Genomic DNA, 138025 nt, shown 5'->3' on the forward strand with positions numbered 1-138025 from the left:
GGTGGACGCTTGATGACATGTTCGCACCACTGTTATGACTACACTGAGTAGAGGTAAGAGGATCGCCTCTGGATCAGTGTGGTGACACCACGGTCTACACACAGGTCTGGCAACGAAGCCAATTTTCTACAGAATGGCGTGGTTCTCTTGTCGTCCGTGATTTTTAGTGTTTGAAATAGCCATGTCGCAGCGCTGCTATCTAGGGATGTACGTGGGGAAGGGATGAAAATGTGCCACCGAAATTATATTTGAAATGAAGCATATAACCTAAAATCAGCGCGTGCGTCATACTCACGGTCTTACATACGCGTGAAACGCTGTTGCGTTTTGAAAAAAAAGATGGCTAAACCATGTGCGCTACCGCGGTGTAAAAAATTATCGAAATTAGTTAACCAACAAAAACAACACCGTTTTTTTGAACAATATACGTTTATTTCATTTATTACCTTCGTAGATTTATTATTCGTACATACACATGAAATTTATATTTTTTTTCCTTGAAATGAACGAGATTGATGTAGATAATTTGTTTACATTTTTTTATAATATTTAAGTTATAGCCCCGCTTGGGTTTAATCAAGCTTGGTGGTTTATTCGGTTAGGTCACCGCTTGAATTAATTCAAACGCAAGCGAGTTAAGTATTCCATAACTTGATAAGTAAACCATAAATTTCAATAATGACGGCTGAAAATAGGAAACAGAGATGAAACTCTTTGCCTCTAGTCTCCATACATATATCATTCATAATAATTATATCATACTAATATTTGTATCAACTACTTTCATTCATAACAATTCATTACTTGTAGTAATAATAATTTATTATTAGGTTGGCGCTGCATTACGCATGCGTTGATTATCCATTCCTCAATCACAATGCCGGCCTGGCGGCCACAAAGTGAGATAAATTATCGGCAGTGAAATGAACCACCTCACTACCTTCGTTGCCAGACTTGTGTGTAAGACCGTGGGTGACACGGATACTTTAGGGTGCGTTTCGAAATTAGCTGGCAGCGCTGAAAACTCCCTAGGACAGAGGCCGAGCTAGTCTCTAACCCGGCAGCGGAAGAGAGTAGAATATTGTTTCCAGCACTGAGAGCTAATGTCGGAACTCATAGACTCATAAATATAGACTGAGCGCTCTTATGAGCCGCTTGAAGCAAACATTTAAAGGACAGAAATATGCCGGCAGTACTCCATTCTCTCTCTGACAATGTTTGCGGCGGGGATCGAGGCGGTAGAGGAGAATGAGGCGAAATTATGCGCCTGTATCTAAAGCTGTTCCACTCCCACTGCTCCGTTGTCTCCCACCATGACGCCAATGGAAAGAGAGAGCAGTACTCCCGGTATATCTCTGTCCTTTATATGTAATTGTCAGTGCCTCTTATAGGAGCGCTCAGTCTATCTTTATAAATCTATGGTCGGAACCACGGTCGTACACTTGGGGATAATGAATCTGAGAAGGCTAATTTTGGACACTAGTCAGTTATGTTTGCAACACAGAGAAACCTATAACGCCATAGTCGGCCAAGCGCGAAACAAACTCAATCTCAATAAACACAACATAATCCATGACAGTCGAATCTAACCTTAGAATACCGTGTTGGATTGACACGTCAACAAATCGTTATCCCTGTCGAATCTAACCTTAGAATTGACGTGTCAATCCAACAAGTCATTATCTTCGCAGTGTAGTGTACATACATACGCACCCTTAGTATAGGACCCTTACACGGGATTTTCATGTGCAGCAAATAGTTAGATGCAGCGTGCTCCAATTGGTCAATTCACCAAGATCGTGTGACGTCGGAACGGTACCTAGTGGAAATCTCCAGATGTTAGACACCGGAAACATTCACACGCAGCTACAGCTAGACTCACATCAGTAGTTTGGGTCACCAATTACCGATTAAGTATTGAAATACACCGGACAACGGGCATTCTGTCGCTCTAGTCGAACGAACCGAAGAGGGAGAAATTGTTGGATAAAAGATTTAATTTGGCTTACCTTTTTGAGAATATTCTGGATGCGATGACTTGTAGATTGGTGAGAGGTTTTAGCAGAATAACTGACTTTAATATTTTTGGATATTTTGACTGAGTTTGGTTTATTTTATAAGTTTTGATATTTAAAAGTCACAAACGCAGAGTTACACTTTGTAAGATCTTAAACTTAGTATGACACAATGGAGTTGAAGCTCGCTGAACTTTTGGGCAGAGTAACGTTGTATGAAAGTTTTAATGCAAAAGGCTAAAGGATTTTACCGCGAGACTGTACCGGAACTAGATGACGAATCTGGAGGTAGAAACACAAGAGGACGATCGAGTGATCGGTTGCCCTTTTTATAGGGGTCGATCGTTGCGCAGAATGATCCCCCTCTCTAGTTTTTTGGTCACCTTTGCGCACCTCCCCTCTTTTTCTAGGAACTAATTAGGTCACGACATCCTCGCGCATACACGCCTGTTATCTTAGTTCTTTAGCTATTACTATATCGTAGGTTTTTACGTATGGTATATCGCTGCTTGGTGCTGTGGTGTAGGTGCGTGGACTTGTTCCGTAGTTCTCCGAACTGCGTGAGCTTTTCGTTGTGGCGCCAGCCCCCTTTGTGGCACCAGCCCCTTTTGTGGCGCCAGCCCCCTTTCTGGTGCCCCTCAGCCACTTAACTTCTTCCTGTCTACTTCTTAATGTTTTTGCTATCTTGTTCGTTACAAAGCCCATATTTCATTCTGGTTACCTGTCGTTTGTTAGTTTTATAGCTATATCTATATAGAATTACATATGTATTATAGTCGACTACTGTCGTTGTTAACCTGGAGTACAATAGCAATTGTTTATGAACATAGTTTGTTATTTGTTTAACATTATTAGAATCGCGCTGCTGCGAATATCCTTAGTTGTTTGCGTTATAATTATCTTAACAGATTTAGAGTATTTAGTAATTTGATGATTCATAGCTTTAGAGCAGGTTTACATGTGTGCTTTTGTATATGATTCCGTTCTGTAGTTGTTAATTCTTATATTGATATAAATCGGCTTGGAAGCTTCTAGAACGTTTTCGTTTCGTCGGTAAGTTTCCTAATGTATTCTCTAGGTAAGGCTCTGTATGGCTCCACATTGGAGATCTGCATTGCCTTCAAAACGTTGCGCGTGTTGCCTACAATACGGCGTTGCGGAAGAAGGTATAGTTCATGCTGGGTAATTAGCATTCACGGTTTGATGGTTTTGCAGTCTCTGGTTTTATGGGTTATTGCAGCAGTGCTATCTTTACATTATATTAGTTATGCATTTATCTATGGTTTTACAGTCTTCTATACTCCAGGCTATATAGTAAAGCGTATGTTGCTTATAATATAGCTCTCAGCTCCGAATGCACAAATGGCATTGTTGAGTGCTATATAATAATTGGGTATAATTGTGTTAGTTAATTATAGTGTTAATATGATATATAATAACGCATAATAGTATTATAGTTCTCTGTAGTACGAAGATCTCGTAACATGGTTTTTAAGCCTCGGCTAGTGAATTTCATAGTTATTTCCATCTAGGGATATTCCAAATAGTGAGACAGTTGTTTTAATTTCTTATGGTTACAAGATTCTCGTACTTCGAGTTTGGTTAGTTGATAAAAGTAACATGCAGTAATAATAGTCGATAAAACATACGGACGTTCCGGTCGGATGCTACAATCGCCAAGTATCAGACGTCGCAAAATGGTGATTTTGGTGAATTGACCAACCAGAGCACGCTACATTCAGCTGTTTGCTGCGCGTTAAAATCCAACTTAACGGGCCCTTCCTACTTACAAAAATTGAGTAGAGTTACGAGAGCTATATGCATTGCGATCGTGACTTCAACTAAAAATCACAACGCGTTGTATGGGCAAAGCATTACTGAAATATGTTAATACTGAAACGCTCGCCGTCAGGCAGCGTTGCCCGAGAGAGCGTCGTCAAGAAAGTTAGAAAATTGGTAGGATTCTGCCTTTCTCGAATACTCGTTTTTGATTGGCACCGAAAGAGATGGAGTAGGGGAACTCTAACTCTCTTTCACTAATGGGGAGCATATTTTTATCTCTGTTCAACCTTTGCGTGGAGATGTACGTGACAGTGGGGATAGACTGGTGACGTGCTTTTGTACACGGTGTGCGTTCCAGTATTACTATATTTCAGTGGCAAGTACAGGCTGCTTTTTCACTGTTCTTCTCACATCGTGTTCATAATCATGAGTGTAGAGACATTGTAGGGAGATCTCAATGCATAACTAGGGACATTTTAAAGTAACACATGGCGGCACTGCGGCTGAGTGAAGGGGTCGAGAATCGCGTGCCCGGCCGCCCATTGTTATCCTTGTCGAACGTAATGGCCGCCAGAGAGTTTGTTGACGCTCTTCCGTGGTTCCGTTTAGTACGCGTAAACGAATCCGCGCGATAAATCAATAAAACCTGCAATTTTTGAAGAGATAATAAGGGTTAGGGTTTGTAGTTGAAAGTCTGCGTGCGAGATAGTTTAATTCCAAATAATATGCAGTCATAATGCTGTGAAACGCAAGGCCAATGCTCGCTTGGTATCAGAGACGTCTACCGGACTCAAACATTCTCTGACAAGTGCCTGGCTCCAGCGCCCTAGCCGAGGGGTTACAAACGATCACCGGTACGGTAATTTTCGCATGTAACGTTCCGAACTGTCGGCCGGAAAATAATCCACTGGCAAAGATAAGTGTTTGAGGAGATTTTTTAGTCGACTTCATGGTCAACCCATGCCTGGGAATTTGGGATGCTGCCCACCTTGATGCTCGTTGGCCGTTGGCCTGTGTAGCCTTTTGTTAACGGCCCAGCAGGTGTATATTTGCTAATTTTTTATTTTTAATGTGATAACGAGTCTACCGGAATGCAGATTATGGATATAGACTCAAAAAATCATCGAGAATAACGGAGTAGATGCATAAACTATACAAGTGAGTATTTATTAGAAATTTTGCATTTTACATTATTTCTGTTCGGGTTGAAAAATTCTTTTACTTTTCAATTCCTTCGGTATTTGAGTGAGTTTTCTCATCAAATATCCCATCCGATTTTTTTTATTCAACTATGATGACTACACTACCATATATGTATATATATGTAATATATATATATACACACACACACTCAGTGATATATATTTATTTGTAGATTAGAGTGTCCATTATTTTGGTCATTTTAGAATTTTTTCGATTACCCCAAAAAATTGTTCATATTACCGACAAAAATCTTGTATAAACATAAAAATTTTTAATAGAGGTAATATTAACACATGAGCGATTGAAATTTGAAATGTAAAATACATTGAAATTTTCGATGTTTTGAAATTATTATTATTTTATTCATTGACTAAGATGGACTAATAAGATCAATTTGATGCTTGAGAACAATGCTCATACTTCCAACATATCACGGAATTAGAAAAAAAAATTGTTTAAACTCATCTACTTCACAAGACCATAACTTTTACAGTTCAATTCAGCATCGTTATCTATGGAATACATACGCGCATCGCAAATTTTTTTTTTGTTCCTACGTCTAGTTGAAAGTATAAACATTGTTATTAACACATATACCGTGGCGACCTGTCATCTGAACTTATGAAGGTTGGTCAACTTGACAAAACTGCTTTTGCTCTAAAATTTTAGCACATGCGTGTTGGATTATTCCACTGTCAATTACTCACATTGTATATACCTGGCATTTTCGTGGACGTGCACCATGAGGTCTACTCTGAGCAACTCGGCAGTCCATTCGTTAGCGCGTGGCTGATGTGAAACTCGGAGCTACACAGAGTGGACTCGTATCTTGAATGGCTTGTAATTAGGGGTCCCCTGGTACGCATCCACGAAAACTCATGGTATACAACTTCGGCATTCAGAAATCGGATCATGTTCCATAACAAATCCTTTTTGGACCTTCTTATTTTCAGACTGCAAAGAAGCCAGAAATGATCTATTCGTAAAACTTGTTTTAATAATGTATCCATTATCATTCTACGTTAAGTATTGATATTTATCATTCAATAACAGGTATTAAACTTTGAATATCATAACGTGAAATTTTTGTACAAATTCATTTACAAATAATTCAATTATTCTATACATAAAATGAAATTTTGTCTCGTTTCGAGAGACCTGTCTCAAATTGAATTCATTCTACTGCCATCCTTTAATCTGATTATGGAGATCACTGGAATTTATTGAACCAAAACATAGTGATTCTTCATAGTTGCAAGCACATTTTGCAGCAGAGTCTGAATCCCATTTAATTGTAAGCCATGGCCTTTCATTAGTAAAACAAACGCTGCTCAACGAGTCCTACATTTGAGGAGTTATGTTGTTAAAGGCTTACTGTTAGTATTATACTTATGTTTGATTTTACCCAAAGTTCTCATAATTTACTCATGCAGAATGACTAAATGTGAAAGAAGAATTACTTTGATATTTGAATTCTTATTGCATAGCTTTATGGCAGACTAAGTTCCGTAGTGATTGAAATAGACATTTTCAGAAATTTGTCATATATATATATATATATCATAATCATAAATTGTATTATAAATGTATAAAAATTATTTTCACAACCGGAAATAATGCAGCTACTCAGATATTCCTTAAAATTTTCATGAAAGTACTTGGCATGACTTGAATATTTGTTTGGCTGCAAAACTTAATATCTTTCTAAAACTATTCAACTTTTAACATCTCTGAAAAATTTTTGAAAATATCTATTTCAGTCATCTCAGAACTTAGTGTGCCTGAAAGCTATGCAATAAGTATTATAAAATATATATATATATATATAAAAATCCATTATACACTATTCTATGGCATTGATATATATCAATAGTAATACCCTACTCATGTTTCCTTGTAATACATAATTTAGTAGAGATTACCACACCACACGAAGCTGTTCACTTTAGATCCTGTGTCGGAGACTTGTGAGCCATATGAGGAACGTCTCGAATCAAGAAAATTCCGTTGCCTGCATTAGAGTCCCCACACCAGGGTAACTCAACAACAAAAAGAAGACAATTGATGGACTTCCATTTGTGATCCACGATCATTTTCTAGAGAAGTGAGTACACTTGTTGATGGAAAATTTTTATATTTGATAGTCTGAATGATGAATTTATGATTAGATTGACGAATTTTGTCGATGATTAAACAAAACTTGAGCAGGTTTGTTAACACTTGAAGAATACTCAAGCAGGTTTACTGTAAGATTTGGAAAATAGTGAAAAGTTGAAGAACTTTGTTGTTCAAGGTGAATTTAAGCGCTTACATACCCCTGAAATTTTCAAACAATCGAATATTTTTATAGATTTTTTTCTTAAGGTAGTTCTGGAGTTTTTTTTTAATCTTAGGAATCGCCTGAAATTTTAGTATGGTATCGACACTACCTCCATGAACTCATTCCTATATTTTTAATTCCATCCACTAATTAGTTTGTGAGATAATTGCAATTAAAAATTGGTCTATTTGTACGCAATGCCTATACCTAGCACATGGACGGACAGGACTTTGTTCACGGTTTCCATTATAGACGCTAAACGGATCTTAGGATTTTTAAATAAAACCACTATTGTATGCAGTAGTATTGTGGGATTATTATTTTAAAAAGTGGTAATGTTCGACTACTTATTTTTGTAGATATCAACTTGCGAAAGATATCAATTTTACTCGACAAGGAACGAAAAGTGCGGAGACACAGTCAGCTGCAGTTAGCTCTGACGAAATGACAACAGTGTACGCTGCGGCAAAGTGATGGGCGCGCGGTAAATTCGGGGAATTTGAATCGTGTTTTTTTCTTCAGTTTTAATAATTGCGGAAAGGAGTTTTAATAAATTTATTCTCTTAACAAATTGAAATTAGTTAATTCATTCACAATAATATTCATAATATAAATATGTATATATATATTATTTATATATATCGTGAATATTATCGTGGATAATTTTCCATCTCTCTTATACTTATAAAATAAATACCACCAATAAATGAAATGTATGCTCTTTATCGCGCACTTTTTTTTTCGTAAACTGACTCTTAAACCTCACTCGAGTTGACATTCACGCAAAACACTGACGTTTACGTTTGAAGCTGCGAATAGTACAAAAACAGGAGAATTAGGCTGTTGCCACGATTACAGCGCAGCGCTCTGTACATGTAAGGGACTTATCCGTGGATGAGTTGAGATTGTGTAAGATATGCAGAGCGTACAAGCTCTGTCAAAATTTTCTAACGGACAGCATCATACAAGAATTGGGTTTTAATGTACGCTGCGGCAGAAAATTTTATCTAATACGTGTACCTCCAGAATTACCTTAATACTTTTAAGAAATTTTCAAAAATAAATTTGCAAGATAATTCCACTCCGTTACAAAGTTATAGCAATAAATGTGACCAGACATCGGGTTGGGACGGCTACCTGGTTAACTACCGTGCCCCTCTCGATAGCTGTGGTTCGTATTTTTTTTGTTCGCGAAATTTGGATTTCTTAGCAAACAAGGTCGTTTGTAAGACCATCTGCGAAGTTTAAGATTCTAATATTACTTGAAAGTCGTCTTTCGAAGAGTACAGTTCGTGTGTTTCTTTGAAAATTTAAAAAATGTTCAAACGTCGCTCCACCGATTGCAAAGGACCAAGAGATCACCGTGGTGTTCGTCGAAAGAAGAAGAGAGCTGGTCTGATTGGCAGAAAATAAAGGCAGAGGGGTCAGCTTTTGCCCATAAGCCCGCATTACTTGAGATCGTACAAACGGCATTTAAACCCATGTATGAGGCATTGCGTAGCGATGATTTATTAGAAAAGTGCTTGGGTGGATTTACTCAAAGCAATAACGAGAGTCTCAATGCTCAAATTTGGAAACTTGCTCGTAAGTGTACGACAGGAAGTCGTAAAATTGTAGACATTGCAAACGGTGTTGCAGTATCTACATTTAATGATGGAGCTCTCAGTTATTTACAAATCCTACAATTACTTGGAATCAGCATTGTGATTGAAGCGCATAAGTTTTGTGAAAACAAAGGTGCTAACCATCGACATACACCAGCATACAATCAATTCAATCCACTAAAGAAGCTAAAGTTGACAAGAGATTGTAGAAAACCATAATAAACACGAAGATACAACCGAAAGAAGGTGTACAGTACGAAGCTGGAATGGGAGACTAGCCGTAAGTTCACGTTTTACCTACAAGAAATTTTAAACGTGATTTTCTTGAAACTATGTTTTTAGACATTGTCAGCACGATAACTCAGTCAATTTTAAATATTTTTTAACTTTTTTTTTTATTCTTGATAATTAGTTTTTAGTCTGACGAGACATTTTTTTAATTTTTAGGTAGGACAATTATTTTTAAATTATTAAACACTAATTATTATTTTTTTTTTTTATTAATTACATACTAAAGTTTCTAATACTATAATTTATTTATTTATTTATTTATATTTATTTTCGTCACTAGTCTATTTATACCTGTAAAAAATAATGTTAATATTAAACAAAATATTTAATTTTTATCATGTATAGTTGAAAAGTTAATAAAAAATGTAAAATCAACAATTTAATTTTTTTTCCCACCATATAACTTTTATAATAAGTTTTCAAATTTACTCGGTTTTCAGCATGTGCAGAGGTATGTGAGCCCTTAAGAATTCTCGTGTGGGGCTAAAATTTTTTTTTGTTAAAGAATAGACTTGGTGCACATTGTTTGAAATTATATTGCATCACTCAAGTAATAACATGTATTTTTCATTGTCTAATACTTAATATTATCAGCACGTGTTTATTTGCAAACTTGTGATCTGTGATTGACAAAACGAAAAAAACTATTACACCTTTGAAGTAAATTTTTTTCTAGCAGGGGTAACTACAGAATAAATGTGAAAATTGAAGAAGAAATTGTTAGATGAGAAAAATTAATGGAAATCAAAATCGAGACCTGCGGAAGGTGTGTACAAAATACCACCTGCATACTAACAGAGTTGAACGGAGTTGATGAGAAAAATTAACGTGATGATGGCAGGGATGTTTGGTAATCCAATGGATATATGTCCACGGATAGACTTTCACTGGTCCCAGGTTCGATTCCCGTGGTTGTTCACTAATTTTTTTTAACGAAACATTTCACCTCCAATTTATACATATATATTATGACCAGTATAAAAATTAACATCTTGAAAACGACATTCGTGTTGCATGCATATGTGCATGCGACTTTGCCGAACGATTATGAATGCAAGTATATCAATAAATCATGTATACGTACCTATAGAATGTTGTGAAACGCTCTTTTATGAACTGCAATGTCGTAAAGTCCCCAAACAACACCTATCATTGGTTTTTCCATCGTACGGATCTTTGGGCTCCAATTCTTTGTGTCCGAACACAAAATCTTATTATAAATTACATTTTTAATATTTCAAATAAAAACCGGAAATTGCTAATTCTCCCTATACTTCTTTGTCTTAGTCTCCTTCACTTTCTCATTCTCATTCACTCACCGATCGTAGTGGGTTTGAGGTTGCGGAGCAGAAGAACTTCGATTCAAATCGCCGGTCTGTCGATTAGGTTCTCAATGGCAACTTGCCAAAATGTGAGACGAGTCACGCCGCTCAGACACCGGGTTGCTGGTCTGTGCTTTGGACACTGGTCTGGCTTCACCTAGACAAGGTTTTCGGCAGTTTCCCTTGTCCATCGTGCGAATGCAGGTGTTTCTACTGCTACTGCCAACCCCCTGCTGTACTCTACTCTTTCTGCCTTGCATTGCAAATATAATTGTGATCAATAAATTATTATTGTTATTATTATTATTCTCAGTCTCATAGTTTGAATGCAAGCTATTCCAAGAGCCATTTTTCGAGTAGTTGAAATCACAGTTAATTACTCATATAAACTTCAGAAGTTTCACATCTATATGTACGTGATTGCCACAGACATATTTTTTATTCACTTATTAGCTTTGTGTTTTATACTTGTAATAATTACTACTGAATTGAATTCAATGAAATTACCTGTATCAACTCATTATATTTAACCTTGCAATTAACATTTCCAAACAGTACAACTTTAAGCCTACGATTTGTTATCCAACAGTACAGACTTTGCAAAGATGTCGGGCCTCTGTCAAATAGAGCAAATCGTATTTTACAATCCTTACTTTTTCTGAGTAATGAAATCTCTGTGAAACTTGGCAAATGATGTGACTTAAGATTGTGCTTATGCAATAAAATATAAAAATTATCTATTCAGTTGCAGTACCGTACCATAACCTCAAATCAAGTTAAAACTCGCTGCAAAGAGGTGAATATTTTTGTAATATTTCTGAACTTTTTTTAACCAATGTACAGGCACAATCATAAGCTCTATCATTTACTAAGATGTTAAGATATTTCATTACTTAGGAAAAAAAAAAATTGTAAAATACAATTCACTGCACTTGACAGAACTAAATTGAGCATCATTTGCCCCTATTATATATACCGTGAGTTTTTCTAACAGTGAAACGACCGTGCATCTGAGGCAGGGTAACCGGAGTTACAGCTCATGTTCAGGTTGTGCACTGCATCTCACCACAGTCATCCCAAACATTGAACCTGAACGTTGTCAAAATAACCTGAATATTAAGAAATGTGGGAATTGATGAAAAATTGCATTCGGACGATCGACTAAGGCAATAATGAGGCAATTAAGAGTAGGACCGTCATTACATTCAGGGATTCATCGTGATAATGAAGCAGTGGGATATGATGCTTAGTCTGAACATGACGTTACCTGCTTCAGATGCACGGATTGTTTCGCCGTTAGAAATCCTCACGGTACAATGCATCACTTACAGTAACAGAATGGTAATAATGTGTATCAGGATCATTTAAGTCTTGCTGGAAGGCAAAGAATTTTATAACCAAAAAATAACATTAAAACTGGTACGGACTGTAGCATATTTACAAGGGTTCCGATAAAGCAGCTTTGTATTTTTTTTTTTTGTATATTCCACCAAAGTAGTTGTCAACGAGAAATGAGTCTTATGATCATTTTAATAATTGTCTTATTCAATTCTGCCCGTGGTTCTGGTCTAGAGACCTGTTCTGCGCATCATGAATTGTTATTTCAATCCAAGCAGTCACTACAATTTCTAAATTTTGCAAATCGAGTCACATTTTCTTTGTTTGTGAAACACTTTGTATCTATCAATTTCGTATGTGACGTTGTTTATTTATCACTCGTGAATGTTATTAAGCGTATTGTACCCCTCAACTCACTTAGTCAAACCTGCTGTTATTTATTAAAACTTCCCCTGAACTTACCATAAATCACGAGTTTGCTTAATTGAATTTTTATTTCAACTGAAATAGTTTATCAGTATTTCTTTATGATTATCATTACCTTGCAACATTTTTCACAGATCACTGTGATTCTATACTGTAATTTTCTACCCTTGAACTATTCTGCAATTCAGTCCACTCATAACTAAGCAAATTCTTCAGGATAGTTATATTCAGGCAACCCAAGTGGGCTTGTTGATATTCATGGAAACTCAGGCATGGAATGTTTGTTTCCAAAAGCCATTTAACGTAAATAATTTTTACAGACTAGGATTTATGTGTATGTTTAAAGGTTAATTTACTCATTTTCAAAATCTAATTTCCTCATTGAATGGAAAAAAAACCAATCAACAACCGATCGCAATTAAAGATGAGTGACTATAGTCACTCCTGTGCAAATATTTGTGACGCTCTAGTTACCCTGCTGAGAGGATCTCGTGGAGTGAACCCATTAAACTTAAGTCGAGGAGTCAACTGAGAATGGTTATTTCACGAGATGCTTTCGGTATCATAATATACAACTGTGAGTTGTAATTATAAAACATTTCATACTTAATTAGAACTGTATTTTATAATTGAAAAAAATATTCATACCAAACTCAATTGCCATTTGTAATTGGAAACGATTTCAATCCTGATTAAAATTGTATGTCGTTAATAGAGAGAAAATCGGTACTAAACACATGTGCATTTACACATGTATATGCATATAATTACATGTAACTAGTGATAAAAAATGTAAATACCAATTATAATTTTAATTGGTAATTTAGAAAGACAAATATGAATTCAAATGATATTTTGTCACTGTGTTTTGTGTAATCATAAATCACAATTAAAATTTGGAATTTGAAATCAGTTTATTAGCTATTTAGAAATGCATTCAATGTTGTTGGTAGTCGGGAAAGGAATACAGTCTCTCTCTTGCTTGAGGCACTAGAACCCATAATAGGGCTAATTAGAACTCCTAATCTACTATAATCTCAAACATTTGCGAATTTAATGATTTACGTCATGGTCTTGTTCATAAGTCCGGACACACCTATACTTTCTCCATGCCGAACAATTCTTTGGTTGGGTTAGTCGCCCTAACTCGATGATCATAAACTGGTATTATAGAAACGACTCAATTGAAAAAATGAGAAAATGTCTAGTGTTGTTTTGTATTTGAAATTTAAGAAAAAGATTTATTAAATTGTCACTAATTATCAAAACGGTGTTCTGTAAATGTGCCTGAAGTTCAAAATGTTCATAAAAAAAGAAGCGGGCCTATACTATGTTACTTGATTTTCACAACGCCTTTATGTAACAGTATTCTATAAAATTAATGCAAATTCATAAATTAGCAAATCAATTTGTCTGTAGATTAAACTTTCATAGTTGAATTTATTTATATTTTTGTTTAAATGAAAGTTTGAAACTTGGGGTAGGTTTCTATGAATAGAACGCAGAGCGTCAATTAGCTCATGAAATTTTATATTATGGCTAACGTGTACATCCTGTGAAAAGACTTTTTCTAATATTGTATTAAAAGTGGTTCTTATTATGTTAACGTTCCAGATGCAACTATATTAATATAGGTATTTATTCAAAAAATCTGAAATGTGCGCATCTCACATAATAATTAAGTTGAGAAGAAACATCTGTGTTTACTTATTCTACAATAGTAATTTCAGATCCAGGTTTCGAATGTTCGACATATGAATATGGCCCCAATTCATTATTATATGAGAGAACTGAAAACGTAGGCAAAGATTACCGTACAAGTCAAAAAACTGTTGACAGTACTCTCAGTCAATGAAATAATGTAGCCAAGATAGTTGTGTCAAAGACACTTTAAGAAAACACATGTCAATTCGTCATTGGTTTGTCGATAACTGCACCACACATTGTCTCATTCTAACACTGCACATGTATCTGTCAAACAAAATTAAATCTTACTGATGGTTTTAATTCCAGTGCAAGAAAGTTTAAGGACACCAGCAGCTCAACTGTGGAACCAATAACAGCCGACTTTTAGTAGTGGAGTGGCTAAATCTATTCACACGACACCGGTATGTACGTATAGATGTTCTATTCACTGTTACTGAGATCGAAATTATCGCTGACTGAACATTGTTTGAGTATGTTACCGTATTCCCACACCAAAGACAAGTCTTGGTGTTTGCTATAAATGTGAGCCATATTTATGTATCTTTTACTGAGAGTTCTTTAAAGGACCAGCTCTTAGCACGCGCGATTCTACTTGCTTGAAGGAGTACCTTGATCGAATTCGACATTGATGTATATTTCTCCAAATATTGAAGTCTACGCACTTCTGACGCAAAAAAGGGCTTACAGACCTCATTCTATACGCAATTCTGAAGGAAAACACTCCAATGCATTTTTATTTCACGCAGAAATAAAGAAATGACTTGGATTCTACGAAATCGCAATAGTACATTCGTTCTTTATTTCTGCATCTAAAGAAAATGCATTGGAGCTTTTTTTTGGTCAGATTTGCATATAGAATGAGGCTGTTAAGCCCTTTTTTGCATTTGAAATACGTGGATTTCGATATTTGGAGATATATATGTCACCGTCGAAATTTACCAGGACACCCCCTTAATTTTGAAGTAAACCTTCACTGACAAGAACAAATTTTCTAAAATCAACTGGTTGACAAGTGATCGTAATACTATACCTCACACCTATTATAAATAGCCGGGCCCATTCATAGATTTTTATAGAGATACTTCTACTTTGGTTATCTCCTATAGAGATAGTCTGCACGGTCTTACATACAGGTCTGGAAACTTCATTGGAGGGGGTAGGTCGCTTATTGAAGCCATTTTTGTGTTCACTAGTCGCCACTAGGTTCGTTGCGATCTTATCAACAGCGGCGGCGGGGCCGTGGGGGGGGGGGGGGGGTCCAGACAAGACCGTGGTATTCGCATATACATATATGGGTATTCGCTCACTCACGCTCACTCATCGTATTTATTGAGGTTATTGTTGTCCTGGTAACCAGCCCCCTGACACACGCTGCTAAAAGTGGTTCGCAAAATGTCCCTCGATTCTGCCACCAATCTTCACCACTAGTGGCGCTAGTAGTTGTCTGACAAGCTTGCGCGCGGTCAGCGAGGGCAGCGAGCGTGTCAGAAGTCTACTAGCGCCACGTAGAGGAACTAAAAAACGGGGACAAACGCGTACAATTTTTTAGTATACGAGCAGTGGTGAGTGTCAGGGGGCTGCTGGTAACTAAACCACAGCGACAACTGGTGCTGCCGCTAGAATAGAAATTTGCCCTCGCTAAGCGACGCGAATAATCGTGGCTCCCAGCATAGGAGTTTCCCGACATGTATGTAAGACCGTGGTCTTACACGGTCTTACGAAGCTGCTAAAGCCGAGAATGAAGGACAGCTGATCCCATAGTGGTCCTTTCTCTGTCGCATGATCAAAAGAGTGGGAAACAGCTGTCAGGTGGCGACTGCGATAAGGCCAGCGGGGAGGTGTATACTTGTATGAGGGTATAAGCATAGACTTATAAAGATAGACTGAGCGCTCTTATGAGCGGCTTGAAGCAAACATTTAAAGGACAGAAATATGCCGGGAGTACTCCTTTCTCTCTTTGACGATATTTGCGGCGGGGATCGAGGCGGTAGAGGAGAATGAGGCGAAATTATGCGCCTATATCTATAGCTGTTCCACTTCCACTGCTCCGTTGTCTTCCACCATGACACCGATTGAAAAGAGAGAGCAGTACTCCCGGTATATCTCTGTCCTTCATATCTAATTGTCAGTGCCTCTTATAGGAGCGCTCAGTCTATCTTTATAAGTCTATGGGTATAAGGCCATGGTGGAATTAATAAGGTGTAGTACAGCGCAGACCTTGTGAATAGCCAATAGGAAAGTTATACCATTACGCCCACCATTACAAGCGGGAATTCAAGATCGTTAACTGTCGTCAATGACGTAAACTGTATTTGATTAACAGGAAAATAAATTATCTACCTTGATTCTGTTACAGAAATATAAATATCATGTGAGGATCGTGTCAGAGTCAGAGACAAAGCGTATAAATTCCTTTTATGAATATCAAGTTTTATAAGGTATATGTACTCACTTTGGAGATTAGAATCACTCGACACACGAAGTTTTTTATTTAATTCCACCGTGGTATAAGGCTTATATGTTTCTCCCACCAAGTCGTCGAATAGAGTGAGAGAGACCGTCTGTAGCCATTATTCTCTCTTTCTTGTCACGGCTTCAGTTTAGTGCATAGAGCGCGCAGTCTATCTCAATAAGTCTATGGGTACAGTATGCATCGTTCACTCTGCCTACCATGCTGGCATTTTCTTGAAAAGTGGTGAATTTTTTCAAAAAAATCAAAGTGGTCGAAGATTTGAAAATAAAATATTTTGAGTTTAAAACTGAAAAAACATATGAAAATGAATTTCGATTTTTTTTCCCATTTTCTTTAACGAACTACAATTCAACACGAAAAAAATACCTGGTATTTTATTTTAATATCTGTTTTCGAAAAAGCTGTTACGTCCGTGGACGTTATTTATTCCCGAGCGGTGAGGAATAAACTGGTTCGACTTAGCTTTTACGTGCGGGCACAACCAGAAGTTGGGATGTTGGAGATGTCAACCATATATTTGTTTGAAGAGTTTGTGGAATAGTTTAAACGGAGTGTGTAGTTCACAATATCGGCAAGAAAAGTTGTACGTGAGGCTTTTGAGTGTGGAAATAGAATCGATCTTGTCGAACTTTGGAATAGGAATAAAACTGAGATAGATAGGAGTAGACGTAAGGTGCGCAAAATGGTGGGAAATAGAATTAGCTGAGTCGGCAAAAAGCGAGTGGCGTGAGCCAGAATGGAACTAGGAGAACAGGAATGAGATGATACGGCACTGTAAGGATCGTGGGAGAGCGACGAGATGAGGCAGACGTGTGGCGATTCGCCGGACGTAACAATGCTGTGAGCCAATTTTGAAAAATTTATTGTGTTTGGACAAAAGTTAAGACAAAAATCTAAACACAATCTGAAAGACTGCTTTGAGTAAGTACAAACAAATAGAAACTTTACAACAAAATCAAAAATGGTTGGGTCAAGGATTGGTCGGTTTCGTATGGAATGCCCCATATATATATTATGAAATTCGTCTCAAGAAGCACAATTATAGATCTTTGTATACATGTGACATGTTTACAAGAGTATTACAATACTTGTTAAAAGCCACGTAAGACCGTCACGGCTGTCTATGAAATGATATGAAAATACGTCATATCTATTTTAGCGAGAAGAAAAATGCTAGAAAATGTAAATTCGAAAATTTTTGGTAATTTGAAAAATTAACGACAGGGTCAGGAATCGAACCTGGTGTCTAGAGATGCTTTGCCGGAGCCTTACTCCACTACATATATGACGCCACGTGGATTTACAATCAGTAAATGCTTTGACTATGATATTTTTCGATTTCATCAAAGAGTTTCCCTCCTAGTACGACCCCTGAAAACCTTTCGCAAAAATTTTCACATTTTTTGAACAACTTGTCACCGTATGGATTTTGGAACCCATCTCAAAAACAACTTTTTTTTTTGACAGGTAAAAACATTCTTCTTTCGAAATCAAATATTTTCAGGAAGATAGTATGTTACCACATAGCAAAAAAATGGCTTTTTCGGCGCTGAAGAACATAAAATTTTAGCAGTGATCGGAGATGGTGTTTTTGAGAAAATTCATTCCATCTGAAATTGACTTTTTTTAATTTTCCTCTTCTATTTCAGAATTTCCACTGAATCATAGTTTACTAGAAATGAACTTAGGGCTTCTGAAATCCCGCACGTTTTGAAAGAAAAATCGTTGCAATTGGATGATTAGGGTCGAAATGGAGGTAATTGGAAGAAGAGAGATTTCATTTTCTTTTTCAGAAAAATACAATTTTCATGAAAATTTCAAACCGACGAAACAGTGATAAAAATTTGTTTATCGCCAAAACGCAAAAATACGTGTCTCATGAAATGGCATAAAGATTGATATGCCAAAGTTACAAAGTGATCGAAGGTAGTCGCCATAGAATCATCGTTGAATCTATATGGACTGGGCCATGTATCGTTTTGTTACCATACAATAGCCTAATAATCATGACTGCATGTTCCGGCTTCGATTTGCCGCCATGTATGTAACCTTAAAAATTTTAACAATTGTCGGTAGCAATTGTCATCAACTTGCAACTGTATAAAATTTTTGAGGTCACATACATCGCTGCAACCTGTCGTCTATGACGGTTGGTAACCCTGGCAAACAGCCTCTCTCGGATTGTAGCGCATGCGCATTGAATTTGAGCAGACAACGGAACGTGCTGAAGTTAGGAATTCACTCTGTATATCTATTCAGGAATTTAATGGACAGTTACCAGTTACAACAGAAAGCATAGGAATTGACTGCAAGCTTGCGTTACTACAAGGGCGTAGCTTTGGTAAGGGTGATAATCATGAATCAGTACTGATGTCTCAGTATAGAAATATGAAATTGCGGGGATAACATCAACAATTCCAATTAAAAAAAAAAAAATACATTTACAACCTTAGAGTGACTGATGGAGTTGATTTTCTAAATGTGAATATATTTAGACATACTAAATTTCAGACAATTCTAAAATTGTGAACTAAAGATTTTTCTCTAAATTGCATTGTTACATTAACACTATAAACTTCTACTTCATGAAGAGAAAGAATATTGTATTCGTGGCAAAAAAATTAAGCGATTAGTGAGGCGTCCAAAGTTGCGTGGCCCACAGCTCATACTTTCACAATTTTGTTGACGAAAATAAAAGAATATGCTGCTGCGGTTTTTTCTTGAGCTTCTCCAGCTATCACGGAAATGTAACATGTTGCAATGATATATTGTATGATATTTTTTATATCGAGTGGATGAAAAATAGTGGGGCGTTACGTGGTAGTTTGCGGGACGCAAGTGGTCAATGTATTCTCCCTAGGGACGAAAGTGAAGGAATTCTGGTCTGCGCATGCGCAAACCTATTTTTACAACACTGAGATGTAATTGGCTACTTTCGTACCGCTAAGCTGAAACGCAAAACCCCACTTTTCATGCACATGTGATGAAAAATATTTCTTAGTGCATTACAATAAATCATTTTTTTTCTAACTAAGCTAGTGTGCTACCGAAGAATATTAACAAAAATTTTTTTTTCCAAAACAGATTTGATCTGCCAAAAATCAAAGTCGTCTGAATATTATTAACAGCAACAAAGATATGAATTTAATGTCGAAAGGTGCGCAAACATTTTATTGCAAATGGTTTCAATAAAATCGGAAATTTCTTTGTACTATTTGAATGATAAAGAAACCTCCTAAAAATAATACGGGATGATGAAAAAATCATTTACTAGACTGATTCGCTTTGCCTCACACAAAATGACTCACACTTCTATTTTCCAATGCTGTGGCTATTTTGTCAATACTCATTTACTTGATTATATCAAGAATGCAATAATAGAATGGAATAAGGACCTGCATACGAGATGTGAATTTTTTTTCCTTTGCAGTCACTGATTAATTTGATCATGATTATTTGTTCCTCCCTCTAGGGCTATGCATTTTAAATAAAAATAATGTGATCCTGATCACGTCGGTCAGTCATTACAAAGTGAAAAAAAAATACAAGTAGCATACGAAATGATTGTTAATCTGTATATATTCAAGCTTTTTTTTTATTTTTATGAGGTTACATGAACTGCAATCCTTACCTACATGATATTATACAATTCGCTACAAGATTTTATATACTTTTTGTTCAAAATGATCTCTTTAAAAGTCACTACTCTGCATACACAAGGTGCAAATTTGCCTTAGTATCTGAAAAACTTGTAAATGTTGGCGAATTTTTCTAGGTATAGAAAAAGTCAGACCTTTTAGTTGTGTTCAGAGATTTTTTCCTGCATTGTTAAATGCGTTTACCAATAATTGTCAAACATTATTTCGCGGTGTGATCGGTAGAATGCCTATTCCGCCGGTAACTTACCTGCCTGACGAGCGACTCGATTATGTCATCGGGGAAACTCAAGTTACATTTCAACTCGTGCTTTTGCTAAGTTTCATTGGAATTGACGTGCTGTCTTTCAACTATGCAGTTTGTGTGCAAATTTAACAAACTCCTAGTACGAATTCAGGTTTGTAAATTGACAAATACAAGTTTTTTTTTTTTTTTTTTTACACAGTTTCAAAGACTCTTTAATACTTTTTCTTGAGAACAGTTGATTTCGTTGGTAATGCAATGTTGTTGTTGACACTTAATCTTTTCAACCCTCTGAGGGCAACTCTGAGCAGTTTATTACCTAGAAATAGTTTTTTTCACAAACATCATTTAAATTCATGTTTTTCAACATGTAAATAGTTGAATGAAACCGTCAGAGTGTAAAAGAAATTACAGGTGCAAATTCGATATGCTAATTTTAGATGACAGGAAAATTAAATGCAAAACGAGATGTGAATATTGGCAAAAATTCCGTCACCTGGCTAATATACTATCGCGTTTGCTTTCAGAGGGTTAATATTGAAATTATTCTAATTCACACGCACAATTCACCAATGGCACCATTTAAAATCGAATTGAATCGAAATGAGAATATTTCAAACTTGAGGTATTGTCTTTATGATTTGAACGAATAATACACGATTCACATTACATATGCTGTGGTTTATACACCAAATATTTCAGTTTGAGTACCAATAGGAAGCAAGTTTTATTGATTTATATGCGAGGAATAAAGCATGGTACAGCGAAGATATTAATAATTCACTTGGTGCGAAAATTACGGAAGCAGGGGTACAATCGCTTAATACAACATTTAATAACATTGATCTGTAGATTGCGCAGTAAGAATAATAGTCATCTCTTGAAACTTCGGGTACGACTTACAGAATGTTGTTTTATACATGTAAATTGTGTTGTAATAATGACGAGCAATTCACCAATAAGAAATGATAGTTCGGATCATTTGTGGTTACATTCATATTCCACTTCACCAGAAATGATATTCTTTTCTTAAAACGAGTTGTATATTATTATATGATATGACAGTAAAACCTTGGAGGAAGATTTCAGAAGGAAATCTCTTTTCTTACTGTAGATCAGTAATGATATTGTAATTTATAGAGGTCACTTAGAGAATGTAATAATGCGAAAGAAAATGATTAAATTCACGTGAAACAGACATATCCGTTTCATCTAACCATTGCGCAAACCAATACCCAGTACTGCTAAAGAGATTTACGAATATGAAAAAATACAAATAAAGTGAACGACAATGAAACTTGAAGAATTAAAGCACAGAATAAACTCTATTTACAAGAAAAAAAACCGTTTGAGACAAAACATTAAGATTTGAAGAGGAAATAGCTGCAGTTCTTTCCAAGCCGCACAATAGAACCGTTTAAAAAAACATCGTAATATGTATAATTATTTCGTAAATGGAACGGAGCATGCAATTACCATAGTAAAAGCATAACTTTATATATTTAATAGTTTTGTGAGGATTACGTTAATTCATGAGAAATCAAAAATTTGCGAAATTTGGTCTTTAAGGTTCAAACTTTTATTTATTTCATGACATTGATTCAACCAAATAAAAAGTTAGTCTTCTAATACAAATTTGTTTGAGTTTACTTTTTCCATCATAATGCCCTGAAAGTCTATTCTGCAAAAATGATGCTTTAATTCTGTGAAATCTGGAAAAGTCAACTAATTTCCGATTGAAATTTTATTGGGCACTTTGATGAAACTTGATGCATGTTGTGGACAAAAAATGACATGTCCAAATACATGTAAAATATGTTTGTTCAATTTTCCCAGTTTTGTTCTTTTAGCAGATATTTAATTCTCAATCCTGGAAAATTAATCTGTTTCACTATGAAATAAAATATGGTAGATGTTCAACAAGTTATTCCGATCAAATTTGTTGTGCAGTCGACACAAACATCTTATCCTCACAAGAATATTATTTTAATAGTAACAAACTGATGCTGCTTGAATACCGTCATGCATACTACTTAAGTTTTCCAAAAGTCAACAAGAATGGAACTTTGGAAGTGACCAAATCTGAAAATTTGCTATTTTCGGACGTCCAAGCGACTCCGTTTTGCAAAAGCAATTATTATCTTTGCATTTTCAAGAACTTTCTACCTAGAGGTTGAGTGATCGTATAAAAAGACTGCTGACTCTAGGCGAATTTACTCGGCGGTTTTGGTGGATCTAAGTGGATTCAGGTAATTTTATCTTTCTACGCTTATTGACAGTTGAACAGAATTTCATTGTAAAATCAGTTGGTAACTGTAGAACACTAACTTCTCCTATGTCCTTTACCATTTCTCGCCAGATGAAAACTCGCCTTACTGGTCCGATACAAGTTAGCAGTCTTCATTCATCTCCAATCTCATAATTTCATAAGGCCCTCATTAGGGTGTGCGGGAAAAAATCGATGTTTTTTTCGGTTGCATCCGGCATTAGAAGTTAATTTGGGGTAATAAAAAAAGATTTCTAGAAGGAGCGCTCAAAAAAAAAATTATTTCGGACGGCGCATTGCATTTTAAGATTTCCCATAAGAATAACGCAGGAAAATATTGAGACTTCTAAATGTGGTAGTGCAACTTTCCGGAAAAAAATCGCGCAGAAACGCCTATAAGATATTCGTATAAAGAAACGATTGGGAAATGTTGTTGAAAAAAGATATAAGCGGTTTCGTTACACAAAAATCCTTATTTCTTTTTGAGCAATTCAATTTACCTCGTGATTTTTTTAGAGTAAATATTGAATTATGGCCTGAAAACGCTAGTTATTTGAGTTGCTTAGATTTTTTTAAAAATCTGAAAGTCGTTAATGACGTAGCCGAACGTGGTGTCGCTTTGATAGAAGCTTGTAACGGTTCGTTAACAAAAAACGAAGAGCAGCTACAATATTTATTGGGCATAGTGCAAAATCATCCACAGAAATACCCTAACTGCAACAAACAGACTCTCAAAAAAAAGAACGATGATTTATAAGAGCATTATAATGTAAAAACAAAACTATTTGATCAATATTAAACCAAATTCATTAAATAAAGCTTTTCGAAACCCGATCAATGATGAACGTCGTTTCTTTTATATTTCTCGTTGTGCTTGATTTTTTTTGTATTAGCGAAACATTTCGAGAACGATTTCATGCAAATTGTATGTTGGAGAAGAAAATTCACTACAAAAAACCCCCAAAAAGTTTTTTTGTAAAGCGAAAAATTCGATTTTTACAGCTTTTTGAATTTTTTTTTTTCTATCAATCCAACTTCAGATAGCGATACCATTTGAACGGTTGTTCTGAGCTAATTTTTCGTACAACGTTTTTTGTACGGAATTCGATTCTCTATACGAATATCTTATAGGCGTTTCTGTGCGATTTTTGTCTGGAAAGTTGCACTACCACATTTAGAAGTCTCAATATTTTCCTGTGTTATTCTTATGGGAAATCTTAAAATGCTATGCGCCGTTCGAAATAATTTTTTTTTGAGCTCTCCTTCTAGAAATCTTTTTTTTTTTACCCCAAATTAACTTCTAATGCCGGATGCAACCGAAAAAGAACATCGATTTTTTCCCGCACACCCTAGCCCTCATAATCATCAAAACGTCAGCATGTCCTCTCCGTATCTTCAAGCTGTATGGGTAGGGTCTTTTGTTTGCGCATAACGTAACGCACAAAGTTTTATCCCAAAAGTGATTCAAAGGCCGTAGCCGGATAAGTATGAGTTAGCTGCCCTCGCGCATATTTGCTTCATATGTTGAGACTATAAACCAACTGATAAAGCATGATTGCTTTGCAAATTTTAACCATTATCAACGCCTAGGTTTTGAGTAAAAAAATATTTTCCTAAATCCAAAAATATTTGTCATCCCTTGATAGCCTGAACCGATCAACTTGATTTGTATATACGTTTTGAAGATATTAAGTACTTACTTTATAAAAAATATTTGGCTTTTGTTCACGGGATCAATAAAAAAAAAAACTCGTTTCACTTTTTACATGGTTTTATATTTCATAGGAATTTATGTATTTTTTATTTCCGATCATTATGCACTAAGTATTCCTAACATGCTTCGAGATATAAAGGGTTTCTAGAGCTGAGCAGAAGTCTAGGAAAGAAAATTTAAAGGAATTTTAAATTATCCGGGAAATGTAGGAAGTTTTCATCGAATCTTTTGCATTTTCTGGAGAACTACATTTAGCTGCGTTTATTATTTGCTATTGTTTTGTGCCAGAATTGAATCTAACGAAAATATTTCAACGGCATGTGATGTTTTATTTATTTACTAAAGCAGGTCTATCTTTCTATTACCATCGTGTTACAAAATTTAATGGCTTGTCTGTGCCCTGTGTAAACTCGTCTCACGTAATATTCATTACATGTTCCACTCATTCGAACAATTTATTCACATTCTAGGTTGAGTTTCTAATAGTAACTAGAGTAAAGAAACTGCACGAAAAATCTTGATAATGAATTGACATAGCTTGCCATACTATAATGGCATTCAATCATTCATTTAATATTCGGATTCATTAATTGATTCCACCACCCTAATTGCACGATCTTATTCCGCGTGCATGATTTTTTTTAAATACTCATGCAACGCACTCTCGTTATGTATTGTCTGTGGTACATAACTTGACTTAACCTAATATTGAAACCACCGCCACTATAACTGACTACAATTTCTAGCTTATAACAATAGCGTGAAATACAAGTCAGTGAGTTCACTGAGTTATTCTTGAAAAATCTATAGGATCAAAAACGGCACCTCAATGGCCCTGGAAACGAATGGTAGCAACGTCGTGTGGTTAAGCTCATCAGCGCCTGATCAGATACAGCAGGTATGTGACTGGTCAATACAGGTTATCTTCGTAGGTGGAAGATTCGGACATTTTTATATGACGTCAAAACATGATATAAACATATCGCATTATTTAAAACTTTTAAATTCTTCATTTAACATTATGCTTTCGCGACAAGGTAAATGTGAAGCATTCTAAAACAAGAAAGCCGTGTCTGTCTAGCTGAGTAAAGTTGATACTCCGTGCTGTATAACAAATACACGTGAAGAATGGTGAAGCAACATGCTAATACCGACTTTAGTGATATGGTCACCCTCAATACTCTTATGAGTACCAAAGTTTAGTTTCAGTAATAGTACTAGCTTACATAGTTTTTTTTGTTAACTTAGCTGAATTAAATAGTTTCATTTAATAAATCATTTGCTACTAGAAACCTGATCATGATGGCTCATTGTACTTATGGGAGATTATGGGAAATACTTATGGGGATGCTGTGAGCAAGCAAACCAAACGATATTTCACGATCAGTAAGTTGAATGCTACGTGTGGTTAGGAGAAATGACAGACAATATTGCTATTAAGTGAAGGATTAAAATTCTCGACCTCGTAGATAATGTAGTGGTAAATCTTTGTGAGCGGTCGTTGAATGTATTACGTATATTTTCGTTAACGTTTCGGCCCGGGTAGGGGCCCTCCTCAGAACGATCAATTTTTTATTTAACTGTCAAGAACATAAATTCCATCGGTAAGACATTAACATGCATGGATATAATACTATTAAGACTTATTATCTATTGTACATTGGAGAGAACATTCAGTATATCTATTACGATTAAAAAAGTATATAGACCTTAAGAGGTAATTTACCTTGTATAAGAAAGAGGATTAAAACACTGGTCAAAATCATAAAATTCAAAATGGAGAGCGATGGTTCTTCAAATAAGATGATAATAGACATTGGCATCTTCTCCAATTGTTAAACAGTGTAGGTGTATAAGGTTTGAATATTAATAAATAAATTAACAATAAGAAAATCACAATGCACAAGTCCAAAGATTAAAAAGGTTAAGGAAAGGGTTTAAGAAAGTTAAAATGGTTAAAACGATGCCGACACAATAATAATGGTGTCATTATTTCCCAGTTCTCCATATCTGAACAAATTTACTCAACCGTTTGAACCAACTGGTAAACAACAACTACTGGACGGATCACATGTGACCCAGAGTGAAGGCGAACAGGTATAAAAAAAAATTTTGCTATATATTTTGCTATACCTGTTCGCCTTCATTCTGGCTAATTTTTTAGAATTTATGTTCTTGACAGTTAAATAAAAAATTGATCGTTCTGAGGAGGGCCCCTACCCGGGCCGAAACGTTAACGAAAATATACGTAATACATTCAATGACCGCTCACAAAGATTTACCATACTACATTGCTATTAAGGTTGAGAGACAAAATTTCACATAGATTTGAAAAGTTTAATCATGCCGAATAAAGAAAGTGGGTCGTGGATAATTCAAACACTTCAAATAAAACTACCGTTAAGTTATGGACAACGATCATTACATTAATTCAAAGTCCCATCGATTTTGCGTTTTGCTAACCTTATGCTAACTGCGAAAGATTTACCACGTTCCGTGGTTTAACTGAATAGTGTCAAATTTATAAGACGTCTTCATAACGCTCGAATGCGACAAGTATCAGAGACAAATTTAAAGAGTATAAATTTCACGAATAGTTTTGATCGACGCTAGTCGAACGAGGACTGTTACGCTCTTTCTAGTGCATTACAATCTAGCAACTAGCCTTTTGATCCATATGCAACAGAAATGTATTTTTATAAACCATAATTTTCTCTCCAACAAAATTCGTGTGACACACGAATCATTTGCTCAGCTTATGGGCCATAGCTTACCTTTAACAAGCAAATAATCTTGGTTGTATTTCTGTGCGTCTACACGTAACAAACTATCCAGTTACGTTGAAAACCCTAACACATGGTGTTGGCATTTCCGTGTAAAGTCGATTCTGCTACTCCCCTCTCGATTAAATTTAGCGAATCAAAAATAAGATTGGCAGCACTGGCATCTATTGAATAACATACGCTGCATCTGACTAAAGCGCCATGGCGATTATCCGGAGGCACCTTGGTGCTGACCCCTCTTGTTTTAGCGCGTCAGTGTAAGGTTAGTTCCAGCACCGGTGTACTGAACCGACGCAGTGTGTTGTTCAATGAGCTTATATTAGATGCCAACATTACCTCAGCCTTGTTTTTGTCCGGTACAACCAAATACGGAGATGGGGGGGGGGGGGGGGGGTCCACTTGACTATGAGCTGAATACACGAGTAATACGCATATTCGTTACGCTATTGGCCTATGCTTTGTGGCTACTACACTTTAAATCTTTCAAGGGCACATTAAATCTACCGAACGGATTTTGATTAAACTTGGCATAGGGGGTTATTACTTTATTTCCAGAAAAAATAAGGAAAAACTACCATGAAACCAAGTGGCACTCTCTAAGTGCCACTGCCCCGCTTGGCAAGTCTTATATTCGAAAAGCCTGCAGAGGATGCGTAAAGTACTCTAATTTCGTATAGTGTAGTAAAACGACTTTCTTTGTAGTATGTGTCCCTTCGATCAACTCAATTGTACGCACTGTGTTATTGAGCATAAGTTACCTAATTCCAATCTTATCCGCTGTCAGTTGCACCTTTGTTGCGCCTCAAATGAATCTTTTTTTTCAGAGGTGTTGGAACAAATAGCATGCATCACAATGCGCGGTGAGCAATGCCCGTATTTGTGATGAAGCTGAAGTTAGCAGGCAACCGCAGAGACTGGCCCAGGAAGGAATAGGGAGTTCGGGGCCCCGATGCTAACTTCAGCTTTATGCGTTTGTGCATAGCTCACTCTCAATTTAAGCGTTGATTAACTCCCCATACAGCAAGTTTTTGAATATTTCAAAACATTATTCTACGAAAAAGCTATGCTTCTGTAATGTATAAATACAGTTTTAAATGATTTTTACATTGGAATATTAAAATTTGCTGGAACACGTGAAACAATAGCATATTGTGTTACGAGTGCGGAAAGTAGGCGATTACCGATGATTATGAGGTTTCCAGCATGAAAAGGCGAGTGCTGCATTTACACGAATACGAGTACTGCAATCGCATGAATATTAGTTTGAACACACCATGAACCAAGACGAGTGCTGTAATCGAACCAGTCAAATATCACCCCTCTGCAAGTGTGACACGCTTTTTTCCAATATCTGTAAACAAAAGTTTAATTGAGGAGCAACTCAGGTGCCACTGGCAATGAATAAAATGATGGTTAATTAACGTACGCGCAATGAGTCTGCGTGAAATTAAATTTTCGAAAAATGCGCATGCTGCTAAGAAGCTCTAGTGTGTAAAATATAGCATTTCAACTGTGCGCATGCGTCTATATTGTTTTACTACACTGTTCAGAGATGGGGCGTTTCACAGAATTCGAAAATGGAATTACTCGAGCAGATTTTGGAAACAAAGATTTTTCAAATATACATGTTTTGTATGAATAACCAAAATATTTTCCTGCCCAGATAGAATACATGTGCCTCATACACTGTGAGTTTTTCCAAAAGCGGAACAATCCGTGTTCCGAAAGCAGGTAACCGGAGTTACGATTCGTGTACAAGTCGTGCACCGTAACCCGTCACGGCCTTCCTTAACCTCAAAGATTACTTGACAAAATAACCTAAATATTAGGAAATGTCGAAAATAATGTAAAATTGAATTTTGTACAACCAACTGAGACAATAATTAAGTAATTGAGAGTAGGACTGTCATCAAATTCAGTTATCCATTGCGATAATGAGTTAACAAGGCTTCCTGTTGACGATTTTAAGATTGAACGAGTCGCAGTTTTACATTCCTACGACGCTAAAGTCGATCGTGACTACGTCAGAGAATGCAAAACTTTAAATTGAAGTTCGCAGTAGATTATCCTCTGTCCGATAGGACAATGTGTTTCGGAGTGTTTGTGAGAAATGACAATCCTGGGTTTCAAATGGCTGCGGAGCAAGTCTAAAGGCATCAATGAGGCCGAGACTGTTTCGCAGCCCCACAACTGCGACGTCAATCTTTGTGCTCTTGGATGAATCTTTGCTTCCTCAACGACTCTTGGCTATTATGAAAGTCGTGTGAGAGTGCAAAGACTTTGATCTTGAGAATTGACGAAATATTAGTGAATTGTGTGATCGTGGGGGAACTTGGGAAAATTGGAGTGTGTGACAAAAATAATTACAGGTATTCGATGGACATTAAATCATAGTCAGGTTTTACTTGTAATGACTCTATTACTGAAAATAAAAAATATTCTGAATAGTGCAAGACGTACAGTAATATTCATTAATGCCATACACTTGTGGCTACCTTGTATACGGTCAGAAACAAAATGCGAGTTCGATTCTATATGAGTTATGTGACAATAACTAGCGATGCAGCTGACGACGTGAGGACATGGAATGGACTGTTACATAATTCATATAGAATCGAACTCGCATTTTGTTTCGGACCGAAAATAAGTCAGCCGGAAAATTACGGCATTCGTGCATTTTACTGTACGTACAATATGTACATACAACGACGTCTATCATAAACCCTTCACTCTATAAAGTAAGTAATGCTATCAAATTCAAATGTAACCGTTACCAAGTGATTTGGAGATTATTAGTACCATATCATCCCGCGCTGTCGCCGGTGTTCTTTGTTCACATTTTTTGCTACCACAAAAAATTCATCATTCGTAAATAAATAATCCTTTAGGGAGATAATTCGTTGATGCTGGTCAAAGTGTGATATTGTTTATTGATTTACGATGTTTCGGCCGGGCCCCACCGACCATCTTCAGACTACAAAATTTTTTTTATAAATGCTTAGAAGGATATTCTTATTTGTTTTGACCAGCTTGTTTAGAAACTATATCACTGGACAATAGTTCCTTATATGCGTTGGCATAAAGTCATTTAAATTAATATAAAATATATACAAAAACAACGTGTCAAAGTGACAATTTTAAGGTTTTGTGCACTAGAAATCCAGTGGAATTAATTAAAAATGCATAATATAAGATAGAATTACGAATGAGGAAGTTTGAAACATACATCACAGATGAAAAGGTTAAATTAAAATAAGATCGAACAGTTTTTAACGGATTACTCACAAAATTTGATTTGAAAAAAATCGAACCGCTACGTGGACGTCTCGAACCACCATGACTAGGCTTCGTACTACATTTCAAAACACGAGATCTTCAATTTCAATAGACTACTCAAGGACAAAGAAGATCTGGAATTGCAGAAAGAAACTAGCTCATACAAAAAACCGTAAAGTTTTGTTTCTTAAATGCCGTCAATTAGGAATTATATCAAAATTTTTACAATTTAAAATAAATATTTGGACCATTTGTCGAAGGAAAAAATATTCACTAGAGCCTTACGCAATCTCCAACACAAATCGCTATCTCTTGAAATTAGGAACTATTATCGCCAAGAAGAATTTTTGACTAAGGAACTAAATAACAACATCTCAGCCTTTCTATCAACTAATTTTACCGATGTAGAATACAAAAGATTTAACCTCGACATTGAGAAAGCTGAAAAACTTTTCAAAGCAATTAAATCTGACAATATCAAAAAACTAAACAAATTAAAAATAAGACAAGCTCCAAAAGTGTGTTTTCCTGAGAAATGGCTAGTCAATCTATCAAACATTAATTTACCTGACGATATTAAGGAAACGTTATCTCTGGGTCCAAAACCTGGACTTACATATAAAAATGAAGACTTACCTGTAGATGATATTATAAGTAGCGTCGAATTAGCTCTCATTACTAAAGATGGAAATACGAAAGATAAAGTTAGATCTAACATCACGAGACTCATTGGTAACAGGATTAATGAAAAAAGTTGTGAATTAGAGAATCAAAAAATTGCCAAAGTAAAACAAACTAAAGAGTTCCTTAAAAACCATGATAATCTAGTGATTACAAACGCAGATAAAGGCAATATGATAGTTCTCACGAACAAAGATGACTACAACGAAAAATGTCAAGATATCCTCAATGATACAACAATGTATAAACTTATCTCTTGTGATCCCACCAACAAGGTACAAAAACAAGTCAACGATCAGATAAGCCTATGGCAACAAAAAAAAATAATTCACAGATTCTAATATTGCTAAAAATCTCAAAATTTATAATGCTCTTCCTCGAAAAATGTATTTTCAACCTAAAATTCACAAAATCAATGTACCTCGCAGACCAATTGTTTCTAATGTCAACTCACCTACTTACAAAATGTCAAAATTTTGTTCTAGTGTTCTGTCCAACATTATTGGGAAATCAAAGTATTATATTAAAGAAACATGGTCCGTCATAGAAAAAATTAAAAATACATCTATACCTAAAGACCATATACTGATATTCCTACATGTAAAATCACTATTTACTAACATTCCAACGAAACTAGCAATAGCTATAATTAGTAAAAATTGGCCAAATTTAAAATCACACACTGATATCAACAAAAAAGAGTTCCTGGAAGCCACTAAACTGTGCCTAGCCTCATGTTATTTTGTTTATCAAGATAATTTTTACCAACAGATACATATATGGCGTTGCAATGGGCTCGCCCATTAACCCAGTCGTCGAAAACTCCCTGTCCGTCACAAACATAAAGCCATTCTATGGCCAACGATTTCTACATTGGAGGTTATGCCGAACTTCACTTTCTACCCCTGATATCTCGAAATCTGTCCATTATTACACTTTGTGCCCACGGAGACTTTTGATCAGGAGCTCGAATAGAATAATATATATCAATTTCAGGAAATTTCACCAAGGGCCACTTTCCATAAGAAACGTGCGGGGTCCTTTAGTATTAGAACACGTTGAACAAAAAATTATTGCACAGCTTCCCTTCGGTCTTTCTTTTTACCATCGCTACGTAGATGACATTATAACATGTATACATAAAGATAATTTGAACACCATGGTAAAGAAATTCAACAATTTTCATACTCGCCTAAATAAAGTAATTCTATACTGACACCATAAACCAACTTGGTCTGGGAGGTACATTAACTATCTTTCTGAACATCCAATTAAATATAAAAAATCAGTGGCTTTGCAGGATCGCTGTCTTGAAATATCATATCCTCAATTCCGACAAACATATTTAAAACTTGTCGATAGAACTTTAACAATCAATGGTTATCCTTTAAATTTCATTAATGAGAGTAAAAAATACAGACTAGATAAAATGTATAACTCTATTGACTTGAATAATGACATAACTAGTTCAAAAAAAGACAAAGATAAAATTATCACTTCAATTCCTTACGTTAAAGGCCTATCTAGCAAAATAAAAAAGCTTTTGAATCTGAGGGTATCAACGTCAGTTTTAAAACAAACAATACTACGAATATTCTGTTCTCTCACTTGAAATCTGTAACTCCAAACCTTGATAAAATTAATAAAATTTGCAAAATAGAGTGTAACAAAAGTTATGTTGGACAATCGTCCCAACATTTAAAATATAGGATATCTGGCCATCTATCTAACATAAAATGCCACGGTATAGATGGATGTGCTCTAGCTTCACACATTTTGGAACATGGACATCAATTTGATTTCATAAACACCACAACCTTAACTACCGAACCTCATTGGTATAAACGTAACATTAAGGAAATGATGTATATTTTTAAGAACAAAGATAATACTGTTAATAACCGCAGTGACATTCAGTACCTTAGCCATCTTTACTCAAATATTATGTAAACATTTTCAAAACTTGGCGGGTCATTAGTATGTAAATCAATATCAACGATGAAATCAATATCGACTATATAACCTATCCATCTATCCGCTAGAATCACTTCCGTCCAAAATGTCAATGCTACAGCACCTAGGCTGGGACTGGTTGGCATATTTTGTGAGTAATCCGTTAAAAACTGTTCGATCTTATTTTAATTTAACCTTTTCATCTGTAATCTATGTTTCGAACTTCCTAATATGTAATTCTGTCTTGTATTATGCATTTTTATTTAATTCCACTGGATTTCTAATGCACAAAACCTTAAAATTGTCGCTGTGACACGTTGTTTTTGTATATATTGTATATTATATATTTAAATGGCTTTATGCCAACGCATATAAGGAACTGTTGTCCAGTAACATAATTTCTAAACAAACTAGTCAAAACAAATAAGAATGTCCTTCTAAACATTTATAAAAAAAATTTGTAGCCTGAAGACGGTCGGCGGGGCTTAGCCGAAACATCGTAAATCAATAAACAGTGTCACACTTTGACCAGCATCGACGAATTATCTCCCTATCTACTCCCCTGGTCACGAATCCATCACATAAACAATGTGTTGATTATTGAATAGTCGTGCATTACTTCCCTCTACTAAGTTATGAAAATCTCATGTCCAAATAAAACTTTTCACTAGCGTAAATTTTTTTCGTATTTCTCTAATGCAAGACATCCCACGCAATAATCTTCTGAAGATTTCGTAACATTCACTATCCTCTACCTGCCATGATTGCATTTGGATCGCGCAGCACTTAGCATCTTAATTATCGATGATACTAATTTCTTCCTTCCCTTGTACAAACTGTTACGCATATACAAAGTGTCACTGCATTGACTGCCAAGTCCAAGAAAAAATAGTAACCAACCTGCCCGTCCAATTGGCGCGCGAATAAAATGTCAATAATGCTTCGAGATTTCGAGTTTTCGGCTTCAATAGAACCTAGCTCTTTCAAGATGGATCCCAAATAAACGTCTAACATGCTGTCTGTGTGACAGGAAGTTTTCTGTAAATAAACGACCAGTGTGAAGTTGTCTTCCAAATTTCGAAATTATATATTTGTTGTTTTGCTATCGATTGCACATCATTTGCACATGTATGCATAGACAAAATTTTCGTTTGCACCAGTACGTATTTCTCAAAATTTTCAAATAAAGTTTTGGGGGGCTAACTTTACGATAGCCCTCCAAGTTTCGAATTTTTCTTTTGCTATCGTGTGCACATCGTTTGCATTTGTTTGCACAACCAAAATTTTGGATTGCACAAGCACTCGAACGATGATATTTTCGAATAAAAATTTTAAAGCAGCCCCCCAAGTTTCGAAATTTTGAAATTTCTATTTTGCAATTGGTTGCACAATCAAAATTCCATATCATCTTCAACACTTAGTAGTTATCCAGAAATGGTACATTTGATTTCGTTTCAATTTTAGAGGTAGTGTCGCACAGACCGGGACTCTTGTTCATGTATATTTCATAAAATAAACTGTCATGTAATTTCGGAGATACGATAAATTGTCTATGCAGGGTGAGTTAGTATAAACTCTGAAAATACGAGGATCTTAGTTGATCAATGGTTACCGTCAAAAATGTAAAAAGATTGAAACCTAGATGGGTTACTATATTAAACCTTAAAAAAAAACCGGAAATATATTTTCTTTATTTTTGTAAATGTCGAATGTCGAAATGAAAAAAACGCGAAGATGCACTAAGGTAAAGTACAGAAAACCAAAACATTTAGAATTGCCAGAATTCTACTATATTCTTATTAATTCTGACGAGGCTATATTTATTCTTTCTATACTTTGACCTTCCAACATTTTTACTGTTTTACATTTAGTCTTTCTGCATTTTCAAAATTCTACGAAATAGATTATTGCGGTTGTATCTTCGAGATTTTGATGTTGTGACTTTTTTGTTTTCTAATCTTTCCACATGCTACCTCCACCCCCGCCCCCCAGCAAATCAAACGGCGAATAGGGCTAATGTTCACGAATTTGTCGATACACTCCTTTGATAGTAATGATACAAATAAATGATACTGAAAGGTATCGAATTTGTTATCAAACATCACTTGCTCAAAATGCTCACTAGTTTCTTAAAGAACTTGTGACATAACTTTTGTTTGAGATGAAACACCTTTCAGTTGTTATTTTCGGAAATCGTTAACATCAGTATCTGAATACTTCGTGTTATGGTTGGGGGCATTTGAGTAGTCATATGCCGCCAATGTTGAATCATCAAAACTTCGCTCCTATATTCATATTGTCGGTTGTACCACTTTGATTTGTTATTGTACCTTAGTCCAAAATAATTACAAGGTTTTTCTAAATTTCGAAATTTAAACTTTCTCAATTTTAACGATATTGAACATTGGGAAACGACAGTGTATTCGGAATTACTTGTACTTGTTTGTACAACTTTGATTTCTGATTGTACCTCAATCTAAAAAAAAATTACCCAGCTTTTCAATATTTGAAAATACCATTTTTGTCAGTCTACGATGTATTTTAAATGACAAGATGAAACTAGATTCAAAGCGTTTAAACTCACGTGTACCACTTTTATTTAAGTTATTTAAATTTTTTCTTGTACCGTCATAATACCCAAGTTTTTCAAAGAAACAAAAAAAATTTAAGCTACAGGTTGGGCACTGTGACTAATCGTAAAGCGAAGATAAATTTGGGTTACGAAACGATTTTCAAACTTATAAATTTTCATTAACCAATTCATGTTATCAGTCGTTTCACAGTAATTTTATTCAATAAAAAAATTTTTAATACTCCAAAACCATAAAGTTTGACCAATTTCAGTGCAGTATACACAGGAACAGTGACTCACGCACTGCTAATTTTTCGGCCGAGCCGATTACGTTGGTAATGAAGTCAGCCCGCAGCGCTATCGCTGACCGGTCGTAAAACAGGCACGATCTTCATAAACATAACATAACCTAACAATACAAAATTCAAATGGGTTTGCGGTCGGCCGTTGGTGGCGCTGCGAGCGGACTCCATTGACAAAGTAATCAACCAGGGAACGAATTAGCTGTTTCAGAATCCGTGTTGACATGTATGTGTACGTAGATGAGTACGTTCTTAAATGGCGAATGAAACGAGAATGTAATGAGTACGAGACAATACTTAAACTTGAACTCACAACTTTGTTACTTTGCCGAAACAGCCAGTTTGCTTCAAACTATGTACCATCTCGAAACCGTTAAACTGATTAATTTTGGGCTTTCTCAAATAAACTTACAACACTCTTCTGTACGAAAACGTTCGGTTTTATTCTTAAATCGCTTATCCAGCCCAGTCGATTGTGAATTTAGATTCGACTTAATATTTAGGCTGCAAGATTTGTGACCGTTGCTTCAACTCTAGCCCCGTTTAAACTCGGAGTGCAAATATAAGCAGTGACAGTCACGGCGCTGTGAACTAAAAATGTTGAGTGTCCGTCGCTAATGTCACGTATAAATGTTTACCTGACGTTCAGCTGGTCAGGCTCAAGCAATGGCAAAGTTGAAGTTCTTCACAATAATTTTCAACAAACTAACATTCCAGACTTGAAACTTTTTCAAGTTGAAAAATCTTCAAGTTTTCGACAGCAGTCTTTACAAACAAATTAAATAACGTTACGAATCTTAATCTCCTAAGCATTGTGGGTGTATAGCAATGCCACTGGGCAATTACTACCAATTTCCTCTTATACCGGGAGTTTTCGGCGAAGGGTCCCGATGCAAATAATCTCTCGCCGGTAGATAGGTTACCGAAGTTAGATCTGATATACTCGCATACTTATAACGTGTAAGATACTTCAGTTGCCTATCTGCCGGTGCAAAATCGTTTACGTCAGGACCCTTCACGGGAAACTCTCAGTGTAAGCTATTATTTACTTTTCAATAATCTCATGCTCATTGATTTCATACTTTACGTTTACACATGAATTGAATATTTTAAATGGGATTGTGCAGCATCTAATAAAAAAGGACCCGCTCCTGGTCGAATCAGCCGAAAAGCATCGTCATCTGCAGCAACAGGAACACAGGTATCAACGAAGTCTGATTAAAATTCCAAATCATCAAACTCAACAAATAGGACAACCAGTCAAGTGTTCTATGTTTACGCAGACCGAACAAACTAATAGCTTCACACAAACAGAGCAGAGCGGTTCCAGCTACAACGATCAGCGACAGGTAATATACTTTCGCTGACTATGACATTGTTTGTTTTACAATTGTTTCATGCTGATCACATTAGTCATCAGTGTCAGAGATGAGGAATCCTGTAAGCAATATTTACAACACAAGTCTTCAAGCCCACAACATACACGGACATGGCAAATACTAGGGGGTAAAGTGTGCCCATTTTTGATTGGCCGCTTACGTGCGCAATCGCAGTGTTCTAAAAATAAGTCGCCTAACCTATGAAAGTTACAATTCCAAGCGAGGATAAATAGAATATACAAGTTGTCTGTGGACTCGTTTATACAGTACTGCGCATGATCAATAAGCGGGCCAGTTAAAAGTAGGTACGTTTCGTCACCCTTGCCGGAATGGCTTTATACCGCTCCTCACGAATCATACGAATTTAGACTCTGTCCTGGTATTTTCTATATTCATGGTTTGTGGCGCTCTTACTGCAGCATACCCTCTCCACGTAGAATAGACACCCTTATAGAAAAAAAATACCCGAGAAGATAAATTTACAATCTTATATCGAAGCCAACGATATTGTAATTCATTTTACGTCTAAAGATAGTTAGAATGACGTACTGTGGTTTAAAGCAACACGTTGTGAGTAAAAAATACACAAAATTATACATGCGTGATATGCTTTTAATGTTCCATATCATGCAGTACTGATTCATGCTACATTACTATTCCATTATCCGATATCTTGCTAATTAGAATTAGGCCCGATGCCAATTGATTCGGATGATCGATGTTTAGTTGTATTCTACCTATATATACCGTATTCACGGAGAGAACGACACACCATCGCGCAGGTCGGTGGAGTGGAGGTCGAGTGGGAGAAGAGAAGCGCGGTACTCTGAGCCGTACGCTAAATTATCGTATGTAAGGAACTCAGTATACATTTTAAATTGTGTACATTGAAATCGATAAAATAATTTGAACATTGCGTGGTACTTATTTTACAGATATATTTCTTTACCACTATACAATGACCTTTTTTCCTCGATGACTACTGTTCAAACCTTCGAAATGTTGCGTTAGAATTTGTCTACGCAGCTCTCCTGCTATCTGTAGCCAGGTGCTAGCCAGAAATTGGGACGTTCGGGAAGTATTGTTCTCTCCGTGAACGCAGTATATTATGATCTGTCATATATTTTGTCCTCTGGTATAAAACAGGCTAAACAACGTCATGTAGCGAATTACACATCGTAAGTTGATCAGCAAAGCAATGGAATTTTGCACACATTTTTAGTACTATGAAGTCGAAAGATAAACAGTATTTTCTTGACCGTCAGATCGTACATCATTGCAATTAACAGCGGATTTTGGAGCCTTATTCTGAAATTTTATGACCAGTGTTACAGCAAAATGGTGACAGAGCTCAATGTTTTCGGGTTGAGTAATATTTTGACCCCGATTTTTACATGACATAACCTCTATAATCTGAAAACGAACCAAGCAAATAAAGACATATGTGTTGAACCAACTCATCAGTTTATTCTACGGACTGATGAGAAATCGTTTATAGGATAAGGTCATTACTGAATTCTGACATTCTAGAACATTCACAGGATGAAAAATTTCAAGTTGTAGCTATGGAAAATTTTATAGCGGTCATCTAAAAAAGTTCGATCATGTTTGCAAAAACATTTTGTTATCCGACGAATAATGATAATGTTTTTCAGTACTCCCTGAGATATCCATAGTATACCTGCGGCAACCTCATAGAGTTGCCTTTCTCAAAAATATTTGTGGTCAATTTTGATGTGTTCTACAGAAACCATTGAAACAAATTAAGCTCATAGTTCTCAGTCGATACACAGCTCCGATCCAATGTCCGTATGTGAGAATGTATAATATATGTAGAAATTCGTGACCTTTGCTGATTTAAGTAATCGGGATAATTCGTCGCGTTAGGTCATTTCAGAATTAATTTATTCAAACGACGTTTCGGTAGAGCTACAGCCTACCAAAGAGTATGTATAATGTGCGTCCGGCCTTGTATCTACCTCACTGCTCGATCTGAGACAATACAATGGTAATGTTGAGTCAGTCGCTGGTCCACTTCAACAGGACTTTAAAAAGATGTTCTTTATAATATTATTTACACTATAATTGAATTTTTTCAAGCATATTATAATGTATACGATTGTTCATGAAAACTTCGGCAATGGTACAACACAATCCGAACTTACTTTGAAATATTTCTTTTGCAGAACTTGTAGCTCATCAACGATAATTGTAATTTGTCAAGATTTGTTTCTACGTAAAGAAAATTTCATTACGATGAAAAGGAAAGAGTCAGTCAGTCCGACAAACTTCTGCGATGATCTCGAAAACGGCTAGATGAAAAATCTAAAACTGACAGGATTTGGCAACCAAATGAAAAAGTATTGTAAAAAAAAAATATTTTTTTTGAACAACAAAAAGTATATATTTTTTTAAATACATAAACAAACTCGGAAAAACATAATTATTCATTTAGAAAAAGTAATATAGAGGCAAAAGTATAGGTTTGTCGCTAAAAGATTGAAAATAGATTCATTTCCTGTAGAACCGGAAGTTCAAATTAACCCTTTGCACTCAAGGCCCTTTTCGCTCGGGCGAACCAGCAACACCAGACGATTTTCCACATATATGAATCACCCCGTCAAGACTAGTGGTGATCGAGAACCGCCTCTCGAGTGCAAAGGGTTAAACGAGACGTGGCAATTTTTGATGCCCATCATTTGCTTCTAAAATCCTGTGAGATTCCGATTTTTTCATTGAGCCGTTTTTGAGATCATCGTGGAAGTTCATCGGGCAGACCGCCAGACCAACCTTCAGACTGATATTTCTTTGAAAATCTGCACTACGGATTCTAGTGGTTCGAACACTTAAAGATTCGTTAAAATTAGAAAAAGTGATTTTTGACCAACACTTATCTTATATCACCAAAGATGACGAAAATTAATACAGTATTCTCTCCGAATAGGGCAGTTTCTCCTAATCCTTGCTCGAGTGCATCTCCTGTTGCTTTCTCTTTTCGAGTCTGGACGATTACCTCTGTATAATCTATTCAAGCTATGGAACTCGAGCAGACCTGAGGAAGAATTTGATGCAAGTTTCATGTAAATCAGTCCACTGGTTCTGGAGTTTATCAATAACAAACTGACACACAGACAAAGGATTTTATACATTGATATAGCGATAGAATCAGAATCACATTAAATACCTTAAGTTATTTTACTGACAAATAATTGTGATAACCCTGACGTTGAAATTTGCACATCAGGGAATGCAAGTAATTTTACATCTTTTTTCTCAGTCCAAATCATTTTTGTTGTATGAATAAATGAAAATACAAGTAACATTGAAACGAATTAATACTTTTCGTGAGTTCAATACGAAAGAGATCGAACTTTGATAATACAGTAGACCTCGATTATCCATACCAATCGGGACCTGGCCTAGTTCGTATAATAGAACAGTAATGTTAGGTGACACGATTTTCAGCACAAAAAAATATCCGAAAAAATATGTTATACTATATATCAACTATACATTCAACTGAGTTTTCCTGGAGTCAAATTAAACTACTGGTATGAATGAGTATGCGAGACCACTTATCCGCTGACAGGCAAATCAAGCTTGAACACGTTTGACCAAACGCTTAGTTTGCAACATTGTAATTGCGCGCGGTCTTTCGACGTGCATATAAATCTCAGAATTTCGTGCCGCGTTTCAAATAGATACATATGTACCATGTAATAAAATAGCAAAAACGCACGCGCAATAACAAAAAATATAAATAAATAAACCCGAAGTTCGAATAATAGAGGGTTCTCGTTTTGTTCCATATTTTACACTTACCAACAATCAAGAAAAACAAAAAACGGTTACCTCAAAAACAAAACGTAATTGATGCGAATGACCCGCGGTCCTATTCAGAGGTGCAGCTGGCGGTCTGGTCTTTTCGTGTCTGACCTATACGCTCATTGCGCAAATCGTGTGGCGCGGCCCTTGTGACTAAATTGCAAACTTAGCGGATGCTCGAGGTCTCGAGGTTCGTTAGCTCGTGAATCCCGAATCCTCAGTGTTATTTATTAAAATCGCTAAAAAATTCGAAAATCATGACTGCACGAAACCGATAAACCGGCCTTGCAGTCACAGGTAGTTGTTAATATCGTGCGATCTTCGTTAAGCTAAAAAAAAATTGATTATTTTTCCTACCATACCTCAAAAAGCAACACACTGTACATAAAAAAAATATAAAGTACTTTATTACTTTGAAACCACAAACAAAATCACCAAAAAAAACTTATCTTCTTAATGAAGAATAACATTATGCTATTGCTATAGTATTAATAGCATATATCATGCTTCTTTGTAATCCAAAGAATAAACATTCATTCATTAGTGCAACAGACAAGTCGAATTGTGATACATCTAGAACCTACGTTTAAAATACGTATTCCTTTAGAATCCGTATTTTTTCTGTACATTCTTATCCATCCCGTATATTTGTTTAAACAAGTTTGAATGTTTATACAAATACACGATTAACTGTAAAAATTCATTATTTAGTTTTGTTTACATCAAATCTTAATATAATACAATTTTGGTTCCATTATAAATACCTTTATTTTTACGTCGTACGGGGAATTATTTACCCTAATTTGCGGTACCACTTTTCCGTTAACGACTCGTTGACCATCTGAATTTATGATTTCTTGTACATTTGTGACGTGGTAACTCTCAAATAGTTTTTTTCCTATACTTACTTGAAAAATTTCGTGAAGACATTATGCCAGATACATAATCTGGCACACAGATCCAGAATGATAGCCTCATTAATTTCATTATTTAGTCGATCTACTTACCTTTCCATATGGATTTTCCACGAAAAAAATCGAGATCGATACTTTGCAAGCTACATTCTACGTAAGTCAAGCTCACTTTCGTAATACCATTCGTAATTTAATTGAATAATCATACCAGAGCCTATTACATAACCGAAAATCCCAGTCAGCTGCGCATCTAAACGTTGTCGCCATTCGCCCGAGAGACGGCGCAACGGTCGACGAATTACGATAGTTTAGATTACGCAGTGAGCGTATTGGTAGTGGGAAGTAATTTCCAAGAATCATATTCCCTTCACCGCCATCGAGCGGCCCTATTCGGAGGGAACACTGTACACAATATTTGCAAAAGTCATAAAAACTAATTTGGCATTAGCCAAAAATTTTTGAGATATTCGGTTCACAAAATGGTTTTATTGACTTTTTGTCACGTTTACAATCGCGAAGAACTGATCATTCAGTTTATTGTCAAAATGTTGATGTGCTTTTAGAATATAACTTATCCAGATTACATTGTCAATGCCACTTTAAGGTTAGGCTAAATTAACTCGGCCCCTTCAGCCTGCGATTTCGACAGCCAGTCTGACATACCAATGCTCATGACAGGAAGTAAGAGAGTAGGAGACAAAACTCAAGCCTGTGTGTCAGCAAAAATTGGGACCATTTTTGGCGCAAAGTTAGTAGTACCGATTTCCTCCACTCATCGCATTCGTGTTCTTCGGTTATTCGAAATATTTAAACCAGGCCAGCCCCTTGGCACTGGCCTGCTTTTCCTATACGATAAATGCAAACGCATTTTGTCTCGGAATCTGCAGTTCTTGAAATCGCCACCAGCAGCGCTGGCTGTTCTGTGTGAATCTTCGATATAAAGCGAGGAGCGAGGCAGGTCAACATGACCTCGGCCACCCCTTAAACCATGGAGACTAGAGTAAAGGAGTGGACACAGCGTGCTTCTGAAATGTACACGAAATCCCGGCCTAAAACGGCGGCGCTGCGATCAAAAAAATCGTAGTCATATACAGGGTGTCCCAATTTAAAGTATGCATTACGTTTTCAGCCGAACTAACGTTTCATTTGGAAAATGTGTCCTACAAAAGTTGTTCGGTTCAGAGGGGGACACAGAAAGATTTTTTTTTTTTGGTCCAGCATCATAATTGGTGATGCTGTGGAGGATGCACTAGTTTTTTTTAAATGGAATCATGCATTTTTCTTTCAACTAAAATATTCTTTATTCAAAAATCTACAATCTTCTCAGAACACGTTTTTTTCTAAACGAATAGTTCTTCTATATAATAGAATAGCTTTTGGAAGAAGTTGACTTGGATACAAGAGCACGAATGTGGTTCTAACAAGATGGAGCACCTCTTCATTATCACCGAATTGTGAGGAATTATCTGCAAGTTACCTACGGTGGTAATTGGATCGGTCGAGGAGGTCCAGTTGAGTGGCCACCAAGATCGCCGGATCTCACATCACCTGATTTTTTCCTATGGGGATTCCTTAAAGATGTTGTTTACCGGGAGCCTCCAACGACTAGGGCTGACATGATGAATAGAATTACTAATGCGTGCAGAGCCATTCCAAAGGCAATCCTTTTGAAAACGGTGCAGAGCTTCGAAAAGCGAATGGGAGCATGTATTGCTCTTGATGGTGGTATTTTTGAACATCTGTAGTCACCCCACTGATGCTCCGACATATCACACATATCACAGAGAAAGTTTGGAGTAATGAAATATTTGTTTTTTTGTTCTATCTCACGAACTATTCATTTAGAAAAAAAACATGTTCTGAGAATATTGTAGATTTTTGAATAAAGAATATTTTAGTTGAAAGAAAAATGCATGATTCCATTTAAAAAAAACTAGTGCATCCTCCACAGCATCACCAATTATGATGCTGGACCAAAAAAAAAAATCTTTCTGTGTCCCCCTCTGAACCGAACAACTTTTGTAGGACACATTTTCCAATTGAAACGTTAGTTCGGCTGAAAACGTAATGCATACTTTAAATTGGGACACCCTGTATATATATTTAGATCAGACACACTGTTACTACTTATTTCCTAACCCCAATGTGGCAAAATTCGTGCAGTGTTTATGTTTACATGTGTAAAACTTTTTGTTATTATAATGTGCAGTGTTAATTAATTTATTATGTTTATTAAAATGGGTGTATCAGATTTCGTTGAATAAAAATAAGCTGAAACATTAGCGAATGAAATTACCTTACTCAGATAAGAAAACGTCGAATCGTACGATGAAAACTCGAAATTGAATTGTTGATAGAGATTGTGACACAAATCACAACTGTTCTTACACGAAAAGCACGGCACAAAATACTTGACACAAGCACTGATAAAACCAAAATAGTCTCCTTAACCTCCAATATACTATCATTTAGGTGCGTCACTTTTCATTCTACTGCGCAAGCGCGGATCGGTCACTAATTTTATTACTATATTTACGAACTTTTCAACCCATGCGATGCTAGTGGCAGAGCGGAGAACTAATCGGAGGACGGTTTTTTGAGGACGCCGTTACTACTTATTCTCCTATGCTGTGTCCACTCCATTACTCTAGTCTCCATGCCTTAAACACTCCGACTGCTCCGATTATTGTGCTCATCGTGCTGTTATTGTTGTGACGTCGGTGCAACATATATATACGAGAAGTTCTTATAGAATAGCTAGCGCCACAGTGCGGCAAGCACATTTCGCGTGCCACTTTTATCTACCAGTGTCAGGGGACTGAACCAGACAGATGTCAGCAACTGGTCAACACTCGATAATCATAATATTTGAACAACCAACAAACACGGACGCAATGCGTGGTAAAAATCGTTACTACTAACATTGTGCTGAAATCTGGCCAAACTTTGTATTCTGGAGTTGCGTCTACTTCTCTCTTACTTTGTGGCTCACGATTACGACTCGCGATCTTGTGACGCAACTAGGGGAGTATTCCGAAATATACTTCCAGTATTGCCGACCGTGACGTCACGCAGTCAACTGCGAACTGCATACCGTTTTTATTTCGAGTTGCCAGTTGCAGTAAAATCGGAACGCTACTGTACAACTTCACCGAGGACTCGGACATCTCTCAAGTACCTCATGTCCCGAACCGCAGTAGTCACAGTCAATAACGTCACAAATTTCATGACGTCACTGACTGGTGGCAGTAAGCTGTCGCGCGATTTCGGAACGCGGTTGCCAGTACTTGCAGTACTGCAAGTATATCTCAGAATACACCCTAGGTAATAGCTGTGCTTTGGCTATGTTCAATCGAATTGATCATGGTCGAATCTCGATCCTGTATCGCCGTAGTCTCGCTTGACAGCCAAATAGTGACGTGCGTCCAACGCGGCCCCATAGACTCGTAGGGATAGACTGTACACTCTGTGCACCGAGCTGAAGTCATACATACAAAGAGACCAACAGCCACAAGCATTCCCTCTCACTCTAAATCAGTGACTTGGCGGAGGACACACATAGCTTATAGAGACCGAGCTCGAGTATGAGTGGCTAAATTTATCCCTATCGGCAGGACTTGCACTAACGTTGACGAGTGTTCTGGTGGTTATTTGTCATAATTTTTCCGAAAAAAACAAATATTCGGACCCAGAAAATGCCTCCTTCTAGGGAAAGAAAAGACAAGGCTAATTTTTGCACTATTAGTTGTTGTAACAGTTAGAGAAATATCGAATAAACCGTTATTTACTGTCTCTAGCGACAGGGTCATTCAAAACGATTCGTTAATTTTTAAGCTATTGATTATGTCATATAGAAAGGAACTAAGACGTTCACGGGTTTTTATTACAGGAATCGTTCAATGGGTTATAAAAGAAGAAAAAACCGCGGAGTGCTATTAAATTAGAGGGTGGAAATTGAAGATAGAGGTGAAAAGGCACCTCTTTTGGTTTTTTCAATATATCTCGTAAACAAAGCAAAATTTCGATACATTGTGTACAAAACTTTTTGCAGAGAATTAAATTTCCTATCGGATTAGTATTTTTGAAATATTAAAAAAAAAAATTTCCATGCCAAAACAGTCGAAACAAACTTCAAAAAAGCCGAAATTTCGATTTTTTTTGAGTATTATTGCTTTTCCGCCTGTATCTTTTTTTTGGGTTGAGATAGGTATAGGCATTGCTGAAGATAAAAAAAAAAGTAGATTAAATTTCCTTCAAAATGCTCGGCTGAAATATTTTTTTGAATATAAATTGACCGAGATGTGGCTATTTGAACCTGGCTTTTTTTCGCATTTCATCCCTCTTGTACGAATATTGTTTTCGTTCGCGTTTTATTGAAAAAAATAGTGTTTTACTCAACTAAAACAGGTTTTTTTTTACGTTTATTATGTAGAAATACATGACAATTACAACAAATGTTTGGAACAATGATGCTACTACATTTCAACAATAATATTATCGAACTGGATATCGATATCATCATCTATATCTTCAATAATGTCGTCTTCTGCAATATCAGCTTCTTGTACATTGTCACAATTACTCCCCATGCATTCTTTACAAAAAATAGAACAGGTAATTTGCAATTTTCTACAACCACAGTTACCATGGCAACCTGTAGTGCAACCACAAGCAACTGTTTTAAGCAAAATCATCGTTTTTCATCGTTTCTTTTCATACTAGCAGCAGTGACAGTTGCAATACTCTGCGCTTTCAGCACTCTATTTGCTTCACTTAATATATTTTTATCACAGAAAAAACACTTTTCCACTGCATAATATAATTTCTACGACTGAGCTCAACGAACACGAGAAATATACTGGCAAGCAAACGCTCGAAATGCGGAAGTGCTTAGGATGACTCATCGTATCTTTGTCGCTCCTGTATGTATACTCTTCCCCTCTTATTTTGGAGCAGATGTTTTGAAAGGATCACAAAACGGGTATACGGGTATACAATATAAGTGTGTAGGAAAGTAACGGTTGTGTACTGAAATCATGGCCTTTACTGATCTCTAACGGAAACGAAATTCATTTCAAATAAGAGTTTGTGTAGATGTATTACAAATTGTTTAAAGTATTGTTTGAATATTGATCATTGTTCTAAACATTTGTTGTAATTGTCATGTATTCCTACATAATAAACATAAAAAACCCTTATTAGTTGAGTAAAACAATAATTTTTTCAATAAAACGCGAACGAAAACAATATTCGTACAAGAGGGATGAAATGCGAAAAAAAGCCAGGTTCAAATGGCCACATCTCGGTCAATTTTTATCCAAAAAAATATTTCAACCGAGCATTTTAAAGGAAATTTAATCTACTTTTTTTTATCTTCAGCAATGACTATACCTATCTCAGCCCAAAACAAAGATACAGGCGGAAAAGCAAAAAAACTCAAAAAATCGAAATTTCGACTTTTTTTTCAAGTTTGTTTCGACTGTTTTGACATGGAAATTTTTTTTTGTTTACGAGATATATTGCAAAAACCAAAAGGAGTGCCTTTTCACCCCTATCTTCAATTTCCACCCTCTAATTTAATAGCACCCCGCGGTTTTTTCTTCTTTTATAACCCATTAAACGATTCCCGCAATAAAAACGCGTGAACGTCTTAGTTCCTTATTGCCCTGTTTTTTAAGACATAATCAATAGCCTATTTGTGCTATGACGTAGCCACGGAAGCTTATGATTGGCTGAGTCATTGGCGTAGACAGGGGAAAATACCCGTCGATTCGGACAATTTCGGCCGATTCGGCGCTGTCGTTAGTTTCCCGCACGGCCTTTATACAAACAGCAGAGTAACACGCAATGCTTCAGAATAGGATCCACGGTCTTACATATAGGTCTCGCAACTCTGGTGGTGGGGGTAGGCTAGAAGTGACTCAGATATTGAATCAATTTGTAGTTTGCGGTTTCGGCACTGCGTCGCTACTATCTAGTAGGGCTGAGTTACAGAACCTCAAATTTCGTTATTTTTACGGGTTAGGCTGTAGCGCGCTTGCGCCAACAGAGAGAAATTTTATCTATCTCTGTCGTTCACAGGTGACACGGGTGACCCTACTAGATTACAGCGACTCTTGCGGCCAATCTAAGAATTATTGAAAGCGGACTCAAAAAGTGAGTCACCCCCACCACCAGAGTTGCAAGACCTGTATGAAAGACCGTAATAGGATCCTTGGGCCGGATTCTGAACATCACGTGAGATCGTGTTAGTGAGTTCTACGGTTTTCCGCTCTCCATACTATTATTATAGTCGATGGTTAATGAACATCACGGTCGGTACCAGCCCCCTGACACTCACCACTGCTCGTATACTAAAAAATTGTACGCGTATTGTCCCCGTTTTTAGTTCCTCTACGTGGCGCTAGTAAACTTTTGACACGCTCGCTGAATGCGCGCAAGCTTTTCAGACAACTACTAGCGCCACTAGTGGTGAAGATTGGCGGCAGAATTGAGGGACATTTTGCGAACCACTTTTAGCAGCGTGTGTCAGGGGGCTGGTCGGTACAGAGCAGCCGCCTGACACTCGCCACTGCTCGCATTTAAAAAATTGTACGCGTTTTGTCCCCGTTTTTTAGTTTCTCTACGTGGCGCTAGTAGACTTCTGACACGCTCGCTGACCGCGCGCAAGCTTGTCAGACAACTACTAATGCCACTCGTGGTGGAAATTGGCGGCAGAATCGACGGACAGTTTGCGAACTACTTTTAGCAGCGTGTGTCAGGGGGCTGGTACACAGCCTATCGATGTCAAATATTATTACGAAGCGGCACATGCTGTTGATAGAGGGCGATAGCTAAGAAAGGAGAGAAAAATAGGTGTTAGTTCTGACGTTTGTTTGTATTAACCATACATAACCTCTTATTCCTTCTCAAAAGGTTGGGTGTTGAGTATACTGTATACTTCTTTTTTGAGAGTTATTTTTCGGATAATTAGTCTATTATATATTGCGTGCTCAACGCGAGGTTACGTTAGAAACCGGCACCATAGGCAAAAAAAAATAATAGAAAAAACACGGGATGCTAGTGGGTGGGCAATTACCACGAGCAGATATAGAACGATTTATTAGCCGCTAGATGGCACAGACCGCAAGTTTCTGAAATGAGCCATACACTATTCAGGAAAGAAAAGATTGACATCACACTCCAAATTTCCGTTTCCACAAAGACGAACGCGAACTCACTTGATGTTCAGAATCCGGCCCCTTATTCGACAACCGATTGCAAAACATTACCACCTGAATAGAGCAGTGTGATAAAGTAACCAAAGATTAGTGGAACTTTTGAGTTTCCCCCACATTTCTTGGTCGCGCAAATTATTCACAGCGCATTCTCGAGATGGAAAAATAAACAAATTGCCATTGTTTGTTATTATTATAATCAGTGTTACTGCGCTTACTAGTCAATTACTTTTGCAACATTTATTTTTGTTGCTGTGGTATAGAGTGTCATAAGTTCTCAAATAGAAAAGTAGTTGCCTCGCTATATAAAAGTATACCCGTCCAGCAGCTGCTCCCTACTCTCTCGATCTAGCGACAGAGAGAGGACCACTGCAGTACTAGTTCAGTCCTTCGGTCTCAGCTTCAGGAGCCATGTAAGAGCGTGCAATCTATCTATAAAACTATGCCTGGACTTGGATGAAAAGGTGTAGCATGCACGAAGATAGTACATAACCTAAAACATTGAACTATCTCGCTAGGAAACAAGTGATCAAATCTTATAATAATGCTTCTGGAAAAATAAGGATGCAAACACATGCCACGTCAGGTCGGCAGATGGCTCACTTCCGAACTTCTTTTCCGATTTAGTTCCATGTTTCATTTTTCCTTACGTTGCATAAAAAAATATTTGATCAAAAACAATGTGAAACAGTAAGAGAATCTTTGCGTCAAAGACTACATTCGAATTCAATATGTCGATGCAGCTTTGCCCATGCATCCTGAAAATATTCCTCTATACGTATAACTAGGTTTGCATAAACAAAATCCAAAAATGTAAAAATATTTAAGTAAAACAAAATGAGAATTTTTTTGTGCAGCAAGCCACGATGTTTGACCCTCAACAAATTCAACAACAGCAAGCTCCACAAGGTCAGCAGTCTCAGCAGCAGCAACAATCACAGCAAATGTACGTGACAGGGGCAGAGAAAAAAGAAGATAAGCCATCAGCTACATCAGAGTTCCCATTTTACTATAACGTGAATATGCTGCAGAAAGTTCAAACAAATGCAGTTAGCACTATCGGTGCGATCACAACTGATGACAAAGGGTGTTATCGGTTTGACGTTCAGCCTGTTGGTTATAATACATTATTGAATCAAATGAGTATAGCGGCAGCAACGAACGCTACGTTCAAATGTGACATTTGTGGTCTAGTTTTTGGACATATGAGTTTACTGAATCATCACAAAAGAATCCACAACACAACTCCGAGCAACCTCCAACAACAACCACAGCAAGTTGTTCAGACACCAACAACAGTTACTGTGGCTAGTACACAGGATCGGCCTTACACGTGTGACGTATGTGGAGCCTGTTTTGCCCTTCCTGGAGAATTAAAGAGCCACAAAACAAATATGCATCAAAAACCTAAGGTGCAAATTTGTGAAGATTGCGGTAGTGATGAGCCTTGTGAACACCATCCTACAAAAGTAAAGAAAAGTAAGTTTTTTTTCACAATTAATCGTAGCAATTGGATTTTAAACTGTTTATTTACATGACATCAATCAATTTATCAAATTCAAATGTACTGAAAAATGTGCGAAACTGATATCTTTTGGCTTATAATTTCGCACAAGCCATTTATGATACTTAGTCTATTGAGCTTAGAATGTCCCGACTGAGCATTTCTGGACCTCAGAAGTGATCAAAATTTGACATTCCAAGTGTACTATATCCAGATACAGAGGTTTGAGACCTAAATTAAAGTGGCTTTGAAAATATTTTTCAAAATGAAAGAACGGTTTTTGAAAGAATTCTTCCATTTTAATAATTATTAATTCAATGGAACTTTTCTTAAACACTATAGTTTTAATAAATTGAAGAGTATAAACAAAAAAACAATATAACTGTAGAAAAATATTTGCTGATAGAAAAATTTACTAATATTGTAACTCATACTATTACATAAATTCTAACAGCTGTTATCTGTCTGTATGTTCGGTAATCACTCGAGATCTACTGAAATAATACAAATGAAGTATTTTTCTGTAGACAGCTTGATAATTCGGGTTAATGATAGGCTATGCACTTTTACGGTAAATACTCAGGGTTCCTACGAACAGGAAAAACCTAGAAAACTGGCAAAACTCAGGGGATTTTTTACAGCGAGGAAAAGTCAGGTAAAACTCAGAGTATTTTGAAAATAAGACTGCAGTTTTGAGTCTGTCGAAGAAGTAGACTCGCTCATACAAACTACTATCGATCTTAGAAAAAAAAAATTGCACTTAAAATTTTGTTTCGTCACATCACTTCATACATTCTATGTATATCCTATTATAGAATCTTGGTGATCGGTCAATTAAGTAAACGTATTTTTAATTAACGTTTCGACCCGGATATGGGCCCTCCTCAGAACGATTTATTTATTTAACTGTCAAGAACAACAAAAAAATCTTTTTTAATAATACTAGAAATACAATCAGACATTAAATATTGTAGAAGTAATACTGTTAGGGCTATTATATATTATTGGTTAGTGAGAACAATTTGATTAATTGAAAAAAGAAAGGCTTAGAGTGGTATTTACCTTTTTTTAAAAGTAAGCGGACTAAGATGCAGTCGAATTCACAATTTACAATTTGTGGAGACAATGTTCTTTGAGTGACGGTAGTCATTGTCACTCTTCTAGTTATTTTACACGTAGGAGTTAAGGGTTGGAAGTCATTAATTAAAAAGATTAAAGAACTATGTTTCTTCACAGTCTATATGTCATTGTATTAAAAAGTTTTGAAGAACGTCTTTTTAGTAAAATTAGTTTGCAAAGTGTCCAAGAAGTGGAGCTAGGCTCTTTATGACTATGTTCCCCATGTCTAGCAAAAATTATTATTGGTTGAACCGATTGGGTCAACAGGTGACTAGCGACTGATGGGAGAAACAAATATGATCCTTAGTGAAGGTGAACTTAATATAAACAATTATATAGAAAAACAGAAAAATGTTTTGTGAAAAAAATTATGTAGAAAAACTATGCTATGGGGACAAAAATTTATGTATCTAGTTAAGGTTAAACAATATTTGTTGTGTGGGCAGAGATTAGAGGTTTGTAAATATTACTTAAATGTTCAACATCTTGTCTAAGATTAACCGAATTGGTGTGTCCTACAATGTTGCACATTACTAGTAATAGTCTTTTATAATAATTGGGTTCTTCACAAAGGATGTTTGTATTGTCGTAGTTAAAAGTATGTTCTTTATTGATCATATGTTTTGTTAGAGCGGTGTGACGTTCTTCAATCTCATGTACATTGCGTTGATGTTCTTTGATTCTGGTGTTAAGGTGGCGGCCAGTTTGTCCGATATAAACTTGGTTGCAATCATTGCAAGGTATTTTATACACAACATTGGATCGTTTGCCTGTGGGGATCCTATCTTTTCCCGTGTCAAAGACTAATTATAAATCTTTTGAATTTTTTCCAACAAACTTGACATTATGTTTGGTAAATAGACGGTTCAATGACTCAAAGAGACCAGATACATATGGGAATATATGTAGTAGCAGGTCTATTGTTATCGTCTGCGGGAGCAGAGTCAATATTATCGTCAGGTAAGTTGTTGATGTAGGAGCGTCTCTTATTTATATGTTTGTGCAATAGGCAATGAGGATAATCATTCCATCTTAGTATATTGTATATGAGTGACAGATTTTTTACGTGGAATTCTGTACTTGAAAGTTTGATGGCTCGGTCAACTAGGTTAATGATGGTGCCTATTTTGTAGGACATTGGGTGGTGAGAATTGAAATTCAAATATCTTTGAGACCAGGTTTTTTTGTGGAACCAATCTGTTTTGATATTATTGTTGTTGTGTATCAACGATACATCTAAGAAATTGATGGCGTTATTTTCTTCTATTCCAATAGTAAATTGTAATCGTGGATGATATCGGTTAAAAATATTAAGAGCATAATCTATTTTTTCTTTAGGAACAGCAGTAAGAATATCATCAACATATCGAAAGTAGAACGGTAAATCAAAATCAAGATTGGTAATGCAAGACCTTTCCAAGTCTTCCATGACAAGGTCTGACAAGATTGGAGAGAGAGGAGATCCCATGGGCAACCCGAATTGTTGTGCATACGTTTCATTGTTAAATTTGAATATTGCAGAATCAAAACATATTTTTAAAGCTTTATCAAGTTCAGTAAGAGGAATTGGGATCTTATTTTCAAGAGAAGCCCAACGGTTGTTTACTGCGCGCAATGCAAGATCTGTCGGAACGTTGGTAAAAAGAGATATTACATCTAGCGATATTAAAGTATAGTTGTCTGGAATAATCAATGTTTTTATTGTGTCAACTAAGAAAAAGCTATCTTTAACTCTAGAGGTGGGAGGTGTGATATTAGTGGTGAGCCATGAATTAATTATCTTGGATAAGGCATAAGTCGGGCTATTGACAAATGAGACAATAATTCTTAATGGGACTTCATCTTTGTGAATTTTAGGTAGCCCATATGCACGTGGGGGGACACTATTGTAGGTAGAAATGCTTCTGTGTAAGTTTTTGTTTATTAATTTTGAGTTAAACCAATTGAACGTGAGTTTGTTCACCCTAGTTTGTAGGGAGTTGCACAGGTCGTATTTAGCAATTCTGTAGGTGTTAGTGTCCGAAAGCTGTTGCCTCATTTTGTTATTGTAAGTATCTCTATGCATAGCTACAGACGTATTGCCTTTATCCGCTTTTAAAAACATAATATTAGGGTTGTTTTTTTTAAAAATCATGGTATCACGAATTTTTTTGTCAGTGACTGAATTATTGTTATTGTTTCTGGAGTAGTTTGGGAAAAACTACTGAGTCAAGAAATCAAGTTAGATCCGATTTCACTAACCGAGTTCTTTTTTTCCCAAAGTACTCCAGAAACACTAACAATAATTCAGTCACTGACAAAAAAATTCGTGATACCATGATTTTTCAGCCTTCTATTTCTTAAAAGGTTACAGGAAATATCCTACTTTCAGAAGGCTGAAGTTAGTAACGTTAATGTATATAAACATTGAAACAAAAATTACTATTGCACCCTTAGAACACCTGAAAAAGTTGAATTCATAAAATTTGAGTTTGTTGATGCCATATTAACAAATTACTAAAATTCAAGCAATTTTAAAGTTACAAGATAATGATATTTTCCAAAGATATATCATTCAATTAACGTTACACACTTCAGTCTGATCTATTTTCAGGCTCGAATACCTGAGCAAGTGAGGGAATTTCAGATTCCCAAAAGCATATGGACTTTGACAGTATATGTGGTAAGAAGTGACGTGAAATTAGAGGACAAATGCGCAATGTGTAGCTGATTGATGGGGGGGGGGATAAGTTTCTCTGTAGGTTGGTCTAAGTTGACAATATCATACTTCTGTTATACCGATATACACTACACCAGTCTTAGATCCGCTAGTTCATTGTAGCACGACTTTCCTCTCCTGAAACCATCAAAATTACGGGGTATCAGCTTCTTCCTGTTCTTCTTTGTTTCCATCCACCATCTAAGTCTTTCGTTAATTATTCTTATAGATATTTTGACTAGGCAGGACATCGATATTGGCCGAAATCCTGTATCCCCTGTTTTGGGTGAAGATAGTTTTATAGTTCCCTCAATCCTTGTGGATCACGCCAGTTTTAAGAATGTGGTTGTATATTTTGTTTAGTCTCTTAGTTGCTTCTTTGGGGAGTTGCTTCAGAATCGCATAGCTGATATGTTCCAACCTCGGAGATGTTTTTGCTTTTGCATTCTTAATGCCCAGTTCTATCTCCTGCTATGTCACATTTTTGTCTAATTGTCAGCAAGTACTATTAACATATCTAGTTGGTTGTTTCTAATCTGATTATGCGCTAATTTCCTGCAGGCCTTCTTTAATTTGGAGTAGTCATCTATTCTGTTGCTATCCCTTGACCCCGGAGCGGGTTGGGTTCATTTATTTCTAAAACCTTTTATGTTTCTCCAGATCTCTCCAGTGTCCTTTGTGGGGTTTAGAGTTGTGCAAATGTTTTGAAAGCTGGTAGTTTTCATTTCTTTAGAAAGTTTTCCATCTTTTTCGTGGCTTCCTGGTATTCGTTCCAGTTCTCGTCTGAGTGGTGTTCAGATAGTTTTTTAGTATTCTCCTCCTAGCTTCTACTGATGATTTACAGTCCCCGTCCGACCACCTAACTGCCGCTGGGATCCCAAGGCTGGACCTGGTGCTTTCATTGTTTAGCATGAGCGTTGCTGCTCTTTCCAGCCAATCTCTCATAGTCTCTTTCAGTTTGTCATACTCTCCCAGGAAATTTTGTTCATTGATTATCCCCTCCCCGCCTCTTCCGGCTAGTTATGTGAGTTACAAATAGACATAAGTTGTGTTTCTTTCTGGTTGGTTGTTCCCACCCTTTGGGAGAGAAGGATCGTTTCTTCCTTTGCCGAGCTTATTGTCAGCCTCGATGTCTGCTCCAGTTGATGGTTAGGTATCCTTCCAACCATTGCTGGTGATTATTGCTGTTCTTGTTCCTGTAATTATTTCATGCATATCTGTAAAGGTCTCTTTTGCCCAAGCCTCTGCATCTTTATAATTGGTCCCTAGCATGTCCTTTAGTTTTACAACCTCCGGATTAAATCGATAAATTATATAATTTATATACGAAGCTCTATGAGTGTTGGTACAGTTTACGCATATGAGTTCTTGATCACAGTCGTTCTCTTCATGGTTAGCGCCTTATCTACTGCACCTAGTTAGGTGGAGATTTACTGAAAAAACGTAATTTTGTGGCAAAACCTATTGTTATTGCACAAAGTATTAGAACCAATAGTAAAATTGAAATTAGTGTTGTAAAAAGAAAATATCAAACAAAACCCTCCATTTTCCTGTAGTGTATAAACTCTTAACATGGCATGTGTTAGGTTTACGTTACAACAAAAATTCTCTACTTGCCTATCCAAAATATATATATTGAAGTAATTTTCGTCGAAAGTAAGTCCTCAATATATACTTATATTCCATGTAATATATGACACTTTCCACACCAACTTAGTAAACTGTCTACTATGACATTTTTTAATTTCATAAAGGGTTTTTCTTATGGTAGTATGACCCCTGAAAACCTTCCTAAAAAGTTTCAATTTTTTCCAATCACTAGTCACCCTACGAAATTGTGAACCCATTTCAAAAACACCCAAATCTAAGTTTATCAAACAAGAGAAAAACATCCTGTTTTCTAAATGTACGATTTTTGCGTGAGATTCGGAATGACAGGACGTTCTTTTCTACTAGTTTTCAAGGGTCGCACTAACATGATAAAAATCCTTGATGAAATTAAAAATTGTCACCATCAACCCTTCACAAAGTTGGCGGGGAAAGCTCCGTATATATGTTTGATGTAAAATAAATTGAGTCAGGTTATTTTAAGTAAGTGATCGAAAGGTTCAGGTGTGAGACAAACAATGTATCGTTCTAGGGTTGAACAAAGATATTTGAAATTTGGTCAATGTCAGTTAATTACTAGGTGATAATGAAATTTGTTTTGCTGTTTATAGCAATTAAACCAGGCCATCATCCTGTGAAACGGCGCGGGGTTACCAGTGTAACAAAATGCCACAAGTGCAATGGAACTGGGATCATATTCATCGGTAAGTTGAAAAGTTCTTTCTATGTGCTGGAGTAAATTGAAACACATTATTACTATATATGCTATGATATGGTCATCGAAACAAAACGTTTTAATTTTTGTAATCGATTTACTTCTGTTTTTTTTTCTTGTAAAGACCTAGGGCAGTTATTGTCACATCACAATCCATTTAGTGTATAGATAAAAATGCTGCATGGGATATTCTGTGTCAAATCGGCCTTTGACCTGTAAGACTACAATAACATTACGATTTTTACAGGCACTTGCACATACATAAATAAAAAAATTAACGAAAAACAACGACAACAACTATTCCAGGAAACCGAAATACTCGGCAATGTTTTTATTTTTCATCACTAGCGAACAGAAGAGTATTTGTTTTGGAAAAAAAGTGACTACTAGTTTTTGCATACCGAAAGGATTCTAAGAAGGGAAACGATGCGAACGACGACGCACCGGCAGATAGGTAACCGAAGTTAGATCTCATTTTTGTGACGATGGTAAACATGGGTCTGTGCACGGTATCTGTCACAAGCCAGTCTGACTTAATAACGCAGTTGTTGTAGCTGACACGGATTTCGCTATCAAAAGGTAACTACCGCTGTCAAAAATTGAGTTTGGGTAGTTGTGATCACAATCGACTTGATTAAAATAAAATTAATACGTGCCATTAACCCACATTTAATATGTCAGACTTGCGATCGACTTACAAGTACTGTGACATTCATTTCGCCGGGTCCGGAAAACATGTTTCACAGCTTGGACTGGATTGGGATCCAAACCCGAGACCATTCGCTTCCCGGGTGACTGCACTGACCACTGTGGTACCAAGGCTGCTCCCGAAACATCTTCTCGGACAGCTACCCGACTATTTCGAGAAATGCCACGATATAGTACTTGAGTAAAAGTAGAGCATTCAACAATTCCAACAATTCTAGATGCATTTCGACGTAGGTCAGCGGTCGAGTGCGGCATCTCCATAACCTTGCGAAATCGAGCGGTTAGTCTCTAGTGACAGTTTTTGACGTAATTCAGGTCGTGACGCTGTTTGCCTGCAAAAATAATGCAGGATCCATAAAGAATCGAGTTCTCTAACTACTTTACCATTGTAAAGAACACTGTAAAAAAACGCGGTGCAGACTTCTACAGAATATTTTTTGGTATCCCTCTTACACTCTTCTATGTCAATCTAATACTACCTATCGTCAATCTACCATTATCTGACGTTCAAGTTTTGCATTGATCACAAAAATTGTTCTACAGTAGTCCTCACCAGCTCCTTTTGGTTTACTTTAACACCACTAACTTTTTATAGTGGAGCCACTTGTGCGAATAAACTTACCATAAAATAATCATGTTCAAATTTATTAGATTTTGTGCTACAATGATATCACAATTTTCAAGTCATCTTTGAAATCGTGCAATTTTAGAGCACACCTAACGAAACTCAATTTTTGACAGCGCAAGGTAACCTCTGCTAGCAAAGTCAGTGTCAGCTGCGACAACTGCTTAATTAAACGCAGAACCTACCTTAGGCAGCGGAAAAGTACGTGGTTTTTGAGAATTTTTTCGACAACGCAGAATTGAATGGATATTTTTTAACCTCTGGGGATCTTTTATTATTAGTTTGAACTACATCTGGTAACTTTTTCAGGATACTTGAACCGTAATTGATGGGGTTATTAATCACGTTCCACATCAGCTGTTCATTCGCGTTGGCAATTTGCGTACATTCTGGAGGTCCCAATTTTGATCTGAAACTAATGAAACTGAAACTGTTTCATTATTTACATTAATTCGAAGAACCTGAACCTACCGTTGAGATAATTGCAATATTCTGAAGTATCATTTTTGCTTGCAAAAAACTGTGAAAAAGTAGTCAAAAATGACACCCTCTTTTTAAAACACGTGTACAACATTAAATATTCGACTTTAATGGGTATATTTAGACACATGTTCTAAGAAATAACCTATCAATTAAAAAAATTCAGTATCGCTGGTTTCACGTCAAAATCGCAACCTCTCGAATGTATGCAAATTGTCAACGCAAATAAAGACCTGCTGTGGGGCTTGATTAATTATGGTTCGAATGACTTAGAAAACTTATCAAATGTAGTTCAAACTCGTAATAAAAGATTCTCAGAATGAAAAAAAATATCCATTCAATTTTCTCTGTCAAAAAAATTCTCGAAACCACTTACTACAACCTTGTAACGTAAGTTCCCATCTTATTTAAGTCAGACGGGCTTGTCGCAGACGCCGTGCACGGCCCCATGTTTACCATCCTACCACAAATGAAATAGTACTCAGTAGTCTTGTACCTTATGCTTTGAAAAAATAATATAACAATAACGATAACAACAACAACACTAGCAACAACAACAGAGAACCTGGAGTTACGGACGAAAATTTGTTTGAGCTGCAACTTCTAACGATACCGACAGAACACTCCGCCCGCGATCTGACACGAAATATCATACAGCTACGCTCTATTTTGTAGGATATGGTCACTCGTTATTATTCACTTGACTCTCCACATGTCTCTTGACTATAATTATTAACCGTCACTTGGCACAACTATTTTTTCGGGATATACTTGCCACACCGGGACTCTGTGGAACGCGGTCCTATGTTTTATTATAAATTCAAGTCAAATCGTCCGATTTTGGTTTGTTTTTTCCTTTCATGATGGTCGAGAAATCGTAAGAGCTAAAGAATATTAACATATAGCGGGTTAAAAAATGTTTTCTCTCGAGAATCGCGAGTTTAGAGTTCTATTTTGGGGTTTGTGAGGGTTTATATACTGTAAAGTTTTCTCGTGAATTTCAAGTTGATCGAAGTTAATTCCCCTTAATTATGACTCCTGCGAACTTTTAAAACGACATTCCAAGAAACACACGTTTGAAATTTTTACGGAACTTTTACAGTAAGAAAAATAAAAACTTCTGTCTCACATTATACCATACTTCACTGGTACTTTATACTCCACCCTGACATCTCCAACAAGTTACTAGTCTTGTAGTGATAGTCCCAACTTTCTTCAAACAGATCTGGCGTTTTTTTTTTTTTTTTTGTCTCTTCTAGTTGCACTCATTTCACGACAAAGCCAGATCTGGAGCGGGTAGTGTCGTGCAATACAAAATACTTTATATTTTTGAAGATATTATAGATGCAGACTTCTGATTGCGCTTGAATTTTTTAAAGGCTTTGACTACAAGACACAAGAAATAATTTGGGAATTGATTCCTCAATTTGTATTTATATAATATTGCGTTATGTAAAATGTGGACAATTTCTAATGGTCAAAGTCAAATTGACATGGCAGGTTGATTTGGCATGGAATATTCCATACACATGGTGTATTGATATTATAATATGTGAATACCACTGTGGCGTTATGAGAAAAAAATAATAAAGTGAACTTTTCCTCTAATTGAAACTACCTGGTCAGATTTACTTTAAAAAAATTGACGAGAGCATAGTTGTATAGTAATTTTCGACTATAGCGAGAAATGTGTCTCGCGCAGCATATGTGCATAGCCAAATATGTTGTAAACGTCCAAAGTTCACATGCGCTTTGTGTCCCAATCTGTGAATAATTCTTGTTTAATTTTCTACTGGTGAAATAAAGCGGTATGAACTACTTGCATCTAGCAATTTCAAACGTCTCATATTTTACATACAGCCTATGATATATACGTACACCTGTGTAGGTTGATTCTGAAACGGAAATGGTGTCTATGGTGCTGATTTACGTTGAAATTACAATACAAACCAGTAGCAGCCATCAGGTAAAAACGCTATTGGTTTTTACTGTGATACCAACCTAAATCAATACCCAAGGCACCACTTCCGTTCTAGAATCAACCTTGGTAGGTGTATAGTGGCGTTTGCCTTTTACTGCATTAGGTGCGTACAATTTTCATTATTTTTAACCCATAAGGACAACTGTATGTTAGGGAAAATGCGATAGTGATTAGATCAAGATTCGATGGACTCGCATGACAAATTCGTTTATTTTTTTTCTCTAGCTACCCTCTCATATGCTCCATTTGACATAATGCAATCGGACTTACAATTGAGATTTTGAACAAGTTCAATAAAATGAAATGAACTAGTACGAAGTTTGATAAAATCCAGCATTTTGCAGGTGTACGAACTTACTAGCGAATATCACCCACTGCTTTTTGTAACTTGTAATGCTTATGCGGGGAAAATGAGAAACGTTTGTCAAGAGTGTGTGTTACATCACGTATGGTTAGTCTGTTCATGTGGTTTCTGTTTTATTTTCTTATCGAGTAATATCTTGTTTAATGTGTGTTATAAGGGGATATTTGTGAGAAATATAAATTATCTTGCAGTAATCAAAGTACTTACTGTTAGATCAAATTATTACATAGAAATTTTTTACACACAAAATGCTTACCAATTTTCTCTACACCCCATTTTTAACTGAAATGAAAAGCCACGCCATGTTTGAGAATAGTTTTTTCCACAACCATTTCGGAATCATCGTGGAGTGTAACAGTCATGTTGACTGTTGAAATTTTTATTTGTATTTCTTTTTGGCTTCAGCATCGGCAGCCATTACCAAACCTGTAATTTACTTAAACACTACTAAAAATTGTGAAAACAAAATTACAAAAATCCAACTAAAATGTGTACACCTGGCTATACATTTACCTCCTACGAATAGTATTTAAATTTATTAATTTTATGTCAATTCCGTGATCTTATGCTATTCAGAAATTACAATTTATTGTCCGAGGTCTGTTCTGCTGGATCTTGATACTCAGGAGTACGTAATAACTCCGATTTTCGGATTTTAAACAATCCACCTCTCTTAGAAGTGAAACTGCACACTAATCACTTTTGGTCATATGAGAAAAGTATAGGTTTTGGTCGAAAATCAGTTTTTCTAATTCCAACGAATCTTTACGTTTTCGAATCCTTAGAATTCAAGAAACAGGTTTTTCAGAAAAATGTCGATCTGTCCGACAAACTCCCGCGATGATCTCGAAAACGGCACAATAAAAAAATTTAAAACCACAGGATTTTACAATTAAATGATGGGCATGAAAAATTGTTATGTCCCGCTTAATTTGAACTTTCGATTCTACAGGAAATAAATCGATTCTCAATGCTTACTTGTTCTGAATAAACAATTATATTTTTTTTCAGTTTACATATTTATTAAAAAAAAAAAATTATGAATTTTTAGTTTTTCAGAAATTTCTTTTGTTCTGATTCCTCTTTCAAAACTTTTTTATTTGGCTGCCAATTCTATCAGTTTCAGTTTTTCCAGTTGGGTTGTCGACAGACTGTTTTCTTTTCATGGTGATGAAAACTATCGCAAAAAAATTCTTTCCGACTTGTTTTTTTTAGCCTTATGTATATTTCACGTTACCTAGCAGTAAGACCAAGATTTTTAAAATGAAATTGGTGTTCACAGGTTAAAATGTGGCGTAACAGATCGAATTGTTTAGTGCCACCACGTTTTACACTGCATTAATGTTCACACATTTTTTTTTTAAGATGTACGAATTATCATTTGATCTTTTCGGTACAACTTTTGCTGAGTCTGTCTCGTACCTGCTACACTAGGACCTCGATAATTGCAACTGCGATAACTGCAACAATCCCCACTATACAACCCATATCGATCGGCGTGGTGGGAGAGTGCCGGCCTCAAGCCAGTAGTCTCGTAGCACGATTTTTAAAATAAGGGCGCATTCCGGGGCTCCTCAGAGGTTATATGTATGTAGAACTCGTTGTTATTCTCGGTTTTTTCGAGGGGCAAAGATGCAATTTGCAAAGGTGCAATTTCATCGCACCAATTTTCGCTAATATTTTCCGATTTATATATATATATATATATATATTCGTATATATATATGCAAGAAGGCGCTAATCGTGACACCCGAACTTAGTACGGCACTGTTATCGACTATGTGCGCATTGAAAGCATGGGCGGGGCTTGCGCACCTTCGATTTCTGCAAGTGTGACGCGTCTCCAGTCCCACGCGGTTGCAATTATCAAGGTCCTAGTGTATTGTGAAAATAAATTTGGCAACCTAATGACAGCTAACTAGGCTGTAGCCACAACGGCAAATCACTAAAATTTGTAACCGCCAACGTAACTGTTATATCCGAGATACCTGTGATTACACCATTTTATCAATTAAACTTGGTTTGAACTCTAGGAACAACCAAGTTGCAAAAATATCGCTTGATAACAAAGAAATACACAATAACTTTTGTTACACACTCGGTGATTTTTACATTGAAAAGCTCATTTTCTTACTTCATAAAAATGATGTGGCCAGTACTACTCTTATAAAACTACAAAGTAATAATCAGTGTACCATTCATACCGAGGATCCTACAATGACAATGCTATACTCATAGAGTAAACCTGCATTGTTGCTAACTGAGACTCGTCATTTTTGAGTAAATCTAAAACAGGAGTGTTGAAAGGTCTTTCGTTTATGCATTTATTGTTTTGTTATGAAGCATTTGACTCAAGATGAATCAGAATCATCAACGTTACTTTTACCGGTCAAATATTGACAATTTATAGTTTTTCGAAATTCTTAGTTAGATGTAAAATAAAATTAATAACTATAAGTCCACTGTCGATTTTAAAAATAGTGAACACTCGGCTGTCTGTTTTTTTTTTCTTTTTTGTTTGTCCTGTACGAACTTTGGTGAAGGAAATGTTACAACTACACCGTACAAATTTTCAGATTTGCACACAAAGCTATTTAGGTATTTTAACCACAGTAATTTTCGTTCTCGACTTTACTAAATACCTTGAGGGTCCGTAATTCTGTTAAATATTCTCAACCTGCCCATCGTAAGTGAAATAATTGATTTGAGGGATTCATTAACGAATGATTCGAAAGCCCACACCGAAGGTAATTTCAGTTATTCTAAAATAAATATTTGCCTCATGTACGGCGCTGAATTTGGCTGCAGTCTTTAGCTACCAACAGGACAGGCCAGGTGCGAATAGGGTCATCAGCCACCCCGCTTCATATTTCCGTCTCCGCTGTCTGACGAGTATACCAGGACACGAATGCTTAATCAGACGCCGATCATCGAGAAAATGCATACTTTTCCCTTCTTAGCGCTGCGGCTGAACAGCTTGAAAGTCTAACGAATTTTCAACAAATATCATAGAATTTTATTCAACATCTTCTAAACAACAGTGTTAAATTTTACAAAAATTGTCAACTCTTAAATGTGATAATATAATGAGCAATCTGAGTAAATTAAACTTTCATTATTCTGGTGTTTAAGCTGAACATTTGAAAATACACACCGATCTTGGAAGAAAGTGGGTGAGCAGTATTCCTCTTTCTAGAAAGTGTAGTGTAAAAATTTGATGATGCCTGTAACTTCAATATCGAAGATGGATATCTGATTTCAAGGAAAAGTGCTGAAACTATGTGATACCTGATTTTTTCTTGAAAATAGTAGTGAAGCTTGGTACAAAACCGCATTGTACGGTGTCTGTTTGAATATTAGTATCCCGGTATACTCTTTAGACAGTGAGAATGAAAATATGACACAGGGGGTCCCATAACACTATTCACCCCTGGCCTCTACTGCTCAGCGGTTGAAACCTGTGGCTAACTTCAGCATCGTGCTTCGTGTAACAATTACACAGATCCACAGCACGCCTTGTGTAAATGTAAGAGAAATTGAAACGCAAGGTTCTACGTGATGAGAACAGCATATGGCGCTTATGAAATGCAGGTTTAGAGAAATACATGCTTAGCTACTATGTCTGTAAATGTTACACCGAAGCTGATAGCATCGCTTCGAATAATTTAATAAACTGGTGTGGGATCTTACGTTCGCAAAAGATTTTTAATATGTGTTGAAACTATGAGAATCCAACAAAATAATAGTAGTATTCAACCTGATATATTAAAATAGTTTCTTTTTTAACAGTTTGTCATTTTCCCCAAATATATGTATAGGTGATAACATTTTGTGAGAATTGCCGGCAAGTTGACTTTTCTTTTGTATTTCATTATCGTCGTTTTCATAATCATTATTGTTATTGTTATTCTTATTGCTGTTGTCACTATTGTTATCATCATGGTTGCGCATTGTGGTGATGTATGTTAGGCAAAGACGAGGATAAACTAAATTCTGGGATCAGTTCACTCGCCAAGTGTGGTGGCTGCAAGGCGACAGGTCGAGTCACCATTGGAAGTAAGTGCGATTGAAATGGGAAATTTATTTCAATCACATTTTGAAGTATATCTCGTTACTTTTAGGTGGTGACAGTTCTAAATGTTTTATCAAACTTTGATGGTGTTATATTAATACATTGTACAAACACTCTGACACTATTATTTTTCGCTATTTTTTACTTTTATCTTCCATTTATTTCTCTTCTGTATAAAAAGTGTCACGCTACTAATGAAGCATTCAATACTGTTGAATAAAGATTTTAGGGGAGAAGCTGTGAATGAGACACATCTAAGCGATATTGATGAATAGCAGATGCAAAATTGATGGAATTTTCAATGAAGAACCACATCATAGATGATCCTACTCTTGAGAATTATAAGTTTTATTGCAATTTATTCTAAACTATCAGAAATTAATGACACTCTCATAAAGTGTATTCACGCCACATTACAAGCAGTATGTCAGGTTATGTGGCGCAGTCATGAATCATATGTAAATAACCTGGGAGGCACAGTTTTTTACACTTCAAAGATGAATCCATCGAATAACAATTCATTCATGATGAATAATCGGATTTGGAAACACTGCTTAATTCAAATAATAAGATCTTTATTAGATTTGAGTAAAATTGAAGTTGACGAATTTTAACAGGATGCTATAGTCAGTCTACCGATTGCATTATTTGTTGCTTACTTTGACTATCAAAACCTATGAGTGAATAACAAGTATAAGAAGGATCCCAAGCCGCAAATTTAGTAATGGAGATGTAGACGTCACACATTGTTCAGAGATGGTAGTTCACTATGTCAAGACGTGTATCAACACAGCATACTTTCAGAGAAGATCTCGTGAAAGGGCCCGTTTTGAACCACGCGGTAACAGTGCCAGCAGATGCACAACTTTTACCTGAGCCAAGTGTAGCGGACAAATGCTGCTGCGAACGAAAACGAGTGCATGTGTTAGCGCTGGCGGCAACCGCGTGGCTCGGAATGGGTCCTTTCACGAAAGCCCCCCTGTCTAGTATTAAAAAAGTGGTGGAGCTCTGGAATTTCGAAATCCTATCAGGCCTTTATTCGTTCGCCGATTGTTTCATCGGACAGGGTTCGATTATTGGAATTCATTCTTGATCGGGGTGACGTTCAGGCATTTTTTTTTGTCTTAACTGTCTGTAATCTGATGTTGGAAAAGGTGAACTTTTTTTAAACAAACTCAGAAAACCGAAACTACGAATCAGGCGCAGGTAGATTCTAGCATGTGTAAAATACCGACATATGACCGCCATATTCCAACAATGTATGACGTGCAACGGCTTCACCTTCACCACGGTGTAAAAATAAGAGGTGCTCCGACTTGCCCTCGGTCGCTGTGATTATTTTGTCTTAGTACAGCGGAAATCCGCCAGGTGCCTCATGCATCGGTGCGGACGAGGCAAACAATAATGGCGGCGATCTAGCAGACAGTATTCAAGAAAGTTTGACGTTTGCATGTGGAAAATCAAATCTGCTGCTGAAGATTACATGGGTACATTAATATTTCACAAAAGAAAATAATTGTATGATGAATGAATGTGACTATAGCGACAATATATTAGTGAAAATGAAATGCATGATGAATCGAAAGACCAAAGATTAAATAAAATTCCATCGGTACGCTTACTTGATAAAAAAGAAAACGGATGCACAATAATAAATGTGTGGGGGAAATAATAACGAAAGTTGACAGACAATCCGGGATCGACGTTTGGGTTTCGTCGTTTACTCAAAAGGCAAGAAAATGGTGAATTGTTGTTTGCCTGATTGTCGAAGCGGATGTCTAGGAGCTGACGAAACAGTCTCCGATATTTCAAAAGTGGTCTAGTGCTGTGAAACAATTTGGCGTCGATCTTGAACTCAATCATTTTATTTGCGTAAAGCACTTCAACTATGGTGTACCTAATTTAAATCAGGCGACAGTTGATGATGTTATATTAAATTGTAAGTTCTCGTTTCCATGTGATTTACATAAGGAAGAAGTCATTGCATACTGTCTACATTACTATACAGTTATGAGAATGCGTCAATCAACTAAAACAAAAAGTCGGGAAATCGTAAAGACTAGTAGGGTAAAAAAAGAACAAGCCAAACTATACTCTATGTAAAAAAAAAGTCACGTTAAATTTTTGAAATATTTTAATATAATAATAATAATATTATATATAATAGGTAATTACTTTATTAATACCCCCACACATTTATTATTGTGCATCCTCTGCATGATTGATTCAGTGTGATTACCGTTTACTTTTTATCAAGAAAGCGTACCGATGGAATTTTATTTAATCTTTGGTCTTTCGATTCGTCGTGGATTTCATTTTCACTAATATATTATCGCTATAGTCACATACATTCATCGTAAAATTATTTTCTTTTGTCAAATATCAATGTACCCATGTAATCTTCAGCAGTAGATTTGATTTTCCACATCTAAACGTCAAACTTTCGTGAATACTGTCTGCTAGATCGCCGCCATTATTGTTTACCTCATCCTCACCGACGCTTGAGGTCCCTAGCGGATTTCCGTCGTACTAAGACATAATGATCACAGAGCTCAACACAGGGATTATAGGGAAGTCGGACCACCTCTTATTTTTACACCGTGACCTTGACCCGGCTCGTGCTCCTTCCTGTAAATTTTATTGAATCAAGCCTACGCATTACTGATGTGAAAAAACCGGAGTCAGCGCAATTCTAAATGCAATGCCGAATACAGATGATCGAAAAAAGTTTTCTTCTACGCAATCGTAATGGCAAGAAATGCATTTCTCCACTTGAATCACCACTTATTGCAGGAATACATTTTCTGGTTTTATTTTTGAATGAAGCAAACAAGTTTCTCGATATTTTAGTTCAGAATTGCATATATAATTGCGCTGAATGCGGTATTTTTTACGTCAGTGAAACGTAGGCTGCAATGATAGTTAAGGTAAGTAACATTTTACTAGATCGGTAAGATCTCTTAATCGAAGCTGTTTTAAACTGGCAAGATCACCTCGAAAAGCAGATTTATTTTACAGTTTTTTAATTTGATATTATCGTGTTGAGATATTTGAAAATTTTAGTAATATTTCCAAAAAGTCAATGATTATTGTTCTCTTCTTTAACTGCACATTTAAAAAAAGACACGATTATGAGCAGTAATTATCAAGTGTAATTGGTTTGGTGGTGGACACCACATTGATCATACGCACATTATTTAAGTATTTCGATGTAATAGCTTTATTTTAAGGATTAAAATTAACAAAGTGTCTACCGTATTTTTTGAAAGACAACGGTCAGAGATTCTTTTGATTGGGCAACATTCAATGTGTGATCAATAAAAGGTTATTGACGTATTTTCTTGACATTAATTCAACGCAAGTATGGGCTAAAAATAAGTTTCTCCGATTAGATCAATACGAGTTTGATAATATTTAGTATAAAAATTTTTCGTGAAATCGCCCATGTTGTATAAACCGCGCAAACAAGAATAATTCGAATTTCACACCTAAAAACAATTTGCCGCTTTTCCCCTATATCCTTACTATGCTTATTATTACAGTATTTTATAAGCATTCCATCAATTTTCAGTTGTAGCTACATGTAAATTAAAGCATGCAAAAACGTGCATTTACAATATTCTAAGTAAATTTTATGCACAATTTTTTAAACACTTATGTCATGAAATGAACCAAAACAAGTTAAGAGTTCAAGAATATAATATGGACTAAATTAAACATTTTCTATCAATGATGGTACACTCGTTGAAATATCATTTTAACCACCTGACCGTCAAGGCGTCATAGCGGTATCAAGCGTGCCCCGTGCGTAACTGCCAAAAATCACGAAATGACGTTATAAAGTAATTCAATGTTTTTGGGTGTCTGAGATAAATATTTACTTTTGAAAACATGTGTTTTAAATATTCTTGAGGTCAAGAAATCCGATTATGCTCGTAAAAAGTTATATTTTACGCGCATTCATACAGTTTTGAGCCGTCAAAGTTGACGAATTTTTTATCACTTTCTCAAATTGCGGCATAGAACAAACTACTATTTTCTACTCTATTATTACTATTTTCTACTATTTTTATCTAGTATTTTTCTTTCGAAAAACACTGAATAATGCTGGTTTTGAGTCCAAATACGCAATTTCAAGAATTACCAAGTCAACGTGAGTAACCTTTAAAGGGCAGGCATTTTCCCTTGAAATTAGATATTTTTTAGACGTATTATTTATGTATATGAATAGTCAACACGTCCGGTGAAGTTTCCGAGTTATCTGCCCACTCCTAAAAGAGCCAGGCTGCCCTCTATGGGTTAATTATACAATGTAACTATAGCTTATACTATATAGAAAAATGACTCGGTAATTCGTGAAATTAGGTATTTGGGCTAAAAAATATTATTATTCAATGTTTTTCAGTAAAAAAATTTTTGCCGACGAAAGAAGATGACAGTTTCTTCTATGACGCCATTTGAAAAAATTATGAAATATTCGTCAACTTCGAAGACTGAAAACTGTATGAATGCGTGGAAAATATAACTTTTTATGGGCATAATCGGATTTCTTGACCTCAAAAATATTTAAAACGCATCATTTCAAAAGTAAATATTCATCTGAGACACCCAAAACATTGAATTACTTCATCACGCCTTGGCTGTTAAGTGGTCAATATTGACGTCTTTTTCTGAGCTCTGTATCAAGTTATCTGAAGTTTTTCCTTATGCTGTATTAGTAGTGTGGAAAGTAGGTGATTTCGATGAGTTTGAAGTTTACAACGTGAGCCACAGAGGCGAATACTGCTACTAATGTGAATGCAGTATCAGCCAAAGACTGTGTTAGAATAAATATATTTTTCTAAATAAGGCAAAGTTAAAATAGAACCCCCTTTGATTCTCACAAATTACAGCGCTAACTTGAATTTAACAGTCGTCTGCTGGGCTACGTCTAAACAGAATTATACGATTATTGTTGATATGATTTCTTATCGAATACTGACACTATCGTAAAGAAGACAAAAATAAAATTTTAATGCACTTCAATAAAATTTGTTTGGTTAGTCTATTTGCCTTCTTCAGTTTCCATCTCGTGTGATTGAATATTCCGACTATACCGAATTTCTTAAATATTGAAATATATTCAGTTAACGATCAAATTAACGGGTTGACAAATTAATATGTACTAAATGAACGAATGTTAAATTTTGTATGGTGGCTGACCTTTGTCTAGATGTTATGTAATCTAATGTAGCTTTGAATTATGTAAATGTGCCCCTTTCCAATTATTATTATTTTTTTTTTCAATCTGGTGACGATTGACTGACTTTCTGCTTGGAATAACACGCACTACTCCTTGACATTGATAAAAATCTGACTAATACACTAGTTGCGTAGCTCTGATGTTTTGGGTGAAATTCGGCAGAACTTGGATTGTCGAGAACAATATTTCATATAAATAAATTGAAAATTTTAATTATCACCACAAAATCTACGATAATTATATTTTGACAATACAATAATTTAGATCCCAAACATTAGTTTCAAGTGGAAACGCGAATAATTTTCAATTACAATTCTGATCCAAGTTATAGCGAATTTCGCGGAGCCTGAGATGGCGTTTGCCTCGCAGGTGAGAAGTGCGCAACAAACGTATAACAATTTCTTTCTGTACCTCGAAATGGAGATTCTATATTCTATTTTTATGTAATCTCTTTGTAAATGATTGACTGAACCTCTATTGTCAAATGAGTCGGGATTACATTAGTGATTAGAACAGCAAATGCAACAGCAGACATTTGTATTACTTCAGTTTGACAAAGAATTTGTGGATCGGACTGAAATTCCATATATGTATGGTTTTTTTATGATTCATTATCATAGTATCCTGCCGCAGTGTATTCAACCTATAAATTTTGCATGCTCTGTTAGTAGTAATTGATATTTCCCTTTTCAATGTATGTCAACAACTCAGATTGTTGTCAATATTGTCGCTATCTCTCACATTCATATTTTTTTACTTTTTCTTTTTATTAATTTCCTTTTTATTAGTAGAACTGCCAGCATCTAAAATTAAGGATGTTAAAAGAGAACAAAATCTCCCCTAAGGGACAGTTTTATAAACTTGTTTGATGCGTGCAGCCTGATCATTTTCAATGTTATTCAATCAGCAAAAGTAAATATAAATTTCACCAATGGTTTCTCGTAAACTTCCGGATGATTTTCATACTTTTAATGCAATATTTATTACAATTTACCATTAAGAGGTTTCCAATTGATGTTCTCGTGAATATTCTATGAATACTCATTTCTTAGCATATTCTCTGGTGGACTGTGCCAAACATTGCGCAGCAAGAAGAAAATCGAAAAACACGCATAATAGAAATTAGCGTCAAACTCATTGAAATTTTAGTTGATTGAAGGGAAATATAACAAACAATTTGGAATAAACGACTAGTTGATCGCTCGACCAGACTGGTTAAATTCACTGCTCATCGGAATATACTAACAGCAGGACGATGTGTCAGCTTTGTTTTTATGTATTAATTTTTTTACTCTATTTCATAACATCGTATTACGAAACCTCTTAAATTTTGGAGTAAATATATAGATTCCTAAGTTTCTAAAAAAAAAAAGAAAAAAAAAAAAAAGAAAAGAGACTTGTAAGTTTTCAAAGTAGGTTGAGAAAAGAATTCATTTGGTGAAGTAGTTTTATCGTCATGATAAATCACAAATGTCGTTTTCGACATGTCACAAGTCAGCTTCAAGCGCACCATTTGTAGAACTGGCCCTTGCGGAATGCTGATGCAATTCTTGCCTTTATATTTCAGGTGGAAAGCAAAACAGTCAGAACCAGCCTGAAAAACCTTTCCATTGTAACGTTTGCGACGGAACGTTTTCCCGATATTCGTCTCTGTGGTCCCATAAGCGACTTCATTCTGGCGATAAACCATTTAAATGTGAAGTCTGTGGTTTAGCATTTGCAAAAGGTAAGGAAATTCGCAATAAATACAATATTGTTTCCAAAAATTAGACTTTTCTGATACACGTGCTTTAATTGTTCCTTTGCTCAATATCAAAATTACTCTAAAAATTTTTCATTAGTTATGTCTGGAATCCCAATTATTGATTTTCCTCTGTGAAGGTGGTAACTTTAAGTGTTTTGGGAAATTTTTCTATGGCAACCCAGCATCGGATGTTCATTAAATTTCATCAATATTATATCGAATATGCTTATAACAATTTCGTGAAGAATTGTCAAAGGTAATTTGCCTATAAATTGCATGTATCATATATTGTTAGCAACAGATTTCTTCTGTATGAGTTACAGAGGTTATGTCAAAATACACCTTGATATTTGATGTTTGTCGGAAATCAAAATTTAGTGACACATATAATATATTTCATAAAAGCTGTGTGAAAAATTCGTGCGGTAGCGAGCAATCACTCAAGATTGTTGCTTGTTGCCTATTCCCTGCCAGTTTATTCATTATTTTACTTACATCTTTCATAAATTAACCACTTACTGTTCCCATTTTCTTATCCTTATCTATAAGTCGTGACTACTATTACTTTCCACAATAAATACTGATGGTGAACATCAATCAGTACATGTTTAATTACGATTGAACCATTTTGTTTAACTACTTGTTCAGTTACTTCGAAATAAAATTAATATCAATTATTAATAATTTATATTCTGAATAGATTACTGGCGTATGTACATGTTGAAACATAAAGCAATACAGAAAAAAACTGCCCCATGTTGAGAATGAAGTAAGCAATGGATAAATGTTAAAATATCGACAGTAATTCAACAGTCCTCATATCCTATGAAGTTTTGTCAAAATTGTTGATTGTAGTAGCTCTAAGTTCGTAATTAAATTACGTGATGAATTTAGGGCCGGGGCAACTCGAACCAGTTTGTTACTATTTGTTACAGTACGGGAGAGGGTATTTTTAATTTTTGTACTTAATTTATCAAAATAGCAATAAAGTGGCGCTCCAGAGTTTGCCTGTAGCAAACCAGTTAACATCTTGAGAGTAGCAGTATATAGAAGTTGGCTTAAATATGACCAAAAATTTACAGTAATTGAAAAATTACGTACAGTGTAGGGGGTTGAGGGACTTTAATATTTTGTTACGGATTGTTACACGAGGGGGGTAGGAGTAAAAACGTGATCCTAAATGCGTTACATGATTGAAATACAATCCCTAGCAAAAACATAACTCAGTTTCACGTTGGACTTGATTGTGAATTGAATTTACCTTGTTTATATTGATATGTTTCATCTTGGCTCAGAATTTTCTATATAACCTTGCACATGTTTTCAAGTGAGTCTGTCTCAGTACGTAAGTACCTAAGAAAATACTTGAATTCCAAATTCAGTGATTCAACTTTTGAATTAAATCTAATATCAAACCTAGATTACACAGTACAGAAAATTTGTAAATGAACCAATGATCACCTATCACATCCTAACTATATCAAAAAGTGCAATTTTTGGGAAATAAGGGCTGCAATATTGAGTGCCTATTATTAGGATATTGATCATATATTTTATCTGTACCTGCATGCACATACATCGTTCACTTCGTAGAGGTTAAGTGTGAAACTATCAAGCTTTCTGAATTGGGAACTGACTTTGCTGGTGACATCTGGTGGCTTAAAAAGAAAGCAGTTTTAGTGTGCACTTAAAGAGTGATTAAAGTGTGAGATTCATTTAAATACAGTAAAAAGGCAAATAATTTTTTTTTTACTACTATGCAAGCTGAACATATGAGCACTGATTGTAAAGAAACTGATGAACTTTTCCTTGCATACAATAGTCAGCCATGTTTTTTTCAGCCGCGCCCTTATGTCAGTTCCCAATAGTTCTGTTCTTGAAAAAATATCTGGGGAGAGTGAAAAATTGTTTTTCTAAAATCATCTTATAATCCCATTGTACAAGAAAACCATTACTTTGGTAAATTTCAATGTTATTAATTTATTAAATACTGCCCATAGTATTCAATAAATAACCCTGTACCTGAAACCCCCTAAAACCTAAAAAAAAATCACATTTATGTCAAGTATGTATTTCGTTTGCTTCAGCGGCGTACCTGAAAAATCATGGTCGTGTTCATACCGGAGAAAAACCATTCAAGTGTAGTGTTTGTGGAATGCAATTTTCACAAAGTCCACATTTAAAAAATCACGAACGAATTCATTCCGGTGAACGCCCTTATCAGTGTGAAGTTTGTGAAAAAACATTCGCTAGACATTCAACGCTTTGGAATCACAGGAGGATTCATACTGGTGAAAAACCGTATCGATGCAATATTTGTGGTTCGGCATTCAACCAGGCTACTCACCTTAAAAACCACGCTAAAGTTCATACTGGTGAAAAACCACATAGGTAAGACTATAATAAAGGATTCAAATTACTTTAGAATAAATTGTGTATACACGCTGCATGAAGATCTGGTGAAGCAATCCTTGAACACTTACGCTGGAGACCAATTCCCAGCAAGTAACTCAACACACAGTTTTATTGCCACGTTCAATTACATTAACAACCATTTCATTTGTTATAGTTACTAGTAATTTCTAGTGAATGGGTATTGTAACAACAGTTTAAATGTTGTTGGAGTTACAAAAAAAGGAGATACAGATAACCACTTGGTGTAATTTCAGTTTTTAATAGGACATTTACTGGTTGTTGCAATGTTGAATTCATTTGTTGAATTCACTACAGTTTTTCAGGTAAATAAGTCATTAACGTCACTTTCTTGTCGCACCAAGATCAAATTATCGCAATAGTTACAAGAAAACATAGTACGCGTGACGATAATATAAAAGAACTGTTAACGCATACTACATTTTCTGTTTACAGCTGCAAAATTTTTTTTTATTGCGTACCCAGACCTACAGCTTTCCGTTAAGATATAAATTGAAAATAGTTACAGCCTATACTAGCAATTTCTCTTGGTGTATATGTGTGACCGTTTTCGGCATGTCAATGTAGAGTAGAGAAATTCATAGGGTTATTGCAATGTTTGAGATAGCCCAAAAGAATGAAAAGTCTGCTACACTCCGCCTTGAGTAACAGGGGCCCGCTTCATCGGAGCCACGAGGTATTGGGATTGAAAATAGGGACCCTCAAATAATGGACAAATAATACCCCTGCTGGATGTAGAATGGTTATTTACTCGCCATATGTGGGATACTCCTGGGATATTCCTAAGACCTCAATTAGTCAGATAAGCACAGCCTTCGCACTAGAAAAAGATGAGCAGTCTACTTCCACTCCCATTAACAGCAAATTCTCCTAAACATTCCCTATGACTGACCAATCCCTTATGAAAGGGCCACCAACCACAAAGAGTGACCTGATCACTAATGATTGAAGTTTGAACTGGCTAAAGCTGTGTACCAACTAACTGGTTTTGAACCTGGTTCGTTTAGGTTTTGATATTCATGCAATGTGATAAAACTAATCACTTTTGGTCTGAAATTTCATAGCGATGGTAAATCACATTTACTACTTTTTAGGAGTTGGAGAGTGGTGGACCTTCCATAGAAATAGTGTATCACGATTATTACGAAATGTCAGAATATAACTGATTGGCTTTTTCAAATTACACAAATAATAAAGCAGAAAAAACATTATACAGCTCTTAGGTTTTCATTAGTGATTGCATGCAATTTTCTATGCCTTGAGGGGATAGCGAAATGCCGATCGAGCGAGTAAATCATATTTTACACTTTTCCTCTCCAAAGGAATAGAAACGTTTCAAACTTCAATAATATTTGCAATTATGCTAATGTTGTTTGGCTTATTTTGTATACTGTAGAAATCTCCAGATATCTCCTGAAAAAATTTTTACAAATAGGTAGGTAGGTAGTTTTTCCCATAACGGAGAGAAGTAGATTTATGTAATCATAAGTACAGTACAATCGATGTTCATTAACAATTATATATCTCCTGCAGAATTAGTCCACAAACATTAAAATCTCATCAAAACACCAGAATTGAATCACATTTAACGTTCCTATTATGAAAACTTCTCTGAAATTAATTGGCAATATCTCAGCGTGTGTTATTCAAACTTGAGTTTGGTTACATTTTTAAACTTTATTTCAAGATATCTTACCCCATAGTAATATCAATTCGATAACGACCGTATTCAGGCGCACTCTACTGAACATCGTCTGCCTTGAAGTAAAGTTGAAGTTCATGCTCATATAATGTAATTATTTATTTTCAGAAGAACTTTTCAATTCACAATTTTAGGATTTTTTGCAACACAGTATACTGCAATAGAGCAAACAATAACCTCTGTTGTGCACTCGGGGTGTTAGACACCCCATGCATATTTTCAAACGAGATTTTCGAATACATCATATAACGAATACAAGTATTCGAAAATACGCTAGCGTGTTCAACATCCCAGGTGTACAACAAAGGTAATGTTGTGAATTGAGACAATTTTTTCAGATATGTTAATTTTCAAAAAGGCTTATGAAACTAAGCGAGCCTTGTTCAAAAAACTTCAAACAGTACCCAGTAATTTTTTTGAATTGAAATATTCAATCGTGTACCAGTGAGAGACATTTCAAGTTGCTGGAGTGTCTGACACCGTGTGTGCATAATACATAATTTTTCTAAGGTGTGCACAACAAAGGTCAACATTACTAATTGTGGGGATAACCATCTTAGAAATCTTATGAAATTCTGTTAAATCCTATGAAATCTGGTGCATACAAAACTGATGCACTGTTAATCCTTCGTTATTAGGTTTAACCTCGTCTTCTGCATTAATAGAGCTCCATGTAGCAAATAAAAGTTGAATACATATATTTTCTTTCCAATCAACAGGTGTGACATTTGTGAGATTGGTTTCTCAGATCGTTTTGCTCTGAAACGTCATCGTGCGATTCATGAAAAATATGGTCAAACAGCAAGGAATCAGAACAGTAACAGTGCAAACAGTGCGCAGCAAGCCAACACAAGCAATCAGCAACAACAGCAACAAGCTCAGCAACAAGGTCAACAATCCCAACAAGTTGTAGTTGTTAATTCAGCAACGCCGGTGACTGTTAGTCAAGGTCAAGGGCAAGGTCAAAGTCAAAGCCAAGGTCAGGCTGTTATGCTCGATGAGGTTTACAAATGTTAGATGACCTTCCCAGAGCCAAAATGATATGAATAATAAGTTTGAATTCTAAAGTGAAGTATTCTCAATTATTCTCTTCCAGTGATGAATACAGAAGACGAGATGGTAGATATTGGTCTACAGACGGCTGAATTGTGTGACACAATTTTGAAAACAGAAGACTTTGATGGTCTTGAATAATGAATAATTACTGATTAATTATTAGCAGTGAAAATGTAAAAGTCAGAGAATACGTATAGAAGATCGATTTACTTTCAACTATCAAATCATGAACATTTCGATCTTCTATCCATTATTCAAAGCAATGAATGATAAATTGGTCTTGTCATGGTAAGTCGAATATTTTTCAATGTATATAAAATTAACGCCTTTTTAGTGTCTCGGAGTAGGGAAACAACTTTTTTGACAATGTAAACACTTTCTTTCTTTCTTGGAACGTTCTTGACGCAGTTAGCGCTTTTTCTTAATTATCATTTTTATATAAAATAATTCGCAAAACTGATAGTTCTAACAAACTTTGTCATTGGCATAGATTGTCATGTAATCATATTGAGTAGGTCAAATGTCATCCACGGGGCTTCCACTGATGTATTTGATGAAAAACTAATTTTAACTGTTATAGATAATATTTATAAGAACAGTATTTGTAAGATTTACACCTAAAATAAGTTCGGATCAATTATTTTTCAACCATTTCCCTGCTGTTCAAACAACGTAAAGATAACATAATTCCTGTAATTTCTCTAAACATATGTTTGTACACAATTGCACCTTACAACGTTAATTAATATGAAAAAAGACTGCACGTTGAAGGAATATTAAAAATTCATAACAGAAGTAATAAATCTACGTTACGTCATTACACAGTTTCTTCCAAATAAAATTCACCCACGTGATATACAATTGAAGCAAGTTTTTCATTAATTTTACAGAATTGTGTCTGTCATAAACTTCGTTTTATTTATTAAATTTTTTTCTTGCATTTGTATTTCGTGTCTCCAATTGTAAATTATATTCTTTTTTGTAACAATTGAAAGGTACTGGAGCTATAAACGTAAACGATTTGTACTGTCATTTTTCATGCCATATTATTTTTGAGACACATGTGCATAAAATAAAGATTTCTTGACAAGTGTAAAGTGCCACACAAGCTGAAGGTGAATACGAACTCATACGGGTCAAGAAGTCCCTGTATGCGCACATGCCACAAATCCTATTTTCTATGCTACCTCCTGTAAAAAACTACAACGTAGTCAAGTTGTTGCCTGCGGCAGCGCAGCAAACATTTATAAACCTTCAATGCTCTTACTTTTGATATTTGTTAATTTGCAGTTACGTAACAATTTAATTCGAGTAATGTAAAACAAATACAATAGCAAAAAGACCCAATTGAAGATCCACGTACATACAATATGACAGTCAGAAGTTGTTCTATAATCAAATCATGTACATTTTATCTTTTTTCAGAATGAAATAAAATATTAATTCTACATATATTATTTCATGGAAGTTACAAACTGAATTTGAGTTCTCTACGGAAGGATATTAAAAATTTGCTCACCATCTTCCCACAATTAAAAATTTTACAGACACTAAGAACAGGCTAAATTGATCTCAGTTTCCCGCATATCATCACATGTGAATCATGAAGCTGCGGATACTACTTACAGAAGATTGGATTTGTGCTCTTGAAAATTACAAACAAGGTTGAAATTTACTTGTGAATAATATAATTGAAAAATTTAAAAAGACTTTAGAAAGACTGTCACCAGTCATGGACATTTCAAAGCGGTTATTTTTCTTTTCTATTCAACCTAATCTATAGAAGATATAGAAAATTTTTTACTTTCAATTTTCTTCTGTATTTAAAAAAAAAGAGATAAAAAAAATAAATAAAAACGATTGATACCTACCAGACCTCCTAGACCCTCCATATGATATTAGTACAGCAATTACTGCTTTTATTACTGATGTATGAGAATCAAATTATGTCGCATTTTTATTTGTGGCGTGTCTAAGAGTTCAGTTTCCCTCCCAATAGTACGACTTATTTGAACATGCTGGAATTTGGATTTCGTAGGTTTGGTTACTCAATTTGGAGTAGAAATTGCATAGTTACACATCTTTGTGAAAAAGGTATCTCGTGTTCCTAAACCGTTGTTATAGTATCACCAGCAATATGTAAGAAAATGATCGATATTCACAAGTATAGCTTTGCCTTTGTATACCATTTTAATTGGAAAATTCTAAATATTAACTTATTGCAGTGAACAATAATACCAAATGTCAATTCATGATTCATGTCAGAAACATGCTGGTCTTTGATGATAGTAATTATATAGACACATATGATATGGAAATTTCTATACTCCACAGATATTCCAACTACTTGTACCAAGATCGACTGACATTTTACCACCAGAAATCGTCACTGACTTTGAAAATAGGGTAACGATGTGACTCAGTGGGGCTCCTTTGTTAAATAACCATCTAATGAAAATATTCTAGCAAATGGCAATTAATATCTACGTTATATGCAATGACGACACATTATCCTAAAAAAGATATGGGTGTATATATATATATATACACATACATACACACACATGTAAATTCATGAAAATTGCAATATCAATATTAGTTTATTAATAACAGACTTTCGTTGCTGTTTAAAAAAATCTAGAATAATTGGGCTCTGACATATGGATTACAATAGAATATAGTTTGTAATAATAGTTTGATAAGTTAGCCTTATATTGATTTTTATATTCACAATTGTTATAGTTATGGCAGTGTACTATGACTTGACTCACAAACATTCACTATACGATTGTCAGAATTTTAGAATTAAAGATGATCAATCACCACATGCGATGATGTCAAGTAGCTTTAATATCACTATCCGAATGAATATATAGTTAAATGTACAGTCAAAACATCGAAAAAGTAAGATAATTTCTTAGTTTGTACAAGTATAACTACTTCTATGACGAATTTATAAAACGTCGGAGTATGTATCCAATACCCATGATGATATTTTTTTTAGATTTTAACTGGTCGCCTCTAAAAATGTCAGCCAAAGTTTTCAAATTCCGACTTGATTTTTTTATTCAAATCAGATCAACAACATCTGTATTTCTCTTCATCATGTATAACTCAACACAAATGTTGATGATAAAATTTAATAGAAAGGACGGCTAATTTTGCATTGTGTTCATTCACACTAAAATATAAAAAAATAAATAAAAAAAACAGGTCGAAACTATCAATTCTGAAGTGAAGGTCTCAGTGTTTGAAATATGAATGCAGTTTTTTTTTATCTGCATGTTCGAAATGTTGATGAAAACCGTGGTTACTCGCTTAACATCGGTCTCTAATTTTTTTCTGTAGTTAGTCACAATGTTTTTTGGCTTAAGAACATAGGGTGAATGTGCTGATGGTCAGCTACTTCAAAAAGTAGACCCTGTGGATGGGCACTATTAAACGAATGGTTGGCCACAGCTATTTGATTACGGAAATTCATTACGTGTCAACTCATTAGCAAAGGAATTACGTTATAAAAATACAAATCTAAACTAACAAAACAATGTACATGATTACGTAAAAAATGTATATTTACAAAACTACTCATAAAAGATGATAAGTATGGATCACAGACGTATATTACAGGACTGGCAACTCCCTATGTCAGCCTTGTCATAATTGGTCCCCCTTATTGTCGGCTAGTTTCGCGTTGTATCGTCGTTTTGACTGTGGTGCGCTGACAGTCAATTCGCATGGACGATAAACATAAACGTGCAAACAAACGAACAAACAGACTTCGAAGTACATTGGATCTTTCAAATACGATTAACAGCGTGTTTCTTTTAGTTTTCATTTCAGGAAAATCGATTGTCGACACCTTATTAGTTAAAAAATTAATAAAAAAGGGCTAAATACTGTCAGCGCTATAACAGTAAAAGCCCGTACTGACAGACCATAAGTAGGCGCGATATTGCCGGAAGTTGTCAGTTCTCTACTAATATACGTCCGTGGTATGGATGAAGTGGATACATTTTTATGGTTACGGATAAGAAGTGTATACCTAATGGGAAACCACACTGCCAACTCTTGAAGCTTGATGGCAGCACCATCGTTGGTTCAAAATTCAAATTCAAGCATACAATATTACGTTAAAATTTATTTTCCTTTATAGAAGATCTTTTTTCTTCAATTGGAGAAAAGCACCATGGCAAATTAACCTGTTTAAATTCTTCGATCGTCCACACAAAATACTTTTTCATTTTGGAACACCGGAATTTCGCGGCAAAGTAGACCAACGATTGCGCGTCACCTGCAATCAGCTTGACAACTGTGGTCCCCCATTATAACAGAAGGTGAACTAAATGGATGATGATCGATTTCGCAGAAATCAGTTCTACAGGGTAAATGTTATACAGACTCGTTTCTACAGAAATTTTTCTACAGAATATTTTCCTACAGAATGGAATTCGAGATCCACATCAGAAATAATCCTACATGAATTATTCTACATGACAATTATTGTACAAAATTTTTTCTATAGAACAGTTTTATAGCTTCACACATCCAACACAATATCTGTTTGACACAACACACACACATAAATTCAACACAAATAATTTAAATCAAATTGAATCAAAATGTATAAAATCGATGATTAAATGTATGATTTTGACAATTCGATGATTACTTTGAATGTGTACTGTGTCAATCACAATTTGTAGAAAAATGTTGTGTAGAAAAATTTTCTGTAGAAAAATACTTTTGTAGAACAATTCGCCAGTAGAATAACTCATGCAGAATTATTTCTGATGTGAATCAAATTCTTTTCTGTAGAAAAATATTTTTGTCGAAACAAGTCTGTAAAACATATTCTGTAGAACATTTGATCTGTAGAACTGATTTCTGTAGTATTGAACCACATTCAACTAAATAAGTGGGCAACCATTTCTAATCTAAAGGTGACTACTAGCACATTCGCCCTACATACAATTCTTTTCTATTTCGTATCTGCATTTTGCATGTGTTTTAACTTTAATTTAATGAGGTACAACAAGCTGATCTTATTCTATCAGCAAGATTTTACATTCTCTGTCAAGTATTTTACATACCCCATATACATATAATTATGAAGCTGAAGATAGCAGCCAGAGTTAGCAGCCAAACATATTAAACTATTTGTAAATAGAAATATGCAGTTCCGTTTTATCCTCATAATTCTATTAAAGTATTGGGGATTCAAGATATTTCATAAGATTTTGATTTTCTGTCTTAATCACGTTATTCGAATGAACATTAGAACGTTTGGCTGCTCATTCTGGCTTCTGGTTTCAATCTCGTTATATGTTTACGTGCAGAGGCAACTGTTATATCTGACAATGATTTGTAAATTAAATATTATAGTTAATTTAGGTGGTCATAATGCCTGTTGCAGTATTTTGGGTTAGAATAGTGGTTACCTAAACTTTGGTTTTTCTTAATGCTGTTACGCTTACATTGGCATACCGGACAACAAATTTTTCAATAACCTTCATTATTAGTTCAAGGTTTATTGAAGACAGAATCTTTACATTCCAGGTTGAGATGTATGCTTACAACTAAAAGGACTACATCTTTCGGTTTGATGGGCACAAATTTAATCTATCCATAGCTCCTCTAGTTTTTATTATAGTTTCACGGAATTTCGTGAATTTTAATAACTTGGGATTATGTAATTTTTAATAACATATAAAAATCATGCCACTTATGACACCTATAAAAATAACGTATCAGTTCTATTGGGTAACTTCCGGACCTGGTCCTTCGATTCTTAAGGAAGTCAAGTTTAAGTCCGTTCATTAACAAAACCTAATGCGTTGACTGAAGATATGTAAAAAAGTTCTGCCCTGGGCTAATATTGCTTCTGGTTGGGTGGGTCGAGGGGTTGCTCTGCACGTACCGACCCGTCTTGTGGGATCCCAATGTTAAATCGAGAAGTCTCCTTAAATTTTCTCCCGGCTGTTCATTTCCCCAAATCATGTATTTAACCGTGAAGCAAAGTCTATAAGGTTAGCAGTCTGTATGCATCTTCAGTAAACGTTTGATGTGGTCATGTAATCATATAGGTATATAGCTCATGCTATAACTGTCGTGATTAACAATAAAGTCAAAACTTGTTTACTGATCTGTGAATCCCGGAAGAACATTAAGAATATCTATTTGCTGAACAATAAGGCTCCATATTGCACAAGTTTCAGCATGTGATTGAAAAAAATAAAAATAAATTTTATCACCCTTGCTTAGACCACCGTGAAATCCGCTTATAACACAAAACTTGAAAATTCATTTTCCAACTATTCCATTGAACCAGCTTGTTCTTTCGTAAGAGCCAATCCAACCTATTCAAGCATTAATACAATTCTTTATATGAGTATAATGTATGAGTATCTTATATTTTTGGCTCCAAAACGTGTATTAAGAATCAGTAATATTTTATCTAAATTCATTAAAAGCTAGAAAATATCGGAGGTTTATGCATCAAACAAGGGAATTATCACCAATTTTAACCAAAATAACCTGAGGTTGCAATTGTGATATCTCTATCTCTACAGTTCTGAACAGTGGTTGCGTATGTTAAGACTTCAGACTTTTTCTGAAGCTATGAATTTTCTTAACTGCACTATTTTTGTTATATACATACTCTCACGAAATTTGTCAAGTTTTTATGAAACGAAATTTCCATTGTCGGCTTACTCAAATTTTGATGTTACGATGGAAAAAGACGTGTGAAAATATCCATTTCATTTAAAAATTACTTGATCCGACCAGGTTGAAATAAAAATATGAACGTACACTTTATCTGCTCTATGTGAGAAAATTCATGAGAGTATACTTCAAGTTGCAGTTAATTCTTTAAGTCTCGGTAGATTATGAAATCTTGTTAGTACTGCAACACGTTGAAATAAAATGCGTCCAAAATTCTGGAACAAAAATTCTAGAAAATACCAATATTTGTGTTCACTGGATCATCTTGAAAATACACCCAGGTACTGTATCGACAAACACGAGAATATTCGTGTTTATTAACAGTGCGCGGAAGTGGCTCTTTTGCACAAAGTACAGCGAGTTGATGGATTCTTGTGTTTCAATGGCCCTTGTATTCAGGCCCAGAGTAAATTACGGTATTGCGACTTGTACCTATATATTTCTCATATGTATATCGGCCAGAAAATGAACTTGTGTGAATTTTCATACACTTGCAATAAAAAATTCAACTATGTATATAATAATGCAGGCCACAGCTATTTAATTGACTGTATTTTGAAGGTAAACCTCCTGTATTTTTAATTCCCGAATTATTCTGAATGCAGGCTTACCCTGAAAGTGAATTAACTTCTGATTCTAGGATTTCATTCCAGGAATTATTATTTAAGTTTAGATGACAGTATAACCCAATGTATAAATCGAGTGCGAGGTTTTATAGATATATATGTTATGTACAAACCCCGCAATCGTACAATGCGCGCATTGTAGGGATCTGTTTGTACAATCCTGGTTTATGCGGAGTTTGTACAAGTTATTCTGTACAGTGCGCGCAATGTACGTTTCGTGCCGTAAACTGCGCGCATTGTACGAGAGTTCGTTGAGGGACATCCCTTCTCCTGGAGAAATTCGGCCGTAGCTGGGGCTATTTGATTCCTACTAAATAATCCAGTTATAATTCCGCTCTGGGTTTCGATCTTATAAAATCCATCTTCAGTTACTTCCATGATGACCCCTGTATCATAATACTAGCTTTAATAATGATAATCATAGTTTCTCTATCTAATAAAAAAGTTCTGAACAAATGAAAAAGAAGTAGCAACAGGTGAAAAAGATTATAATGACAATAGTATAAAAAAGATTATAATAACAATAGTATACGCATGAAGTTGGCGGTGGAGTGAGATGCCGAAAACAAAACAAAAAGCATCTAGCAAACAAAACTTCCTATGACAGCTGTCATCGGCTGTTTATGACAGTCTTTGACAAATATCTTTATAGGTATCTGTTTCTGACACGCAAAAAATAAACATGCAAACGAGAATTATCAAGATGAATCCCGACGGGAATTGTCTTTTTCACGCGGTAGCGTATTGTGTATACGGCACTCAAGATCGGAACGCAAAGGTGAGACTGAATATCGTTTCAAATATATCATACTGGCAAACATGTCAGTAGAATTAATGAAACAGAACTCGAGGAGAGTTATATCAGAGAAGAAATAGGTTTTTTCGGATCCTGTCAATCCTTGATCCGGTTAACCGCTAAGTAAGGGCCTTCCCAGTTTCTTTGTAGTTTCGGACATTGTCCTTTCTGTCTTCGAGGTTGAAAGAGCCAGACAGAATCTCCGGGATTAAATTTTATATCCCTGGCTCGAATATCATAACGAGTTTTTAATTTGTCTGAAGCCATAGAAATTCTACTTATAGCAAAGCTATGAATTTCTTCTACTATGGGGAAAATAATAACTGTAGCAAAATAAGTCGCCAAATGCAATTGGGGATGCATGACATCGGGGATTTTGTACATGTGAGAGGATTCGTTTACGAAAACAATCTGAGTAGACCTGCATAGGGAGCCACTAGCAATTTCGGGTTGATCGGAAACAACCGATCAACAGTTGCAGACCTGTCATCAAATCAGCAGAAATAAATTCACCTGTCTAACAGACACTGTACAAGGAAATAGTGAGGCGTGTAGCGCCGAGATGGGGTTGGCGCGCGAAGCCCGCAGGGGCGCAGCCCCTAGCAAGAGAAAAATAAATAGAATCAGCAAGTTACCTATTAAATTCTTTGAATCGGCCTTGCTCTTGTCAACATCGGAGACCGGTAATAATACAACATTCCCCTCTCCAACGGCTTGAACTTAGCATCACTAGCGAGTTTCATTTTTTTTGCTTGCTTTTCTAGGCCTTGAAATGCAACCTCATGACTTCGCTTAATACTCTCGTGAGTCTCGGCTATAATTTTTTCTTTAGGAATTGAAGATAAACTGGAGGTGGAATTATTTAAAAGTTCTTCAATTTCTTCTTCCGTATTGAATAATGCTAACATTTCATGTGGCAATGCCGAGTCCTTCAACCCTAATTTCGCTTCTCGACCAAAGTATCGCCCGGTAAGGTGACTGCTTGATTCCCGTATGGAAGCTATTGTTTTTCTGAAATTGAACGAAACGCAAGCCCTCACTCCATTTTGTCGTATTATTATGTCATCCACGCCCGCAGCATATCTTTCACATCTCGACTTGATCTCTCTACGCTTCCCTGGCTCTGGGAGTGGCGAGGTTTCCCATGGACAATTTTTAATCCAGGCCACAAGAGCGAGAGTTCATTTATGATCGAATTCACGAATTCACGTCCATTATCTGACGGAACACTGCAGGAGCACCGAATACACAAAACAAGTCAATCAAAACGTATGCCACTTCTGCAGCGGTCTTCGTTTTTAAAGGCCTGAGGAGTACAAATTTCGTCAAATGCTCTTGATAATTTAAAATAAACTTGTAGTCTTGATCTTTGCAAGATTGCATATCAATGAGATCCACTTGCGCCCGGGCACTTACTTCTTTGAACAATTATGGTTTCACTACGACACCCTTTTTCGGAAAAAATTTTACACATATATTTTCGTACGATAAAAATCTTTGAACTGTTTTGAAAAACTGCTTTAAGACATTCCTTGTGCATACTCTTTTATCACGGAAGGCTCATATTTATTTGGAAGATACATAAAAGAACACACATAGAACCACTATTGTCTGAAAATTTGTGAAAAGAATGTTCGATTAAAATTCTATTGGTATTAAAATAGTAATAAAAACTAAAATTTTATGAACCCATTCGACCTTGCACGCAAAATTCACTAACATGAAGAATTTATTTTTCGTGCGTCTTGAGTATCTGTGCATCACGCATTTTTACTGTTATCAAAAACGGACCGTTGACAATCACAATCGCGACTAATTACAGGAATAAATTTTTTGGCGTTATTGTTGCATGGGCGAAGCAAAAATGTTTTCGGCTATACTGGTTGACATTTCCTACAGAATTCTACTGACTACAGCTTTATCAGGTAAGTAATGTGTAGACTTTGATAATAGGCAATATAAGTGATACACTTACACTTTGGAATTCATTAACAATATACTTCTTTTCGATAGCAGTGAATTTGGTGTGCTAGCTAGGTAGAATTTGTTCTTCATAAATTATTGAATCAACTTGACATTTGATGTCGCCATTTTAGAGCAACTTGTAGTTTTCAAAAAAGGGATTTCTCGATCGCTCAAGTCTGACTACAGCATGCCCTTGAAGATGTTTTCGTACATAGCAGAGCACAGTCTGGTTATTGGATGCACGCTTCCGTCCCTCATCCAGTTATGCGAAAGTGACGGATAATCGTGCTTCGACACCTTATTCAATACGAGCACTCTGAACAGCCATGTTGTAATAAGGCTCTACGATGGCATGGTATTTACACTCTTATAAATGTCATGAACTAGACTCCATCTCTCTACACGTAAAAGAGAAGTCAATCATTAGAATGAAAAAAAATAATTATGTGCATTACGTTGCCATTTAAGCAGCGCCGTACCTAGGGGTGGGTCAAAGGAGTAGCCGCCCCAGGCGCTGTGCCGTGAAAGCGGTATTCAGATATATGTTTTTTTTTCATAAAATCAAAAAATTTGGTATCTACAATAATCTTGAGAATGGTTCTCCTTGCGTATTTGTCATGGTTTCGCTGTCACGAGCGTAACAATAATTGGTGTGGAAATGAAAATGGTAAATGTATGGCACCAATATGAGCGCCGATGCACATGCGCAACATACTACTTCAGTCTCACCTTACGCATTCGGCATGGAGCCCGCGCGCTCGACAACGGACGCGTGACGAATCACCGGGTCCACTATGTATTATTTTTTAATTTTCATTTAACGTGTTGTGAACATACACGAAAATAAAAAAATAAAAGACACACGGAGTAGGTGCCACTCCGTAATGTTTATAAAACGTTCAATTTTCAATATTGTTTGCTGAAAATTTAACTGCAAGCTCTCAACAACACACTTCAAGATAAAATTGTTTCCATAGAGCTAACCGGACAAAAAATTATATAATACATTTTGAAGTTGGAAGTGATCAATTTTGATGAAATTGTGAAATCTTAGAAATGACATTCAATGAAATCAAAATATGTGAAAATTTTCATTTTTCCTCAGAAATAATGCAGTATGAGCCTCTCACGTGGCGTGGGGTGGTTTACACCCCAGATGTCCACACAGGTTAGACTATATATTCAATTCTGAAACAGTACCTCGAATTTTTTCAGATTTTTCATTCAACTGGTTAATTATTTATAAACACTGAGAGTGATTTTGAAAAGGACCTTTATTAAAATTCTGAAAAATTGTATTTTCTTTTTAAACTTTTTTTCTTTATTTTCTTTTCGAAACATGCCAAGACCGGGCCTCCGATAGGCCGGTTTAAACAAAAAGTTTAAACACGTAATGTTTCTGATGAAAATTGCCGAAAATTCTCGAAACTTCTATTTTTCATTCAGGACATTTCGAGACCGGCTTCATTATGAAGCTGATAAAAAAAAGTAGAATGTATCAAAAAAGTAGACAAAAATCGCTTCATAATGGAACTGGTCTACAAATATTCTAATTGAGAAATAGAAGTTTTGAGCATTTTTCGGGAATCTTCAGACCGTTAATGAATGTTCTAGTTCAACGTAAAGATCAAAAGTGCTGAAAAAAATAGAAAGAAGTCAGTGCACCGTGAGCCTGGTCTTGAAATATTTGGCACAGCAAATACAGTTTTAGAGCATTCTAGAAAAGATCCTTTTGAAAACCATTCTGAATATTTATAAGTAATTAACCAGTTAAGTAAAAAAACTGAAAAAATTAAGGGTACTGTTTCAAAGTTGGGATAGTTGCAGAAAAAATTTTGAGCAAAATCAAAAACGGCGAGGGTCAGTCGTTAATTAGGTTTGTAAGAAATTCCCCATACATAGACATATATGTCTTTTGAAGAAGGTAGTTTCCTTCATCCTGCTCCAGGCGCTCCAAGGGCTAAGCACAGCACTGCATTCAAGTGAAAGATTTAATAGCAACTCTGTAGATACAATAGACCATTTTGGTATTTACTAGAGCTTGTCCCATTCGGCTAGACCGGCTAACCAATACGTGAATTAGCTGGTTGATATATTTTAACTGATTGAAACAATTTCCTTGATGTCAAATTTCTCGTACGATTTCTAATTTTATCACAGATTTTAAGTAGGTTTGCAAATGTTTCCATCTCATAATAAGTGAGTGCACAGGATTGTCAATTTTTCTGTAGTGTACGTATATGGATAATTTCATGGTCCAAGGATGGGCAATATATTACGGTATACTGGAATATGGATATTATTGAGAGAACAATATCAATATTTATTTCGATATTTACCTTGCCGATATATCAATACTGCAGCAGCCAATATGGAATTTTAATATCTGATAAGTTTCAGTTCGTTTTGTCTCATGGAAGAAAAGTACAAGATCTTATCGAATGTGATGGAAAGCAAACTCTACAAAGTTTCACAAGGGGATGGCCAGATTTGGGAAACGCAGTTGGGGACGGGGTGACCCGTGGTTGTAGTACTACCTCATAGTGTTGCTATGGCCCCACCATAGGGCGAGATGACCAATTAGAGCTATACGCTCCGAAAATTTCTTTTACAATTTAAATAAACTTAAATAATGTTGTCTGGATTTTCTTCCAATATTCATCTGTATTGTTATACAAGAGTCACAGTGGTATTTCTCGTAAAAACATTTGAATCAAAAGATATCTAAACGATTCGCGCATCGAATAAATAAGAATTTATTACAGAAGCAGGGAGTTTTGAGGATATTCATCGAAAAGCAAACCTCGTCGCAATTTTTAAAGATTTTCCATCTCCGGTTTTCACGCGAACCACGCGTAGGTGATCATATTGTGAAATGCCAGAGATGATTATTGATGGTGAACGATCCATTGAATTTTAATACAATCTTGTCGGGAATTAATCTCTTGTTCCTTTTCAATTAAAGTAACGCTATTTTGAGGGGGTTTTGCGATTTTTAACCATTCTGTAAAAATATACATCACAAGATCGCATTAGAGGTGTACACTTTGGTGGAATTACTTTTTATAGTGATTGTTATTAAAGTAATTCCACCACAGTGTACACTTATAGTGCAATCTTATGATGTATATTTTTGCAGACAAGTTGAAAATCTCATTAAACGCTTGCAAAATAGCGCTACTGTGATTGAAACGGAACAAGAGGTTAATTCCTGAGAATATTGTATTAAAATTCAATGGATCGTTCATCATCAACACAATCATCTCTAGCATTTCACAATATGATCCGATACGCATGGTTCGTGTGGAAATTAACCGGAGACAGAAAATCTTTAAAAATGACAACGAGGTTTACTTTCCGATAGATATGCTGAAAACTTCTTGCTCTTGTAAAAAATCCTGATTTATTCGATTGCGAATTGTTCAAATACCTTTTGTTTCGATTGTTTTTAGGACAAATCCCATCGTAGCGCATGTACAACAATACAAATGAATATTTGAAGGAGTTCCAATCGATATTATTTAATTTTATTTAAATTATGCAAGCAATTTTCGGAGCATGTAGCTTTTGAATGGTTGGCCATCTCGCCCTATGGTGGGGCCATACCAACACTATGAAGGAGTACTGCAACCACGCATCGCCCCATCCCCAACTGTGTTTCCCAAATGTCGACGTCCCCTTGTCAGATGTATTCTTGATGATAGATATTTGGATAGACCCTCCAAACACCAAAATTTACCTGAGTATAACTTCGCATTCGCATTTTTCAATAAAAAATATTCAGAAAAATGTTACAATTGGCGTCACCAAATTAGAGGAACGGTGAACAATTGGGAAATTGATATGAGCAATATTGTAGACGTTGTGATAGTGCTGTAAATATTAAAAAAGCAGTGGTAGATTATTTTGGTGTAGAGAAACAATTGCCATGTTTGCAAATCTCTTCAGTTTAATAGCTTCTAAAATTATTCAAAACGATATCATCAGCTTAATAGTCAAAATATCTGTAACAAACATAGCATCAGGGCTTTGTTTGAAGAATCTTCTTCTTGAAGAATTTACAAAGAGATTTGAAAGCATTGAACAGATCACTTTATCACCCGTAGCAACTATTTTGGATACACAATTTCGGAAAATTCATTTTGCAAATATTTTACATTGCTCTAATGCTGTCGATAAAATAAAGAAAAGACCCAATACTGATTCTTCTGAACAATTGTTACTTAAAAATAGTAGCAAAGTTGAAGATATTCCAACTGCTGCAAACAGTTTGTGGTCTTTTCATAACAGTTTGGTTCATGTGAATAACGTTGAAAGAACTGGAGTGCATGCTTGTGATGGTATACCCAATAAATTGAGATATTATCTCAGTCAAGATCCAATTGAGCGCCACAATAAACCTATTGAGTTTTGGAACCAACGTAACCGATCAAAGTTTCACAAAGTGACAAAGAGATATTTGTGTATTACTGCTCGTTCAGTTCTGTCGAAACGTCTATTTTCACTCGCTAGACTCGTCATGACTGGCCTACGTAAAATATTAACCAGTGAACATTTATAAATGTTGCTATTTTTGAATTCGAGAGCATTGGCATATCTTATAGATGTGTAAACAATAAATGGTACTTTTTCGTTTAATATTTTATCACACAAAAATCCTAAACTCTATTCAGTAAACTAAAGAGAAGAGAATGTTTTTTATTTTTCATTTTATGATACCGAATACAAATTTGTGGGATATTGATGTATCGAAATATCGATGTTAAAACTCTGATATTTTAACGTATCGGTATTTTATACGTCGATACATATCGATATTTTTTCAAATATCGGCCATCCCGTCTAGCCTGGTAACTGTTCCCCAAGAATTTTTGGTTCATTATTTCTGTTTAATAATATAGTAACTACACCTACACACGTATTATGGTATGTAATAAAAATATTATAATTTTTACCTCATTGTATTTTGCGTTATATAATTCCAAATACCGAACTAGATGTTAAGTATGTGCATTTAATTTATAAAAATTCCGTATCAAAAAAAGATGTCAACATAACCGAACATGTACTTTTCAACTTGGATTTCACTTCAATACAAGAATGATTTATAAAAAGTATTTTTAAATTCCGTACGTTTTTTTGTTTTTAGTTTTGGGAATTGACTCTTTGTAACGATGTATGATTTATCAGTGAATCAAGAAGTAATATTTTTATTCATTTTATTCTGAGCTTGCTACACATTTACTACGTTTACGCCACTGAACTCTAATGTAACTGGAAGGCTTGCTGCAGTGGTGAGGGTTCAGTCGAGAGAAATGCTCAAATGTATGTACCAAATCCATGGAGGCTAGAGCATAGACATATAAGAATAGACCGCGTAAGCGGGCTGACAAGGCGATACCGCGGTAGAAAGAGAAAGCTGCATATAGGCCCCCCTCCTCTGCCCTTGTCTAATCGCGCATGCGCGGGACACGCGAGGCGTGTATGCTAGTATACTACACTGCGAAAGAATGCTGAGATTAGACAAGGATAGAAGGATGGGCCCATATCACGGTCTTATAGGTATACCCGTATTCATAGTCGCTCCTTGTCTCAAGGATAAAGGAACGCCTTGATGAAGGCTTCCTTGAATCTTAGAGGCGTCCTCGTTTCATAGTCACAACTTGTTTCTCCCTTCCAGAAGGAAGACATATTTAGGGATATGTGATTGCTTATGGTGGTTAAACTGCTGATCGAAGCGCCACTCGGCTATATTTAAATCTAACTTAAACCGCTTGGCTCTCATGTAACATCCGACCAAAACGTCCGTATGTTTTATCGACTATTATTACTGCATGTTACTTTTATCGACTAACCAAACTCAAAGTACGAGAATCTTGTAACCATAAGAAATTAAAACAACTGTCTAACTATTTGAAATATCCCTAGATGGAAATAACTATGAAATGCACTAGCCGAGGCTTAAAAACCATGTTACGAGATCTTCGTACTACAGAGAACTATAATACTATTATGCGTTATTATATATCATATTAACACTATAATTAACTAACACAATTATACCCAATTATTATATAGCACTCAACAATGCCATTTGTGCATTCGGAGCTGAGAGCTATACTATAAGCAATATACGCTTTACTATATAGCCTGGAGTATAGAAGACTGTAAAACCATAGATAAATGCATAACCAATATAATGTAAAGATAGCACTGCTGCAATAACCCATAAAACCAGAGACTGCAAAACCATCAAACCGTGAATGCTAATTACCCAGCATGAACTATACCTTCTTCCGCAACGCCGTATTGTAGGCAACACGCGCAACGTTTTGAAGGCAATGCAGATCTCCAATGTGGAGCCATACAGAGCCTTACCTAGAGAATACATTAGGAAACTTACCGACGAAACGAAAACGTTCTAGAAGCTTCCAAGCGAATTTATATCAATATAAGAATTAACAACTACAGAAGGGAATCATATACAAAAGCACACACGTAAACCTGCTCTAAAGCTATGAATCATCAAATTATTAAATACTCTAAATCTGTTAAGATAATTATAACACAAACAATTAAGGATATTCGCAGCAGCGCGATTCTAATAATGTTAAACAAATAACAAACTATGTTCATAAACAATTGCTATTGTACTCCAGGTTAACAACGACAGTAGTCGACTATAATACACATGTAATTCTATATAGATATAGCTATAAAACTAACAAACGACAGGTAACCAGAATGAAATATGGGCTTTGTAACGAACAAGATAGCAAAAACATTAAGAGGTAGACAGGAAGAAGTTGAGTGGCTGAGGGGCACCAGAAAGGGGGCTGGCGCCGCAACGAAAAGCTCACGCAGTTCGGAGAACTATGGAACAAAGTCCACGCACCTACACCACCGCACCAAGCAGCGATATACCATACGTAAAAACCTACGATATAGTAATAGCTAAAGAACTAAGATAACAGGCGTGTATGCGCGAGGATGTCGTGACCTAATTAGTTCCTAGAAAAGAGGGGAGGTGCGCAAAGGTGACCAAAAAACTAGAGAGGGGGATCGTTCTGCGCAACGATCGACCCCTATAAAAAGGGCGACTGATCACTCGATCGGCCTCTTGGTTTCTACCTCCAGATTCGTCATCTAGTTCCGGTACAGTCTCGCGGTAAAATCCTTTAGCCTTTTGCATTAAAACTTTCATACAACGTTACTCTGCCCAAAAGTTTAGCGAGCTTCAACTCCATTTTTTGTCATACTAAGTTTAAGATCTTACACTGTGTAACTCTGCGTTTGTGACTTTTAAATATCAAAACTTATAAAATAAACCAAGTTAGTCAAAATATCCAAAAATATTAAAGTCAGTTATTCCGCTAAAACCTCTCACCAATCTACAAGTCATCGCATCCAGAATATTCTCAAAAAGGTAAGCCAAATTAAATCTTTTATCCAACAATTTCTCCCTCTTCGGTTCGTTCGACTAGAGCGACAGAATGCCCGTTGTCCGGTGTATTTCAATACTTAATCGGTAATTGGTGACCCAAACTACTGATGTGAGTCTAGCTGTAGCTGCGTGTGAATGTTCCCGGTGTCTAACATCTGGAGATTTCCACTAGGTACCGTTCCGACGTCACACTCATTGTCAAGTTGCATCTGTGATGAGAGTGTATGACCTCAAAGAGGTTAACCTGTAGACTGGAATGGACTGGCTGTGATCTCTGCGTCATACGGGTCATAAGTGCATAGACACCAAGCGCAAGCGCAAGCGTTGGCTACATAAAACGAAACAGCCAATCGTAGTGCCGAAGGTTTCCTCAAGGAAGCTCGAGACCTGCCTGGGAAGGAGGCCAATAAGGCTCCTTGTTCTATCGAGGAAGGTCTACGAAACGTGAAATGAAGAACAAGGAATCCTGTTAATCTAGCGTATGAGAACTATCGATATAAGAATTTGGACGTTACGATGGTAACTATGTGTATTGGTATTAATGTACGACTATTGGTAAGAGCACGTAAGGCTCTCTTATGGTAACTGCACGCTGGTAAGGTAGGACGCAGAGAGGGTGCCGCCGCGGATACCGGCTGGCACGTAGCACGGGTGTGAGATGGGAGCGGACCGCGACGAGGCAAAATTCATAAAGCCACGAGGGTGGAACCACAGGAGGAACCTTGGAAACTAGGTATAAAGTACTCACAAGCAATATGGCGGCGAGAATTTAGCCACAAATATCGCCAGAGAGAGAAAGGAGACTCCCGGCATATTTCTGTCCTTTAAATGTTTGCTTCAAGCGGCTCATAAGAACGCTCAGTCTATCTTACAAGTCTATGGAATTTAGACGACGCCGGTGGCCGGGACGACGCCAGCGACGAGCACTCGACTCATGGAACCTAGAGTAAAGGAGCCCGAACGCTGTATTGCGGACGTGGGCTATGAAAGCAGTGAAAATTTTTACTGAAATACCCGCTGGCGCTGCTGTACCTAAGAGAGGATGACAGAGACGGAATGAGAAAAGAGAGAGAAGAGAAATTCATATTCGTAGCGCAATTATGCGTAAGCAGATGAGAAAAACAGTAAATTGTTCATTTGTCGATTAATTCCGTCATCATGCAATTGTTAACTAGATAATGTTTTTGGGCATAATTCAAAGTCAAGTTGACCTACACCCTAGAAATATTTATTAATAAACATTATTTTTATACAATACGCGTCAAATCCAACCGAATTAAAAAACAACAACAAAGAGTGCAAATTTTTATTATTTAGTGCACAATAGGAATGTGCTTTTTCATACAGATAAGAAACAAAAATTTTAAACAACAAAACACTACAATTTTATTAAAACATTATTATTTACTGCACAACAGGAACACTTTGGCAGTAAATGACCAGTAAATAGTACTAACCAGTAGTTAGAAAATTCAAAATATACTATTACTGGACTGCCACAGTTCCCTGGCGGAATACACTCAACATCTTCATAGTCTCATTGCAAGAATCGCAAGAATCCAAGCCCTTGAGCGCTACTCTATGGTTCTACTGTACTCCATAAAAGAAATCGAGCCCACTCTTTGCGTAAGTTGGGAGTAGAAGTTTGATTTATTTTCTAATATTATTTCCTGGCCAAAACGATATGCTTTCACTTTTCTGAATATCCCAATTAATCTTCCTCCCATATTTAGCGATATTTCCCAGAATTACCCATGAAAAGGGCTAAAATTCTGGGTAAGTTTCACGATAACGCCGTTAATTTTTCAATGTATGAAACGTGCTTATCCGCCTATGATTAATCTTCAAATGATTGGCTGCAAGCGAAATTGAATTGAAAATTGAGGTACCGAGGGCTGAATTAGCAAAAAAATTTCACGGAAATTTGATTGAATTATTGATAATAGGCAATTTACTCTCAAACGTCGAGAATCGGTTATGAATCATCTACAAATGAGCATCAAATGATTTCTGTAAACCTCATTGAAATGAGATGATCATTTTATGGAGCTGTGGTAAGCACCACAAGCGAGTCGGTAAGTGTGGGGTACTGCTATTAACTCCACATTACCTTTCTTCAAAATAATATTGTACCGATGTCTGGCTGTCTTTAGCAATCATCAGTCAACGTCACTAAGGGCGTGTTCGGAAATCGACTGACCGTACTGTCAGTACTGAAAATCTACAATATACGTCACTTGGACTATACCATTTTCAGTACTGACAGTACTTTCAGTCAATTTTCGAACACGCCCTAAACTATAATATAACCATAAACATTCAAGAATAGACTGCAAGAGTGAGCGAAATATGCGATAGTCACATAGAAAGCGAGAGCTGCGTCGGAGCCATGTGCCTGGTCTACACATACACTTTAAGTGGGGGTCTTAAAGTCAGTATGTTCAAGTCTGTTTGGGATAAAGTGTGTACTCAGCTACACACAGTACTTTAATGACAAGAATTTATTTCGAGTTGGTAAGCCTGCAACTGTGTTGGGTATAAAATAAGAACTGTATGGCACTTGAAGGGTAGAAAGCCTTGTAGCCATCAAACGGAGTAACGAGGGTGCCGCTGACCTGGCATGTCCTATATATATTTCGTGACGTCAGAAGCGGGGAAATCGCCCGCACAAATCCTGATAAAACAGGGGTATGAATCTGACTGGGAAAATTTTTAAAAGATAGCTTGAATAAAATTGTACGTCTGTATCTCAGTCACTACTATCGCAGATTATTGATAACGTCTAATAAAAATAATGATGAACTCAATGAAATCACGTCGCGTCAAACATGGCCGATCGGGCTAGCGACTTGTTGAATATTCACCGTTTGTACGATATTAGAATTTCTTTCACTTTTGCCAGGGAGATACAGACGTACAAAAACACACACGTAATCCGGGAAAACCTATAGCACCAGTCAGTTTTCTGTAAATATGTCACGATTTGTGCGGGCGATTTTCAGGTGACAGGAGCCCGTTCTGATGCACGAGAAGTCTGTAATTTAGTTCAACGTTAAACCACCAGAAGCGCTGTAGTCGACCGAAGCGGTACCAGATGGTAAAACGACATGGTAATACGCACACGTCCTATGTTTCTGCTAAAGCAACAATCTGCAGTGCCGACGAGAGCATAGGCTTTTAGGTGGATACGAAAAAATGTACAACTCACTCAGAATAACCGCTAGATTTTGAAATTCGTGCATATCATAAGGCATCGTTTGGAAATTGTAACATCAGTTCACAATCGCGGTAACTATTCGTAATCGCACGTAGCCCGACTGTATGTGAACGAGGCATTCCATGCGAAACCGACCAACCCGTGACCCCGACCAATTTTGATTCTACCGAAAATTTTACACTTTCCTGTACCTGCCAAAAGCAGTCTTTCTGAAATATTTTAGATGTTTGTCTCAACCCATCCAAACACCTTAAATTTATCAAAATTTCGCACAATTTTTTTTTTAAATGCTCATGGCTTTTCCAAAACCCGATATTAAAATAGCATACTGTTTCTTTTCTCGTTTTGAGTCGTAGTTCCGCAAAAAAATTATTCTTTTTCATTTTATTGAAGGCTTTTGGGGCATTCTACATCGAGTACGCACCACTTAAATCTGCCTTTTTTCATAGATTTGATAGAAAATCATTAACAAAAACGAAAATACCTATCCCTTAATTCCTGTTCGTCGAAAAGACAGATATAAATGGAGAATAATTGACATAGAATGCCCCATATACGCTCCGGATATCCTCATCTAATAGTAGCATCAATGTCCGCAAAATTGTCATACTTACAGATTATTGACCGAAAGATTAGATGCGGCAGTAAAATTAATACCGAAATTGCAGAAAACACGCAAGTATAGGCGTGAGGGTTTAGGGTTGAGATAAAAAATTGTGCCCTTGAACAGACCATTATTTATTTATTTATAGCAAGTTTGGGGGAGGGGGGGGGGGGGCAGTTGACAATCGTCCGAACCTGTTTTAAAGATTACCCTAATATATACGTGAAATTGTTTCTGAACCGGATGTGTTTAACAATACTAGAAATACATCCCGAAAAAAATCTATGTCACTGTATATACATACAATTACCGCATACAATGGTTCAAGATTCGTTGCAAATATTTTACAGGGCCGATCCTTGTTAAAACTCTGATGAAGATTTGCTTGCCAGTTTTTTCTGTTTTTAATTTTCAACAAATAAGGATTTCATACTAAAATTTGCTTCATTTCATTGGTCAATTACGCCTAGTTCTGAATGATGCTACCAAATTTTTTTTTTACATTAGACGAATTACCTGAAAGTTACTCATTTGGTAGAAATCGTTATAAAACTACATACCGTGACTTCTCGTAGATGGTATACGCTACGAATACGCTAGTGAGTTTTGGGTTGGTTTCCGCATCGTATACGACCTACGAAAAGTCAGGGTATGTGTTACTGCTGTACATCAAAGTCCGGCACGGTCAATCATGCGCCCAACTGAAAATTGCTACGAAAAACCATAAAAAATCATTCGAAGACGTTACAATTTTCTACGAATTCACTCCAATCTTATGAGATTTCACAGAAATTTGGAACTCTCGAAGGAATCAACTTCTTCGGATTCCAAGTACTATTCCTCCTTTTTTGAAATTCGATACCACTCGTTTATATTATAATCCTCCCTCTAGTTTATTGAATGTGAAACAATAACAGTTTTCCGTGAATTTCTATCAAATGAGGAACTTTCATGAAGCAATTTTTCTAATGACGAAATAACTTATGTAACATCTATGATGTCTGGCGAAATTGCCAAACAATGCACAAATAAAAAATTTATCAATAAGTAAAATTGATTCCCTCAACCATCGCACGAGAGATTTTATCATGAATATAGGACTTTTTACGTGTGTATCAATAAGTGCTATGAATGAAAAATTCCTAATATTTTAAACATTATTACCTGCATTTCTTTTCTGCCAGATATATATTTTCCATCAGATTGACGCGGACGGGTAAAGTACAATATAAAAAAAAACATTCGCGTTTTATTGTATCGGTATAGGGAATACGTGTTACGAGTGCTGACACTTCAACCCTGATTTTCTAGTAAATGCATGAAACAATTGTGTTAAAAATTTGTAAAGATATTAATCGTTATCCAAATGAAAAGTTTTAAAAAAACCGAGCTCGATTACACACCACAGAGCTTACCGTAGTAATACCTTAATTTTATTTCGCAGTAAACAGATGATTCGGGCATGAATCTAAACTAATTCAATTCAGCTTGACTTCATTTTCCAGAATTCATTTATTTTTCAGTTAATTCTCATTATTTCAGTTAGAACTTTTAGTAGTTTAGTTTTCAGTTATTTCGTATTAATTCAATTAATTTTCATTAATTCAGGTGCATTATAATGAATTCACAAACCTATCGGCACGACAATTCACCGAGTTATTTCCCCCTCGGGCTGCACGGTAGGGTTTTCTTCAACGTGATTCGTAAATAGGAGGATTATGGGAAGTTGTGGGATGAATAGTACTGACCAGATCAAGGAGAGTATTTTACAAAATTAGTTTTTATTTAGAAATATTGTTAGATATAGTGACTAAATTTAATAAAAATTAAATGTTGGCTGGTTCCGCCCCCTACTCCCGCCCCTTCGGTTTCCCCTGCCACCTCCACGACGGCGGCGGTGCCGGTTGCGGCGGCTGCCTTCCTCTCGAGGAACGGTACCGCCGGTGGCCATCGCGGCTGCCACCGCCACCCGGACGGCCTCCGTGATCCGTTTCTATCAACAACCAAATAATTGTGATCCAATGTCACGAGCATATTTGACCGATGAGCAGCTATTCTATATGAAATTATAAAATACGAAAACAGTGAAAAGTAAAACTGTTTCGCCACGGCAATGACAGTATACAGCGGTTCACACGCGGCGAGGGTATAACATCCCAACTCCTTGGGCAATAAAAATGTGTCAGAAAAATATGGTATGCTTCGCGAAGATATCTACTGGCGGTCATCGTTACATTATACTGGCTACTGCATAGTTTTTGAAAATTACACAATTAAACCACTTTTTAATTCTTAGACAGACTCTTTCAATAACTGCAAAAAAAAAAATTGGAAACAATCAAATATGTAGTTGGGGACGTACCTCAAGCGTCGGGCTAGCCGCGCGATCTGGCCTTGCCGCCGAGGCGGCAGCAGGTGGGGGGGGGGGGCGGAACCATCGTCGGGGACTGGATTGGCGGCGGTGGCGGCTGTATAGGGGCCGCCATCAACAGCCCCTGTCGCTCGCCGTACAATTCCGGAATCTAGGCAAAGAAAATGCATAAGCACACGCGTAATTGCGTACGAAAACACAAGATTACTTACCGGCGTTAGGGGCTGTTGGGGCGCCTGCCGCCATCCATACCACTGGGGCGGCGCGTAGCCAGTGGTATCCCGGATGCTGGGGATTCGGGGTGACCCCCCACGCCACCCCAGGCTGTTGGAGTGGGACCGGGGGCCTCAGCCGCACATTCACGCCTCCGGGCCATTGAGGCTGTGCCTCAACGCCCGGAGGTGCTGGCTGGTCGGGGTCCACCCGAATCCCCGCCGGATTTATATACCCTTGATTGTTATTTGCTAAAAAATAAAGTTCGCAAAATTAGTCCCATGCCAAATCAACGATTTATCAAAATCAACGCGAGCGACCTTCCCTACATCTGCGTTGCTAGTGCGGCAGTTGCCAGGTGTTTAGGTATACATACAGTACTTGGAGATACAGAAAAATATATCGCTCACGAATAATACAATTCATTCAAAATCTTGGTCCCGAATTCACAGCCTATATACCGGATCACGATGGCCACTAAGCTAAAAATAATCGATGCATCGGTTAATCGAGTCGAAAAAAAATTATGGAATAAGACTCGATTGAATCGGTAATAATTTATCGATTAATCGATCATTTGATATTTTACTGAAATTGTGCATTCGAATCCCTAATTTAGTGCGGTTTATAAATATTCTCGAGCTGCTGAAGCTGAATAGAGGGTGGCTCAAAAAAACAAAAAAAAAACAAACAGAAAAATTAACGCCCCAATTCAAAACCTGAATAAACTAAGATCGCGTTTCTCTATCCGCAAGATCTTTTTGAAGCGAAGCTTTCCAAATCAAAGCTCTTACGCACGTTTGTAATGGGGATCTAACTCAAGAAAAGTGAAACGTCAGAAAGGGAAGTTGCAACGCGTATTGCTGCTGTGAGTAAAGCGAACCAGAGTACTAGAGAAGGTAACTGCGAAAGTTTCAGTGTAATCGGGTTATAAATATTGTAACTATGAATGATTTTATAAAAAAACGCTCGGTGTGCGAGCGGCTTGTACAGCGTTCGTGCGCTGCGATAACGGAATATTACGCGTTATTCGCAAATTTTGTTAACACTGCGATGGTACATTGCAAAGTTTATTGTCATTTAATTATTCACAATGTTTATGTGTATCGTTGATCGTACCCACGTACCATTCGTCTCGCCGTTAATTATTTTCAGACATGTGTGAAAATCAACATTTGTCATATGTTAATAAATATTTAACAACGGAGAGCGTAGAATAGGTATGCGAAAAAAATGATTAACGAGTACAAAATTTTTGATTTCGATAATTTCGCGTGGATTTCGACGTAAAAAATGTTGAATTTCACAATGAAAACAGTGGGACTATTTTCATAATAAAAAACATAGTTCACAATTCCCGGAGTTTCCGAAAAAAAATCCACGACATTTCCATGACTATTCCAGAATTTCCGAATTCACAGGCTTTTACAGGTTTTCCAGAATTCCCTGACCAGTAGCCACCCTGTTATTTATAGCTCAAATGATATACATATGTTTAGAGAGATGGCAAAAAGATATGGATCATCGACGTGGGATCCGCGAATTAGTGATGAGAACGAGTGTGAATGAAACGAAATGATGTTGAGATGGAAAGAGATGATGATTAATGGTAACCGAGAATTTTATTGGTTTTTATGCGGCGATACAGACCGTATCGCAAGAGAACGTTACAGAGAGTGAAGATTTTACAGAGCGAGAGAACACATAGATTATACACATACATGATTTCGAGATAGTAGACAATACATGAGATACAGCTGATGGGTTTTGAGTCGCGACACGGGCAAGCGGCGAGATTTGACGCAGAGACGGCAAGTAAACATTGCACGCGAGTGTGCGTACATGTGAGAGGACGATTTTGAGTGTCGCGAGACACACATTTAACTATTCGATACCTTGCCGAAACAACATACATTACATAAAAAAAACCTAAAAAGATGTAAGATCAACATTTTTCACGTATTATGTGAGGATTAACATAATTTTGATTATTACGGAATTTGGCTTTTTGCGAATGGTATTGGATTGGACCTACTACCTTAAAATATTTTGTACGCTATTGATGTTTTTCGATAACACCAATAATGCGAAAGAATGCATTTTCTGCGTGGAAAAAAGTATTTACGCGCCAAATATTATGATTGGTAACAAATTACTTACGGTTCACCGTTGCCGATGGTTCGCGAACGACTAACTCTCTTCGGTGTCCTTTGGCGGCGACGCTCAGGGGGAGTTCACTCAATGCTTTTAGATGGGACCGAATTTTGGCAGGCTGCAGGACTATACTGTACCAACACAATATTGAAAAATTCGCAGTTACTATATTTCTATAGTTATTTCTTGCTAGAGTATAGTAACATGTCAGCATTACTTAGGATGTCAAGAGCGCCCTCTACCGAGTAATGTGATTATGTAATCGCAGACCACGGTCTTCTAACATAGGATACAAGAATGGCGGAATATTATTTTCCGGTTGCACATGTGCACATTATTATTATTAGCAGTTCTACCACTCTAAAATAATCACTTCTAGTAGAATTTTGTTTTCGTAACTTGTCGCGCCCTACTCCTGCAGCCTGCCAAAATTACTTAGAGTGGGGGTAAAGAGTGAACTCCCCCTGCACGCCACTGTCCCCCACTATCCGCGCGGCCGTCACTTCTGCGTTTGCTCGCGTACCGTCTACATCCACTTTTCGCGGCGAACGAAGCAAACGCGAGTGTTTTGGTAATTTGCCGTGTCACGAGTTCTAATCACGTGCAAATTTTCACGCGGCCAGTGTGTATACATATATTTGTTACAAAAAACAATAATTTTGTGAGTGCAACAATGGATAAGTCACGTCGCACGGCTGAATCGAAAAAAAGGTTAAATTTGACGCGCCGACGAACGAATCGTTCGTTGCAATGGTAAGTGTTTTATAAAAAATATATACTGCAAATTTCTGTTATGCAATTATAGATATCATTTACAAGAATCCTGGCAAATCTGCACTTGCTATGCAGGGTGATTCGTAATTCACAGCAAATACTTGACAGGGCGAATCTTTATCAAAATTGGAATCGAAAGAACGATGAAAAATTAGGGAATAGAAAACTTTAAGGCAAGATTATTAATTAATTTGAAATCTGACAATAAAAATGCATCCAACCTTTGTTATAGAGGATTTTGTTATAAACAATTAGACTTATTATTTTTTTTTTTTCGCTTCGTTGTTATTGATTCTTATGGTAAATACTGACTAATAATTTGTAAATTATACTTTCAAACAGAACAATATAATAAAAGGAAAAAAACGGCTCGAAATCACTTATCAACTATTTTGAAATTTAAATATAGCGAAAAATAACTAAAGAATTCGTTTTTACAGTTTCATATTAATTCGATATTTGAAAACAAAAATATTATATCTGAATGAATTCAAACAAATCATTGAATTTAAAAATTCTCTATTAGAAATCATTTCGAATTATTAACATTCAGTCGATTCAAATTAATTAAATAAAAAAATAATTAACCTCAACGTCATATAATAAATTCCAATAATCCGTAAGCAGTGGATATCTTTTAAAACTAAAAACAGAACGAATAAACTTTCGAGAAACGACAGTTTTTTTTTCTCGATTACGAATAATTAAGAATTTAATAATCATACGAGTTTTATATTCTTATATTATAAATTGCTAAACTTCGGATTATTATTATTTACTTTCAGGAACAAATAAAAGAAGAATGGAATTCGGATGTAATCCGTTTAAATTAAATGAAGAAGAAATAATAGAATTTAATTACCGTAAGAATCAATAACAACGAAGCGAAAAAAAAAATGATAATTCAAATTGTTTAGAACAAAATCCTCTATAAAAGAGGTTAGATGCATTTTTATTGTCAGATTTGAAATTAATTAATAATCTTGCCTCAAAGTTTTCTATTCTCTAATTTTTCATCGTTTTTGGTTTATAATTTTTTTATTATTAACATTAGTGCAAAAAGTTATGGAAAAAAGTTATGGGTAATTGTATCAACTACAAAAAAGCTCTTGACAAAATTTTTGTCAGCCTCACGGTTACGGAGGTAAATAACAAAAACCAATCACACCCTTGATTTCAAGATGGCGGCCGTTCGCTAACCCTTTCGGATCCGGAAACTGAGTTTCACACTCATGGCCGACGCCCCAGAGAATTAAAAAAAAAAATAGCGTTCTACCCAAAATTCTCAGCGAAATCACGCTTTGCCTGGACTAATAAAGATGACCCCGACACGCGCTCGTAGAAAAATTAACAATGCTCCAGAACAATAATAGGTAGGAAGCCGAAAACTTTCACAAAACTTCTTCGAAGCATTGTTAAAATGTTGGTGTGATTGAAAAATGAAAACTTCAAATTTCGTCGTACAACTTTTTCATTGTATAGTATAATAAGGAATCCTGCATGAAATCTTTGGAAAAAATCGCAATTTTGTTTATATTCTATATTCAGGATTGTAAATGGGCTTCAAAGTCGAGGGATACATTCAAGTTTGTCGTGTTCAAGTTTCAAAAATAAATATCAATACTGAATAAAGTTACGCCGATTTGAAGTGAAAGAAAAAATATCTTTTGCTTTCACAAAAATGACCTCTTGTATTTCAGAAACTATAAAAATTATCAGTAACGTGTATTTGGGATAAAGATGCGTAATGAAACCAAAACAAGTTGTCATAGTGTTAGACAAGTGCTTGGTGATCAAGTTGTAACACAGTTAGAAAAGTATGGTGACGCGACATACAATAATTAAAATGTTCCAACATGTTGTTTACAACAATTTGCTTATTATTGTTATTATTACAACAAACGCCGGTAGTTGATAAGATAAGAAAACTTGTTTTGGCTTGTATTTTCCGTGCCGTTGAGAAATTGTTTGTTATTCTGTATCTGTGATTATACCGGGCAATGAGCTATTTTCGGCAAATTTAGTTTCCGAAGATAATTAGAAGTGAGGCCCGCGAGGTATTTGCTAATGAATTTGTCCATCTTCTCTTTGTGTAGGCGGCGCCGCGCGGCGTTCAATCTTGCAACAGCCGAAGAGACCGCCAACTCTTCGGCTACGATAGCTGCTGCTACGCACGCCGAGACCCCGCCTGCGCAGGTAGGTGAACCACTCGAGGTCGTATTGAACCTCGACGAACCGAGCACGTCTGGAGGTACTCGCCGACGCATGTCGACTCCCGAACTGTTGCGCATCTTGCAATCAGAAGATGATGATAGCGACGCAGAAGAACTTGGAGATCACGATAACGTTCGCGACAATGATTGCGACATAGAGAGAGCCGCTGCAGTATCCGACTTTGAATGGCCTGAAGAAGACGGCCAGTCCGATTACGAGTTGGTTGTATCTGACGCTGAACCCGACTCGTACCGTTTAAAAGAACCGCACATCGATGGCCGCCGTATTGTAAACTTGGAGCATCTTTTCACTGATTTCATCCGGAAATTCGGGAATCACGCACCGGCTCTAAATTATCCGATGCGTTCCCTGGTAATCGTGGATTTGCGCCGGCAAGGCTTGAAGACACAAGTATTTTTTCAATGCCAAATGTGCCTTTACAAAGACAGCGTCTGGACTGAACCGGAAAATCTTCAATCCATGGACATACATCATAGCGCGGTGGCCGGATGCATAACAGGCGGAATAGGGTATTCACAATTGGAACAACTCCTTGCAGCGGTTGATATCCCAAACATCTCGCAGCGGACCTATCTGAGGTACGAGAACGATATAACGGTCCAGTTCATGAATGCCGCCCACGATGAAATGCGAGCTGCTGGAGAACTTGAGAAGGAATTAGCTCTCAAACGAGGTGACGTCGTTGATGGCATCCCTCATATTCCCGTCATAGCGGATAGTAGCTGGATGAAACGATCTTACCGAACCGGAAAGTACTCTCTCTGTCTGGAGTTGGAGCGATCGTCGGGTATCATACGCAGAAGGTCCTCTTCATCGGAGTGCGTAATAAATTTTGTGCCACGTGTGAGAGGGCGGCCCGTACTGGGAAGGAACCTACGAAGCACACGTGCTACAAAAATTGGGATCGAAACCGCAGTTCGACCAGCATGGAGAGTGACGCTATCGTCGACGGATTCACGTCCAGCATTGATACGCATGGACTTATCTACTCCACTTTGATCGCCGATGGAGACAGTAGCGTGTACAAGAAGATCTTGGACAGCAATCCGTACCCGAATTTGATTGTCAAGAAGGTCGAATGCATCAATCATTTGTTGCGTAATCTGGCAACGAAAATAAAAGACACGCTGAAAAATAAAGGTCGCATAGGGAAATTGCGCCAAGTTGTAGAAGGTAGCGTACTCAGGCTGCGAACTGCCGTATCGAAGGCTGCAAAGTTCAGATCGACGGAAGACGGTCCCACAAGTCTGAAGGCCCGGAAGCTTTCTGGAGATATTTTGAATATCCCGAGCCACGTGTTTGGTGAGCATAAGAAGTGCGCTGAACTGGGGTACTTTTGCGATGGATCGTTGAAAGAAGGCGAAGAAAACCACGTTCCAGCGCTAAAGGCTTTCGGACTGTACGACAAGATACAGGAAGCCTTTTCTAGTCTACGTTGCTACTCTGACAGCATAATATTAGGCGTAAACAGCAATAGCGTGGAGAGGTACAATTCCATCATTTGCAAATACATCGGTGGTAAACGAATAAATTACGGGGCCAGAGGTTCGTATACCGGAAGATGTGCCGCGGCTGTCATACAGTTCAATACGAATAAATCTTTGAGCGTATTGAGTGAAGCTGTCAATCAGGAACCAACAGCGAGGTTGAGGCACATGAAAGAGCGGCACATTCGGAAGAATGAGAATAAAGCAGCAAGCAGAGACAGGTGTGCCGAGAAACGAAAAGCTGAAAAGAAAAACGACTCGAGTGCAACATCGCGAAAAGTTGGACGTTCGAACACAACCGAAGACTACGGACCTAATAGTCAACGTCCCGACTTATCGGCGGAAGAAAACGCAATAAAAACGCAGTATCACTACGATCAGCTGCTCGAATGGCAAGCGAACTGCGATGAAATTGAACGGACAATAAGGCAGCAAGGACAAAGCGAGCGTTGGCTGTCAATACGGAAAAAGATATTGACTGCATCGAATTTCGGACGCGTGTGTCGCATGCGAAGTGATACATCGTGTAAAAACACCGTCAAATCGCTGCTGTTTCCGACACCGTTGCGACTTCCTGCTATTGAATATGGCCGGCAATGCGAAGAACAGGCGCGAAAACAATTGGCCACCGAGCGCAATATCAACATCACGGAGTGTGGGTTGTTCATCGATGAGGAGCTACCGTACATCGGCGCGTCGCCAGACGGTGTAATCAGCGACGATGGGATTGTGGAAATCAAGTGCCCGTTTTCCATAAAGAACTTCGCCCCGGAAGAAGCGATCGCACAAAAAAAAAGGAAATGTGCATCGTATTTTTGACAGCCGAGGCGAGAACATGAACGAGAGTCACGAGTACTTCTACCAAGTGCAAGGTCAGCTGCACGTCACCCGTAGAAAGTACTGCATCTTTGCTGTTTGGACACCACGAGGTATGAAAAGTATAGTCGTTGAGAGCAACGCCGACTTCTGGTCTAAAAAAATGCAACCCTTCTTGACGAGATTCTATAAATGTTGTATGGTACCTGAGATCATTGACAGCCGCCTGCTAAGAAATATGGAGATCAGAGAACCACAGTACATTTTAGACGCTCGTCAGGAAAAAGAAAACAGGGCTGCAAGTAAGGCAAAGGACCAAGCCAAATAAATAATATTTCAGTTTTGTTTCCTCGTACCACGTTTCTGATGAATGTACAAATCACAGTTACTCACAGTTGTCCGTAATTTCAATCGAGAGATAGGGTTATATCGTTCTAGCGGGCAGTCGTGTGACAGATAAAAATTCTTCGTGACGAATCTCCTGTGACGTAATTTGTGTTGTACATTTATCGTGGTGCAGGTAATCGTTAGAATACAAAATTCCATACTAGTATATGAATGAATGAATTTCTGCTGAATTTGTAGTACTGTGCGTGATATTCGTTTGTGAAATATTGGAGGTGATCAGAATATCATTTAAATTAGAACCATTTTATGTTATTTAAGTACATAGCCATTACACATTCCTGTGAGCATGCCGCGACGCGTTACAAGAATTCCAGGAAATGATTACATGAATAATGGCATAAAGACATTAGAATCTCTAAACATCCTGATGGGAAATATGTTTATCGAGCCTGTCATACGACTGTCAGCTAGAACGACACCCGCTCTCGATTGAAATTACGACCTACGGAGATTCAGATCGATTACTGGCGCATCAGCGGTTTGCCGGTAATCTCTTGTGAATGTTCAAATGATTTGTTATACATTTTTTAAGATATTCAGTAACCAAATTGTATACGTGTTGCAAATTTTTTTTTCTCTGTTTTCTTGATGTATAATCATTTTGATTTTTCGTTAGGAGTGTGCAGAACAAGAATTTTATCGGAGCCTAGATTCGAATGCTCGGAGGGTTCAATTATTATAATCGTACGGTAATTTTTTTTTCCGATAATTGGTGAAATTTACACGTGTTGACATATACCCTAAGTACGATGCAAATATGCGAAAAATTTCAAATCTTGAGGAAAATAAATAATACGACTGTTATTATTTCATCATATAAACCATAAAACGTCAGTTGGGACGAAATTTAGGTTCTTGAGTCCGAAATATCATCCTGACAAAAAATGACCGCGTATTTTCCAAAACAATGAAAGCTTTTTCGAAGTGATATATGAGCATAAAAAGTCAAAACCTATTTCTACGATTTTTTTTCCGGAAGCGCCGAGTCATTTAATTTTGTTGCAAAATGAGCGCGCAGTAAACTTGAAGAATAAATATCTCATCTCCGGTTCTATTTGACGTAGAAAAATGATTCACCTCACATTCGCGAGCAGAGAGGATAAGCTTTCGTAGAAAACTTTGGTTTATCCGGAAACATTGAACATTGTAATTGTTATTAACGAACGAATTGTTTAATGGTACCATTTTTTGGCGAGGCTTCTACCATTTTATACATTCTGTAAAAAATCTTTCCGATTACAAATAATCCGTCGGGTTTGACGAGGAATTTCCCATTCATATTCATTCCGAATGACCATACGTTAGATATCTGCTATCGGTAGTAAAATATTGAACACGGTGAAATTTAGAGTGATTCGTAAAAAATGAATATCTTAATTTCAAAAGAATTATCTCAACTTTTCGGATTATTCAAGACCATGCAAATTTTTAATCACATTATTCCATTTCATCAGATTCGACCATTCGCTTTTAACATTTTTGGGTATAGTGAGATGTCGCCGACACATGGTTGTAAGAGAACAGAAGAGGACCCATGTATTTGTATGTGTCTTTATATGATAAGGAGGGGAGGGCACGAATTCTCTGCCAAAGTATATTTTTATCGACAAGTACTCATCATGTTATGGATTCTGCATTGAAAAAGCGAAACAACCAAATGAACACGCTTATATTTTACAGGATAATTCGTCGTAACCGTTGGACGGACGCAATGTCACATGCCGCGAGGATATCTTCATGGAGTGGTGAACTATGTTCAAATTACATTACTTCGCAAACGATGTTAGAAACTCCCATCAACCGGGAGAAGGAACTGTTTCGCACAACCCGCAGCTTCATAGTACCTCGAATCTCAGATACTGTTTCCTTGCATTTAATATTTCAGAGGGTATAAAAATAATCCTCAACGTCGATGTCAACAATTGTTTCATATATCCATAGTAACATGAATAAAGTGTTACAATATTATATATAATCATTTTTTGAAACCCTTTTCACTAGTAAAATAGCTTCGAACATAAAATTATTTCATTATTGTCAGTAGAGTTGTGTGTAACAAGCGATGTACAATTTCAGAATGATTCCGATACAGTAATACCCCGAAGTTACGCTATGGGTCGTTCCGGCATTGACGGCGTAAGTCGAAAAAAACGTAAGTCGGGGTGCACGTTTTATACGACTGTATAATGTACATATATATATGTATAAATACTCACCAGAGATAATCATGTATGTACCTCATAGAAAACCTCTGAAGAAGAATGAGAAATACTCTTTATTTTGGAAATATAAAATGTCGAGCACAGTCGTCTGCCGACACAAAGTTTTTCTTCTCGCGCACAGTCACTATCCGTAGACTGAGCGAATAATCGAATACAATGTAATGCACGGACGGAAAATAAACATGACCATTCAAGTTTGCCGACAAGGAGAAGCGGAGTTGGGCGGGGGGGGGAGGGGGGCGACCGATGGCGTAACTTCATAAAACGAAACCACAACGATTCGTACCCGTTCTGTTTCAATCGTATTTTTCGAACATATTTCCAAATATTTACGAATGGTGAATGGTGATATTTATGAAATAATTTTGAAAATACTTCGTGCTGTGTAAAATTAATATTGCGCGATATGTTTTAATGTATATGGGACATTCTTTTCCAACCAAACACCTTTGTGACCGACACATTTTTGATTCAGCTGAAATTTTTTTCGACGAGTTCTATACCGAAAAAATAGGGATACGTATTCGAGGATTTTTTATTTCACATATTTCGTAAAATAGAGGGGATCGAAAATTTGATAATTTGGTATTTTTTGGCTTGGAAGACTCATTTTCAAAAATTCATAACGCCAATTCTATTTGAGCTGGAAAGTTCGTTTTTTTCATCTCAAAGCTAATGAAATGAATTTTATTACAACAATTGTTTCATTAACGATTATTCCGAAATTTATACTGTTATAAACAATTAATATGTTTTAATCGATCTTTAACAATTGCCCCAACCTCGTAGCGAGTTCTTAGCACAACCATCGTATTCTACGTCAAATTTTTTATCCATAACATATTTTGAATTGATGGAGAATACGATGGTCGTGCTGAGAACTCGGTACGAGGTGAAGGCAATTGCTAAAAATCGATTTAAACATATTAATTATTTATAACAATATAAATTTCGGAATAATCGTAAATGAAACAATTGTTGCATTAAAATTTATTTTATTAGCTTTGGGTTGAAAAAACGAACTTTTCAGCTGAAACAGAGCCGGCGTTATGAATTTTTGAAAATGAGTTCTCCGTGCCAGAAAACACCAAATTATCAAATTTTCGATCCCCTCTATGTTACGAAATATGTAAAATAAAAAAATCCTCGAATACGTATCCCTATTTTTTCGATATAGAACCCGTGAAACAATTTTAAGCTACATCAAAATTGTGTCGGTCGATTTTTATCTAAATCTCTCCGATTCGTCAAAGAATGTCCCATATTCAAGGGTGTTTCACGGAACAATAAATTGAATTTGCTATATTCACCGTAAAACTATCAAAATAATCAGTTCGGTCGTGATGCAATCGCTACACACATGACGTCATCATTTGCATGCAAAATTCGGGTCAACCTGGTGGTATGGTTACCGACTCAGATTCAAGCCCTTTACCGACCGCGTTTTGTCTAATATTGTGTTGCGCTACTCCCCGATGGAGAGTACCACCTTCGAATGGTTTGGAACCGAGAAAACTTACGCAGAGGGCGCTTCGATCGATTACAACTTTTAGATCCAGGTCAGCGGCACCTTAAGAACTGTCAGTTAGTGTGTATAACCGCAGTAATACAATATATGAACTTCTCGCTGAAAATTGAGCTTTAAGTGGGATTCAGAAAATCTTTAAGTGGGAGGCGCTTAAAATTCATATGAACTCGGCTACACATCAGCTTTAATGAAGGCACACTTTAATGCAGGCGCACTTTAAAACCCCCACTTAAAGTGCGCCTTCATTAAAGCTCGGTCTAGACCGAGTGTAAAAAGTGTAAAGAGTGTAAATGGTTCAATTCGCATGGATGTTACAGGTTTTTCCACCACGTTAGTGAACTGTGATGCGATATATACCTTAAAACTCACGAGTGACAACAAACTCATAACCTCACTACAAATCAGAATAAAGCAGTACAGTATTTTACTTAAAAAAACAACGTTCAATTTGATATCGGTGTACTTAAAACGTATGGTATGAAAGATTTCGTTAACAAATTCCAAAAATGCTTTATCTTATATACTAATTTGTTGTATTAATAAGTGTTTCGAGGAAAAAAACGACTGTACGTAACGTGCGGCATTTTCTTGTCCCCACTTTACTGCACTTCTACACTATTGCGTTCGCGCTATCTTAGCTACACTTGGGCCGTGTTCGTAAGTTGACTGACAGTACTGAAAATTCTCCAGGACAGAGTCAGAGATATTCATGAACTTGCAAGCGCAAAAGAGATAAAAGATTGCTGACAGTACTGTCAGTCAATTTTCAAACACGGCCTTGAGAAGCCGACGTACACTCCCCAGCAATCCCTAGTACACTACTCTAGTTCCTTTCACACTCGCGAGTGTAGAATGTAGCTAGCACGAAGAAACCTACTGTATGTAGCTGAGTGCACACTTTATCCCAACAGGGATAAACTTGAATGTATTGACTTTAGGACCCCCACTTAAAGTGTATGTGTGACCAGGCATTGATGGCGTGACGTCGGTATAGTAACTGGTTGAAATTTCCAGATGTTAGACACTGGAATCGTTCACCCAGCTACATTCAGACTCATATCAGTAGTTTAGGTCACCAATTACCGAGAAAGTATGGAAATACACCGTACAACGGTCATTCTATCGCTCTAATCGAACGAACCGAGAAAGGTGTAATTGTTGGATGAAAGATTTAATTAATTGGCTTATTTTTTGAGAATAATCTGGATATAATGACTTGCAGCGTAGATTGGTGAGAGGATTCAACGGAATGACCGATTTTAATATATTTGGATACTTTGATTAACTTGGATTTATTTTGTAAGTTCAATATTTCAAGTCACAAACAACGGGGTTACTTAGTTGTTAGATATTAAATTGATATGACAAAATGGAGCTGAAAGCTCGCTGGATTTTTGGACAGAGTAAGGTCGTAGGAGAAGTTTAAATGCAAACGGCAAAAGGCAAAAGGATTTTACCGCGAGACTGTACCGGGACAAGATAACGAATCTAGTGGTAGAAATCAAGAGGACGATCCGATGATCGGTCGCCGTTTTTATGGGTATCGATCGTTGCGCAGAACAATCGCCTTCTTTAGCTTTTGTCAATTTCTGTGCACTTTCCCCCTTTTTCTAGGAATTAAAATTAGGGCACGACATTTTCGCCGCATGTTCGCCCGTGCTCTTAGCTCTTTAGGTATTACTAGATTGCAAGCTTTTTATGCTATGCATGGTATAACGCTGTGTTGGTGCGGTGGTGTAGGCGTAGGTTCGTTGCACTGTAATTTTCCACTCTGCGTGGGTTTTGGTGTTGGGGCAGCAACCCTCCTTGGCTATCGTGCTTCTTCCCCCCTTTTCGTGGGCGTTAGGACCTGGGCGGATTTCAGCAGCTATTTCCTAATATGGTGATCACAGTGCACGTGCGCTAGAGGTGACCCATGTATCGTGGTGGACGTTAGTACCGTGTGCATTTTCGGGGTCACGATGCGCTAGATTCTAGTCGTAGTTTACTTCTTAAATATTCCTACTATCCTGTTCGTTACAAAGTCTATATATTAAGATTACCATACCGGTTACTTGTCGTTTTGTTATTTTTATAGCGTGTAAATATGTAAAATTGCCTATGTATTATAATTGATTACTGTCGTTATTCACCTGGAGTACAATAGCGGTTGTTTATGAGACATAGTTGCAATTTGCTTAATATTATTAGGATTGCGTTGCTGCGAGTATTCTTAGGTGTTGGTGTTATAACAATCTCAACAGATTTAGGGTATTTAAGAATTTGATAATTCGTAGTTTTGGAGCAGGTCTACATTTGTGCCTCTGTATAATTCTCTTCTGTAATTGTTAATTCTTATATTGATATAGATCGGCTTGGAAGGTATTGGAGCGTTGTTCTTATATGTTTGTTGATTGCTTGTTATTGGGCGTTGTCATGTATACATGTTTGAGTTTATTCCTTGGTGTCGTACAATACCCGTAAGGAGCTAGGGACGTGTTTTCTTATGTTTTACCTCAAAACTGGTAACAGCTTTGTTCACTTGAAAGAGTTGATTGTTAGTGTATTGATATATTTATTGTAATTCTGTTTAGTTGTTTCGCCTTACAATATCATTCCGTGAATTGATTTACCTTCAATCGTTTCGTCGTTAGGTTTCCTAATGTGTTCTCCAGATGGGGCTCTGTATGACTCCACATTGGAGATCTACATTACCTTCAAAACGCTGCACGTGTTGCCTACAATACGGCGTTACGGAGGAAAGTATAATACATGCTGGATAATTGCTATTCACGGTTTTGAAGGTTTTGCAGTCTCTGGTTTTATGGATTATTGCAGCAGTGCATCTATCTTTACATTATATCGGCTATACACGTATTTATGGTTTTACAGTCTTCTATACTCCAGGCTATATGGTATAGCGTAAGTTGCTTATAGTGTAGCTCTCAGCTCCGAATGCGCAAATGGCATTGTCGAGTGTTATATAACAATTGTATATAATGGTGTTAATATGACAATGGTATATAATAACGTATAACAATATTATAGCTCTTTGTAGTGCGAAGATCTCGTAACATGGTTTTTAAGTCTTGGTTAGTGAATTTCATAGTTATTTCTATCTAGGGATAGTACAAAGGGTGTCCCTTTGTAACAATACCTTATGGTTACAAGATTCTCGTACTTAGAGTTTGGTTAGTTGATAAAAGTGACATTCAATAATAATAGTCGATAAAACATACGGATTTTCCGATCGAATGTGACAATGGCTCAACATTTTGTAGATACTTTACGTTCCGTGACCAGCGCATGGGCCACGCCGTGAGACAGAGACAAAACTATATCACGGCGCTATCTCTCTTGGCTCGCTGCCGCTTTATGCGATAGAATAGCAAGTGCACGTTCCAATTATGTTCTTGTGACAGTTCTGTGATCCACGTTCACATTTAGGGTACTATTTCATGAGCAGTAAAAAGCAGCAGCAGCAGTTTTCCCCCATCACTTCCGGCGCAAGTCTCTGCTGCTCGCAGTTCAGTTTCTCGAGCGACAAGCTTCAAGATCACAATAAGCCAGGACCTATTTCATGAGCAGCGCTGCTGCTGCGTAAAATTACCAGACTGATGCTAGTGAAGACTAGTAAGTTACTAAACCACTGCTGCTTTTTACTGCTCATGAAATAGCACCCTTACCTTTGCTACCGTATCTTATGTAATTTCTTTAACCCACGTTATACAACCTGACGTCCTGAACTAGTGAAAATATTTTGGCACATCCTCGATTAGGGAATAGCCGCTGGGAAGAAGTGAAAATATTTACGCAAGAGTAACATACGTCGTTAAATGCGGAGTAATAGATTTGAAGGCCGTAATCTGGAAATTTGGAATCATTATGGTGAAATTTTGCTACTTCGTTATGTCAGGTCAAGCTGTGCAAACTGACCAAGATAACTTTCAAACGTAGTGCTAACTAAATGCCTGTTGAACTAATTGACATCAACCTCCGTGATAGTTTACAATTTTATAGTCATTTTGCGTTAGTAATGTTTTTATGGCCTGAGGAATTTTACCAAATTATTATTCTACGTTATTTTCAACCTTCAATGCGATGCTGATGATGAAACCGATACATATCAAATGAAATTAGCTTTGGAGCTAATAGTGTGTTGTGATACTTAACATTGAACTGCTATAAATGATGTATGACGATCAGCACGTTCAAAAATAAGTCAGTCATGTATCGCTTGACTCTGACACAAGTTACATTGAATAACTTGACATGATTTCGGAATATCTCTTCGTATCTACGAAAACAACAATTCTTAGCAGTATCGTAGATCAACCGGGGCCTATTATATTTGTGTAAACATATCTTGTGATAGCAAACTATTAGAGAATCTTTGTAAAAACTGATACATCTAGAGATGTCTGAAATTTTCAGTATTCACCGACTTGTTGAAGTTTGGTAAATTGAAACTTAATACCTTCTTCCTAATTTGATTACGAGATAATCGAACACCTCTATTTATTTGTTAGCTACGATTGTTTGCCTATCAGTTGAAAAAAAAAACATTAAAATTATGAATAAGAACTTGGATTTCAAGCTTGATTGATTTTAAATCGTTTGAAAATAGTTATAAAACTCGTAGGTTTGTTAGATTGTGTATGACAATGACTTATTTTTTCAGGAAAACTATTTTCTGTAAATTCACTAGAAGTGATTTTGTTGTTAATCATAAACGTAATACTCCTATTTTATTTGAAATGAATATCAGTAGAATCTTGAAAAATTGAATAGTCATCGATATGAACTATGTGAAAATAAGTCTCTCATTGTGAGTGAAATTTTTTAGAGAATAGATTTGTCAATAAAATAAGACATTGTGGAATGAAATTGAACAAATCTATTGAATTTATAACTATTTTAGAGTAATTTCTAATGAAAAGTGGATTTCTGGGCTTTATATTATGATTCTAGTAATTATTTTTCTAGTCTTTTGAAAATTTTCGTACCTTACGAATGTGAACTTGATAAACCCTTAAGCTTTTCAGGACGGGAATTTTTACGTTTAAATCGACCTTTTATTTTCGACGAAATTTGTGTATAATACCAATGAATTTCTCACGTGGAGTGTCCGACAAACCCAGTGGTCGAAATTTCGACCACTCCCGTCTGCAACGTAAAGTCCAATGTTAAAAATTTGATTTGGCGAGTTAGGAGTGCTTTCCTACGTAACTGGATACGCTGAATACGAAACAATAGTAAAAGATGTCCAGGACACATCCTTGACCTTGAAATGTAATTTTCAAATTTATTGCTTCTTCTATTTTAACCCGAAAATGATAAGAAATCCACCGCAAGAAAAAACCATGTGCTGGTCTGCCGGTAGAAACTAACAGTGATCAAATATTTCTGAAAAATGCTGTTGTTCAATGCTCATCAAGGCGTGTTTAAACTAAATCAAGATAAAACAGAGTTCAATGTTTATAATTTAAATAAAATTATTGTTAAATGTTAATAATGCGTAACACTAAAAGTGACTGTAAATGTTATCAATATAGTTACTACTTGAATACGTTGAGTGCATGTTATCTGATTTTTTTAATTACTCATCATTCAAGAAAAGGATCAGCTAAGATTTTCGTTTCGGTGGATATTTTATTTATTTGGCATACTTAATCGAGCCACGCAAGCCTTATGCGTCAGCATTTTCATACGTGTTAAGTTGGCTTCAGGCTGGGTTCGCCCCCCAACTCGAAACATCAGTGTAACTGTCGGACGGAACAAGTTAAAGGATTCCGAAATGCGTTAAAATTATTCTGGAATTAAAGCCTCGATATACTGCTATGCAAATTAAATGCTCTACTCCAAAGGGAGAAAAATCATCCCCGAACTCCAAAAATCGGTGTAACTGTTTGATGGAACAAGTGACAGGGTTTCTAGAGGCGTCAAAATGACTTCATGATTATTCAATGCCAACGGTGCTCATTCAAGGTCGTCGGTCGTTAAATTAGTAGGGATATCCAAAGGTTCTGTACCAACACTAGAGAAACCTATTATATTCAAATCGCAACACCACAAGATAGCTGTGACGATACTCGTATATTTCAATTTATTTTGTTTCAATATTCCAGTTAGGTTTTTCATTTCTCAGTGTATCAATTGAGTAAAATAAAATAATTATGTTCAGTTACTCGATTCCTTTACTATAAACGCCGTTATCGGCGAAAGTAAGATGAATGAACGGTATATAGTCATAAAATAGTATATTGTGCGGTGAGTGGGCAAAAGTGACGATTCGACGACTCGGAGGCAAGTGCGGATATCATACGTACTCAGAATCGGCATTGCCCACGAGTTGCACACGATATTTTTAACAATAAAAATGTAAAACCAGGTGATTATGGCCGCCTGTTGAAAATGAACAAAAGATGCTATTCCCAATGAATGATGTACGCGTCGGGAAATAGCTTAACGTATCTCCACTAGCGGTGAAATATTTTTCCACTAATGACATGATAATGATATACATAACTCAAAAACAACGATAAACTACAACAAATTAAGAAGCTCACTGGAAACGGAAACATGGATCCAAGTTCTAAACACAATAGACACAAATGAATCCACCGAATCATTCATCAATGGACTGAACGAGCACATACACAAGGCAACATCAGTATCGTTGAATACAAATACGGAATACAAAAAAAAAACGGAAATCATGGATAACTCAGGCCATCATCACTTCCATAAAGCATCGTGAAGAATATGGCAAGGACATCAGGAATCGTCCTCACAATACTGTGGATATTCAAGCATACAAAAAATATAGGAACATACTCGCTAAATGTATAAAACAAGCCAAGAATAATTTCTACGAATACCGAATTAGGAACGCCCATGGGGACCCGAAACATATCTGGAATATAATAAACCAAAACAAACCAAAAAGAGATGCTATTCCGAGGATAAAACTCGGAGGTAAATACATAGAAGAAGAAGAATCAATCACAAATGCGATGAGTGAATTTTTTACGAACATAGGGAATCCACTAGCTTCGAAAATCACAACCACCCCCAGCATTACTCCACCAAATTACCCTCTGCACAATAACAGGTGAACTGAGGAGATGAGAAAGATTAACGTGATGATAGCGGGGACCGGACGCCTCGTGGTCCAGTGTGTATAAGTACACGGATAGGTTTCCGCTGATCTCGAGATCGATTTCCGCGGTCGTCCGTTAATTTTTTTCATTAACAAATTTTCTCTGCTCTTCAATTAATACATATGAGGTATTCCGTGCCAACTGAGAGGTCATTTTCCGTGACCCCCGCCAATTTGCTTCATTATTTTTTATATGATTCTACAACCTAAAAAAAGCACTCACCATTTTTTACAGATTTTTCGTCCGAACCATTCTTTTTTAAAAAATTTTACAAACTCTTTTATGGTCCTAAAAAAAACGCCATTTTTTTTTTGCAAAAATTCACATAATTTCTGGGTCCCAAACAAACATTTTGAGCTATAATTCAGAGTGGAGAATTGATTTTTTGTATTTTTTAAATATTTTTTTAGAGGAATAAATTTTCTTATTTTGTATATTTTCTTATTTGAATGAACTTCGACTCGTGTAATAGGCCGCAGCATGCAATACAAATTATGCTTCATGTTGGCTACCCATACCTTCCAAGCAACATACGCGTATACGACTTTATCTAATGAGTATGAGTGCGTGTAGTCAATAAAATCATATATACATTACTCCACCAGTTTAGAGTTGATATTCAGAAAGCTCAATCTTTTTAAACTGGATCAGCACTGAAGAACTTACCAAAAATATCAAAGAATTTAAAAACATTACCTCATCAGAAGCAGACGGGAGCAGCGCAAGAACCATGAAAGAAGCAGCTACACACATTCTGACCCCGCTTAAACACATCTGTATTAATAGAATACAGCAAGGAGTATTTCCAGCCATTTGCAAAAAAAAGCACAGTTACACTGATCCAAAAAAGCGATAGCGCGGAAGAAATCACCAACCACAGACCCATCACAATTACAAGGAACTGCGAGAATATTGGAGAAATGCATAAAAAAATGACTACAAGTACTTATCGACAAACAATCACTCATTTCTGACAACATGGTTTCAGACCAAGGAAATCTACGCAAGATGCTATACACCAAATAACTACAAATATTCACGAAAACACAGGCAATGGAATGATAACGATCGCTATCTTCCTGGACCTAGCCAAAGCATTTGATACTATCGCTAATAACCAGCTACTAACTACTTTAAACAGGATTGGTACAAGTGGTAACGCGCAGAAATGGTTTCAATCGTAACTAGTAAACCAAAAGCAGAGAGTAAAGGTATGATGCACGTATAGCCAAAACTCTGAAACGACATGCGTCATCCCACAAGGCACCATTCAGTCAGCGTTCCGATTCATCATATACGACGAGGATATTTTACAACACAACTTCCAATCCCAATTAATCTCTTACGCAGACGACACGTGCTCATAACAACAGGTAACACATGGAAGGAAACACTTTGAACTGCCGAATGTTACATTAGCCCTTATACCGACTACTCAATGATAGGCTTCTCACACTAAACCCGATTAAAACCACTTACATGACCGTTAGAGTCAAGAAGACAGAAAAACAGGATGTCGTAGATGTACGTCTCCAACTTCACACAACTGCGGAACAAGAGGAGACCCTTGCCGATGTGACATAATCAATAGAGTTTCGAACCAAAAATATCTTGGCATATTAATCGACAAAAAATGAAATGGAAGCCCCACATAAATTACACCTGCGGAAAATTGAGAAAGCTCTTCCACCCACTAATTAATCTAGACAAATAGTAGATAAAAAAAAAACTAGACAGGTATACTATGCTCTAGTTCACTCCGCAATTCAACATGACATCACGGCATGGGGTAGTGCTTTTAAAAAACATCTACACTCTCTAAACAAACTACAGAAAGCACTAATCAAAGCCGCGCTACATCTATACAACAGATACCCGTCGGACAAGCTTTTCGAAGACCATGAAATTCTTGATATACACCAACAGTACCTAAAGGACATTACGACAAGACTCAATAAAAACACGGATAACATCAATAAACAAACAATCCAGCACAGACACACAGCAAGAGCAGTAACATTAGGTGCCTTCGAAATCGCTCGAATTCGAACCACTTTGGGACAACGACAGGAGAAAATAATAGTAAATGAATTATACAACAACTTCCCATCACATTTGAAAAACAAGCTCATTGCCACCGGCAAGAAAAAGCTTACCGACTGGTTAATCGATGCAGGCACAGGTTTTTACAGCAAACTGACAGAAAGCTACTAAGCCAATCCTGAAATCACAGAAAAACACAAATGAAATTACTCGAAATCTCCCAGACACCCATACAAACTATTCTTTCTTCCCATATGCCCTACAAATAAGCTGTTTTAGAACTTATGTAGGACTTCCTGTCGACAAATACCGCAAACGTCTCTGAAGCAACGTAACTTTAAGGGAAACAAAAAATATGTATGAATCACGAATCACTGGAATATATAAGTTTACACTTACATGCTGAATACATGTAACTAGTAATAAGGCACGAATGCCTTAATATGAATAAATACTAGATACTAAATACTAATGAGCAAAAACAGTTTTTTTCTACTAGTTTATTTGCCGATTCTGGGGCCCGCGAGGACGAATTAACCGCCTGGTTGCTACGGGATTAATACTTTATAGAAGCTTAAAAAATATTTACTGTAATATCTGAAGAAGTAACGAATACTCTCTAAGTTGAACCGATCGCAAATATCAAATAGCAAATTATTAAATGAATATAAGGTGAAGATGTCCATATTTCTGGTTCTGATCAAGTTATTCCAACGTTTTTTTTTCAATTACGTGTCTCGAAAGGAGTCATCAGAATCGTTAAAAATATCCATAGTTATTTGAAAATTAATCCAGCTATTTACATTTATATTTACGGCCCATTTTGAAAACATTACTGGTTGATGTTACACTTTAAAAGTAGACACTGAAAACTAGCACCATGATTTTCTGGCACGCTGTAAGATTAATCTGCCGAAAGTTATCGGTGGATTTATGTGGACCTCTTATTATCGCTAAACTATGTAACGTAATCGGGTAAAGTTTCGACTAAAAATTCGAGGAAAGATTTTCTACACGTCGGGTGAGTTTCAGGGCATGGCATCGAAAATTCATAGAATTAATAGCCATAAATAAAACGATGGATTCCCATGTTTACTGACAATTTACAAGTAAACTAACAATTCTATGTGATTTTTGTATAGGATTAATTGTATAGAGGGCAATGGAACGGACGACTTTTGTAGGAAGAATTTTTATCTAAAACCACCAGAAAAAAATAACGTCAAATTATAACATTATCGATTCTCAAAAAAATTTGGCGCGGAAAACAGGGCCAGATTTTTCTGGTAAACTTCAGCACATGTTCCTAGGCATCGAATATACTTACAATAAAATTGCTAGTCCTACATTCTTCGTCAAATGGAGTTAATCGAATTCTGTATATTCCGACTGAACCAACAGCGATGAACGACCTCGAGTGCAGGGCTAAACAGACCACCTAAGAAATGGAATAAATCACATTTCCGCGTCAAGGTGAATAAGAAAAGACGGAATCCAACTAAACCTTCGTTAAAAAACGTTGGAATACCGATTCGGCACATCACGAAGAAATTGTATTTCGGTTATTTCATGCAGCTAAATGAGAAAGAAACTTCTCACAAATTCACTTCCGTGTCCATTTCAGACGTTGCTTTTTAGTCATCCTTTACCAACCGAATTACAATTTTGTGAAATTCGGGGAATATTTGGGTTAAATAAATGTAGAATGGTTGTTACTTTTCATCACCTTCGACGAAATAAGAAAATTATTTGTTTCGGTCGAAAATCACATTTTTTTAATTTCAACGAATCTTTACACGTTCGAACCTCTAGAATGTGAAAAACAAGTTTATAGAAAAATTTCGGTCTGGATGAAGGTCTGTTGGTCAGTCCGAAATCTTCGACGGTCATCTTGGTCACCGTTTGACGAAAAAATTTGAAACTTCCAGGATTTTAAAACCAAATGATGGGCGTGAGAAATTGCCGTTGAATTTGAACTTCCGGTTCTACCGAAAATGAATCGATTCTCAATGATTACAATTAGTCGAAAGACTTATACTTTTATCTCATGATTACTTTCTGTAAATTAACGATTGTTTTTCCGAGTTCATTGATTTATTCACACAAACTTTTGTCAATATTTTGTTTTTCAGAAATATTGTTTTTTTTTTAAATAATTTTCAGTTAGGTAATACCTTTTCATTTGGTTGCCAAATCCGGTCAGTTTCGGGTTTTCCATCCAGCCGTTTTCGAGATCATCGCGGAAGTTGGTCCAACAGACCTACAGGCCCCCTTTTCGTGGTGATGAAATGTATCGCGAAAAAAACTGATTTTACTCGCCTTATTTTTTGATGATTCATGAAGAAAAGAGTGAGAAAATTCGCCAAAATTGGGAGATATCAGCTTTTTAACATCAACAGGTTTTGGCGTGTCATTTATTCTTCGTAATATCAAAGTCTATGCATCACCAACGAGAAATATTACTTTATGAGGCATGCCCGTGAACTGAGAGTTTTTAAGCGACTACTCAAAACAGGGCTAATTTTAAGAAGGCCTAGGTCGTCATCTGTAATAACAAGCATTAGGAAATTGTTAATCTCTTTGTTATTAAACTTAATCCTCGATACAAATTGAGTAAAGCTGACCAATAAACAAGAAAAGATATGGTTTCACCTTTGAAATGAAATGAAGCGATAATTTTCTAACATGTCATTATAGATAACGACCTAGGCCTGAACACTAGGTACGAACATTATATTGAACGTTCCTGTTTTATTTAATTTTCAACTAATCGATTTTCAAACGGTTTTTCATGTACTTATAAGTAAGTAGATAAAAATAATTCAATCCGTTGCCGATTTTTGCGGCATTTCTGTGTTTTCTTTGTCTTTTCTTCGGTTGGTGTAAACCGTCTCTCTTTTCTTTTTTTAGTTAGTGCAATATTTTTTTTTGTCACGTACAACGTTGAGTATGGAATAAATATTCCAGTTCTGAGGAATCAACCCCCCCCCTCCCAAGGCTGAAACGTCGACATCATTAACCGTTGCTATTATTGACCTTCGACACTGAGAAAGTTACGTCCAAACATATACATATGTAGTAGAAGTTCTTTATTTAACGCAATACTAACACCGTGATTTGTATCTTTAGCGCAAATGGTAATTTTTTTTACATAACTTTGTTATGCCTGGCTGGTTTTGCCCGACCCTCGAGGTCGTTCATCGCTATCAGCAGAGTCACGTTGCATACCATTTTGGATTACTCGCGTGGACGCGGAAATGCCATTGGCCCATTTTTTTTTTTTTGGTGTTCGGTCTTGCCGTACGGGCCGGAGCTACCCTACACATATATGTAAGTTTCCTCTGACGAGGAGAACTCGCCGACTGTAACCCACAGATTTACACGAGCTTCGCAGAATGGAATAGTAACAAAAGTAAACGAACATGTATTTCAACTAATCCGTAAACACTCGACCGTTTCCGAGAAAATAGCGGTTAAGGTTTCGATGGCGATTCATGGGTCCGCTTGAGCGCGGCGCAGTGTTAGGTTTAAAAATAATTGGAAATAACAACCGTATTATAGCGAGTAGATCGATTTCTCTGTTTATTGTTGCATTATTACAGTTCTAGAAAATCCGGTGCATTCCTCGGGGTGATATTTATCATAAAAATATTCGAAACATAACAATTGTGTATACCACAGGCAACGCACGAAGGTACTTTTGCCGCAGTCAGATTTCTCGATGCGAATATTTTCTTGAAAAGCAACGTCATTGAAAATTGGTAGAAAACCGCGATCCGGTGATAATTTTGCAGCAAACCATTGCGTACCAAATTATTTTCTCAAATGCTGGCGCCTGCAATTGATTATGAATCCAGGCGTGTATTTTAATCACGTCACGTCTACTTGTAATGTAAGACAACATTTTTAGTATTTTTCAATGACGTTGCTTTTCCAGAAAACATTCACACCGAGAAATGTGACTACGGCAAAAGTGCCTTCGTGCGTTGCCCGTGGTATACAGAATTTTTATGTTTCAAATATTTTTATAACAGGTATTGTCATGAGTTGGTAACAATTGGCATGCCTGAGTTGGCAGCACTGAAAAGAGTCAGTTCTCTCCTGCCCGGGCACAAGCGTGCACACCATGTATTGTGTACCAAGAAAACCTGTAATAAATAATATTATTAACTCTTACCTGATCGATCAATAAATAACTTACAATAAGCATAACAGGTATCACTCCGAGGAATGCACCGGATCCTGTTAAATTGTAATAATGTAACAATAAACGCAAAACTCAAGCTACTCCGTATTATACGTTTGATATTTCCAATTATTTTTAAATCCAATACCCTGTAGCATATTTCGGTAAAGTGGACAAATGCTTTGGAATGATGAATGTAATTTCGGGTTCTCCTCGTAAGTTTGTTTACGAAAATTTGTAAAACAATTACTGGCCGGCTAGTTATTTACAGTATACAACAATACTGTACCGCAAAAGTTTTTGCTTCTAATTATCTTTGAAAAGACTCAGTCTTATTGTACAGAAAAAAATTGTGGCTATCACCAGCTTTCGTCAATTTACAGCCCCAATGAAAATTCCATTAGCCGTGGATAGAAACGTACAGAAAATGTGCCAAAAACCGTAAAGAAACGAACGGAAAACTGATTATGTGTCTGTTTTCTATACGGGTTTTGGCACATTTTCTGTACGTATCTATCTGTACCTAACCGAAATTTCTCCAGGGAGGCTAATCCAGCATACAGTTACAAAGCTAGCAGTATACCACTGCTAGCCATTGACATCACATTAGTGATTCTGTGCCTAGTGGCTGTAGTTTACCACTTTTGCGTGCGGGTCTTCTTGGAATTCTAACACCCAGCCAATATCAATTGAACATACATAGCGATGAATTACAATGAACCAAAATAATAATGCTTTATTAACATTATAGATGGAAGCGCATAAAGTAACGTCAGAAATTCATACAGAAAATGACAATTTTTCTGTATCGTCGGAGGAATTAGGCAGTAAGTATTTTACTATATTGAATGATCCATGGTATCCGCTATTCCAATACGAAGTTGAAGTAAAGTCACTCATCGTTAGCGTTGTTTGTTTTAATTCATGTATAAGCTTGCGAAATGATGATTTTTCCTAAAATGCATGTTTACATTAATGTTGTGAAGTTTAAACTCATGGTCAAACAGCTCTTATTTTTTCATCGTTTGCATTTGTGTGCATTCTTCATGTCCAGATGTACATTGGAATCCTGATTTTGTTCGCACAAAGATACCTGTCGTAGAAATAGTACGCTACGATATGACGGCGACATGATGGGTAAATACACAGGCTGCACGAAAATTTTCATTTCAGTCGCATGGGGTGTTTTTGGTAAATATTATATTTTTGAGTATGCCCAATCCAAAAATGATACCATTTGCGTCCATCGCGTAAAGTATTTTTGAAAAATACAAGGTGTTTGCGTAAAAAAAGCATATCAACAAGGAAAAAACCCAGATTTCGTTACAATGAACTGAACAATATTTCTTATATAATTAAACAAACAATTTCTTCGTGAAATGTACCTAACATTCCGTGTTCGTACTTTTTGCCTATGAAACCTTTCTTTTCTATTTCTGCTTCTCTTTGATACAACTCCAAACAGGCGTCCGCTTTCCATTTTCTGTTGCCCTGTTTGTATTTATCCTTGAATCTTACTTTAATACGTATTAAATGGAAGTAAGAAATCTCTTTTACATAGGATTTTTAGAATCAAGAATAGGATACCAGATTTCAAGTAAAACGGGAGTTTCACTCTAAATGAAACTACAAACACGAGTTCAAGAAAAAATCTGACGTGATGGAACTTTTGCAGTATTTTTCTCGGTTTCAGTGAGTAAAAATCAATATATAAACAGTATAAAAAAACCTGTTGAGTGTTTTGGTTGCAGACCTGTCTTATAAATGAGTGCGATGTTTTCAGCATGAACCCTCGTCGAGGCAGAGTTCTGAGAACATCGCAATTAGCCTAAACGCTTCATGTCGTACGCGTATCGTACAGTATTTTTTGTAACACATGCACGATTATCGCCTTTTTTCTACCCAAGTATAAAGTGAAAGTAGCTCCTTTACGACCGGCGAGCGATAAAAGTCAATAGCGGATGGAAAAGTTACTTCCGAACTTTTCTACTAACAATAAGTATTGGTATACTATAAGTGAATCTTTGAATGAATTTTTTGATCAATGCGATTTGATCCCAGACTTTTGGTAAGAAAACACGCAAAATCTATACAGGTGTTACAAAAAATATTGTGTTCACCAAAGGCGAGGAGTCAATTTTGCCCTTGAGTATTCACATTACTCGTCTCTGGATCGCGACACGCACTCGCTTCGCTCGTGCTAGCGAGCCTGCGATTCGTACTGTGAATTTCTTACGTGGGCAAAAATGACCCATATCCCGCCCTTGGTACACAATATACTATTTTGCAAGGAGTAAGCGGAAATTTTTTGTAACCACTACATGACAAAGTTTCTTGTCCGCACGTCGTATGTAACATGAACATTGTCGCGCAAGCTATACATGCGCAGAACGTTGTACGCACATCTGATGTGGCACGGCGAAAAAGTAGTACAATATGACCGCTCCTAAGCCACAAAAGAGGAATTACTTCATGCATGTGTGACGAAAAAATTTGGATCGCGTAGACTTTGCATTTCACCATACATGACGTGGCTGCAGTAAGTACCGTTTACGTACTTACGTAACGAGGCTTAACAAAAAGTCACTGTTCTACAATTTTACAATGACCTTCGAAATAGCTGAGTTTGGAAAAAATATCAGTAGATACATACATATTACTTTTTTACGGTTTACTGAATTTCGACAACATACGTTCATGCAGAAATTCCCTCCACCATCATGCGTAAACTGTATACTTGTCGGTGGGCGTTGTTGACAAATCAGAGTTCCAATAGTGCCTTCCGATACAAGTGCAACATGAGATGCGATCTAGGTGCGTGCTCAAACATCTCACGAACCCAACGCCTCATGTCGTAAATGTATCGAACAGTATTTTTTACATACTCAAATGTAAAGATAGGCGATCTTGGCCGCCTGCTGAAAATGATCAAAAGACGCTGTTTCTCAATGAATGATGTGCGTGTTAGGAAATAGCGAACCATTTCGGCAGACCTATGAACTTTTCGTGTAAGAACCACTGGGAATATTCTATACATTAATTAACAAATCTTCAAAAATATTTTGAATCTTACAGATGCCATTTCAAAGTTTTACTTCAAATACCCTCGATGCTTGACGAAAAACGGAAAAAATGGACTCGAGTTTGACAACGACGGAGACCCTATCATTGATCGGCAAACACAGGGAGAATTAATTATAGGTAACTAAAAAATTGATGGTTATGATTTGAAGTATTTTACCATGTTTTTTTTTTTTTCTTCTTTATAAGGACTTGGTTACCAATAGAGACTAGTGTGGCACGTACCATATGAGTGTGATTTTTAGGATAGTTTTATGTACAGTAACATATTCCAAGATTAAAAGCAATCGATTATTGTGATTTCATATGGAGTATTTTTCATATGTTCGACCACTTTTTCCAGGACTCTCTCAAATATCGCTTATAACAGAACATATTTTAATACATCTCAAAAGAAATCTCTGTGAATTTCTTTGGATTTTAAAATCAACCCTTAAATAAGATTAATTTTTTTTATAATCCGATCATGTAACTTGAATTGGGTAGGTCTGGCAAAAAAAGTGTTGTTTTTCACTGAACTTTGTCATACAATAAAACCTATATTTTTTATTTCTATTGCAATGGGACAGCTTTGATGTAAGTCTCAACTTTATATAATCTACGGCAGTATGAGTCTTAAGTTAAATATGAGTTTAAGTTTAAGAAAAATTTGATCACGTTAAATTTGAAATCATTCAACTTACCTGCAATGAGGTAAGATTGGGCCATCCGGCCATCTTGTCTTGCCTATTTAATCAGAGAGGCCAAAAGAGTATTCTAAAGGACCCGCAAAAGGTGCATTCAACATAGTAACAATATAATCTGACATGTGGGCCTCCATGACTGCAAAGAATATGTTTTTTACCTTCATTAACGCTTGTATTTGTTTTTTTTTTTTTTAGAGCACAGTATATCGACAGCACTAGGACTTGTTGGCCTTCAAGTATGGCGTGGTGCATTTTTACTCGCTGATTACATACTGCACAATGGAAAACTATTTGAAAATCAAGTCGTCCTAGAGCTAGGGTCTGGTGTTGGCCTTACTAGCATTATAGCCGGAATGTTGGCTAATGAGGTTATATGTACCGGTAAATGAAATTCTACTTGAAACACTCATACTCAGACACACACACAAACACACGCCAATAGGTAAAAATATACGCTGCTTGTGTAAGTATAGTGGGCTTTTCAAAACTTGTTATGCTTAATTTCTATCTAGACTTTCTTGTCACATGTATATAATTAGAGCTGGCCTTCGATTTTAAAGAACATTTCCTTATTTGTAGTCCTATTTGGGCTGAAAGGTCCAATTAGCAGCTCCACCTTGCTAAAATTATTTAGTTGAAAAAAATTTGAGTTATTGGGCAATTCCAGGTGTTATTGGAGGCAAAGTAATCTTATTATCTCTGAGATTCAAGTTCACATGATGAGGTGCGAATTTTTTTTTTTCAATGTAAATAATAAATAATAAGACTTTATGTCAGTTTATTCCTATGTTGCATACGCGACAGACACGTTGCAATGTTTTTTTACACAAGGTCACGTGGCGTTTGATTGGATAAGAAGGGGATGTGCCAGATGTGAAAGAAAAACCTTGACCCCCATTTACCGCTAGAATCTAGGTTCGACTGTTTTGTGCATATAGTATATTTATCCACTGTACGGCTATTATCTCTGTGCGGACTTGACGCATTCTTCAGACGTATACGATTTTAACGCCACGTGTCACAAAATTAGGTTTAGGCAAAAATCGTCCTGAAAATCGCATGTATACTTAATGTGTTGGATTTTGACTGGTTCCGGAATACACATATTAGCAGCGGGGTGAAACTCAATGCTTCAGTATGGGACCCTTATTCGACAACCTAGTGCAAAACATTACTAGCTAAATCGAGCTGGGTGATGAAATAATCAAAGGTTAGTAAAACTTTTGAGTTTCCCCTACGTATGTTGGTAACACAATTTTTTCGCAGCGTACTCTTGAGATAGAACAGCAAACAAATTCCATGGTTTGTTATTATTATAATCAATGCTAGTCGATTCTTACTAGTCAATTTCTTTTCCAACAATTCTTATTGTTGCTGTGGTTATATAATGTCATAAGTTCTTTAAAAAGAAAGTGGAAGAGGAAACTTGTGTCACCCCGCTGCGTATTAGCGATCTATGAGAAGTTGGCCTGCGACGTTCGAATTTATTAAAAAAATTTACGTCAAATCATTGCGCCCTGATTGTTCTCTAACTTGCTTTATTATTTGCTCCCGCACGATTTTGGAGAAAATCGAAAGAAATAAAGATGTATTTCCGGGAGCCGCCAGGTGTTTCGCAGATTTTTAAAAGTCGTAGAATTTCCAAAGAATTTATGTATCAAATAATTGATCCTCAATTGCTCTTATCTGCTTCCTAATTTTTCTTATTTGCTACTAATTGCTCCTAGAACGCTCGTCATTGTTCCGAAAATTTCGTCATTTCCTACTTCATGGTTTTTGAATAAACTGGGAAATAACGGAGGAACCGATTTGGAGGTTGTGTCGTCGAGCAGCAAACTTCAACTGGAATCTGTTGAAGTGATAAATTCACAGAAATGATAAATTCGGCCAAGTCGATGGTGCTTGTAATTGCACGGCGATTTCTCATCAATTATCTACCAATTTTGTAATTTTCTCCGTCGTAATTTCCGAAAAAACTCGGTAAAACGATACCGACTCATTGCGTGGTCGAAGGTCGAATTCCGGCAGAATCGAACTTGTATACCTGATGAAGAAATGATAATTTCGCCCTAGTGCATAATGCTTGTAGTTGTTCGTCGATTGTTTATACGTAATCTGGTAATTTAGTCATTTGCTCCAGCTTGATTATAGAGAAAACTGTAAAAAACTGGAGGTACTGGTTTTCAGGTTATGTCGACGAACGGCGAATTCGAAATCGTAAATGTATCCCCGTAATTTGGTTCGGTTTTTATGGCCCAATTTGGATATTCAACTTTTCGATGTGACTGCAAGATTTCATTTGTTCGATTTTCAATTTATTTATCCTGCATGGAGGTTGTAATCATAGTTTTCTTTTGATCTCCATGTTTCTTTTTCCCGTTTACTATTCATTTGATACCTTTTATCTTTAATCTTTGGAGGACGGGAACACCCGTATACGAGGGCGACACATGATCGACACTTTACCCGTGATAGTTTTGACATATTAGATACCTTATTTAAGAATTTTCTGAAGGAGACCAACAATCCCAAAGCCCCGTCCTCTAAGGGTTGAACTCGACTGCCAGTAACTCTGTTTATCGTATTCATCTTTATTTTTTCTGTCCTTTTCTCCGTTTTCCATCATCGTCGACAAGTCCTAATCGGACAGAAAGTACGAGTCTCTAAGAAATAAACAAAATGTACATCAGTGTTACTGCTCGAGACGGGAGGTACATTTAGGAAGTTGGAAAAAACATGATTTTCAAGACGTTTTTTTTTTATTTAAACCAAAGCGTGAAGCCCAAAATGCTGTACGATTTACCTGACCCGAACCCTTGTTATATGTTTTTCACATAATGACGGTACTGGGAAATGAGTTTATTGTTCTCTATTCCTGCATTTATTCTTTGAGCTCGTCAAAATTCGTTTACACTATATTTCGAAAAGCTATACATAAAAAAAAATCATTTATTCTATGCATGGGTTGTACGAAATGGAGTGTACGCCTTGCGTAGACACTTCGCAATACTTTTTTTTAAAGCTATTTGCTGGCCTTAAAAATACACGAGACCTTTTTTGTAACCAAATTTAATAATGTTTCATTTTGATACTAATCTCAATTGGTCTCCGAGCCATGGGAAGCGAGATATTCGCAAAAAACCGAATTTGTTGACCTTTGACCTTCAATATTTATTTACACTGGTGTGATCTCGTTCTAGATTTTAACGTATTTTTATAACGTCAAGATTAAGCGATTAAAAAACAAATATTGGAGGCTCTATTTTTTGGAACAGAAAATCTAAAATGACTGGACTAGAATATGGAAAGTCGAAGGAACGTGTAAACTGGACCTAACGAACTAAGAAAATTGAATGAAAAATTTTTATTAGAGAATTAATTTTACATACACAAATCGATTTTGTCATTAAAATCGTTAGGTTTTTTCAAAACTCGCGCAAGTCGTTCTATTTTATACTTTTATTACACTTTTATTGGTCATCAGTGATATTTATGCTTGAAAATAAAGAAAAAAAACTTATTGCAGTGTCGTAAATGTATGTGCCACCTTAAAATTACGTGTTTTTGCAAGCACACGATACGTAATTTCTATTTCTTTCTTTGAAGTGCGTCGGATTTCCCATGATCCATCGTCTTTTTTTTTTGGATAATATTCACTGTGTAATTCCTTTAATCTTGACTTGCTCCAATGATTCTTTTCTGTTGAGTACTCTGCCCGCCGTTTGCTACACCGCCACACCGCATTATTATCACACACATACACTGTAACTGTAACCTGTTCCATGAATAATTTACGATTGAGTTTTCAGATGTGAATGTAGGTGGGATCCTTAAATTAATACAAGGAAATGTGGATAGAAATAGGGTTTATATTAAATCTCCGTTTCTGGTTACGGAATTGAACTTTTTCAACCTGAACTGGCCGAAAACTTTACAAGAAAAAATTGATGCAGCTTCAATCATCCTAGCAGCAGATGGTGAGTAGTATTTGACACCTTATGTAGTATGTGACGTCACGCTTGTTATTATATTTATGTTATTTTATATTATTTTCAAATACGATACTTGATAATGATGATGAATATGGAGAAAATTTTGTACCCACTATTTCTAAGATTCAAGTGGATAAACTCTACTCAAATATTACGTAATTCTTTGTTGTCTGAACATATTTCAAACCGTTTTCCTCCAAATTTTTATCGGTGTACAGAGTTTCTGTGTAATCGAATATTACATGACACACCAAATGGTCAAACGAACTTTCCGAACTGAAGTTTGGATCATAATTGTACTAACTTTTTCGTCCTCAAAATCACTGTCTAAACGAGAAAAGTATAATCCTTTTAGGTAGTCCTAAACTCAAATATATTACATATTCATTGCAACTCATTTTGTTACAGTGATTTATGATGACCAAATAACGGATGCGTTTGTGAGAACCGTGATGAAGTTGTTGAACTCGCGGTTGCCGAAGGCAATTTACATCGCCTTAGAGAAACGGTATGTGTTTACCATTTCAGAACTGGATACTGTAGCGCCGATGTACGAGGAGTTTTTAAGATGTGTTCAACGATACAAAACTAATTGGAAGATTCAATATTTGGATATAAATTTTCCACAATATTTCAAATATGACAGAGTGAAAGAGCTGATACTGATGAAAATTGAAAACAACGTCGCTAGTATATGAAAAATGTATTAGACCAAATTTAAAACGAGTATATAACTTAATAATGCTAATTACAGTTAGGTCAAATTTATAATTACGCTGTGTCGTAAGTAAGAAAACTTAAATGAGAATATAACAATAAAGTTCTTTTTTCTTTTGAATTTCTTAGCCTCGTTCTAATTCTTATCTAACTATGAATTGAAAATGGGTCAATTCGAAATATATATTGTGACACCGGATTTTCCATACTCGGTTCACCCGAAAAAGTTTGCAGAGAACTTATCGTGTTCACGATAATTTGGCGAACCGCAATGAAAGCTGAAAAAGGAAACTCACGAAAGATACCGCCAGATTTTGTTGGGCGCCTGGTGTAATCGACACGCTTCTCAATTGTCAAATATCTTTGCTAATCCTCGGCTATAATCTGGATACTTTCGGTAGTTCGGTACCACGGAGAGGGGAGGGGTAATAGGGGATTATTAGAGTTCTAATATTTATTCATAGTACTAACCAAATAGAGCGGAGTTAGATAAACACTAAGGGGTTCTTTATTTTGGTCGTTTTGGAATTCTTTCGATTGCACCCCAAAAATGTGTTCACCTTGTAGGGAAAAAAATCCCCTGTGAATATAAAGATCTTTGGACAATATTAACGCATGCCGGGAGACGATTGAAATTTTGAAGTAGAATATGTACATTGAAATTTTCTATTTTTTTTAATTTTTTTTTTTTTCATCAACTAAAATGGACTGAAAACATCAATTTGATGCTTGAGAACGATGTTTATGTTTCCAGCTAAACGTAGGAACAAAATAATTTGGTATGAGCCCATGTATTCCATAGATAATGACACTCAATTTAACCATAAAAATTATTGTTTTGTGATTCAATATATTTTAAGAATTTTGAGATTCAATATACTTTATTTTTTTTCTTGCATGAAGTTGGAAGTATAAACATTGTTCTCAAGTATCAAATTCATTTTTGCACTCTATTTTAGTTTATAAAAAAAAGGTAAATGGCTGGCAAAGATAGGCGGATTTCAGGGGTAAATTGACTGCTTTGGGTTACATTTGGGGGAAACCTTTAGTTTTAGCGTACTTACAGGGGGCCACAATATGGTGCTTTTAGGGAAATATTTGTTATATACCGGTATCTGAAAACAAAGCGTGCATGTTTAATTAATGCTAGATTTATTTACACAAGGCTGGAAAATCCTGTAGTCACTAACATGTTGCCAGATTTTCCATACAATTTACTCTACGTACGAAGCCAGCGCACTGTATAAGTCTATATTATCAATGATCTGAAATTATTCCAAGTCATATAAGCTGAAAAATACAATTGACTTTCCGATAAAATTGTGAAGCGTCAACTTGGCGTTGGCACAAATATATGCAAGCACGATCGTGTAGTTGTAATTACTGATTTGCCGCTCGTTATGAATGCTATCAAACTTTGTGAAGTACAATAAAGCATCACTGATGCCCAAATGGCGGAGTATTGGAACTTGATATTCTGCTAAGATGTAGTTTTCTATAGGTTTTATTTGTTTTTTCATTTATTTATTTATTTAGAAGGAAGCCCAACAGGCGAACCCAGAAAAGGCAGCAACAAACACATACAATACAGTAGCAAATATACACATTGTGCACTAAAGAGTTAGTGAATGTTATCTAACGTAAAAAGAGAGTAAAAAAGCAAACAGTATTAACACAAAAGAAAAACAGTGCACTTAAACAGACTAAAATCAATAATAGTAAACATAAAAGTATGCTCGAGTCTCAATTCAATATCAGTTATGTCAGAGAAAAAACGCTCGTGCCATGCTAAGGAGGCAGCTTACGCCACCAGGGTCATAGATGCCAGGAAGGCTGTTAAAGTTAATACAACTTATATAGGGCGGACAGTAAAGTTTGGACGGCCTAAAACATGTCGATATTTAGGAGTTTTGTTTTAACGAAAATGAAAACCCTTAGAGCAATTTGAGTTTCAGCACTTTATTATTTATAGATTAAAGAACAGTTTAGAATTTTTCCATTGAAATTAATAATAAAACGGCAGCATGGTGCGTATATATATATAAATAGCGAATGACCACATTCTCAATCCGACGGCACAGATTCCTCAGTCAATTTTTATCCGATCGAAATTTTGACACAATCTTCAAAACTTGGTTATCGATTCGAGTTTGTCCCTAGATTTTTGAATTTCAATACCAAAATTTGTTCAACAATTTTTTGGTAGAGAAATGACATTCTTTGTTCATAACCGTATATGTTTGGAAAATATTTTTTAAGGTCTTTTTAACTGAAATAAGTTTTACTATCTGTTACAAGTTGGACAGTGATGTCATAGGATGCACCGGCGCAAAAGCCCTCGAATTCAAATTCGTTCGCTATTCATATTCACCATGTCACCATTTTGTCATAATTTCAATGGAAAAATTCAAAAATATTCTTCAAACTATAAATAATAATAAAGCCCTTAAACTGAAATTGTTCTGAGTGTCTTCATTTTCTTAAAAAAAGAAACTCCTACAAATAGGTATGATCTTAGACTTACAAGCTGTACGTACCCCCCCCCCTGATAAAACGCTATCTTTGCTTACAAATTATAATCAAATACTAATGATAGCAACAAGATTTGTGAAAAAAAAGTTATAAATTTCAAAAGTTGAAACATTAACATCGTCAGAAAATCTATATACTAGTGTGGCGGACACCCGCCACCAGCAAGCCGGCGAAAAACCCTTAAAATATTTCCGTTTCTCCATGTGTATCTTTTTCTATAGTTCTTTACAACTAACGTTCGAGTGTCCAGGCCTCGCCTCGCTAGCCGAGGGTTAAGGGTTTAACCGCGCCGGAAATTTCCCTACATGTGGCATTTATGGCGCGACGCGACCCTTGGCCTCGACTCGGGGGCGAGCCTGCACTTTTTCTTCATCTCTAACCCAGTCTTCGCCACGCTCTTGGCACATAAGTACCTATCAACTCGTTTCGCTTATTTTCCCTGCCTTCCGCATTTTCTACTACGCCATCCGAACTGTGTAACCCGATTTTTCTGGCATTAAACAACTTGTAAACCATATTCTCTGGCGTCATACAGTAACTAACCTCCCGTCAGCACCACAACTAGTATAATTCGTCTTATTTTCTAGCTTTCTTTCTTTTTATACTGCGCGACATTTCACAACGAGCAGTGCGCAGGGGCATGCATTGGTGCCGGAACAATGTTAGGCGATATCTTTTTTCTCTTTCGATCAGTTCGAATAAATTTTGTATGTACAGATACTATTTAAATAGATTAAAGTAGTGTAAAT

General features: G+C 36.4%; 3 protein-coding genes across 20 annotated transcripts in view; 2 read left to right on the plus strand and 1 right to left on the minus strand.

The window, feature by feature from the left end:
* LOC124186305 (protein IWS1 homolog) overlaps positions 1–29 on the minus strand; it is a 14111-nt gene extending 14082 nt beyond the window's left edge. The window contains exon 1 of one of the 2 annotated variants that reach the window (XM_046577874.1): positions 1–29. This exon is cut by the window's left edge and continues 799 nt beyond it. The gene's annotated coding sequence lies outside the window, so the exon portion shown is untranslated. The other variant, XM_046577875.1, reaches the window with a different exon arrangement.
* Positions 30–4197: 4168 nt separating this feature from the next.
* Positions 4198–84039, plus strand: LOC124186317 (zinc finger protein OZF-like). 12 transcript variants are annotated; one of them, XR_006871625.1, is made up of 13 exons: positions 4198–4955; positions 6950–7104; positions 14315–14413; positions 25172–25259; positions 37056–37277; positions 50121–50742; positions 56804–56896; positions 65035–65121; positions 71947–72105; positions 74211–74514; positions 76978–77237; positions 77355–78978; positions 79649–84039. XR_006871625.1 is itself a non-coding variant. In XM_046577909.1 (12 exons), coding segments are annotated over exons 3-12 (1935 nt in total). In that variant the 5' UTR covers positions 4198–4955; positions 6913–7104; positions 14315–14411; the 3' UTR covers positions 77453–84039. The 12 variants fall into 12 exon arrangements, 11 of the variants coding, with proteins under 11 accessions (XP_046433865.1, XP_046433864.1, XP_046433866.1 ...); XM_046577909.1 differs by having other exon boundaries at positions 6913–7104; positions 77355–84039; XM_046577908.1 differs by having other exon boundaries at positions 77355–84039.
* Positions 84040–116581: 32542 nt separating this feature from the next.
* LOC124186330 (methyltransferase-like protein 22) lies at positions 116582–134865 on the plus strand. Of its 6 annotated transcripts, none has more exons than XM_046577951.1 (6): positions 116611–116764; positions 127020–127095; positions 129344–129469; positions 130231–130416; positions 133845–134012; positions 134436–134865. In XM_046577951.1, exons 1-6 carry the CDS (start codon positions 116762–116764, stop codon positions 134723–134725), a joined length of 849 nt encoding a protein of 282 aa, XP_046433907.1. In that variant the 5' UTR covers positions 116611–116761; the 3' UTR covers positions 134726–134865. The 6 variants fall into 6 exon arrangements, with proteins under 6 accessions (XP_046433913.1, XP_046433907.1, XP_046433911.1 ...); XM_046577955.1 differs by having other exon boundaries at positions 116657–116792; XM_046577956.1 differs by lacking the exon at positions 116611–116764 and adding an exon at positions 116812–116905.
* The last annotated feature ends 3160 nt before the right edge of the window (positions 134866–138025 follow it).

Source organism: Neodiprion fabricii, chromosome 7 (assembly GCF_021155785.1).
Source record: "Neodiprion fabricii isolate iyNeoFabr1 chromosome 7, iyNeoFabr1.1, whole genome shotgun sequence".
In the NCBI taxonomy this organism is placed as follows: Eukaryota; Metazoa; Arthropoda; class Insecta; order Hymenoptera; family Diprionidae; genus Neodiprion; species Neodiprion fabricii.

Coding starts and splice junctions, on each gene's coding strand:
- LOC124186317 (XM_046577909.1), top strand. Junction 25,260..37,055: donor CGCCTGATCAGATACAGCAG/GTATGTGACTGG, acceptor GGGATTGTGCAG/CATCTAATAAAAAAGGACCC. Junction 77,238..77,354: donor AGGTCAAAGTCAAAGCCAAG/GTCAGGCTGTTA, acceptor ATTCTCTTCCAG/TGATGAATACAGAAGACGAG.
- LOC124186330 (XM_046577951.1), top strand. Junction 130,417..133,844: donor TAATGAGGTTATATGTACCG/GTAAATGAAATT, acceptor TTGAGTTTTCAG/ATGTGAATGTAGGTGGGATC. Junction 134,013..134,435: donor AATCATCCTAGCAGCAGATG/GTGAGTAGTATT, acceptor ATTTTGTTACAG/TGATTTATGATGACCAAATA.